The 144179-nt window shown below is 39.3% G+C and overlaps 2 protein-coding genes, 4 long non-coding RNA genes and 3 pseudogenes across 11 annotated transcripts in view; 5 read left to right on the top strand and 4 right to left on the bottom strand.

Annotated features, from left to right (window-relative positions):
• Positions 1-1042, top strand: part of LOC309606480 — a 2851-nt gene extending 1809 nt beyond the window's left edge. Inside the window, exons 4-5 of the long non-coding RNA XR_014231873.1 lie at positions 94-155; positions 860-1042. This is a non-coding gene — a long non-coding RNA (uncharacterized lncRNA). The remainder of the gene's footprint in view (positions 1-93; positions 156-859) is intronic.
• Positions 1-21221, bottom strand: part of LOC309606631 (uncharacterized protein) — a gene marked incomplete at its 5' end in the record, with an annotated part of 24196 nt that extends 2975 nt beyond the window's left edge. Inside the window, 2 exons of the mRNA XM_082343928.1 lie at positions 8917-9093; positions 21185-21221. Of these exons, the coding sequence (XP_082200054.1) occupies positions 8917-9093; positions 21185-21221 (214 nt within the window). The remainder of the gene's footprint in view (positions 1-8916; positions 9094-21184) is intronic.
• Positions 2814-4562, top strand: LOC309606466 (serine/arginine-rich splicing factor 3 pseudogene; annotated as a pseudogene). The gene has a single exon. The product of its transcript is annotated as a serine/arginine-rich splicing factor 3 pseudogene (transcript).
• Positions 13284-21175, bottom strand: LOC309606493. 2 transcript variants are annotated; one of them, XR_014231886.1, is made up of 2 exons: positions 14966-21175; positions 13284-13630 (listed from the first exon to the last, which is right to left on the bottom strand). It is a non-coding gene; the product is annotated as an uncharacterized lncRNA (long non-coding RNA). The 2 variants fall into 2 exon arrangements; XR_014231887.1 differs by having other exon boundaries at positions 13284-13627.
• Positions 21222-21536: 315 nt separating the features above from the next.
• On the top strand, positions 21537-57384 carry LOC309606200 (centrosomal protein of 78 kDa-like; annotated as a pseudogene). The gene is made up of 11 exons (XR_014249646.1): positions 21537-21763; positions 28951-29123; positions 29215-29287; positions 30346-30449; positions 32448-32622; positions 34637-34750; positions 36500-36563; positions 36854-36965; positions 40995-41129; positions 42319-42364; positions 57113-57384. The product of XR_014249646.1 is annotated as a centrosomal protein of 78 kDa-like (transcript).
• An 835-nt stretch (positions 57385-58219) lies between these two features.
• Positions 58220-86249, bottom strand: LOC309606195 (centrosomal protein of 78 kDa-like; annotated as a pseudogene). The gene is made up of 13 exons (XR_014249645.1): positions 86178-86249; positions 84981-85153; positions 84817-84889; positions 83655-83758; positions 81482-81656; positions 79354-79467; positions 77541-77604; positions 77139-77250; positions 72975-73109; positions 71740-71785; positions 60589-60666; positions 59206-59365; positions 58220-58382 (listed from the first exon to the last, which is right to left on the bottom strand). The product of XR_014249645.1 is annotated as a centrosomal protein of 78 kDa-like (transcript).
• Positions 69959-71052, top strand: LOC309606205. The gene is made up of 2 exons (XR_014231699.1): positions 69959-70095; positions 70446-71052. It is a non-coding gene; the product is annotated as an uncharacterized lncRNA (long non-coding RNA).
• A 2039-nt stretch (positions 86250-88288) lies between the features above and the next one.
• On the top strand, positions 88289-101715 carry LOC309606202. The gene is made up of 3 exons (XR_014231696.1): positions 88289-88917; positions 93800-93994; positions 96164-101715. It is a non-coding gene; the product is annotated as an uncharacterized lncRNA (long non-coding RNA).
• Positions 101716-105394: 3679 nt separating this feature from the next.
• Positions 105395-133755, bottom strand: RAB39A (RAB39A, member RAS oncogene family). 2 transcript variants are annotated; one of them, XR_014231695.1, is made up of 3 exons: positions 133385-133755; positions 115280-115415; positions 112788-112903 (listed from the first exon to the last, which is right to left on the bottom strand). XR_014231695.1 is itself a non-coding variant. In XM_082342994.1 (2 exons), the coding sequence occupies exons 1-2, from the start codon at positions 133609-133611 to the stop codon at positions 112477-112479; spliced, it is 654 nt and encodes a 217-aa protein (XP_082199120.1). In that variant the 5' UTR covers positions 133612-133755; the 3' UTR covers positions 105395-112476. The 2 variants fall into 2 exon arrangements, 1 of the variants encoding a protein (XP_082199120.1); XM_082342994.1 differs by lacking the exon at positions 115280-115415 and having other exon boundaries at positions 105395-112903.
• Between the last annotated feature and the right edge of the window lie 10424 nt (positions 133756-144179).

Below are 144179 nucleotides of genomic sequence, written 5' to 3'. Positions count from 1 at the left end.
TAGAACTTGCCGATGGATGACCTTGCCTGAGGCTGCGTCCCGGACCGTGTAGAGCCTCATGTCTTCGTGACACACGTTGGTGCCCTCCTCCAGGTCGAAGGTCAGCCCAGCAGCCCGCGCGTGACCACCTGCATGGGGAAGGACTCATTGAGCAGGTACTGGTCCTCGTGGTAGCGCGTCTCCTCCCCCTGGTTCATGTAGTAGCGCGGGTCCCAGGTGTTGATGGGCCCGTCAAAGTGCAGGCCCCGCCTCTGGCACTCGGCCTTCCTTAGCTCCAGGATCACGGCCGCTCCTGCTCTCCGAGGGGCTTCAGCTTCTGGGCCAGCTCATCTGCCGGCAGAGCGGAGAGGCTCGGCTACGTCCCTGTGGTGGCCCCCCATCCGCCCCCCACCCTGCGCCCCTCGAGGCAGAATGAAGGGTCCGGGAAGGTGACCCCCAAGGGCTGACACAGTGGGTTCTCAGGCAGCACCACATCCAGTTAAGGTCCGCCTGACGCCCTCCCCACTGGGACTCAGGTGGAGGCGGGGTTACCTAGGAAAGTGGCCACCACCTGGCTGGTCTTGGCCATGTTCATCTCCAGCACGGAGTCGGCACGCGTGCTGAACCCCAGCAGGCAGGACTTCTGGGCCTGCAGCCTCACCAGCTCCCCGAGGATCGTGCAGTTCTCCTGGAACCCAGAGACGGCCGGCGCTGGGGACCATGGGCCATGCCCTCCCCGTGGGGCCCCGGGCCAGGTCTCTGCGGGCGGGCAGGGCTCTCAGGCCACTGGCGGGCACAGCCAATCCCCCTCCCTCCTCCTCCTGGCCCGGATTTCTAGACACTTTGGTGCTGTCCTAACACGTGGTCTTTATTAACACAGGTCCTTTTGGAACCAGAAACGGCGTGAACCGTGATGGGCTCTAAGGCCAAGGGCAGGAAGAAATGCGGCCAGGCTCTCCAGGAGCCACCCAGGGGCCTCCCCGGGCTCAACAATACAAACTCGGCTGCCGTGCAGACAGCAGCTCATCCCCACGGCGCCCGAACACCCAGCCGCTGGACAGCGAGATGCCTGTTGCTGCAGGTGGCCCGTGGCTCACTGGCGAGGCCCAGCCCCAGGCGTACGCCACCTTCTCTGGGGCAACCTCTCCGGTTCTGCGGTGGGGTTCTCCTGGGAGCCCGCAGTCACCACAGGACCAACGTGGCCTGTCTGCAGCCCAAGAAGGTGGGAACACAGGACTGTTCCCCGTGCCCCCCGCATCACCCGCGAGGCCCGGCAAGCACCAGTGGTGTCTGCGGGGAAGATGAAGGGCTCGTACACAGCCCCCATCTACTGAAGATGCTAAACGGGAGAAGCACAGACTGCAGCCACACGCGGTATGGACCAAACGCAAGTGTCCTTGCAGGAACCGATGTCTGAATGTCAAGGCTGTACCCGGGCCACAATGAGAAGGCCCAGACCCCACGCAAGGCACAGAGAGGGGATGGGGGGAACATCTGCGAATCTGAGCTCATCGGGCATCACCCCAGAGGGAGAGGGAGAGAGCCAGAAGGAGATACGGAGGGAGAGGGAGCGAGAGGGAGGGAGAGACTTCTCTCCCTTCCCTGGGGGTTCTCTAGTGCAGGCAAGGCCAAAAACCACTGCATTTCGGGAAATGGGTCCTCATAGAAAAGTTAAATAGTAGCTCATGGCATTATGGACACATATTAAAAAGGCCCAAAATCTTGGGAAGGCAGGGAGGGGAGCTGGCGGCTGCCTCATAAACGAGGAGAGATTGGGCGTCAGAGAAGGGGCCTGTGCAGCCCGCCGCCCAGGGCCCCGTAGACTTCATCTCCCAGCTGTGGTCCAGGGCTGGAAGTCAGCTGGGAGGTCAGGCTGTCCAAGCATCAACGTTGACTTCAGGGCTGATCTAAAAGGTGCCTGGTGTCTGTTGAAGCAGAAAAAAGAGAAAGCAGTGGGGAGAGCATGGGAGGGGGAGGGAGCCCCCCTCCTCAGCCCTTCTCCCTCTCTTCCTCCCTCCCTCTCCCTCCCTGCCTCTCACTCTCCCTCTCCCTCCATCTCTCCCTCTGCCTCTCTCTGTCCCTTCCTCTCTCTCTCTCCCTCCCTCTCTCCCTGTCCCTCTTTCCCTGTCCCTGCTTCCCTCTCCCCCTTTCCCTCTCCCTCTCTCCCTCTCCCTCTCTCCCTCTCTCCCTCCCACTTTCCCTGTCCCACTTTCCCTGTCTCCCTCTCCCTCTCCCTCTCTCCCTCCCTCTCTCCCTCTCCCTCTCTCCCTCTCCCTCTCTCCCTCTCCCTCCCTCTCTCTCCCTCTCCCTCCACCTCCTTCCCTCTCCAGAGAGGGAAGGAGGTGGAGGGAGAGGGAGAGAGAGGGTGGGAGAGGGAGAGGGAGAGGGAGGTGGGAGAAGGAGAGGGAGAGGGATAGAGGGAGGGAGGGAGAGACGTCTCTCCCTCCCTCCCTCTATCCCTCCCTCCCTCCCTCTCTCCCTCTCCCTCCAACTCTCCCTCTCCCTCCATCTCTCCATCTCCTCACTCCCTCCCAGAGAGGGAGAGACAGAGGGAGAGGCAGAGACGAGGAAGAGGGAGAGGGGGGAGAGAGGGAGGGAGGGAGAGGGAAGAGGGAGGGTGATGGAGAGAGGGAGAGGGAGAAGGAGGGAGGGTGATGGAGGGAGGGAGAGGGAGAGAGGGTGAGGGAGAGAGGGAGAGAAGGAGGAGAGAGGGAGAGGGAGGGAGGAAGAGACTTCCCTCCCTCTCCCTCTCTCGGTCTCCTCTCCCTCCCTCCTTCTCGCTCCCTCCTTCTCGCTCCCTCCCTCTCCCTCTCTCCCTCTCCCTCTCCCCCCTCCCTCTTTCCTCTCCCTCTCCCCCTCTCCCTCTTTCCTCTCCCTCTTTCCCTCTTCTCTCTCCCTCTTTCCTCTCCCTCTTCCCTCTCCCTCTTCCCTCTCCCTCTTTCCTCTCCCTCTTCCCTCTCCCTCTTCCCTCTCCCTCCCTCCCTCTCCCTCCCTCTCCCTCTGAGTCTCCCTCTCTCACACTCTGTCTATCCTCTCTCAGGAAGGAGTGGGAGCAGGAGGGAAGGAGAGGCAGAGAGGGAGAGGGACAGAGAGAGACAGACAGACAGAGACAGAGAGAGAGGAGAGGAAGCAGGGAGAAAACAGAGAAAGAACATACCATCTACATTTCTGTCAAATGACAGCGGGGATCCTTACATAACCAGGAGAAAATTACAGAGAGAGGCTCTTTCTCAGCTGGAACTGGAACTGCAGACGGGGCCAAATACCACGAGGCTGGCCACACATGTCCAGCCGCTGCCCCAGTCCCGTGAGTCCGGTCAACAGGGCTCTGAGTGTCTGCTCCAGGGAGCTGGGGTTCACCCTCTCACCCAGGAGGCCGGGCCAAGCCAGTAGGGCCCCGGGCTGGACACATAGGGGGAAGAGCATCCCCACAGGACAGCTTGTGCGAGCAGATTCAGCTGCCAGATTCTAGAGGCCCGGGATCACCCTGTGGCCCGTGAAACTCAGGAGCCATGAGGGTCTTGCATCGTGATTCCTGTCCGTTGGACTGTCAAGTTTATGTAGGGAATCTTGGAAACAGTGGTAACAAGACTGAATTGGAACGAGCTTTAGGCTATTATGGACCACTCTGAAGTGTGTGGGTTGCTAAAAACCCTCCCGGCTTCGCTCCTGTTGAACGTGAAGATCCCCGAGATGCAGCCGATGCTGTCCGAGAACTAGATGGGAGAACACTATGTGGCTGCCGAGTAAGAGTGCACCTGTCGAATGGGGAAAAGAGAAGTCGAAATCGTGACCGCCTCCTTCTTGGGGTCGTCGCCCTCGAGATGATTACCGGAGGAGGAGTCCTTCACCTCGCCACACATCTCCGAGACGGAGAAGCTTCTCCCTCAGCCAGAGCAGGTCCCTTTCTAGATATAGGAGAAGAGAGAGATCCCTGTCCCAGGAGAGGAATCACAAGCCGTCCCGATCTTTCTCTAGGTCTCCTAGCCGATCTAGGTCAAATGAAAGGAAATAGAAGACCACTTTGCAAGAGGAGTGGTGTACAGGCAATAACTTCATTTGACAGGAGTATGTACAGAAAATTCAAGCTCTGTTTGAGACTTCCGAAGCTTGGTGCACTTTTTAAATGTTTTAGCTGTTCACATTTGTTTGTCTCTTGGGACAGTGACACATAAAGGTGTCATTCTCTATGGTTTGAAATGGGTCATATGAGGCATTTAATATGAAGAATTGTTACCTTACAATGTTCCCTTAAGCAAAATTGAATTTGCTTTGAATTTTTGGTCTTGCCTAGACTGATAATAAAACTCTGACTCCTGCCCAGCTAAAGTGTGATGTTTACTATTATGGAAACAACACTGGCAAACATTGAAAAGGCTTTCTGTAGCTGGGATATGGTATGCAGCTGTAGTTAAGCAAGCAGTCTTTAAAAGGTACTGTGAACACAAGGCAGCAGGTAAAAATTAAAGCTGCACCCTTACCCTAGATTAGAGGTTTAAAAATTCCACTAGTCTTCACACCGGACAAGAGGTTGTCCAGTGACTTTAGAATCGAAGAAGTTTCAAGAAAGTTAGTTTACCTTTGATTTAGGTCATAAGTCCCCTGTGTGATTGCTGTACATGAATACAAAGCTCTTTGTAATATTACTTGGGAATTTGAGAGTATTCAAGACACCAGTGTCCTGCCAGATTAAGAGTATATTGTAGAGCTGAACTTTGAGTTACTGTGCAGTTTTTTTTTCATGCTGTCATTTGTAATATGTTTTGTGAGAATCCTTGGGATTAAAGTTTTGGTTCCAAAAGAAAAATAAAAAGAATCCGCCTGCCAATGCGGGGGACGCGGGTTCGAGCCCTGGTCCGGGAAGATCCCACGTGCCGCAGATCAACTAAGCCCGTGGGGCACAACTAGTGAGCCTGCGCTCTAGATCCTGGGAGCCACAACTACTGAGCCCCCGTGCCACAACTACAGAACCCGGCACGTCTAGAGCCCGTGCTCCGAAACGAAAGAAGGCACCGTAATGAGAGGCATGTGCCCGCCCGCAACGAAGAGGGGCCCCCGCTCGCCGCAACTAGAGAAAGCCCGCGTGCAGCAACGAAGACCCAACGCAGCCAAAAATTAATTAATTTTTAAAAGAAGATCGCCATTGGGACGGCTGGGGGACAGCTCCACACTCTGCTTCCTGAGGGGGGCCTGCACCCGGGGACTCAGGAGGCGCCCTTGCTCCTGGCGATGCGTCCAGAGGCCCCAGCGCAGGAAAAGCACACATGGCATCCACTCAGGGAGGCCGGGCCCGGGGAGCACACGGGGTCTCCCTGGTACTATTCTTGCCACTTCCCTACAGGTGTGAAGTTTTCAAAATAAAGCCTTCGGAGAAGAGGGCAGAAGCTGAAAAAGCCGCCCAGGCCCCATCCCTTCAAGACCCCACGCCGGTTCAGGTGCGGGAGGACCCTGTGAGATTAAAGAAACATCACAGAGAGCAGGGGCGGGGCGGGGTCTCGAGGGACAACCTCCTTCGGGGCAGAATCTCCGTAGACAGACCGCCACCTTCCCCTAGGAAGGATCCAGAACCTTGGGACCCAAACACTCTGAGCGCCTCAGGAGAAGAAGGCCCTCCTGGGGGCAGGGCACACGGACGCCTCTCGACCACCCCGCGGGGCCCGCACGCACCCAGCTCCTCGTGCGTGAATGGCAGGAAGGTCACGTCCCTGTTCAGGTTCTTGTTGAAGTCGATGCACAGGAGACTCAGCTTCTTTTTCTTTATTTTTTAAATATTTTTTAAAAATTAATTTATTAATTAATTTATTTGTGGCTGCATTGGGTCTTCGTTGCTGCACACGGGCTTTCTCCAGTTGCGGCGAGCGGGGGACACTCTTCGTTGCGGTGAGCAGGTTTCTCATTGTAGTGGCTTCTCTTGTTGCGGAGCATGGGCTCTAGGCGCACGGGCTTCAGCAGTTGTGGCAAACAGGCTCAGTAATTGTGGCTCACGGGCTCTAGAGCACTGGATCAATAGTTGTGGCGCACGGGCTTAGCTGCTCTGTGGCATGTGGGATCTTCCCGGACCAGGGCTCAAACCCATGTCTCCTGCATTGGCAGGCGGATTCTTAACCACTGCGCTAACAGGGAAGTCCTCGGCTTCTTCTTGATGCTCCTGATTTTCTGAAGGAAGAAGACGGCCGTAAAATCGGGGGGCGGGGGCACGGAGGGGGGTTCAAGGAGAAGAGGCGGATGAGGCGGACGAGAGGAGGGAGATGGGAAAGAAAGGGCCTCGGGTCCTAACTGTTAGGACCCTCCTCAGGAGTTACCCCAGGGTGACAGCCTAAGCTTCAGCCGTTTCAACGGAGCTAAGTTTCTGTCCCTTCAGGGTCTATCTGGTTTGCAGAAACAGGTAGAAATGGACCAGCCTGGGGGAGGGAGCGACGTGGGGCGCAGAGGAAGGTGCCGGTTCCCCGGGGCCCCTGCCGAGCCAGCAGCAGGCGGGGCGCCTCGAGGACCTGCCCAGGCTGCGCCCCCTGCCCAGCCCAGGACTCAGCGCGCCCGGCCCCGCTCCCCGGCTGAGCAGACGTGCCTGTCGGAGGACAGGAGGGGCGCTGGGGGAGCGTGCCCGCTGGCTCTGCCAGGCGCACGGGCTCGTCGGGCACGCCTGGCTCAGAAGCAGCCCAAGGGACGCCGGGCCTCTGCGGGCAGCAGGCGCCGTGCCGGGCACTGGCCTCCCTGCAGCCTCACGGCCCCACCGGCCACGACTGGGCAGGAGCACAGGGCGCCCTGGCAGGGCGGGGCGGCACTCAGGACCCCGCCCCGCGCCAGCAGGCCGCCTCTCCTGGGCGCCCCCCTCCACGGGCGTCCCCGTGGTCCCTCGGGCCAGCGGTTCTCAAGTGTCAAGGCAGTCTGCGCAGCCCCACTGTCCACACCCTCACCTTCCCCAGCCTCGAAGCTCCATGTGCCCGCCGCTCCGGTGGACTCCGGGGCCCACGTGCCCGGGCCCCACCCTGGATGACGGAGTCCCACAGTCCTCTGAGTCCCGCTTTCCTCCACCGCAAGGCACAGCACCGGCCGAAGCGGGACAGCGTTTGTGTTGAGGAACAAGAACTGTCGCTGAGCCCTGGGTCGGGCCTGGTACCCGTGTTCACCGCGTCTGTCACTTTCTGACGCAAACCAGCCAGCGCAGGGCTGCACCCCAGCCCCTTCTGTACGGGGCTCCCACACTCGGGGCCACCGTCCCCCTGCCCTCATCACCCCGGAGAGGCCCGGAGCCCCAGGGTCATTCTAGCCAATCCTGAGCCTGCTCCTTCCCGGGGACCCACACCTCAGGCTCCAGTCCCCAGCCACCCCTCCCCTCATTCCTGCCGAACCCTCGTGCTCCTGGGAGGCCCTAGGTGACAAGGCGTGCCCCTGCCCAGCACCATGAGTGACAAGCTCTTTCCTCATCTGCTGGCCTCACTGTTCTCTGTCCTCCACACAAACCGACTCGGTCAGCCCTCACGACCACCTGTGAGGGGGTCCTCGGGTCACGCACGTTGCAGATGGTGAACAGGGACAATGGGGTCCAGTGACCGGCCTCCGGGGACACAGCCAGTTGGTGGCAGAGCTGGGTCTGATCCCGGCCATCAAGATGCGTGTAGCCACGGCGCCCCACGCCACGCACCGAGTTGACGCGCTCGACCATGGGTGGCTCGCAGTGCCCGCCCCCCTCCCCACCCCACGGGGCTGCCTCCCGGGAGGGGCCGGGCTGCCCATCGCCCTCCTGTCCAGGGTGCCGCAGGGACCCGTCCTGCTGGACCAGGAGTGGGAAGGTCTGAGGGCTCTGAGGTCCACGCTGGGGGCAGAGGGGTGTCAGGCAGCTGGGAGGACCTGAAGGGACAGGCCCCCCGGGGGGGGCCCACTGGGAACCCGCACGGCCGCAGGGCTCAGCCAAGAGAGGAGGGAGGGGGTGAAGGCGGACGCCATGCTCTTCAGCCTCCCGTTGTCCCCCAGCCTCCGTGCCCAGCAGGAGCCGCGCTGTGAATTACGGGAGAAAGGGGTCGGGTCTTGGCCCCCAGTCCTGGCACACAGCTCCTAAACCTAAAGCCACAGGCCGGGTTGCATCATACAGCCCCCCTGCCTGCCCACCTCCTGCGAGGGGAGAGGGCCAGGGGTTGCAACGTGAATCCGTTGCCCATGGCCCCCGCTGTAATCGTGCTCGTGGAACAAAATCTCGGTAAACACGGGGTTCAGAGAGCTGTGGCGTGGGTGCCTGCAGGCGGCCTGGAAGGCCCGCGCCCCGCCCCACGCCTCCCCACCTCCTCCTTCCACCTGGCTGTTCCTTTCTAATAGCCCGGTGCTCTAGTCCGTGGACTGGGTGCCTGTGTTCTGGGGGCCCGCGCTAGCCAACGAACGGAACTCGGGCTGGGGGCGTGGGAACTCCTGACACAGCCTGTCGGCCACAAGCGCAGAGGACGACGTGGACCTGTGGCTGGCGTGGGCCGAGCCCTGACCTGCGGGCTCTGACTCCGGGTAGATGGAGTCCGAACTGAAGAACTGCAGAAACCTGGCAGTCCCAGCGCTGCTGCTGCGGGAGCCCCACGGGCCTGGCGTCGGGACGGAAGCTCTGTGGGAGCGGGAGCTGGGGGTGGAGTAGGCTCGGAGGAGGGGGTCCTTCCTCGAGACCCTCCCACCAAACCCACGGGGGACGGGGGGCCCGGAAGAGGTGGGGGTGGGGCGGGACGCAGCGAGGGGCCCACGCCGCCCATGCTCTGGGGAAGCCCTGTGACCCTGAGGACCGAGGGCAGAGCAGATGCAGAGGGAGCGCTGGTCCACGTGGACCTTCCCTCCTGGGGTTGAGGCGACAGAGAGATGGGCAGAGGCCGGCACTCGGGGCTCCGGCCAGGCGCTCCCCTACTGCGAAACTTCCTAAAAAAGCAGCCATCGCAGGACTCGGCAACCGCAGTCATGGGCACTTACCCCGGGGAAATGGAGGCTGAAGTCCACACAGAAGCTGTACACAAACGCTCGCCTGACTGGGAAGAGCCCCAGACCGAAAGCCGCCGGGGGCCTTCCCAGGGCAACGGATGACAGGGGCAGTCGTGTCAACGTCAGGATCCTGCTGGGACGCGGACTTGACTTGCACAAGAGGTGACACTGGGGAAAAGTGGGCAATGGCGTTTCGCTTTCTAGGAAGCTGGCCAACTCCTTTCCAGAGGGGCTGCACCGTCTTCCGCTCCCTCCAGCGACGACGCCCCTGTTCTGTGCTGCCTCGCCAGCACTGGGCACCGGCTCCAGGTTCTGCTGTGAGCAGAACTTAGGTTTTCTTGTTCTAGGAGAAGCTCCAGAGTGACTCGCTAAGGCCATTAGCGAGTAATTATTTCCCAATGAGTGGCTATTTCCAGTTAAAACCAAAAGCCACCTAATTATTGCTTTTCCCATAAAATTAAATATGAAATCTACATTATGTAATTGTACACTTAGTTCCCCCTTTGTGTATTCTAATTTCTTCCTGAGAAACCTAAGATGCCATCTTGCAGACTGCCCACAGTGGTTACGATTTGGGCAGCAGCAAAGGTCAACTTTAAACATTTTGCATCTAAAGTGGCTTTGGATACCTTTGGATAGAAAGTACAGTCTGAGCCATTTTACAAAATGTGCGGCCATTTTACAAAACAGCTTGACAGTTCCCTGCAAGTGTTAAACATAGAGTTACCCTATGACCCAGCAGTTCCACTACTAAATATATACCTAAGAGAAATAGAAACTTATGTCTGCACAAAAGCTTGTACGTGGATGTTCATAGAAGCATATTTCTAAAAACAAAACGTGGAAAAAATTCAAATGTCAATCTGAGAAATGAATAAACAAAATGTGGAATATCCGTACGATAGAATAGCATTCAGCTATAAAAAGGAATGAAATATTGATCCATGTTACAACATGGATGAACCATGAAAGCATTCTGTAAAGAAAAGCAGCCACTCTCAAAAGATCACATATTGTATGGTCCCATTTATATGAAATGCCCAGAATAGCAAATCTGTAGAGACAGAAAGGAGATTAGTGCTTGCCTAGAGCTGAGAGGGTTGAGAGAATGAAAAAACATTGTTAATGTGTAATGGGTTTCTTTGTGGGAGGACAGAAATCTAAAATTGGATGGTTGTGATGGTTACACACGTCTTTTAGTGGTTACACTAAGAACCACTGAATTGTATAATTAAAGGGTTAAATTATGGTATGTAAATCACATCCCGATAAAGCTGTTAAAATTATAATTTTATATTTATAAATTTGAAAATTCATCCAAAATTACAAATTCTTAACACATGCAACCTAACAAGACTAACCCAAGAAAAGAAATATCTAAAAAATCGATATCTACTCAAAAAGTTGTTTGTATAATTAAGTACCTTTACAGAAAATGATTTCCAGGGATAAATGGCTTTCCAAGTAAATTCTTCCAAATATTTAGGGAAGAAAGATTGGTAATCTTACATAAAACCCTTCCAGGAAACAGAAAATAATATATTGCTCAAAATTTTTATAAGCCCAACATAAGCTTCAGATCAAAAGTAAAAAGAATATTACAGGAATAGAATCATAGGCCAGTTTCTCTTTTGAACATGCATGCAAAATTTGTAAATAAAAGCACAAACTGTATCCATGGTACGTAAAACAGTAATATATCACAATCAAAGTGGCTTTATTCTAGTAATGCAAGGTTGATTTAATGTTCCCACATGAAACTGACCCCGGGAATGAATCAGAGTGGGAAAAAAAGTCATTTAAAACGGAAGTCTTGGGAATTCCCTGGTGGTCCAGTGGTTAGGACTTGGCGCTTTCACTGCTGGGGGCCTGGGGTTCAATCCCTGGTCAGGGAACTAAGATCCTGCAAGCCATGAGGCAGGGCCCCCTCAAAAAACAGAAAAAATGAAGTTTTAACCAGGAGAAGCACAAGAGTGAATAAACACAACAGATAACGCCTTATGGAAAGTAGGTGAAGATTATGGAATATTCTAAACTTTCAAAACAAACAGGAATTGTTAAAGATTCAAGAGGATGTGACAAATGTTGTACATAGGCAAAAAATAAAATAAAATAAAATATACAAATGATGGGAGCCCAAAAATCCAGATGCCCAAGTCCCATCTCTGAAAATCCTCATTCGATGGGTTCTGGATTTCCTCTATGTTTAAAAACCTACAGGTGACTCTGATACGATTCATAGACACAATGTAAAGCTTCTGCTTTACAGGAAATAATACCAGATTATTTTGTTCTTTTATAGTTATATTAACAGGCTGTACTATTGACGGATAAGTCTGATGTCAAAATGCACTCCCCACTAGGGTTAAAAAAGGAACTAGTACTCTCTACTGCTACTTGGTGGCAGCACGCATATATTGCAATGGCAATTACTGTAGGAAGCCAAATTAATGGAACATTTTAGAATTGGAAGACTACATAGAGGTCACCTAGTCAAACTTCCAACTATTATAGTTGTGAAAACTAAGGCCCATATAAATGAAATGATTTATCTCCAAAGAGGGTTAGTGAAAGAGTACGAGATAAAAAATATCTCTGAACTTTTAATTTAGTGCTATTTTTATTAATCTCAATATTAGCTCAAACTTCAGTGTGACAGATTTGGGATTGAATTCTTGCTTGAATTTAGTGGTTGCGTGCCTTTTAGTAAGTTACTAAAACACTTTTAACTTCGCTTTTCACATATGTAAAATGGTGAGCCTTGACTGATATAGAGTATGAGATAGCCTAGCACTGTTTTTAACACAAACAAGTACTTAAAATTTTTGGCCTCTCATCCCTCCTAAATAACCTCTATCCTCTTAACAATAAAAGTGTCTTTCAGCTAGCAAAGCACCCCAGAGCTGACCACATTCTGGCAAGAGATATAGGATTCCTTTTCTTACTGAGGGCTCTTTACACCTGATATTTGAACTGCACTGAAACATGAACATCTCTTGTTTATACTGTATTAATGGATTTGATAGATGAATTTTCATTAGTCTCAAGAAATATAATTCGATAGTGGTGGCTAGAATGATAAACAGTGTTAGTCTCAAGAAATATAATTCGATAGTGGTGGCTCGAATGATAAACAGTGTTTGGACAGGGAGTCCATATTGGATATGAACAACCTGTACCCCCATTCGTCTATTAAGAATAAATAAAATCCTTTCAAAATCTGTTTTAAAGGGCAGTTAGTTTCTTCTGCCTCATTTAAGTTACCTGCAAGAAAAAGACAATCTCCTGAATCCTTGTTTAAAAGGCTTTTAATATAAAGCAAATAATTTTTTGCAACATTTCCCAAACATTTCATTATCAAATTAGCTGAGGCTTCTCAACGATTATCATTTCACAACAATATCTCCATTTTCACCTTCTTTAAATGAATTGGCCTAATAGATGTGCCATTAAAACAGAGCTTCACCCTCAACATATTTTAAAGTTTGTATTCAAACAGTATGAAGAAAACAGGATCAGGGAATTCAGCCATAAAAGTGAATGGATTACTGATACATGCTACATCATGGATGCAACTAAGTGAAAGAAATCAGGCACGAAAGGCCACATATTGTATGGTTCCATTTCTACGAAATGTCCAGCAGTGGCAAATCCATACACACGGAAAATATTATACATTAGTGGTTGCCAGGGGTTTGGAAGAGAGGGAAATAGGGAATGACTGCTTAAAATGGGTGTAGGTTTCCTTTTGGGGTGATGAAAATGTTTTGCAACTAGGCAGTGGTGACAGTTGCACAGCATTGTGACAGTACTAAATTCCACTGAATTGTACAGTGAATTGTAAAGTGATCAAAATGGTGAATTTTATGTTATGTTCATTTTACTACAATAAAAAGGAGAAAGAAATAGGGAAAGACTTTGAGTTTGGGAAAGTAAGGTGAACTGGTCAAGAAAAAGATAGCTCTACTATTCAGTTTTCTCTCAGCTCTCCCAGTGCATTAATCGTCAGCAAAAAGTAGCCTGAACTTGTAGATGACAGTCATTCAACAGAGTCCAGGGAAAAGTAAATAAAATAAAGCCCAACTCTTCTGATTTAGCACATCTGTGACAGGTTAACTTCCTGCTCAGCCACATGGACATTCATGAGGACGTTTCAAGTTAGGTGTCCTCTACTCCAGTACTTTACTCACAGCTCATTCACACATGTATGCAACAGCATTTCTTAATTTAATGGACTCTGCAGTGCTGGTTGTGATCAGTCTCACGAAAAGGAAAGGAGGAAAAAGCCTCCACACTGGCTTGGTGGTCTTGGGATGAAATGGATGCAGAAGACAGCTTGATTGTCAAACTGGAAACTTTTTATTTATTTATTTATTTATTTATTTATTTATTTATTTTTGGCTGTGTTGGGTCTTCGTTTCTGTACAAGGACTTTCTCTTGTTGCGGCAAGTGGGGGCCACTCTTCATCTCGGTGCGCGGGCCTCTCATTATCGGGGCCTCTCTTGTTGCGGAGCACAGACTCCAGACCCGCAGGCTCAGTAATTGTGGCTCACGGGCCTAGTTGCTCCGCGGCATGTGGGATGTTCCCAGGCAGATTCTCAACCACTGCACCACCAGGGAAGCCCCAAACTGGAATCTTTTATTTTCCTTTTCCTCTTCTTTTTATCTTTCCTATCAGGTCTTCTGTCCACTTCCCACTGCCTTCTTTCAAACAGGAAAGACACTGATTAGCTGCTGGATTTTTTTTTTTTAAAACAACTATCGTTTTAGATTTCTTGTTGTTCGCTGAGTGTTATTGTTTTTACTGCCAAATGAGCTTCGGTGGTTGATGTAGGGGGTCTCTTGGGAACTTAACTTTTTCAAGTTGAAGTGGAAAAGCTTTTCTGTTTGAATTGGCTTTTACTGGGTGCTTCAAGATTTGCTCTTAGCTCTTTAATGGGGGACTGAATAGCACTATGTTTCCTTTGAGGTCCCAGTAAATAAAGGATCCCATGTCCTCCTGGGCACTTTATCGGGATTTTGCTGTGTGTGCTCTCTAACAGCCAGATGCAGATTCCAGGAAAATGACATATAAGTGCATATAAATAATCTAATATTTTTAGAATTTGCTTTGGCCATACTCCTGGTCTCATTCTACTTCTTGTAGCAGATGGCTTTAAAGAGCATTAGCTATGTATATATTAAATATAATATACATATACCAATATTAGACATTATATTGGTGTATAAATGTAATATATTACTGTTTATATGAATGTATAACAATTATGTATTATATTAACATGTATTTTTGCAAAGCATATATTGTACACAAACTATATGACTAATGCAATGTATTTATATGTTTAATATGTTCACAGTATTAATATGATATATCATGTAATATTGATTATAAAACAATTATAATATAGAAATATATCATTATTATTATCTGATATAATACATTATATTTAATGTATTCTATATAACACAATACATAATGTATTATTATAAGACAAGTATATTATATAATATAAATATAATACTTACATAAAAGTATATATATTTTAATTATACACTACACATACAAGTATGTATAACTATTTGTAATTTTATTTACGTAGGAATCTGTTCATAACAATTGATGTAAAAATATGCAATATTTTAAATCAAATGGGCCATAATCTCACTACCTACACATAACTACTTTTAAAATCTTGAACCCTGTCTAAATCACGCTCACATATCTCTCAACCTGTTTTTCTACACATGCACATATACACACATTTATACACAATATATATGTATACTACCACTTTTCAGTTCAATGTATATAAATATATGATATATATAATTATATTCCTGTGTATGTAGACAAATATAAATCAAAGGTATGTGTATAGGTATGTATTTCACATATTTATATAAATATATCATATAAATAATGTATGTGTACATAAATACATGATTATATACATATATACACAGAAATATACTTATTTAAACAGAAGAGACCTAAATAAACATAGTTCTCAAAGAATAAAACTAGTTATGTCTCACCGTTTCAATAACAGTTTATAGTTTTCTACTGTATGTGCTTCTATAATTGTTATGAACAATTCGCATTTGTTGAATGTTGAATGTCATGGACATATATACACTACCAAATGTAAAATAGATAGCTAGTGGGAAGCAGTCGCATAGCACAGGAGATCAGCTCGGTGCTTTGTGACCACCTAGAGGGGTGGGATAGGGAGGGTGGGAGGGAGGGAGATGCAAGAGGGAAGAGATATGGGAACATATGTATATGTATAACTGATTCACTTTGTTTTAAAGCAGAAACTAACACACCATTGTAAAGCAATTATACTTCAATAAAGATGTTAAAAAAAAAAAAGAATGTTAAGTTGTTTTAATTTTTGCCATTATTAATGAAGCTCTGAAGAATATGGTGGGCAAGATTACTTGAAAAACTCTCCTAAAAGAAAAGAGTTCGGTATGCTAGGTTAAATGTAAACAACTTATTTTTAAGTGCATGTCTGATTTTTGAAGTGTGCAGTAGAAGTTTCCAGGACCCCTGAAAGAAGGGGGGTACATGTGTGAGAGTTATAGCTATATTAAGAGTGGATTGAAGACCTTGATAGCTTAGAACAGAAGCTGGCAATCCTGTTTTTATGGAGTGAAATAGCAAATATTTTAGGCTTTGTGGACCAAAGAGGCAAAATTGAGGATATTATTTAGGTACTTAAGTAACCATTTAAAATATTACCAGTTAAAATGTGAACATTATTCATAGGCCATAAAAAATAGGCAGCTGTCTGGATTTGGAATACAGGCCATAGTTTAATGACACACCTGACCTGACACAGAGACTTGTGGTTAAAATGGCCATGACCACATGGGAGGCAGGAGATAAGACTCCATCCCTCCTAGATGGGAAGTTAGAACTAAACCTATCTATCCCTAGGTTCACCTTTAACGAAAGGGTGTGCCAGTAAAAAAAATATCTGCTGGCAAAGGGAGACTAAGACCAAATTCTCGTGGCCTCTGCTCTGGGTAGGAAACAGGTAGGAAATCTTGAGAATTCTGAACCCCAGATCTGTGTTCACAGTGTTTGGGTTGCAAATTTATTTGCGGTCTTGCAAACAGAAGGTAAGAAATTACCTTAAAATGTTCCCAGATGGGTGGTATTCCAAACACAGAACTAAACACTCTCTGGAGAGGTAGACCTTCAACCCAGGCCTATAGCGTTCCCACAGATAAAGTTTAGCTAAACATGAGCTCATGATCTAAATGTACACAATAATGAAGAAATCAGCTACAATGGGAGAGAATCAGCAAAAACAATCAATACCAGAATTAGATTCCCAAGGCCATCCATTGAATGTTGGAATTATCAGGTGCAAGGCAGAAAATAGACATAAAACTAGAACTGAAACAAGGAACAGGATGTTTTAAAAGAGTGGGTGGGCTCTTTAAAAAATTTCTAAAGTACATGTCATTGATAAAGCTAAAAACTCAAAGGTTGTGTAAAACAGCAGATTAATCATGGAGAAGAGTGAAATTATGCTGTTTTTAAAAATAGGGCAAATCAGGTTTTCTGCCTAATTATATAAGTAGATTAATCTTACAAAAGTACACATATTTTAAAGACTTATTGGCTGTAAAATTACTAAAGGATATTTCAGAGGGCTTCTCTCCAAAGAAAAGTGAGAAGTCGCAAAACACAGAAAGTCGAGGGGAAAAAATGTCAATATATACATTGCTATAAGGTGCACTAAGGCTTAGGCCAGCAACAATGTGGAGGTGCTGACCCTTAGCTACTTACAACTAAGCTGGCATCTTCAAAAAGTTCAACTATTTATAACTAAAAAGATTTATTAAAATTAATAACCAAGTGTTTTAATTGACATCAGAAGAGCAAAACAATAAACCCGGAGAACATAGAAAAAAATAGATAATAAAGATATGAGCGGAACTTAATAAAACAGAAAAAGGTATAAAATTGAGGTGATTTAGTAAGCCAAAAGAATATTCTTTGAAAAGATTTTAAAAACACACTTTGATTAAGCAAAACAAAAACATAAGTAAATAATACACAGAAAGAATCAGGACAATGTTATAGCAAAGAGTACAAACAGAGAATATGTGAAATGCCAGTAAATTTGAACATTTATGTAAAGTGGACAATTTCCTAGCTCCTAAAGTTTACCAAAACTGACACAAGAGGAAATGTATAGCTGGAGTTCTTTCACCAGTAAAGGAATTAAGTCAATAGTTTACAATCTTTCACCAAGAAAATACCAGACCCACCCAGAACGTTTGGGTGGGGAATTCTATCAAACTTCTATTAAACAGATAACATCAGTATTAATAAAGAAAAACTTCTAGAGAGTAGCAAAGGAAGAATGCTCCTTTATTCATCTTAGGAAGTCTATATAATCCTAATACTGAAAATAGATTAGGACTGTAAGGAAAAAGAAATTTACAGGTCAAATTTACTTGTAAATATAAAAGCAAACATTTTAAGCTATGATATTAGCTACTCAGGTTCACTAGAGTAAGAAAAAGCATGAGCAAGTTAGGTCATCCAATGAATGAAAAGGTAGTTTAAGAATGTCAAGATGTCAAGAATATATATCAATAGATTGAAATCACCACACTTTATTTCTTTCGTCTGTCTCTTTAAAAAATTGATAAGTACTTCTATTGATCTCTCTTGTACTAAGCACTGTCCTAAGTCATTTACATATTTACTCCTTTAAACCTTCTATTATCCCTGGGGGAAGGTTCTATTTTGCTTCCATTTCTTAGCTAAGACTCTAACCCCCAGGAAAGTAAAGCAACATTTGCAAGTTTTTGTGGATGGTCAGTGATGGGACCAGTACAGGAACATCCAAAGTCTGTGCTTGGAAACAGTGCCCCATGTTGACACTCACATTACAGATGAAAGGAAAGGAACCATGCACTTACCATACAGATGAAATCTCATATTACAGGTTAAAGGGAAGGAACCGTGCACTTACATTATAGGTTAATACCCACATAACAGGTTAAAGGAAAAAGAAACATGTGTTTCTCTCAAAAGCTGTAAAGAGAGCATATCTATTTCTAAATATATTTCCCAATTTCTTTTGCTTGTTTTCTGACCTTTGTAGTGCATTTTACCATGAGGAAAATTTTAATTCTTATATAATTAAATGTATCCTTTTTTCTTTGTATCTTAGAAAGGTGTTCCTCATGAATAATTTATTTCAAGTCTCCCAGGTTTCTGATACCTTTACAGTTTCATGATTTTTTTACTTTTAACTAGTTGCTGTATCTAGAATTTATTAATGATAGCCATATTTTCCCACTTTTGTTGAATAAGTTTGGCTGCTGATCCAAAATGTCAATTTTATTTTAATCTCAAATCCCTTACGCTCTTGCATCTAATTTTAAGATGCTTCCTATTCCACTGGTTGTTTTGTCTATCTGAAACAAAATGCTACCTTAATTATAATGTAATTATAATATAATAAATGCAATTAGTAAACATAATACCATATATAATAAATAGCATAATATAAAATAACAAAATATAATTTACCATATAACAAGGTCAAAAGAGAACAAAACTATATAATCAGTTGAAATATCCCCCAAAGATATTTTATAAAATTCAACATTCATTTCTAATTTAAAAGAAATATTAAAATAGGGATTGATGAATGCTTCCACAGTAAGAAGAAATTATATATCTAAAAGAGAAAGAGGTAAATGATAACCTTTAGTAACACTGGCAATAAATACAGGACAAGATGACGATGCCTGATATAATGTTAAAGAAAAACTATTATGTAACATTGTCTTTGCAGCACTGATGAGTTCAGTGAAAAGAGAATCTCATAGAAAAGAGTATCTCGTTCTTCTTAATGTCTGTACACTTGTCCATTGCATGAACATAACAGCTGATTTAACCAATATGTTACTGATCTGCATCTGGATTTCTAGGTTTTCATGGAATTTTATTATGCACAATTGTTACAAACTCTAGGACTTCCTCTTATGTTTACATCTTTTGAAAGAAACAATATCTCCACAGATGATTTATCTGGGCTGGCTGCTAGCCGACTATGGCTACTTCTCAGTTCTTCGCTTTACATTCCTAGTCAATATGAAAACGGAAGGCAAGAAGATCTTCTGTTTAGAGACTGTAAAGATAGGTCTTGGTGATAAAGTCTTGGTGGTAAAGGCTAAAAATATCAACCCAGAACAAGTGTTTTTCCAGCTGTAACTATGTGTGATTCCCTTGGCTTGATTCTGTAGAGGATGTAAGACAAGACTGTAGGATCTTCCCTCAAAGTGCTTCCAGTAAGATGAGCTAAGTCAAGTATGGTGGCATATCTAATTCAAGTCAAAATATAATGGCTCCTTTTCTCTCATAGCAAAACTTCGTGGAGTGAATATACAAGTCACTGTAGGCTCTTAATTAAAGGAACACAATAAATCTTGTATTGGAAGGTGATTATTCTGGTCTCTTGGTAGAGATGAATTGGAAATTGTCTAGAAGAAGGAAAATTAGCTTAACCAAAGTTAAACTCACAAATAATTGAGCATTAATTAAACATCTGTGGCCTATGTTTCTCTTTGATCATAATTTCTCCCAATTTATACATCTCTTTGATACCCGATTAATCATTGTCAAAGATGCAATTAACAATGATTATTACTGTGTATTAGGTTTTGCCTGGGCCCTGAAGAAACCATCCTAAATTACGAGCTATGTTTGTCACTTGATTTTCTCACAAAGAACAATCAGAACTCCTGGTCTTAAGTGGCTTGGAATGTGAAGCTAATGAGTCTCTTAGATATTATTAGAGGACCCTACAGAGCCCATTGGTGAAACTTTGGAAAACATTGGGCTTCTTAAAATTAATTCTTGTAGTGTTACGAAAGATGACTGAACCAAAAGGATAACGGTGTTTCTGGTTCTGTTGTTGGCGTTCTCCATGGAAACATCGCGGAAGCTTCTGCACTCAATCTCCTTCCCCATGTGTGAATGTCACTGAAAATATCCAACTCCATTCTATCCCCATAGAACTTCAGAAACTAAGCAAAATGAAGACTCAAAATTCATTTCAAATAATGAAATGAAAATATAATGTAGAATGGAACTGGGAAAAATACCTGGTTTAAATTCTGGAAAGCACTAACTATACAACTCTGGATAAGTTGCTTAATCTTGTTTAGTCTAATTTCATGCGGATCTCACAGGATGTTATGATGATTAATTTAATACCTTTGTATAACGTACAGTGTTATGTAATTTCTTCTTGTTCTTCTTGAGTCAATTCATATCTTTAAGCAACTCACTTTAAAAAATAGTTACTTACTTGCTTAAATTACTCTTACCTTCTATTATCAGCTGAATTGTGTCCTGCTCAAGTTAATATGTGGAAGTCTTAACCCCCAATACCTCGTAATATGACTGTATTTGGAGATAAGGCCCTTAAATAGGTAACTCAGGTCAAATGAGGTCAAATGGGTGGGCTCTAGTCCAATATGACTGGGGTCCTTATAAAAAGAAAATATCAGGACACAGACATAAACAGAGAGAACAAAGTGATTATTAGTAACCACGATCATGTCCTGAATGCGTGGAACACGTCACCATTTGCCAACCACCGTGTCAAGTCAGCAGAAATTACAGAAACTGAGAGCTCTCCGCAGAAATTCACACACCCGTGCACCAGGTAACAGACCACAGGCAGACATTCACTCAGCCTTTCACGTGTCCCTCACGGAGGGCATGTTCTCTCCTGGGCGGGGCGAGCACAGACACTTATCGGGAGTTTTACTACTTTTAAAATGCGTTGAGTCTGGAGCCTGTGCTCCACAACAAGAGAGGCTGCGACGGTGAGAGGCCCGCGCACCGCGATGAAGAGGGGCCCCCCCCCACTTGCCACAACAAGAGAAAGCCCTCACACAGAAACGAAGACCCAACACAGCCAAAAATAAATAAATAAATAAATAAATAAATAAATAAAAATAAATTATATAAAATTAATTAAATATAAATATATACAAATATATATTTATATATATATGTAAATAAATTTATATATAAATATATAACATTAAATTAAATTTTAAAAATTAATTAATTAATAATAATAAAAAAAATCAACCACTGCAATTAAATATTTAAAAAAATGCGTTGATACAACCATGTCTCACTTTTGCTTGGATCAGTCAGCAAACGCTTTTTGGAAACCCCTAATTCTCCACACCTCCTACCTTTCCGGCCGCCCTGCTCCTCAGGCCGGGTCCCCATGGGAGGCGGGGCTGCGTCTGGACGCACGGCGAGTGCACTGACGTCCTCGAGCCCCACCCCCCCACCTCCCCCCCCACCCCGGCGCGGAGGGCGATGAGGCTGGCACCAAGGTGAGCGCGGCATGGAAGGGCCTGCCTAACTGGGACCCGTGGTCCTGCGTCTTCTGGCTGCGACGGGGGTTCTGCGCACGCTGCGGGGCCGCAGCTGCCGGGCGGCGGGCGCCCGAGGGGCCGGGAGGCGAGCCGGGGCCCCCAGGCGGGTGTGGGCACCGTGTCCACAGCCAGCGTCCCCGAGGCCACGCTCGGGCCATGATGACCAGTGAAGCTGCGCTGCGACAGCGCGGCCGACTTCTTACCGCGCTGTGAGGACCTGTGCGTGCTGCAGGACTCGGTGCCTCCGCCCGCCTTGCGCGCTTTCCTGCAGGAGGGCCTGCTGGACTTAACGCCGACCGCCTCCGCGGGGTGGAATGGGCGCCGCTCCTGAGCACCCTCTGCCCCTGACCTGTATCCTGAGCTTCTTCCAGTCACGGCTTGGCGAGACAGGTTTGTAGTTCCCGCTGATTTGATTACTATTGTGATCCGCCGGGGAGCGGAGAGGGGCAGGGTGGCGGAGGGGGAAGCCGAAGCGCTGGAAGAATTTTTTTTTTTTCCTGCAAAAGCCAACTCCACCCAATCCTCGGCCGGTCCAATCTCTACTTTAACCATCACCGAGACAATGGATTAAGTTACTCTTCTCTGGGCCAGAAGTCGGGTTCAGACTTGGGGCAAAATGAAGGAAAAGGCGATGATTAAGACGGCTAAAATGCAAGGGAACGTGATGCTGTGTGGATGAAAGGCTCTTGGTGCTCCAGCCAGGCATCAGGGCTGTGCCTCTGAGGTGGGAGAGCCAACTTCAGGACACTGGTCCACAAGAGACCTACCAGCTCCACGTAATACCAAACGGCAAAAATCTCTCAGAGGTCTCCATCTCAACATCAAGACCCAGCTTCACTCAACGACCAGCAAGCTACAGGGCTGGACACCCTATGCCAAACAACTAGCAAGACAGGAACACAGCCCCATCCATTAGCAGGGAGGCTGCCTAAAATCATAAGGCCACAGACACCCCAAAACACACCACCAGACGTGGACGTGCCCACCAGAAAGACAAGATTCAACCTCATCCACCAGAACACAGGCAATAGTCCCCTCCACCAGGAAGCCTACACAACCCACTGAACCAACCTTACCCACTGGGGACAGATACCAAAAACAACGGGAACTACGAACCTGCAGCCTGTGAAAAGGAGACCCCAAACACAGTAAGATAAGCAAAATGAGATGACAGAAAAACACACAGCAGATGAAGGAGCAGGGTCAAAACACACCAGACCTAACAAATGAAGAGGAAATAGGTAGTCTACCTGAAAACGAATTCAGAATAATGATAGTAAGGATGATCCAAAATCTTGGAAATAGAATAGACAAAATGCAAGAAACATTTAACAAGGATGTAGAAGAACTAAAGAGGAACCAAGCAACGATGAAAAACACAATAAATGAAATTAAAAATACTCTAGATGGGATCAATAGCAGAATAACTGAGGCAGAAGAAAGGATAAGTGACCTGGAAGATAAAATGGTGGAAATAACTACTGCAGAGCAGGATAAAGAAAAAAGAATGAAAAGAACTGAGGACAGTCTCAGAGACCTCTGGGACAACATTAAACGCACCAACATTCGAATTATAGGGGTCCCAGAAGAAGAAGAGAAAAAGAAAGGGACTGAGAAAATATTTGAAGAGATTATAGTTGAAAACTTCCCTAATATGGGAAAGGAAATAGTTAATCAAGTCCAGGAAGCACAGAGAGTCCCATACAGGATAAACCCAAGGAGAAACACGCCAAGACACATATTAATCAAACTGTCAAAAATTAAATATAAAGAAAACATATTAAAAGCAGCAAGGGAAAAACAACAAATAACACACAAGGGAATCCCCATAAGGTTAACAGCTGATCTTTCAGCAGAAACTCTGCAAGCCAGAAGGGAGTGGCAGGATATACTTAAAGTCATGAAGGAGAAAAACCTACAACCAAGATTACTCTACCCAGCAAAGATCTCATTCAGATGTGATGGAGAAATTAAAACCTTTACAGACAAGCAAAAGCTGAGAGAGTTCAGCACCACCAAACCAGCTTTACAACAAATGCTAAAGGAACTTCTCTAGGCAAGAAACACAAGAGAAGGAAAACACCTACAATAACAAACCCAAAACATTTAAGAAAATGGGAATAGGAACATACATATCGATAATTACCTTGAATGTAAATGGATTAAATGCTCCCACCAAAAGACACAGACTGGCTGAATGGATACAAAAACAAGACCCATATATATGCTGTCTACAAGAGACCCACTTCAGACCTAGAGACACATACAGACTGAAAGTGAGGGGATGGAAAAAGATATTCCATGCAAATGGAAATCAAAAGAAAGCTGGAGTAGCAATTCTCATATCAGACAAAATAGACTTTAAAATAAAGAATATTATAAGAGACAAAGAAGGACACTATATAATGATCAAGGGATCGATCCAAGAGGAAAGTATAACAATTGTAAATATTTATGCACCCAACATAGGAGCACCTCAATACATAAGGCAAATACTAACAGCCATAAAAGGGGAAATTGACAGCAACACAATCATAGTAGGGGACGTTAACACCCCACTTTCACCAATGGACAGATCATCCAAAATGAAAATAAATAAGGAAACACAAGCTTTAAATGATACATTACACAAGATGGACTTAATTGATATTTATAGGACATTCCACCCCAAAACAACAGAATACACATTTTTCTCAAGTGCGCATGGAACATTCTCCAGGATAGATCATATCTTGGGTCACAAATCAAGCCTTGGTAAATTTAAGAAAATTGAAATCGTATCAAGTATCTTTTCTGACCACAACGCTATGAGACTAGATATCAATTACAGGAAAAGATGTGTAAAAAAATACAAACACATGGAGGCTACACAATACACTACTTAATAACGAAGTGATCACTGAAGAAATCAAAGGGGAAATCAAAAAATACCTAGAAACAAATGACAATGGAGATACGACGACCCAAAACCTATGGGACGCAGCAAAAGCAGTGCTAAGAGGGAAGTTTATAGCAATACAAGCCTACCTCAAGAAACAGGAAACATCTCGAATAAACAACCTAACCTTGCACCTAAAGCAATTAGAGAAAGAAGAACAAAAAAACCCCAAAGCTAGCAGAAGGAAAGAAATCATAAAGATCAGGTCAGAAATAAATGAAAAAGAAATGAAGGAAACAATAGCAAAAATCAATAAAACTAAAAGCTGGTTCTTTGAGAAGATAAATAAAATTGATAAACCATTAGCCAGACTCATCAAGAGAAAAAGGGAGAAGACACAAATCAATAGAATTAGAAATGAAAAAGGAGAAGTAACCACCGACACTGCAGAAATACAAAAGATCATGAGAGATTACTACAAGCAACTCTACGCCAATAAAATGGACAACCTGGAAGAAAAGGACAGATTCTTAGAAATGCACAAACTGCCGAGACTGAACCAGGAAGAAATAGAAAATATGAACAGACCAATCACAAGCACTGAAATTGAAACTGTGATTAAAAACCTTCCAACAAACAAAAGCCCAGGACCAGATGGCTTCATAGGTGAATTCTATCAAACATTTAGAGAAGAGCTAACACCTATCCTTCTCAAACTCTTCCAAAATACTGCAGAGGGAGGAACACTCCCAAACTCATTCTACGAGGCCACCATCACCCTGATACCAAAACCAGACAAAGATGTCACAAAGAAAGAAAACTACAGGCCAATATCACTGATGAACATAGATGCAAAAATCCTCAACAAAATACTCGCAAACAGAATCCAACAGCACATTAAAAGGATCATACACCATGATCAAGTGGGGTTTATCCCAGGAATGCAAGGATTCTTCAATATACGTAAATCAATCAATGTGATACACCATATTAACAAATTGAAGGAGAAAAACCATATGATCATCTCAATAGATGCAGAGAAAGCTTTCGACAAAATTCAACACCTATTTATGATAAAAGACCTGCAGAAAGGAGGCATAGAGGGAACTTTCCTCAACATAATAAAGGCCATATATGACAAACCCACAGCCAACATCGTCCTCAATGGTGAAAAACTGAAACCATTTCCACTAAGATCAGGAACAAGACAAGGTTGCCCACTTTCACCACTATTATTCAACATAGTTTTGGAAGTGTTAGCCACAGCAATCAGAGAAGAAAAAGAAATAAAAGGAATCCAAATCGGAAAAGAAGAAGTAAAACTGTCACTGTTTGCAGATGACATGATACTATACATAGAGAATCCTAAAGATGCTACCAGAAAACTCCTAGAGCTAATCAATGAATTTGGTAAAGTAACAGGATACAAAATTAATGCACAGAAATCTCTTGCATTTCTATACACTAATGACGAAAAATCTGAAAGTGAAATTAAGAAAACACTCCCGTTTACCATTGCAACAAAAAGAATAAAATATCTAGGAATAAACCTACCTAAGGAGACAAAAGACCTGTAGTTCCCGCTTCCAGGGGCTCTCGTGTGGGCGCTGCGAAGTGGGGTTTTAGATGGTGCAAGGTGGAGGGTGGGCACTAGAACCGGTGCCCAGTGCCCAGGTGTGCGTGCACTAGACGGGGCGTGCGGCCTAGGACTCCTGCCAGCTCGGTGACCCCGACCGAGTGCCTTAAGGCTTCTAGGTCTCAGTGTTCTCATCTGGAGCATGGGCTTAACAGGACCCACTCTCTGGCGGTTACAAGGACTCACTCTGTTAATGCTTGTAGACTCTACAGTGTAGAACATTTAGCAGAGTTTGGAGCATCTTTAATTGTTCCATAGATGTTACCTGGTCTGTTGAATGACTTTGCCTGGTACAGATCAAAGCGATTAGGAAATTGATTTATCCCAGCTTCATTTCCTTTCCATTAAAAAAGGGCTCAGGAAAAAAGAATCTTTTTTTCAATACTCGTTATCATGTAGTGGAAAGAACACCGGTGTGAAGGCAGCTTAGGGTTTGAATTCCAGGGCTTATGCTCTCTGTGGCCTGCGCAGGTTACTTTTGAACTGCAATCCCCACACTTGTAAAATGACATTAAAAACCACTCTTTCTGTGGGTTCTTACAATTAATTAAGCACGTTATGTGTGTAAAGTATCCTGGCACTTGAATGAGTTGTCAGAAACATGGGCTGCTGGAGACGATGCTTCTGCCCTAGGTAAGCTCCCCTTCTACTGGGAGGCAAGTAAACACAAGCGCAGTACTCAGTGCTCTGGAAGAAGTGAGTTCTGGTGCTGCAGAGCACAGATTCTTTTTTTTTTTAATTTAATTTTTATTTTATATTGGAGTATGGTTGATTTACAATATTGTGTTAGTTTTAGGTGTACAGCAAAGTGATTCAGTTATACATATATCCATTCTTTTTCAGATTCTTTTCCCATGCAGGTTATTACAGGATATGGAGTAGAGCTCCCTGTGCTATGCAGTAGGTCCTTGTTGATTACCTGTTTTATATATAGCCGTGTGTATATGTTAATCCCAAACTCCTAATTTATCCCTCCCCCCCACCTTTCACCTTTGCAGAGCACAGAGTCTTGGAAGGGAAAAATTCAGGGTAGGCTTCCTGGAGGAGGTGCCATCCTTTCTAAGGAGAGTAGAACCTCCTGGGGTGGCAGGAGGGAGCAGTGTGTCAAAGTTTGAGAAGTATAAGAAAATATGGCAAAACTAATGTACAGGACTGGACCTCAGGGTTTGGGAAAGAAATGAGAGTTGATACTGGAAACCTAGTGGGGCCCAACAGAAAGGGGCCTTGTTTGTCCTGTCAGAAGTTTGGATGTTTATCCTGAAGGCTGTGGGAAACCCTAAAGAACAGTGAGATGGACTTCTGGTTTAGAGGCTCACTCGGAACTCCATGTGGAAGGCAGTTGATTGGGTGCAGGGTGAATTGTAATCTAAAGGTCCCACGTAAGTTATAAAATGTTGAACTGGATTTTGGAGATCCGAGAGGGAATGGGTGGGGCCTGGTAACCAGTTAGAAAAGGGAGGGCAGCAAGCGTGGGTGACAGTTTACAGCTGCATCTTTTTGGGAGATACAGAGCACAGTTGGAAGGGATTGGGGGTGGGGAGAGGATCTTACTTCATCTTCAGTGCTTTTGAGGGGCTTGGTAGACGGCTCTGGGCCCAAGGTTCAGATCTGGGCTTTTTGGGAGGACAGGTGTTTGAAGGCATGGGAGAGACTTAGGTTACCCACAAGACGATACAAAGAATCATATGTCTGAGAGTTTTTTAAGTGAGTATATTTGAGGATGTTTATAAGCTGAGAGAAAGTAGCCAGCAGAGGAAGGATGTGAAGATTTAGGAGAGGAAATGATTGTTCATTTGTTTTCAAAAAGCTGAATACTTATCGTGTGCCTGGCCCTTTTCTAGGATCTGGGGTTCACACCATGTGTTATCTCTTCTGCAAGGACAGTTCAACTCATCCCCTGGTGAAGAGAAGTCAGATTATTCTTTGCATCCCATTCAGGTGTAAGAACTGTTCTGTACCTCTGAAGGGACTTTACTTAACCAGAGTAATAAGTTAGAAATCAAAAGAAATGAGAGCTGGAAGGAACCTGAAAGGCCACGGTACTTAATTTTGCCTAATATTTGACATTGAATGTAAGAAAAGTTTATTGCAGAGCCCATTCTCTTCAGAGTTCCTTCACTGAACTTTCTTTGTGTTTTTCATCCAGTGGGTCTAGCTTGTAGATTTTGGCCTCCTCCTAAATTTGCTTCTACATCCATATTATATATTACAGTTTGCCCGGACTATGGCAGAAGCTCCTGGGTGGTTTTGCGGCCCCTGGGCTCATCAGTTCCTCTAAATTCATCTGCCTACTCGGGTTGAGTGATCTTCTAACATAAAAAGATACACTTAAAATAATGCTGCTAATGGCTTGCCCACACAGAGTTAGTGCATACTAGCCGCCCAGCGTGTGCTCTGCACAGAGGCGTGTAGTCTGAACTGTGCTCGGCCAAGCCTCGTGGGGCTCTTTGACCCTGAGGAAGGGGATCTTTTTGTGATCACTCCCTTTATCTAATCGGTCCTTCAGCAGCGGGGCACCTTTCTCTAATCAGCGGAGGCACCCTTACTCAGCCAGTGGTAGCCCCAGGCCTCATCACTTGTGGGATACAAGCCAGGCTCTCTCCCAGGCTTGCTTCGGCCAGCATCTCTATTTTCCTTTCTGTCTCTTCTCCCACTTGGCCCCCTGGCCTTTAGTCATCCCCACCTGCAGTATTTAAAGTGCCCAGCAGGTGTCGGGCTTGAGTGTCTGCACAGCTGCTCCCTGTGTAGGTAATGCACCTCCTACTCCAACTCTGCATACTCTCATCTTTTCTAGATTCTCCTTCAGGGTTATCATGAAGCCGTCACTTAGATATAACTTTTTGCCTCCATAGGAACCTCTGTGCACAAAGGTTATGGTTCTTTATCTCATGTGATTGAAATTTTGAGTTTATACATCTCCCTCCTTAATGAAGGCTTTAAGGGCAGGAGTCGTTTCTAATCCTTAGCACAGAGCAGATGCTTTTTTTTTTTTTATTTAGATGCTTTTTAGTGATGATAAAATATATGGTTTAAATCACTCATTTTACAATAATTTTGGTTTAGGTTGTGACAGAAATAAAGTTTACAGAAGTCGTGTTCCTGCGATAAGAAATAAAGATGTGACCTTGCAGTTGTGTAAAGCTCTTAAAAGCTGTGTAAGTGTGTCGGGCGCGCTAAGGAACCTGGAGCTAAATGGGCTAGTTCTTAGAGAGAGCGACTTAACTATGTTAACAAAGGTAAGCCTTCATTGTGTCCTGCCAACGTTTGATAGTTGCTTTTGGAGCAGACTAAAGCAATAAAATTTTAAACTTGTTCTCCCCATTAAAGGGATTGAATAAATCGGCCACTTTGGTGCACCTGTGTCTTGCGAATTGTCCACTTGGAGATGGAGGTTTAGAAAGTGAGTTTCAGTCTTGGTTAAGTCTCTTCTCATCAGACTGGTCTCGTGATATCCTACACACCATGTTACTTCCTGTCTACCTTTTCTTGGTGTCGTTCATGCCTAGGTTGTCTCCTGTGCCTGCTCAAACCTTGGTCCATTCTCATTTGTACCGGGGAAGTTTGTCATGCCGGATACTGTCAGAACTAATTTTACTTAAGTTTGTGTTAAGCCACAAACCACACATTTTGTATATTTTCTGTTTTTTTGTGTTTGTCTATATTTTAATGTTTCTCTTCAAGAAATATTATGGGAAGGGAAATAGCAAGATGTAAAGAGCAAAAAAGTCATCATTCTCTTTAAATTGTTAGAACATGTATCTGCAATCATAATTATAACGCACTGTGGTATGTGTTAAAATAGGAAATATATGTCACGTCCCGTAAGAGCAGCAAACTCAGTGGTGTTAGTGGGAGTGTGTCATGGAAGTAATCACAAAGCAGGTGACTGTAAGTTGGGGTCCTGAAACATTAGTGTGTGTTCCCTGTGTCCAGTAGTGGTCTGGAGGGGTAAGGAAGCCTGCCTTTCAATTTGAGGGAGCAGAGGGTTTGAGGTCCTCTCTCTTCTATTGCTCTAGTATACTGCATAGCACCTAATAAAATACTGGGTTTATAGTTGACATTTAAATCGCTGATTGATCATCAAGATTGGGAAGTATCCTTGGAAATGAAAATAGGAAGAGTCTTAAGATTTTTAGGTTTTTCTTTTTTTTCCTATGTCTCAAAAGGTATGTAGTATTTTACTGAGAGGTTGGGAATAAAGTTTGCAGTATTCAGTGTATTCAGTTTTCGTATCGAAATAGAATTAAACTGCTGCTGTAAACTGGAATAACACTTTGTTACTGACAAGTTTTCGAATGCATCTGTTCGTCAATTACCTGTTTGGGAAGATTGTAGTTAATGATTTTAAGAATGTGGCTATAAACCTCCAATTGACTCAAGAAAAGCAAATAAGTCAAGACTGACAAATGTATAGGCTCTTCATCTTATTGTGTGTGTGGCTTTTTTTCTTTCTTTTAGTTATTTGTCAAGGCGTAAAGAACTCTACCACTCTTAAGACAGTAAACTTCACGGGGTGTAATCTGACATGGCAGGGAGCAGATCACATGGCCAAGATCTTAAAGGTGATTTTTTTATGTTTGAACTTTCATGAAAACACATGTGATTGAAGCACATTAATATATTGATACAGATGGCAGTTCATTTTTGTCTTTTGATACGTGTGAGTGCAGCTTTCGTTTTGTTGAAAGAATATGACCGGTTTTCAGTTTGGGATTCTGCCATTTAGTAAAGATAGTCCACTTAATTTTAGAAATAAGAGATTTAATATATAATAATATTTTAATGTATTTTTAGTTACTGAAAACATTGATTGTGATACTGTGAAAAAACTATGCCATTATAGTCTTCAAGACTTAAATGAATCAAGTGTTTACTAGCTGCTGTAGTTTATAAACTAATAAAAATCACTACATCTGCAATTAGTAAATACAGTTTTTAAAATAATGCCTTAACAACTTTACAGTGGTTATAATTACTGTATTTAGGCCTAAAGTTATTTACTAATTTGACATGAAGCCTTCTGAAGAGTTTGATGGTGCAGATCAAGGGTAGGTAAACTATGGCTGGTGGGCCAGATCCAGCCCGTCGCCTGGTAAAGAAAGTTTTTTTGGAACATAGTCGCACCCATTGTTTACATGATAGCTATGGCTACTTTCAGCCTACGCCAGTGGGGTTGAGTAGTTGCAACAGAAACTGTATAGCCCACAAAGCTGGAAGTGTTTAAATTTAGATTTTAAAAATTGAAAAATTCTTTGAGCCTATACAGTGCAAGTCCATTGACCCCTGGGGTTGAAAACAGTCAAGAACTTGGGTGCCTAAGCCAAATGGTCTAGGTTCAAATTCCCTTTCTCCCATTTCATAGCAAGTGACCATGGACAAATCACTTAACCTCTGTGCCTCATTATGAGGTTTAAATGAACTAATCTGTATAAATAGTGCCTGGCACATACTAAGCACTGTGTAAGTGATTGCTGTTATTTCTGCTTGGAGCTTTTATAAGTTATTGTTAATAGAAAAATGACACTAATGATTTTCATTTTAGAGTGTCAAAGGCACTTTGAGTCTTTTATTTTTTCAAGAATGTAATAAGACTTTTTTCATTTAAAGTCAGTGTTCCCTATTACCAAACTTTATTTTATGAATATCAAGAATTGAATGTCTTTAAGACAATACTTGTGGTTAAATGTCAAACCATTATTTTCCCAAGGCACATCCAACTGGCTGTGCATAGTCCAGGCCTCTAAAGTTTGTGTGCATACCCTAGGTAGCATGTGAGATCCATTTTGTAATACAGTTTTTAAAATAATGCCTTGTACTTCCCTGGCGGTCCAGCAGTGAAGACTCTGCGCTCCCAATGTAGGGGGCCCGGGTTCGATCCCTGCTCAAGGAACTAGATCCCACATGCATGCCGTAACTAAGATCCTGCATGCCACAACTAAAAGATCCGGCATGCCGCAACTAAAGATCCGGCACAGCCAAATAAATACATAAATATTTTAAAATAATAATAATAATAATAAAATAATGCCTTAGATTTAGGAAAAGAAAATATTAGAACCTATTTGCCTTTGTATCATTTTTAAAATATGTGTGGTTTATAATGTACATACAGTATATGTATAGAACTTCGTGTACATAATTTGTTAATAAATAAGATGCATATTAAAAAGTTTTCTTATGGGTTGCCCAGTCAGGTGTTTGGAAACGATTGGAGGACAGAATGATGACATTTAGAGCCTCAGCAATGATAGAATTTAGAACCAATTCCCTGACTTAGAAGATACGGAAAATAATTCATAGACTGTAATTGAGTTGTCCAACTTTACATAACTGTTCAGTAACAGGTCATCCAGTGGCTGGAATCTAATCACTGACGGAATAGAATCTGGGTCACTGGACTTGTAAACCAGAAGTGACTGTTTAATTTCTCAGATTGATTCCCCTGCCATATATGCTTGATATGTGTGTGTGTAAATCTCTGACATAATAAGCCATACTCGGTAGGCACACACTGTTTCCTTATTCAAGCATCGTAATTTCATCCCTTTAAATCTTTGAAGTATCAGACTACCAGAAGGCATGAAGAAACCTGGGCTGAGAGTCTTCGTTCCAGGAGACCTGATCTTGACTGTATGGCTGGTTTGAGGCGCATCACTCTGAACTGCAACACGCTCATTGGTGACCTGGGTACAAGTGCTTTTGCAGAATCTCTTAGTGAGGATTTGTGGCTTGGAGGTAAATTCTAAAATTGAAAATATGGAATTTTTAATATGCTATATGCTTAGCTTTTGGCATGATACTGTTGTGATAGGATTTTTTTTTAAAGCCTCATTTTTCTGATAGGTTTTATTTTGCTTGTAAACTTCCTCTACGAGTTGCATATATTCTTTATAGAAAATGCAGAGTTACAAGAGAACAATTACCTGTAATCTTAATACCCAGACATAATCACTGTTCATTTTGGTGTATATACTTTCAGTCTTTTTTTTTTTTTCTATGAATATATTCTGTACACTTAGGGATAACAAAAATAAAATTGTAGTATACTTGCTATTTCATAGTCCTGCTTTTTCCATTTAATTATATATCATGTAGTATTCCATCATACTGATGTCCCATAGTGTAATCAATTCTTTGCCATTAGATTTAGACAGTTTGTTTTTCCCTGTCAGAAACATTGTGAATATGTTGTGTATACACCTCTGTGTCCATCGGGATTACTTCTGTAGAATAAGGAACTAGAAGTGGAATGACCTGAGTGTGACATATTTTTAAGACTTTTGATACAGATTGCCAAATTACCATCCAGAAATGCTATGCCAATTTGTAGTCCACCCCAACAGTGGGTGTGAAATCTGCCTCTCACAAACACTGGCTTGTAGCACTTGTAAAAAACTGTAAAACTACAAAAATGAGTACCTCTCCATTTTCTATGCAAGTAGGATTACTCCAAATTTTATAACTTTTTTCAGTTAATTCAGTATGAGCATTTTAGCAAGTCAGTCAATTTGCATCTCCTGCATCACTTTTTGTGATTGTTCAGTATTCCATTATATGAATATGCCACAGTGCGCATAGCTTATCCATTCTTGTATATAAGCTTTGTCCAGTTTTTCAGTTACAAATAGTACTCCGATATATATCCTTACCTATATCTCTGACTATTTCTTTTGGTTAAATTCTTTGAAAGAGAGTTGTTGGATCAAAAGGGTATAGACATTTTAAAGGCTTTTCTTACAGAATCCTGGCTTAATCTCATAGGAGAATAACCACATTTTGTTTTATTTGTATTCATTTGATTTACTGGTGAGGTTTACTGGCTCTTTGTATTAATTTGGCTATTTGGCTAATAATACTCTGTGTCCATTCTTCTGTAGTGAGAGTTTGTAAGGGTTGTATCATATCCTGTCAGATCCGTATGTCTGACTTGCTATTTCTGTGTGTCATGGGGGTGTTGAAAGACTCCAGTTATTTTAATGTGATGGTCCACACAACACTTAAAAAAAAGACTCATGATAGTTTCCTTTCATGTAATGTTTTTTAATACCTGTGCTTTGGTGATGATCCCTTTGGTTTAAATGAGTAGGTTGTTCAGCCCCAGAACTCCTAGAATTCATGATCAGTTTTTCTGGTTTTTGTCTGACTTTTTATGGAGAGAGTTCTTGACCATCATACTTTCATGATAGGTTTTTAGTATGTATTCTCTATTCACACATTGTTTGAATTTGTTATTATTTGTATCCTCTTAGACTTGTCCTTTTTGCTCTAAAACTAACAGTTATTACATTTCTTCTATTTTGTTTTCCCCTTTTAACTAGTTTCAAGTGTGATTTGGAGCTCAAGATCGTGATCAAAAGAATGCAGTGCATTTCTGAGCTCCACCAGTTTTTGCCTGTGAGGTTTACACTGCCACTGCCGCCCTTGCTAATTATGAACTGAGATTCATTTTGTGATGTTTTTTGCTCATAGGTTATATACAGTTATTCTTCAGTTCTGTAATTGTAAAATATGTTGGATGATTTATTGGTACTAAAGCCAAGGTTATCATTGCACATCCAAGAAGAGGTTTTTAAATTGGATTAATGCATTATGTGTGTGCGTATACGTTTCTGTTTTTTTCCATACCCAAAATTACAAACCTGCCATGGCTGGTCTTGTGCAGGACTCTTCCACACGTGAGAAAATGAGAGTTGTCTATATGTTAAATCTGTATAGACTTCGCAAGTGACCTTTTGTCTTTCAGCGAAAGCACTTGACCTGCAGCAGTGTGGCCTCACCAGTGAAGGAGCAAAGGCTTTACTAAAGGCCCTTGAAAGCAAGAGAACTCTGGTTGTTTTGGATATAAGAAAAAATCCACTTGTTGGTATGTGGTCACTTTTTTTTTTTAATTGATTAACACATAGAACAACAAAAAGAGTTTGTTCACGTATTGACAGTTTTTAAAACTTAATGTGTTTCACTTTCCTCATCGTATACAGTTGGCCTTTGAACAACTTGGGGGTTAGGGGTGCCGCCCCCCACGCAGTTGAAAATCTGGGTATAAGTTTATAGTCAGTGGCTCCGCATCTGTGGATTCAACCAACCTTGGCTCGTGTAGGACGACAGTACGTATTTATTGAAAAATATCCGTGTGTCAATGGACCCGCGAGGTTCAAACCCATGTTGTTCAAGCGTCAACTGTACTTTTCTAATGTTGCACTTCCCTTATGTTTTTAGCAGATAATGTACTAATTAAAAGTGAATTATACCTTTAAATTGTTCTTATCTCTACTCTGAATAGAGGTGAACCTAGATACTAAGCCTGCTTCCACCAAGAGCATTATTTCCTTGTTGTGCACCTCTGAATTCTTGCAAGGAGTACTTTATTCATTTGTCAGTTTCACAAGTAATTTTTTAAATAGCTTCTGTGTGCCAGATACGGGTCAGGCACTAGGGATAAAGCAGTGAACCAGACAGACAAAAGTCTTGCCCTCGTGGAGCTTACATTCTAGTGAAGGGGTTCAGATAGAAATGAGTAAACAGATAAGTAATATAATTTTAGATAGTAGGAAGTGCAGAAATATCGTAATGTGAGGAGAGTGAGGGGGAGCACGTAGGACTCCATTGGATAGGTTTGTTAGGGGACAGCTTCACTGGAGAAGTGGCATTTGAACGGAGACCTGAATGAAGAGAGGAGCAAGCCATGGAAGATCTGGGGTAAGCACACTCCAGGACAAGGAGGCAATGAGTATGCAGGCATGTAGGTGGGTGGAGTATTTAAGGAAAAGCAAGGAGGCCAACATGGCCAGAGTACTGAGTGAAGAAGAGTGTGGTATGACGTGAGGTCAAGGAGCTAGCCAGGGGTCTGATCTTGTAAAGTCTTGAAGGCCAGAGTAAAGATGTGGATTATTCTAAATGAGTAGAGGGTTTTGAATTGGAAAAAGGCATGATCCAAATAATATCTGCATAAGATGACTTGGTATAGAGAATAGACTTGGGGAGATAAAGAAGAGAAACAGGGAGACCAGTTAGGAGACTATCACAGTGGTCCAAATAAGAGATGTTTATGGCTTAGCTTAGGTTGGAAGTTTGGGGCAAGTGAAAAGTGGTTGAATTCAGGTTGTGTTTTGAGGGTGTAGCTAACAGGGCTTGCTGATAGATTAGATGTGGGGTATGAAGGAAATAGCAACAAGGAGACAAGTCGTTGATGATTATGTGTGCCACTGGGTGGTATCACTTAGAAAAAGGGGGCTGATGGGAGGAGCAGCTTTTGAGGGAATATCAGGACTTTGGTTTGTTATCTTAGATGCGCTTGAGGTATCTAAGTGTCTGGACAGTGCTCAGACTGTACTTTATACCCAAAGGTATCCAAAGCCACTTTAGGTGCAAAATGTTTAAAGTTGACCTTTGCTGCTGCCAAAATAGTAGCCACTGGAGGCAGTCTGCAAGGTGGCATCTTAGGTTTTTGAGGAAGAAATTAGAATACACAAAGGGGGAAATAAGTGTATAATTATATAATGTAGATTTCATATTTAATTTTATGGGAAAGCAATAATTAGTTGGCTTTTGGTTTTAAATGGAAATAGCCCTCACTGGGAAATAATTACTCTAATTTCAATTTATTTTACTTTAGATCATTCTGTGACGAAAGCATTTATCAAAAAAGTTCTCCAGATGGAAGGAGTGCCAAGTCAGAGGTATAGAACATGTTTTAGTTCTCTCGGAAGAATTTCTCTTTAATGGCTTGTTTTTCTTTCTTTCTGAAAAGAAAATTATCAAGGTACTTTCTGCCATCTTAAAACTAAGTTTTTAGTCAAATGAAACGGCTTTTCTGTTTTTGAAAATGTTGTGTGATGCTTTAATTTAGGTTCCCAGAAATGCAGATTGAAAACCTTTTATTAACTTAAAGTATCTTAATTTCCAATGAAGATCAAACCCTCCTAAATTACCTGTAACTTAAATGACATATTTATCATTTCTGTCTCAGTACCAGTGGATAACTTCTCCATCGGTGAAGGAACCATCCAAAACTGCTAGACAGAAAAAGAGAACTATAATTATAGGAAGTAGTCGAAAAGGAAAAGATACTATTAGAATTAGTAACTCTTTCTTTTTTTTAATGCTACTAGAACTTATACTCCTTATGTTTTCGGGTGTGCTAAAATTAAAACAGCCAATATTAACCACATGCATATTAGGAGGCCTATAATTATTTTGATACTTATGAGAATTTATAGAATATAGATATAATAAATGAATTTAAAGAGATGTTAATATTAACCAACATTATTGTTTGGATCTCATAAAAACTTCATTGTTTTGAAAATATTTCCTGGTGGATGATTACTTCTAATACTTTGCAATTGAAATTTGGGGTGCACTTTGATGATAATTTTAGTAGTGGTGCTTTTGAGGAATGATTTTTTTTTTTAATGCAGAATTACCTTTGTGCCATAAGAAACAAAATTTCTTCCCAGTTGCAACCTTCCCATTGTTCCCTGCTTCTTTCTTTGAAATTCTTACCCAAATTTTTGAATCAGGTAATATCTTGTTTCTCTCAATGATAAAAAAAACTTGAAATATGTATTATCCTTATAAAAGACTTCTACAGACAAGTTTATTGACCTACATTGAACATTTTAGAAAAACATTTTCTAAATGTTTACTGTAATGTATATTTAATTTTCCAAGTGGTAGTTAACCCAGGATTTTACAACTAAGCCTATAATTTTGGCACCAAATGTAATAAAAAGCTTTTAAAACCCTTTAACAATCAGTGGTATAAGTTTCACATTCTCCTGAATTTATAAATTTGCTATAATTTACTTCTACTGATAACGTTTGTATTGTTTCTAAGAGACCTTAACTTTTTATTTTCTCAACATATTATCGTTAGTCAGAAATAATCTTTTTTTTTTTTTGGTGATAAGAATGAATAGCAGGAGCAGCATTTGTTAAACCAAATCTAATATGAAACTGACTCTTTCTTGTGAGTAAATTTGAATTTTGAAACAGTAAAACAATAAGGTTTAATATAAAGCAAAACAAATTTTTTATGTTTATGATCTGCCAATTTCCCAGAAAAAGTTTTGTGGTGACTTTAGTTCTATACCAGATACATTAAAATCACCAATGGACAACCCATCTTTTATTCAGGTACCCTCTGAAAGTTTTAAAAATTTGTTGACTTAATATCACTGAACTGTCCACTTTAAAATCGTTAAAATGATAAATTTTCTGTTTTGTGTATTTTACCATAATTTTTTTAAAATGTGTTGTTTGAAGATTTTGGGGTTTCATAAATGTATTGTGTTAGCATAACAATGAAAAATTTAAGAGACCACCTCTAATCTCATTATCCTGTCAAGCAATATTTACATTTTTATTTTCTCTTCCTGCTGTCTATAAACATAATACCACATAGCTTCAATATAATTTGCCATTCTTATCTTTTCATACTAAATTTAAATTTTATGATTCATAGTTATGCTTTTTAACATTGTATTCACAAGGTTTCATTGAGTTGGTCAATTTTTTAAATTGGTGAAAAATTGGAAATAACCTAAAATAAACTATTGTAAACATCTTCATAAATACAGCTTTTGTTTTTTTCAACTTCAAGATGTATGTTTTTGATTCTCTATTAATCAACTTGCTTGGACAATAGTGTATTAAATAGAAGTTGTTAAGAGTGTTTATGAAGTCAAAAAAAAGCTTATGATTGCCAATTGTTATTTCAAGAGAATGATATTTTAATAATCAAATAGTACATACAAATAAGTTAAGATTTGTGATATCACACTAATTAGATATTATTATTAAAAATTTATATCATATGTAAAGCATTCTTAAAATAGCTAAGTTGACTTTTTTGTTATGATATTAGAAATGGAAATATATATAAATAAAACATGTATATGTAAAACATATTAGGAATTCTGTAAAATTAGTACCTGGTGGTATATAATAGGGCATCATGGAATGAGAAGAAAACAATTAAACTTTTTTTTTTATTTAGAATGATTATACAAAGTGGAAATGTAACTGAAGTATACAAGCTCATTGAGCTATTTTAAGAGTAATTTTATTTCTTAGGCTTTTTTTTTGTATTTGCCTCAGTTATTTGGAGACATAGAGGTAAGCCAAATCAGTATCTGGGTACATACCTAGATCCAGGTGAGTATAGGGGTGAAATAATGGTGTGAATTGTGTCACATTTATATTGTAATTACGTATGCCTAAAAAAAGATGGGAACTTTTATTAGAAATTTTTTTTATCTCCTAACAAAAAAAGTGTAATTAAAAAAATTTTTTATACAAATGTATTTGTATAAAATCAATTTTCACTGCAAAGTAAAGGAGCTGTTACAGTGGAGGATTACTGGACTGAATGTCAATATTATGACATAGTATGAGTGTGTTTCATGTTTGGTAATTGCAATCATTGTTGCTTTTGTCGTGGTCATCCATGTACAATGCTTGGTGTCAGTCTATTTATCTCTTGTAAAAATAAAGCACAGTGTGTGTGTGTGAAAAAAAAAAAAAAACTACTGGTTGTGAGACTTCAGGCAATGACTTAAATTTCTGAGAATTTCAGTCTCCTAACCTTGAAGCCCAATTCATGATGATAACTGCACGAAGCTAAAAGGATGAAATAAGAAAAAGTATATAGTGTGTACCCTGTGGCAAACATTCAGATATTCACTTTTCCCTTCTATGAAGTCTGTGGAAATGGAAAAGAAGGGCTGAGACAGATGGGGAGGTAAATTTAGGGAGATCTAGTGACAAATTAGATATCAGGGGTGGAGGTGGGGGGGTGGAAGGGAGAGAAAAAAAATTTTATACAAATGTATTTGCATTAGTTTCTGAAAGTAAAGGAAGGGTATACACATACAAACCCACATGCATGCAAACATTTTTTTTGACGGTAGTTAAGTTAGAAAACACAATAAAATAGCACAAAATGAACTGAGCTCCTATATATTTTTAAGACACATGTAAATCACACAGGATCGTGTGGTGATTATCAATAACCTACACTCTATGAAATATTTGTCCTATATTACCACATACACTCCATTTTACCCTGCATCCTAATGCTGCTAAAATATAGTAGAAAGCAACAGCATAGTACAGGGAGATCAGCTCGGTGCTTTGCGATGACCTAGAGGGGTGGGATAGGGAGGGTGGGAGGGAGGCTCAAGAGGGAGGGGCTATGGGGACATGTGCATGCATACGGCTGATTGGCTTTGTTGTGTAACAGAAACTAACAGAATTGTGAAGCAATTATACTCCAATAAAGATCTATTAAAGTAAATAAAATAACATAAAATATAGTAGATTTGAAGGATCAATATAACCATTTTAACTTATGATGTTTGTTTTCAGTAAATTCAAATTAAATATTTAAATGTGAATTTTAATATATGGCTTGTTCTAAATAAACTATTAACACGTAGGTCTAGTTTTTGCAACCAAATATTTCATATAAAGATACTTGCCTCTTTACTACTGAAATAAAGGATAAGTCTCCACATTTCACTCTTTTATCCAGTGGGTTTCATTTGTTTTTTTGTGTGTTTTCTATATGAAATCAAAGGAGCAGTGACGGTTGACAGGCTTATAGGAGAGTAACATTGATTCACCTACCACCCAGCAACTTGCAGCCTTATAACTTTTATTGTTTTTACATAGAAAAATTCATCTTAAATTGAAATTTTGGTCTAATTCTGAAGATTCTGTTTGGCAGAAGTCATGGGTGTATCTGTGTTTCTCTGTCCTTAAGATTCAGAAATGCCAAAAGTGTTCTAAGATTCAGTAAACTTGAGTGTTTCTGCATGATACATAAAATGTATCATACTTTGGGATTATTTTAAAAATTTATTTTGCATTTCTGCACATCTCAATACTTTTGTTTTAGTTAAAATAACTTGTTACTGTAGAGAACTTATATTTTTTAAAAATGCCGGCTTACGTAAAACCTTTGTACAAAACGATCCTCTTTTTAATGGGCTTGGCATCATTGTCAAGTGCCTGTTTTATTCCTTTCAAAGTGTAACCATGTGACAGTTGCTCTGTAGACTTTTGGTACATCTTGATTCCTTCTTTTCATGCTTTGTCAAACATAGGCTTGGCCGCAAAGAAACCTGTAAGTAATGGAAGGAAACACTCTGCTGGTAAAGAATGTTATGCTCCTGAACCTCTACCACCTGGTGTGTCTGGTTTCCTGCCGTGGCGTACTGCAGACGTGCAAAAAGGAACAGGTAACGTGCTTGCATTCCCTGTCTTTTTCAGTCGTTCAGAATTCTTTATTTTGGAACTTCTATTATGTGGGCGGTCTCTGGTGCTTTCTATAGAGGAAAGAAGATAACTACACATGGCATCTGCCTAATGAGCCGTCTAAGGAAGAGAAACAAAAAGTAATTGGGAGTTTCAAGTTGTTTCTCAAGTGTCACAACAGAGGTAACCCCGTGGGAGTCTTGAGGAGACTAAAATTATCACCAATTGTGCAGGTGAGAAAAGTTTCACTAGAGGCAGGTGTAGTTGAGCCAAGCCCTACAGCACAGAAGTAGGAACTTGGATATGTACGAATGGGAAAAAAGACATTTTAGGCGTGGAGAATAGTTTAATACAGAATGGATGAAAAATATGCATTAGACCTATTCTAAATCAACTGGCTTATTAACTCAGTAAATCAGATTTAGTGAGTCAAACTAGCTTTAGCTGATTGCTTATCCAGGGGGTAGCTGTTCATAGTAATTTTTGTCATAGAACAGTAAATGAAATTGTTGAACTATAGCTTTAGGCTTGCTAAGTGAAATAGATTGCTCTAGATGATTTTCAAGTGACTTACTTGGTAGTATTCACGAAATTGGGGGTAAACAATTGCTTAAGAAAACATAGAGAATTGATTTTAAATAGTACTTGAAGTAGTTACTGTATAAAGTATCTGTTCAGTAGCTCATGTTAAATGGATGTTTATAATCCCCATTGGACAACCAACTACTGTTTTGCAAATGGTAATGTGAATTGCTGTTGCATAAACTATAGTGTTGAATCCCCAGTCTTTGCACTTGAGTTTAACAACTCTGTGGTTTCCTATCTTCTTCTGGAGACACTTAATCTCAGGTCCATCCTCGTCACACAGAGTGGTAAATTAGAGAACGATTAATATCACCATTTAAAGAAGTGAGACTGAAATCTCAACCGTCCTGAACGTAGGAAACGAAGGGCCCTCTCAGCAGTTCAGAGAGTTATCACCAGGCCAGTCGGCTGAATTCTGTTCAGTTTTCTCCGTAGCAGAGCCCTCCAGGTCCTTCTTTTGAGCTTATTTATTTTTATACACAGTTCTGTATGGATACTGTACATAATACTAAATAGTTGTATTAACTGGGTTTAACGGGTGATGTATTCACATCAAGATCTAACTTCGTTTTGTTGATATCTTTTTAGGGGCTTTCCCTTCATCAAAGTTCGTGATGTATATAATAAGTTGCAGGTATGTAGCTATCATATTTATGATATATAGGGGGTTGAATTGGGAAAGGTGGATGGTCATTCTTTTTGGTTTTTAAACTGACAGAGCCTTACAAGAAGCATTTCCCTCTCTGATATAAATCCATGTGAAACTTGTCTGGTCGCTCTCCCAATGCAAATGTGTAGTTGGGTGGATTTGGCACACAACTGGCAGCCTTGTGGTTATGTCTGTAAACAAGGAAGCCTGTTCTCCAGTCTGCAAATCAGCTGTTACCCAGTGAAACAAACTTGACTGCCATTTCTGACCCCTCACATGGAGCTGTCATACTCAAGAATGTTCATATGCTTTCAAAAAATGTTGTTTGCGGGCTATATGTACAAATTCCTGATCTGAAAGCCAACATAAAGCAACATCTCCCAAACCTCTGCTCTCTCACTAAGGCCACACACATTCCCTTGCTTATGGCCTCATGGCAAGTTAATACTGTCAGTACCAGATTCTCCTTCCCAGTTGTCTTGGGAGACTGCATAGTTGCTCTGTGAAAGGCACCATTGCTGAGGTTGAGAGAAGAGCATCTTGGGTGTCAGTCCTGCCCTTGAATACCCAGAGGGAGGGGTGTGCGCCTCGTTCTCCTGTTGGGATTTTCCTATGCTGCAGGTTTGCTGCTTGTTGTCAAAATTATGTCCTAGTGACTTGTCTTCTGCGTAGTTATATAATCCCAGCACACTTCTTTATGATCTGTAGACTTTTATGGGGTTGTGACCAGGTCAGTTTTTAAATGTTTAGAAATGTCCTGTTGAACAACTTTGCAGTGGCAGTGAAGCTTGACAGGAGAATTGTATTACTGTTACCCTAGTTTTGGCTTAAGGCTGATGAGAAGTTGAAATTTTTGATGGGTCAGTTTTAGTTGTTCAGTTTTAGTTTAGTTTTGTATTTGTGTAGCATAAAAAAGAAGATACATTCTAGATAAGATATATACCCCTTATCATAGTCATGCCACATATAGTGCAAAACTATTCCTGCTGGGTTCAAACATTGTGATCCAGAGCTTGCCATTGCCTATTATCAGGAGAAGGAAAGCGTAAGAACCGTATGTGTTTGCCCTTAAGTTGGTCTACAACACAGATACTGTCAATCAGCCTCTGATAGTACCCTCCCCGTGGACAACCTTCTGTGCTCTTTTGAGCATGCTCAGATGGAGTCTACCATCAGTGTGGTGGGAGTTCACTTGGCTTCAAGTGTGTCCATGTTGAAGGGTGAAATTAACAAATACTAACCAAATTTGTGGCTGTCCAAACTAGGAAAATAGTTAAAGAATCAGGACATGAAGAATCAAGCAAATACTCATTTGGCGTCAACCCAATAAAAAAGCTTCTTGGTGAGGAAAAAGTTGCCAAAGATGAAAGCCCAGAATAGTGCTACTTTAGCCTAACCACAGTGTCAAAGCAAATAACACACATACACACAAACGCAAAAGGAAGCCCTCTTCACACTAATGCCCCAAAGTCCTTTATGGGTCTTCAAATTGAGCAGATTAGGTAGGTTGATGGTTGTCCTTTACGGACTGGGTCCACCTAACAAGACTGCTTACTAACAGAATATCTCTGTTTTGTCATTTAATAGACATCCCAAACTTAATATACCTTGCAATCAAATACAGACATAGTCACTCATGCTTTTCCTGTAGACTTTCCAAAACAGAAAAGGGCAGCTCCATTCTTCCTGGTGCTCAGTTACAAAATGTGATTCATCTTTGACTTTTTTCTTTCTCTCTCCTTTCACATCCAATACAGAAGCAAAATGTGTCAGCCCTATCTTTGAGATAGAACCAGAATTTGACAGTTTCTCGATTTTTCCACTCTTACCACTCAGGATTAAGATTTCATTGTCTGTCATCTTAATTATTATCCCTCTGAAATGTGTCCTTAACACAGCGGCTGGAGAACCCTTTGAGAATCTAAGTCAGAAGAATTATGTGACTTCAGTGTCTTCCCCTTCACCATAGTTGAAGCTGAACTTCTTAAAATGCTGGAAGGTTGCTACATGATTACCCTCCACATTATATATTTGATTTCATCTCCTCCACCTCTACTCCTTGCTCACTCTTTTCCAAACACCTTATACTCTTTAGTCCTTGATGTTCAACAAGTATAGTAGGCAGACATTTTCACTTGCTGTTCGCTTTACCTGAATTGCTGTTCTCTTTACTATCTACAGTACTCATCCACTCACTTTTTAAAGTCTTTTCTCAAATATCACCGTCTCCATTATGAGGCCTTGCTTGGATTCCCTGTAATAACCTGCAGCCCCACTAATGCACCCTACCTCCTTAGAAGCCTCCCTTCTGCTGTAGAATCTGTTGAATGAATGAATGGAGTGAGCTATGTCTAATTTCCAAAAAAATCAACCGTAAACACTTGTTGAGAGACGGGTTTAGGGTATAAAGAATGAAAGAATTGTAAATTCAGGCCTTACCATTCACCATCCATTCCCTCAGGGTTCTGCTATGGTGTATCTTTTAATAAAGAGCACAATTTGATAAGACTAATTAATAGCTTAAATTCGTTAGAATCCCAAACCTTTTATAGTAGAAATGTGATAAAAATTGTGTCAGAGATTCTCAACAAAATGTTAGCAAGTTGAAGCCAAAAAGTATAAAAACAATTATATACCATGACCAAATGGGATTTGTGTCAGGTATGTAAGGCTGGTTCAACATTTGAAAATTAATTAATATAATCCATCCAAGACAAAAAAAGGGAAAAAAAACATATAAATACATGCAGAAGAAGCATTTGACAAAATCCAGCGTGCACTCATGAGAAAAACTCTCAGTAAACTAGGAATAGAGAGGGACTTTCTTGACTTGATAAATACGATCTACAAAAAAACCAATAGCTAACATCATGCTTACTGGAGAGAAACTCAATGCTTTCCCACTAAGATTAAGCACAAGGCAAGGATGTCCTCCTTTATTATAACTTTTCAGTATTGTGCTGCAAGTCCTTGCTAATGCAATAAGGCAAGAAAAGGAAATAAAAGGTGTACAGATTGAGAAGGAAGACATAAAGCTGTCTTTGTTCACAGATGACATGATCATTTATGTAGAAAGTCTTAAAGAGTTGACCCAAAACTCCTGTAACTAATAAGTGATTATAGCAAGGTTTCAGGATCCAAGGTTAATATACAAAAGGCAATTGCTTTCCTATATACCAATAATGAACAGGTGGAATAGGTTAAGAAAAACCCCACACTATTTACATTAGCATTGCCAAAAATGTAATACTTCAGTATAAATCTAATAAAATAAGTACAACCTCTATAGGAGGCAAACTACAAAACCATGATGAATGAAGTCAAAGAATAACTAAATAAGTGGAGAGATATTGCATGTTCATGAATAGGAAAACTCGGTATTATCAAAATGTCAGTTCTTTCCGACTTAATCTACAGAAATTCAGTGCTATCCCAATCAAAATCCCAGCAAGTTATTTTATGGATATTGGCAAACTGATTCTAAAGTCCATATGAAGAGGCAAGAGACCCAGAATAGCTGTCACCTCATTGAAGAAGGACAGAGTTGAAGGAATGACACTACCCAGCTTGCAGACTTATTATGAAGGTGCAGTAATCAAGACAGGGTGGTATTGGTGAAAGAACAAATAGATCAATGGAACAGAATAAAGAGCCCCAAAATAGACCCACATAAATACAGTCAACTGATCTTTGGCAAAAGAACAAAGGCAATACAATGGAGCAAAGATAGTCTTTTCATCAAATAGTGCTGAAACAACTGGATGTCCATAGTAAGAAAAAAAAAAAATCTAGACACAGACTTTATATCCTTCATAAAAACTAACTCAAAATGAATCACAGACCTAAATGTAAAACACAAAACTGTAAAACTCCCAGAAGATAACATAGGAGAAAACCTAGATGACCTTGGGTATGGCAATGACTTTTAAAATGTAACACCAAAGGAACAATCCATGAAAGAAAGAATTGATAAGCTAGACTTCATTAAAATAGAAAATTTCTGCTCTGTGAAAATCACTATCAAGATAATGAAAAGAAAAGCCACAGAGTGGGAGAAAACATTTGTAAAAGACGCATCTTGTTAGGGTAAAGTGGCAACTTGCAAGCTTCTTACATGTGCAACTGGTGTAATTTATTTTGGTATGTAGTGTGAGGTACAGACTTTAGTTTTCAATGGGTGTGTAGTTTTCTAGGCATCAATTTTTAAGATTATAACTTGACTTTATCACAATCAAACTTCCCAGACATACTTAGAACTATATGTGGATACTCTTTTCTGTTTAATTTGTATATGTGTTCATTCATGTAGTAATGCTACAATGTTTGAATTGTAGTGGCTTTATAGTTAAGTTATATAGCTGTCTGCTAATTAACAGATACTCAACTTCTAATAAAATTTATGACTTGTACCTGAATGCCTCCAGATTATGTTCTTCATTCAGACTCTTTACTATTCACTCAATATAAATTCAGAGCTGATATACATTAAAAACTGAACTAAGGTGGCTAACATGTTTTAGTTTTCATCTATATTCCTAGATTTAAAATATGAGAAAGTAATAGAATGCAACATTTTTAAAAACCTCTAATGACTCACATTTTCTATCTCTAATTAAAACAGAATACCCTGTGGAATATCTTTGCATCACTTACCTGGTTTCATTAATTCTGGCTGCTGAAGTTAATTTAAATTCACTCTGGTAAAATGAGAGCTCAGTATAAGCTTTTAGCATACTCAGTGAGACTTACAAATAGTCATCTGCTAGGTGGTAAACAGTAAACAGTCTTGTTTATTACAAATAATTTTAGCCAATAAATGTTATTTATGCTCCATTTAAGAATAAAGATGTTAATCTGAGATCACAAAACGATCTTTTTGTTAAAGCTAAAAGCAATTCTGCTTTGATTAGTTGCAAATGCAAATATTACCCAACTTCTTTCTCCTTCTTTGATAGTTGTATAGAAATAAAACTAAATATAAGAATGTAAGCCAAACCCACTACAAATGAAACTGCACTACAGGCCCAGTATCTTCAGTGATTTCTAGATGATTTCTATGCTCAAACCTTCATTCTATCCTCTCTTCCTAAACAGAATTGTTTTTTTGTTTGTTTTTGGGTTTTGAGTAACTTTTATTACACAAGGGATTCATATTCTTTATAGAGAAATCAAGTAATCAAATAATCCAAAAATAGATTAAAAAGCAGCCATAATTCCACCTCTCAGATATATTATCACTGTATCTATTTTATAGTATAGCTTTCTTATATATATATTTAACATCTTTATTGGAGTATAATTGCTTTACAATGTTGTGTTAGTCTCTGCTGTATAACAGTGCCTCAGCTATACATATATGTATATTCCCATATCCCCTCCTTTTTGCGTCTGCCTCCCACCCTCCCTATCCCACCCCTCTAGGTGGTCACAAAGCCCCAGCTGATCTCCCTGTGCTATTTGGCTGCTTCCCACTAGCTATCTATTTTACATTTGGTAGTGTATATATGTCCATGCCACTCTCTCACTTCGTCCCAGCTTACCCTTCCCCCTCCCCATGTCCCTAAAAAGAATTTTAAGAAGTTAGCCAAGATAAAATGAGAAACTGATTTAGACTTACATCCCAAATTTACAGCTTCAATGATTTAGGAAAATTCCTTGACAGCTATACTGAGCCTCAGTTTTCACATTTGTAATAGGGTGAGGATTAAAAAAACTGATACTTCTGGAAATGCCTGTCATTCTGATTGGATATTTTTAAAATGTTAACTGAAATTTAAATGTATAAATTATAAAAAGAAGATGACAAAAAGGCTTATTATCATTTTATTACCCTGGTGGTCCACTGATAGGAGAAGCGGCTTCTCTAAGTAGTTTTCTTCATCCTGATTTCTGGACACACCCTTCTTTAATCTGCTTTTGGAGGCAGCGGGTGACATTTTGGCAAGTTTTATTCAATTTCTTTATGCCTTGATTTTAGGAAAGAAGAGTAGTAGCTGTGCTGAGCTCTGCCAGGTCAGATGGAATTTTGGAGTATTCTCTTTCTCTGTCTTGTAGACAGCCACTGTCATTTAGTAAGCCAAAAGCCTTCCTTTGCTTTGACTGTGGTTAGTGTGTTTGCTGGATTTCTAAAATATATTTTTAGTGTTTACTTGTTTAGATTGAAAAGATTGGGCTATATTTTTAAAAGTTTATCCCTTCATTTTGGAAGGACTTTTAAGTTGTGTTATTGCATGCAAGAGAGCTAACGGAATTCTGGACTCCATATTTTCGTTTTTACCTTTTTTTTTTTTTTCTCAGACTTTGAACCAATAATGGCTAAGAATGAAAGGAACTCAGACCCAAATATTTTTTTCCCTTGTAAAGCACAGAGAATATGAGAAAAAATGAAATTGGGAAATTGTTTTGCTCTCTTCCTCCTCCTTTTTGGTCAGTTACCTCAGTCGTCCACCTCACTTTGTATTTCTAGCCTGGCTTCAGAAAGACCTGAATTTGATGAACTACACACTGTTGGAGTAGTAGATTGCTAGAAGGAACCAAGATCCAGACAACCTTAAATGGCGGCTTCATGGAATTATTATTCAAGAAGGATGGTCCAGCCAATTTCCTCACTTCCCTTGTGAAAGGAGTTCCCTATTCCTAAGAAAATGAACCTATGTCTGACTGACACAGAAGATGGAGATTTATCCCAGTGCATTTATATATGTATATATATATAAATTATGTATATATATATATATATATATTTATATATATATAATGCCTAATGGAAATATCTCAGATGGTCTATTTTGTGTTTTTTCTTTAATTTTACTTATAAAATTGTGACCATTTTTTAACTCAAAAGAGGAGAACCTTAAAAATTAATTAAAAAGACATCCTAAGTAGTAGAATGTAGTCTAAGGTTCAGAGTGACTTGGCAGAGAAAATTCCTGAATGGTTAGGTAACAGTGCTGGTATGCTTGGCTATTGTAACACTTTAGATTAGAGTTTCTCTTCCTTGAAATTACAAGAACTATATGACTCAAGAGAAAGATTAATAATTAGGAATATTCTGCTTGCTTTTTATATAGCCTTTTGAAGAACTTTTTTTTTTTTTTTTTTAACTTTTGGGTTTATTTATTTATTTATGGCTGTGTTGGGTCTTCGTTTCTGTGCAAGGGCTTTCTCTACTTGCGGCAAGTGGGGGCCACTCTTCATCGCGGTGCGCGGGCCTCTCATTATCGTGGCTTCTCTTGTTGCGGAGCACAGGCTCCAGACGCGCAGGCTCAGTAATTGTGGCTCACAGGCCTAGTTGCTCTGCGGCATGTGGGATCTTCCCAGACCAGGGCTCGAACCCGTGTCCCCTGCATTGGCAGGCAGATTCTCAGCCACTGCGCCACCAGGGAAGCCCTTGAAGAACATTTTGATTAATTATTTGGAGGTCATAGGAAGGAACCTTCATGATCTAACTTTTGAACAAGTAGTGTTGCAACACAAAGCTATGACTCAAATTAAAAAGGAAATTTGAAATGACCTATTTCTTTTGGCATCTCAATCCAGATATCTGTCAGTAAAATGAGTCAATTTTCAGTCAAATGGGTGGTCAGCAATATAATTTTTTATTGGGAAGCTGAAAGACACCATTGCCAAACAGAGCACCTGCAGTGTTAACATCTATATTTGAGCATCTTTCGTTTTCCCAAGGGGTGCAGATGAGAAGAAGGAAGGCAGAGAAATGCACTTGAATAAAGCTTTTCAAGATGGATAGAACAGAGAGCATTCCCAGAGGCAGGTCAAGTTCAACCCAAGAACAACTCTCTCAGTGCTTTCACAACTAGTTAAAATACAAGACCAGTAGTAACTCAGCTCTCAAATCAGTGCTGAAATCAAGCAGAAGGTTGTTAATATTGATACGGTTAACACACATCAAATAGGATTACTGAATTTTCTGAATCCAAAAGTTCTCCACAGTGTTGACATTTCCTTACTGAACTCCCAGGATTGTTTGGTTTCAAAGGCGCTTGGGCTCAAGATGCATTTTGTTTTAAATAATCCTTCATAAAAAGTTCAGCTTTCAGTCTAATATGATTGAAACCCAGCTTGAGTGTGTTTTATAATGCACTGAACTGGAAAGACTATGGGCATTGAATTGTTCAAAACATGGTAGGCGAAGGAGTGATATGTGGGGAGTAGGTGATCAAAGAAATCAGTGAGAATGTCTTATCTCATTTTATTTACCTTTTAGAACTCTTCCAAATATTAGAGGAAAGAAATCAATATCAATTTTCACCTGTCACGTTCCACACTTCAATTATTAATGAATGTCGAATTTGACCACAGTTTTCTGTACCACCTGCTCTGCAATATTTCTGAGCCTTTATTAAAAATGTAAAATTGTCACTGAATTTCCAAATATGATTCTCCAGTGGCTAATTCAGCTTGTTTTATTAATAAGCAAGTTCTGATGAGTAATACTAATTTAATACGCCTGCATGTAAGGTTAAAGTGTAAATTATTCCTGCCGAAGGTGATGAGATATGACTGCGATGTGGTGGTAGGGCACTCACCTTCCTGAACGAACCCTGCGAGCACACAGTTCTTGGGAGAAACCAGTACTTCATATAGTAGCAAATTTGATATTATTTTGCATGTCTCCTGTAGCAGTGGAATGCGCACACACACACACACACACACACACACACACAAACATGATCATGGGTGAAAAAACACACATGCGTACCTCAGATGCTTACATTAATTTCTGAATATAGTTCTCCGGAAAGAAAAAACTTTACTGATGATTTGTATTTTTATAGTTTATTATTTTATTCATACTAAAACGCTAAACGAAATCACTTACTGTTTTGTTGTCCATGGAATCCTTTCAATTTTGAGATGCTAAATATAAATCGAAATAATGATTATAGTCCTTGGCCATGAAAGACTAAGTTACAGAGAACCCAGTGACTGGAGGTCAGAGCTGCCACAGAATTATTCTCTGCTCCAGAGCCCATTAGAGTATCACTGTGTACCCACTTAAGGATAGAATGCTGCTATTGAGAAACTAGCTCTCTTTTATTTCTACTAAAAGGAGAGAACAGTAGGGGACCTTGGCTGTGTGAGTGTATGAGACTTTCTCTGTTTTGTACGATAAGCCAAAACCTATACATGAAATAGCCTCGGGCCTTTTGTCTTTTGTACCCAGCTCTTTCCTGTATTGCTCCTGATCAATTACACTTAAATCAACAAAAGTTGCTTGAACATTTTGACAATTATGTTCCCCATACCCTGAAGCATTTTTAAAGGGTTCCTGAGATAAAGCTATTTCAAAAAATACTCCCTCCAAATTTTTTCAGGGTGGCATCAATGAAAGTAACTTAGAGGAAAGAAACTAGACCTTGAGTTCCTGGCCTACCACTCTAAGGCCAGGCAGGCATAAACCGTCATAGCAAAACCTAAGTTTGCTCCCAGTTGAGAATTTGGTTTCCATGGTCTTATATAAAAAGTATATGGAGACTTTAATTCCCTATAAGCCCTTTCCAAAGAGTAAATACAGTTGATCATTCGTAAGAGATGATGAAAATTACAATTTTGTTGAATAGGTGGAATATATATTATATATAATATATATATAAAATATATAAAGTTACTATTCAGAGTCCTAAAACATGGATTTTTCTTGCTTACCAAGAATGAACAGTAACTTGACCTCTAAACACAAAAAAGCACCTGGTCATAGCAGAATCATAACAAATATTTGATATCAGAATGAATTCAATGTTCAGGTGTAAAGAGGGAATACCTTCAGTTTTCCTCCTTCTTGTACCCCATTATTGCATCCTGGACAGAAGAGATTTTCTTGATTTTAATCTAAAGGAGAAATATTCACTTTTGTTAAGATGGAAATTGACAACCTCAGTAGGCAGAGGCACCGTTTTTATTTGGCTGAATTCATGTTTCTAGTGATAATTCAATGTGTAATAGGGTTTTCTCTGCCACTCCAAAATCTGAAAATGATAAGTATCTCACCAGAGTTTCAGGACGGCCCATTACCTATTCTGTGGAAAGGATATTCAAAATACCATGCTTCATCAATGTCTTCTTTGACTTATTCATCAATGGACAACTACTGAGTTAAGACAGTGTCTTATCCTTGCTTCAAAAAAATAAAAACAAAAAAACCCCACAAACACAAAAAAACTGTTAATGATGAAAACTTATTATGCCAGGCCTTAGTATGGCCTAACTTGGAAATTTAGTTTCAGAGGCTTTTGTGAATATACCAAGGAAAGAGGACCTAGGTGTATCTTATTCCCACAGGCCACCAATAAATATTTGCTTAATGGAGAAAAAATTAATATATAGTATAGGAGAGAACCTGACAGATGCTTAACATTATTGAGTGATAGCAATGCCCAAACTCATCTGTGATCAAACACTATGAAAGTATCCTCCTAAGGATAAACTTATTACAAATAAGAAGTGAAAATTCAATTATGGAGATACTTTCAGTTTCAGCTCTGATATGCAAAAAGCTTGGAAGTTGTCACTGTATCTAGTCCTTACAAGATAATGCTGTACAAAATGAAAAACAATGAGTTTTCTCAGGCATGATTAATAAAACATGTAACTATGAAAGAATTTTAAAACTGTAATTATGTATGTGTATATATGTGTCTCTGAAAAATCTGTGTCAAAGAAAACTGAGGCTATCAGTATAAACTCATTTAACTTCTATCTCTTTTTACCTTTATTTCCTCCCAAACTTACCAGTATCCATCCAACTCGAAGGATACAAGTGATCTTTATATACTTGCAAGGTTTTTTTCTTATTCATATGTCCATGTTTCCCCAATTCTCTAAATTATTATCTACATCTTCAGGATCTCCTTAATCGGATCCTTCATTTCAGCATATAAACTATAAGTCCTTTTCATTCTAAAAAATTCTTTTTTGCTAATTATTTTCTCTTTTCATCCAAACTCCTTCAGAGTAGCCTATTCCCACTGTCTTCACTAGACCCGCCTGACCCCCACAGGCAGCCCTACACTCTCAATTTATTGCAATCTGGCTTTCTTGTCCACCACTTCACTGAACTGCTCTACGGTCACTGGGGACCTAACTGCCCAAATCCAATGGACACTTACATTCTCTGAAGGATGACGCTGTCATCTACTTCCTCCTTCTTGAAACTCTATCACCTCTCTCCTTCCCAGAATTCTTTCTCTGCTTATTACTTAAACGTTGTCAGTACTCATAATTCTCTGAAATCTCATACATTTTCATGATTTTAATGACTGCTGATGACATTCAAATTTTTATCTTTCCATGTCTTCACGTGCATGTCCAGTTATCTACCAGTTTGTCTCCTGAATTGTACAGGTGCTTTAAAATTCAACATGTCCAGAACTAAAGTCTTTTCCCCAATTCAGTTCTTTATCCCCTATTTCCAAACTCAATGATACCACCACCCAACCTTAGTCACACAGATGGGGGTTCAGCCTCCGCCTCCTACTTCTTCCTTACTTCCCAAGATCAAGTCTTGCTTGTAATTTCCTAAATACAATTAGAACTTATTTCCTCCCTTCATTTATACCTTATTTCAGACCCCTTTCTTCTTGCTATTACCTGGTCTAGAAGTTACCAAATTGCTGTTTGGTGGAACCAGTTGTTAGACACTTCTATTAAAAAAGGACTCTAGAGTCAAATAGCTTTGAGGATGGCTGCGTACCATACGCCTGCTGTGACGATCCAGAATGAACATTAGCCTACAGCAGCCCGGAGAAGCTGTACAGTAAAGAAACCTGATTAACTTTACTTAAGCCAGGTTCTGCCTTCTGCCGGCCTATAAACCTTTCAGTAGGGACAGGAGAGGAGGTGGCAGCGTGAAAGTCCCACTCGAAAATAAAAAACACTGCTCCTCAGAAGAGTGGGAAATAATTGTCTCGAGGCTTCTTCAAATTCCTCATCCATACTGACGTCAGTGGTCTAAAATGCCACCTGAACTTGTCCTTTCCATTCTTAGCTATTTTTTGAGGAAACCAGCTCCATGCACATGGATGGCTAAGACCCGCTCTCCTCCTCCTCGCTGCCTCCTTTAGGGGCGCTTGCCACTGCCTGGTGACACTGCACTGATGCTCCAGAGCCTGTGCCTGTGGCTCCGTAACACACCCCTCGCACACTCACGGCTCTGGACTTCCGCTGTCCTCTCTGCCTTGAGTGTCCTTGCCCTTCACCAGCTGACTCACCAGTTTTTCACGAGTCCTTTAAGACTTAGCTTAGGGACTGCCACTTTCGATGATTTTTCTTTGTCTCACAGCTCCCCTTCTTCTTCCACAAACACTGACTAAACGCCCTGAATATGCCCATCACAGCATGTCACGCGCAGGATGAGACATCTGCTGTGTGTCTTCCCCTCTCACTCCACTGCTAAAGGGCCAACGCTACATCTTGCTCATTGTTTCTCTCCTCTAACACCCAATCCATGACTAACGAACTAACTAGTACTGTAGTAGCCCTCTTAGTAACAATCAGGCAGGAACTTCTAGAAGAAATCTGACACTCCAACTGTTCTCTGATCTCACCTTTCAGTCTGAATGAACTAAAAGACTTATCTGTACATGTTTTACCAGGGAGACATAATTTAATCCAGAGATGTGTCGTCACATACTCTTACATACTCTGCTGTTTAAAAATTCGTCTCACGATGGGGGAAGGAGACAGGTGTGCTTTCTGATAGCCCCACTCTTTTGCACCTCTAGTGCTCACTGGCTTCTCTCTCGGTGCCTTCCTTAAACCCTTCGTCTCTTAACAAGGAAACAGGATAACAAAGTAATTAAGAGCCTGGGTTCTGCCTATCTGTGAAACAGAAACATAACCAAGGACATAGAGAATAGACTGGTGGTTGCCAAGGGGGAGGGGGTGGGAGAGGGTTGGACTGGGAGTTTGGGATTAACAGATGCAAACTGGTGTATATACAGGATGGATAAACAAAAAGGTCCTACATGGGACTTCCCTGGTGACGCAGTGGTTAAGAATACGCCTGCCAATGCAGGGGACATGGGTTCGAGCCCTGGTCCGGGAAGATCCCACATGCCAGAGAGCAACTAAGCCCGATGCCACAACTACTGAAGTCCATGCACCTAGAGCCCGTGCTCTGCAACACGAGAAGCCACCACAATGAGAAGCCTGCGCACCGCAACTAGAGAAAGCCCGCGTGCAGCAATGAAGGCCCAATGCAGCCAAAAATAAAAAAATAAATAAATACATTAAAAAAAAAGTGGATGTATTTTAAAAAACCTAAAAGGTCCTACTGTAGAGCACAGGGAACTATATTCTATATCCTGTGATAAACCGTAATGGAAAAGAATATGAAAAAGAATGTATATAAATGTATAACTGAGTCACTTTCCTGTACAGCAGTAATTAACACAACACTGTAATTCAACTACACGTCAATAAAAAATAAAATTTTAAAAAATTGCCATAAAAATCATCACATAAGGAGGACTTCCCTGGTGGTCCAGTGGTTAAGACTTCGCCTTCCAGTGGAGGGGGTGAGGGTTCGATCCCTGGTTGGGGAGCTAAGATCCCACATGCCTTGCAGCCAAAAAACCAAAATAAAAAACAGAAGCAATACTGTAACAAATGCAATAAACACTTTAAAAATGGTTGACATCAAAAAAAATCTTTAAAGAAAAAAATCACATAGATCAGAAACAAATGAAACATAATAAAGTCCATACATTAAAAAAAAAAAAGAGCATGTGTTTGGGTCAAATTGCAGCTTACCACTTACTTATAGCTGTGAAATTCTTGGCAACTCACATAATGTCTCCTCAGACTCCTCATCTATAAAATTGGGATGGTAATAGTTCCCAACCTCATAGCGTTGCTGTAGTCCATAAACACGGTTAAGTGCCTTGGTAAATGTTTAAGGCTCTCTGGTTATTGTGAATTAAAATACGTCAATGGCTTCTGGCCATGTGATTTATAATAGTTTGACATTTAACCAAATGGTAAAACTATTCCATTTATTATTCCTATCTCTTTTTACCCCTTACCCTGTTTTGTTGTTTATGTTTTCTCCCACCACAGAGTGCTAGTTCCAGGAGAGTAAAGGCTTTATTTTGTTCACTGCTGAAAGCAATAGCACCCAGAAAAGTACTGTACATATGAAGACCTCAGTAAACACCAGCTGAATGAATGGTGCAAAGTGTCACAAGGAAAAATACACCAAAGCTTTCATTATAATAAAAAAGTATAGATAAATCTTTCTCTAATGGCTTCCAGTCAAGTATTTTAAAACACCATATGCTATAATAAAAACATAAGTAATTTATTAAAATTTGAAGGCAAAAACATAATTTTAAAAGATTTAGACCTATGTTAGGTGTGATACAGTATGGATGCTTTCTTAAAATTCACAATCAGATCCAAGAGTATCACTTTCAGAATGTTCTAGTAGACTGAGTTTACTTTTAGTTGTCTTTGATGAAACAGTCACTATTCTACTCTCTTTAACAGAAATGTGTTTTTTCGAAGACTCACTTTTAATTGGTTTATTAACCAAAGAATTATTTTGCCCAATTCCTTTGCTTTTCTGCTTTACAGGTGAGTCAGAGCAGGGATGCATGTCCTCCCCAGGTTGTTTCTTAGCAGAGTATTTTTTGGTATATTCACCTGCTTTGCTCATTTTCTCTGAAGAAGACCTGCTATTTCTAGATAATTCCTCTTCTTTTCTTTGACTTCCAGTTCCAGAAATGACATCTGCTGAAGGGAGAACATGTTCTAGCAATGAAATCTTCAAAAGACTCCTGCCACTGCTCTGTGACTGGGACCCCCAGGTTGTCTTTGGAAGTTTCTAAGGCCTCCTGAGTAGAGACTGGGACATGGAAGGAGTCGAGAGGCAAAGGAATCCCAGCATCACCTGTAATTTTCTGAAACTGGAGGGAAAAACAAAAGACAAGACAAAAATTCAGTGATGAACAAAGCCAATCATTAAAAAGTAGAGTTCAAAACTTCAATGTTACTCTGTAATCTTATTATTAACACAGTCAATTGATTATTCAGAAGATTTCAGAGCCAGTTTTTTTCTAATTATATCTTGCCAAGTGATTCTCAGCTTAACCTAGCTATATCCAAGGCTATGTCTGCTACCTTTTCAGACTTTGGTGATTGGGATAGTTATTACCCATTTCCTTTCCCTCACTAAAAATAAAACCCTATTCTGTAAGAAAATTAATTTCTTTTCTATCCTCCAGGCACATGTAAATAGTATATAGTTTGTGACCAGACTGTGTTCTCAAGCTGTCAGTTCCCAAGACCAGTCTGAGATTGGTTGATGGGGGCTCCAAGTAAGGCTAGAGGAAAAGCTGACAGGTTTTCCCCTCCCATTTCCATAACCAGGTGATTCACTATAATATGTTACCTATTAGCTATGTTAAGATTACTTATTTTAAAAATTATATCAGTATGTGTAACTTCATTAGTGTTCCTTCACTGTAAGCTGACTGCATACAAATAGAAACCTAGATAAAATATGAATAGAATAGACATTTATACAATATAAAATCTGGAATATTTTCTCTAATGTTTTCTTTCTTCATTAAGGATAGTTTGCTTTAACTCATAAATTTTCTAAAGAACTTCCAGTTTTCTTATTTACGACAATACAGTATCACGAAATAGGCACACATTTACTAATCTCAGATTTGGAAAGGACTCCAGAGTCTTCTAGCTCCCGAGCATGTGAACTATTAGAGACTGATCATTATTGTTTTCTCTCTGACTTGGTCATTTCCTTTTTGCTAATCACTCTTAGGATCATTAAGTGCTGTTCTGTCCACTTACTTGGATATTTTGCATTTGTCCTGGGGCACCCTGCTTTGATTCTGATTTTTTTTCTTCAAGTGCCTTCTTTTCTTCCTCAGGTGGACTACTAACAGTAGAATTCATCTGGGGACGACCTAGTAAATGAAAATATGACTGATCTATACCAGCCATTGTGGCCAGCTGACCAAGCCTGGACCAGAGGAGGAAAGGAGAAAAGATAAGGTTATTATAATCACATAAGAGCAGTTTAGATTTCCCCAGACCTACAATCATGAAATATTTCTAAAATCTTAAAAGCCAACATCCTACTCCAGACTACAAGCCTCTCTCTCCCCCAAATTCTGAGCCCTTTCCAGATTCATCCTCTAGGAGACATCCCACTGTCTCACTAGCAGCTTCAACAAGTACCCACGCACCTCGTCCACTGCCTGTCACACCTCCATTCCCACACTTCTTTACCACCTTTCCTCCAGTTTCCAAGAATGTGTTTGTTCCTTCCTTCCCAACACCAACACCAATTCATTCACTGACAAAACACCACTCCATCAACTATCAATCTCCACTTCCCTCTTTCAGCAAAATTGCTCCTGGTTGAGAACCACTGACCTATATCTTCCCTGCAGATTAATAATTTTTATGTCTAAGGCAAAAATAACTTTAATTCAAACTTATCAAACAAGCAAAATAAGTGAAAGATAGGAAAATTCTTATGCATTCCCGAATATTTTCAATGAAAACTGCCTTCAATTTAGTCTTTACAAAAAACTATACCTACTAAGTACTCTGTCTACAGGTTACTCTTTTATAATGCGCTCCCCACTCTACCAAAGCAGGCTCCCCTATTTGCATTTCTTAAAAAACTTAATTCCTCATTTGAAAAAGTCAACTATATTACCTATAATTACACTAAATATGGCCACGGAAGTGATGAAAATTGCTCCAATTCCTCAGCAAACTACCGTTATAGTCGCAAAGAGAAGAACGCCATGAAGAGAAATGAACTAACCCGGCACCTTTAAGAAGATCCAAGGAAGCATGGAACTTCTGAAAAGAATTCTCAGTGCTGCCCAGAACACCTTCATCATCCAGGATCATGCTTGTCAATGAGTGGGCATGAAGGGCTACAGACAAAGAGAAATTTATATTTCTTAACTGGGCATTTTCATGTTCCAGCTATAAAAGAAGATTGAAAATGTCTGACATGATTTTTTCTCATTGTCATCAAAAGTAGTCTTGCCTAGTTTCAAGGAACAAAACTAAAACACTCAAAATGTAATTAATTTGTAATTAACCTAACTCTCCACCAGTAAAGACAGAGACCATATCACATAATAACCAAAACCCCCAGGCACCCAACAAAGTTTCCTTTATAACACTCAGGTGATATATAAATAAACCAAAGTTATCAGTTTTATTAATGATCTTTCACAAAAGATCACATTTCCAACTGGTTCAATTCATAAAGGAGCCTCATTCCTCATTAGAAAATTACCTGCTTTAAGTTTCCCTTAAATTAGACAATGAAATATAGACTCTGATTTGAACAAAACATATTACAACTCTGCTGAATGTTAAGAATTAACTTTAGTGAGCAAAATATCTAATGCTTACATTTAAAAGTCCTAAATCATACCCAACCCGATTTATTAAATGTACGATCACCAATATTTTCTTTGGCTTCTTGAAAATACTCACTCCCATGCACTCTTCCCCTTCCGCTCATCATCTATGCACTTAAACCCCCCTATAAGCTCAACTCTAGTATTTCTCAGAAAGGCTGTTATGTTCATGATGCCCCTTTTGCCTTATATAAGCAGGTGCTCAACATTTATTGAATGAGTGTCCGCCAATCCAATGGATGCACTTTCAAAAATTCCTCCCTACACTCACCCTGTGATAAATTATATTTAGATATAACTTTTTAGATTATGCCCTGCTTTCAGGCACATTACCTAATGTAATTCTCATAGTATATATTTTTATCTTTCATTGCATTCTTAGAAGTTTTCCAATTTCTTAAATTTATCTAAATGATTCACTTTCCTAATTCATTGTCAGGAGAGTCTCATCATGTCTTTTATGTCACTGTATATACAGTATATGCACAAAAAGTGCTTTCTTGAATCAAAAAATCATGAACAGAAAATAAGCTAATGTCATATAAAAGCACACACACACACACACACACAAAACCAGATTTTCACATTTTTAAAAACATGCTTTCTGGAATATGGATCATATGATCACTAAGTACCAGTAAATGCAAAAGTCCATATGATACAACCAATTTGCAACATATTACACTTTTAAAGTTTACAAATTATGTGTATATGGCTTAAAATCAAATCAAAATAAAATGAAAACACTCTCAAAAGTATAAGAAGAAACTTGTTTACCTCACTGACTCGTTTATCAGCCTTCAGTCTTACTACTCTTTTCTCCTTTAACTGCTTTAGGCACTCCTCCAGTTTTTCCTAAACAAACAGAGTAAATATTATAACTAATTCATAGTATAATATCCAAAAGCCTTTCCAGCTATTGGTCTCATCAGGATTTAGGGGCACGGCCAGAAGTGAACTCAGATTTTAGTCTGCTACTGGTAATATCATACCATGCTAGTGAAATGAATTATCAAAATCTATCAAATTAGCATAGTAAAGATTTATTTAAATTACACTCTTTCCAACATAAATTTGTGGCAGCCCACCATAAAAGGCATATGCATATAACATAGTAAGTCAGAAATAAAAAGTTCAGACCAAGAAAGAAAAATCCTATATTTGTGGGTCTCTTTATAGTAGGAAGTCCTATTAATGAACATGCTTAACATACCTGAATTGCATAATTGCAGATTCAAAAGCATGTTTTTAAAAAGTAATCACTTTTAAAGCAATTTACAGTCAAGCACTGTTCCTGGAGTTCCCTGGGTATTAAATAATCTAATCATCAAAACCAGAAGAGGGGTCTTCCCTGGTGGCACAGTGGTTAAGAATCCACCTGCCAGTGCAGGGGACAAGGGTTCGAGCCCTAGTCCGGGAAGAACCCACATGCCGCAGAGCAACTAAGCCCGTGCGCCATGGCTACTGAGCCTACGCTCTAGAACCCACGTGCCACAACTACTGAGCCTGCGTGCCACAACTACTGAAGCCTGCACACCTAGAGCCTGTGCTCCACAAAAAGTGAAGCCACCGCACCGCAACGAAGAGTAGTCCCCTGCTTGATGCAACTGGAGAAAGCCCGCGAACAGCAACGAAGACCCAACGCAGCCAAAAATAAATAAATAAATAAAAATTATAAAACAAAAAACCCTACGAGGAAAGAATGATCACTAACTCCATGTTATTTTACAGATGAGGGAAACAGGCAGAGAAGTAGAATAAGTAGAGTAGCACAGCCAAGGTCACACCACTAAGTAGCAGAGCCACACTGTGGACTCAGGAAGCTGGGTGCCATTCCTGTTCACAGAGGTGGTAGTCTTCCCATTCATCAAGGTCACTAAAATAAAATGAACACTGATAAACTCTCTTAGGAGTTTTAGGAACTAAGACACTTCGGTCCTTGAAGTGGGGACACTGCTTGCAATAGGCAGAATTCTAACAGAGCCCCTAAGATTCCTACTTACTGAAGTACACAAACCTTCCACTTATCCAATCAAACTCTAAATCTAGGTGCTGTAGTGAAGGGATTTTGCAGATGGAATTAAGGTTCAAAATCAGTTGATTTTTTAAGATAGGGAGATTATTCTAGGTGGATGTGACCTACTCAGGCACCCCATGAAAAGGACCTGAACTCTTCCTGAATTGAAGTACAAAAGGGACAAGAGGGAGACTCTCCATTGCTGGCTCTGAAGAAGTCCAATGCTGTGGCAGGGAAGGCAAGCGAGAGGCCTCTAGGAGCTGAGACTGTCCCCCGACTGACAGCCAGCAAGGAAATGAGGACCTCTGTCCTGCAACTGCAGAATCTGAATTATGCCAACAAGCCAAAGAAGCTTGGAGGCATTCTTTCCCAGAGCCTCTGAATGCTAACACAGCCAGACTGACATCTTGATTTCAGCTCTGTGACCCACACAAACTATGGTGAACATCCAACGTTTGGGGCTCAATGTCTTACACTTAAATTTCACGTGCTTTAACACTCTCAGGAGGGAACCCACATGTTCCCGTGTGTATCTGAGCAGGAAACCCAGTCACGCTGTGCCTGGACTTCTGACCTACAGAACTGTGAGATAGTCAAATAGGTATTGTTTTCAGTCAGTAAGAGTGTAGTAAAAGAATTAATATTCTACTCAACCTCCATGTTTGTGAACAAAATAAATGGCTGTCATTGTTTTAGGCCACTGTTTCGGGGTGGTTTCTTATGCAGTGATAAACAATCAGAATACCTATACTTATGAAAACAGTAAGGTATATTTATACATTTTAACTGCTTTGAACACTCACTTAAAGAATGAGGAACTCTATTATATGCCATCATTGGGAGAGGAACTGGTATCACTTTCTGGAGAGTAGCTTTTGGTACCTAACAACAATCCTACATCAGGAGTTTACCCTAAGGAAATCAAAAATGTGGGCAAAGACTTATCTACCGACATGATGTCACAAGATTGTTTTTAACCAAACCCTAGAAGAAAGCTAAGAGCCTCCAAATCGGGATTGGTTTCAATAAAAACAGCTCACCGTCTGAAGGAATGCGCTATGAAGCCACTAAGAAAAGAATGACAAGAGGTCTCAACCAGAGTTAATGAATGGGCTTCAGGAGTTCTACATTCAAAATATATCTGTGTGTTTTTCCTGGGAGATGGTGCATAAGCTTAATCAAATTCTCTGATGTAGAAGAGTATTTAGTGACATGACAAAATATTTTTGATACTTTTTTAAGACAAAAGAGCAGATTAGGTGTGTGTACATGCAGAGGTGGCTTTTATTTCCTTCAATAAGTTGTTCATTGTTCTCAAAAATTTGCTCAATGAACATATATTTTTATATTCAGAACACGTTTAAAAAACTGACAGTCTAAGAACTTCAAATTCTTTAATGTTTCATTACTAAAGCCAGCCAAGTTTTCAATGGGGAAAAATGGAAACAAATTGCAAAATTCCTCTACTTTCAATATAATTGTTTAATCAATCTTCTAAAACTGATTTCAAAGAAATTCTAAACAAATAAGCAAACAAAAAAACCCTCACCACAGTCAGAGGAAAGTAGAGTAAAAATTCCTGACTGGTTCTAAATAGCACATCAAAGTGCAATTACATGGAATAGTTTCTCCCTCTAGTGGAGGGAATTAGAACACAGTGTGAAATTTTTGTGAAAAAGTGTACCCTCCTCCTACAAAGTATTAATAATTCATGTCCCTTACATGGAAATATGGAACCAAAAACGTTACAAAGTAAAATTGCTTGATATTCTGTTACTTAAGTAAGACTAATGATAAGGCTTTGGAATAATTTTCCTTCCTGTCATCTGCTCTCCTTCCTCCCTTCTGTACACTGGCTAGGGTGATTTTTCTGGGACAAAGCTCCCATCATATTGGATATCAAATTTTATGTTCAACTTTTTTCCATTTAACATTGAAACCAATCATTTCTCATATAATCAGGGGATTCATAACCTTGATTTTTTTTGTGGGCTACAAAATATTCCACTGAGTGGGTTTACTGGTTAACCATTTTACACATTTAAATTCTTTCCAACTTTTCAATATTGTAAGACAAAATAACCGTTTTCATGCATGAAGGCTTTTTTCCATATTGAGAATAACGTTCCTGCAATAAATCCATAAAAATGAGTTTGAGATCAAAGCAAATGAACATTTTTAAGGCTCTGAGGTACCTATCTCCAAACTTCTTTCCAAAAGATTTCTGAGATTTTATACTGCCATCAGCAATGTATCACTTGGTATATAACCTCTACTATAACTGTTGGCTTACTTCCTCACTTAAAGTGCAAGTTATTTGAAGAAAGGGGGTGTATTTTATTAAGTGTTTATCCCCAGCACCTGTGCCTAGCACAAATTGGATAGTCAATAAATAACTGCTTAATAAGGAAAATCCCTGCCAATACAAGATGTACGTGTGTGAAAGACAGCCTGTGTGTTTTTCTCTAACTGGATAGATGAAAACTTGTCATCTTCTTTAATGTGCAATCTTTTTGCTTATAATTAGTAATTAAATTTCTTTTAGATTATATTTTTAAAATTCAGATTCTCTGAGGCAAATGGGCCTGGCCCTATCCATTAGCTATATAACCCTGGACAAGTTCTGTAACTCTAGGCCTCAACTTCCTCATCTGTAAAATGGAGATAAGCTCCCATATCACAGAGCTCTTGTAAGGATTACATGAGTTAAAACATATATAAAATTAGAAGAGTGCTTGGTACATAGAATACGTTCAATTAATGCTGAATGAATGAACATGTGAACGCAAACAGTAGTGAAGGGCTTAAAATGAAATAGTCTCATCCCACTCCCACATCCAGCACTCAAGAAGCGACCGATTCTGTACGCAGGTTTTTAATTGTAAAATATGATATGTGTACTGAGAAGTGCACAGGACAAAACTGTCAATGTGACAAATAAAAAGAGAATACTTACATAACCACTACTCAAATCTGAAAGTATTAATACTTGTCAGCATCTCAAAAACCCCCCATATCCTTTTCTCATCACAAGCTCCTTCCCTCTTCCCAGATAAACACCATCCTCATTTCTTGACAATCATTTCCTTTAACCTGCATGCATCCCTAACAAAAGAGGTTAGTTTTGTCAACATCTAACTTTATATAAAGGATCATAGTATATGAAGTCTTTCCTATCTTATTTCTTTCACTCAACATTGGTTTAAAAAATTCATCCACATTGCTGCCTGTAGCTCTATTTCATTCAATTTTATTGCTTGATAGTTTTCCCACTGTACGAATACACATAATTTATTTAATTTTTGACTCTTAATGGACATTTGGTTTGTTTCCAGTTTGTGCTAATGCAAATCATGCACACGAATCCTGCTGTACCGGTTATTCTGGTGCATTTACACAGGGCGGGGGTGAGGGCTGCCGGGTATTTATATATCTTCAGTTGATGGAGAATGCTAAATGCTTTCCAAAGTAGTTGTGTCGATTTATACTCCAGTATAAGCAGGGTAGAAGATTCCCATAGTACTCCAGGTCTACAATACCTGATACTACCAGACTTTATTTATGTATTTGTCAATCTCATTGGCAGGTAGTTTCATTGGTTTTGACTCACTTTTCTCTTATTACTTAATGAAGTCAGACACTTTTCTGTGTTTACTGGCTGTTTGGATTTGCTTTTTTATGAGGTTTATGTCAACTATTGTTATTTTTAAAATTTTTTTAGTTTTATTGTTATTTATTTTTGGCTGTGTTGGGTCTTTGTTGCTGCATGCAGGCTTTCTGTAGTTGCAGCCAGCGGGGGCTACTCTTCATTGCAGTGGCTTCTCTTGTCATGGAGCACAGGATCTAGGCATGTGGGTTTCAGTAGTTGTGGCACGTGGGCTCAGCAGTTGTGGCTCGCAGGCTCTAGAGCGCAGACTCTGTAGTTGTGGCGCACGGGCTTCGTTGCTCTGCGGCATGTGGGATCTTCCCGGACCAGGGCTCAAACCCATGTCCCCTGCCTTGGCAGGCAGATTCTTAACCACTGTGCCACAAGGGAAGTCCAACTATTGTTATTTTGAATTCTTCTCCATTTCCAAGTAATACTCTTACATGACTATTTTCTCACTAAATTTGAGACATTATCTGTTCACTTTCTAATTTACTAAGTAAGGGTTTAGTTCCTTTACACTCTTTCCTGTAGGGTTTAGTTCCTTTACACTCTTTCCTATGTCCACACTGCTCAGTAAGGTTATGTGATCATTAATTATTCCACTGGTCATGATCTCTTTGACTTGTAGTGATATACTTAAAAACCTACATTGTTGATCAACTATATTGATAGTTTAAAAACCTACACTGTTGATCAACTATATTGATAGTTTAAAAACCTACACTGTTGATCAACTATAAACTCGTTCAACGTCATGCTTTGTAAAATGAGGACATTCGTACCATCTTCCCTTTTTTCTACCTCCTGTCTACCTTCCAAACCTAGCTAATACGTTGTCAAAGTTGAACTTTATATTCTGTTCTATGTGCAGTTAAGTCTGTTATTTGAGAGTCAGTACAGCGTAAGGTTTAAGAGAACAGGCAGACAGCCTAATCTCAAAGCCTCGATCCAACCCTAAATTACGTACAGCCTGGGCAAGTTCCTTCCCTGTCTTAGCTTCCTTTTCTCAAAAGTGGCAATGATATTAGCACCAACCTCATAAGGCTATTCAGAGGATTAAATGAGTTAATATATGCAAAAACACTTAGAGCCTAATATATACTAAGTACATACTAGTACACAATACATTTCAGTACATACCAAGTTAATACATACTAAGTATAGTTTAGGTTTGTTATTACATGCAAGTTGACAATAAAAGCTGCAAACCAAGACAGTATTGCCATTATTACAATTAAATTAATATTGCCCACTGCAAATGTACTGTGTCTTTGTGTATAGACTACACCTCGTTCCATACTGTGTCAGTGTCACTGCCCTTGTGCAGGGTGAACACATACCCCAAGCCACCTTGGGCTGTTCCAGTTTATACCTGTTGTCCTGATGTTACAGCATTATAGTGCCTCCTTACACTATTAAAGTGTTCTGGTGTGGACAACAAATTAGATAGGTGGTCATTACCCCTGTGTGTCACTGAAAAGGGGAACATCTATAGTGTCAAGTTGAAGTGGATTCTTCTCTTGCTTACCAATGGTAGGTTAAAAATCAACCATAGTTTAGTCTGCTTCATGTTTATGTCAGTATAGCCTTTTGTCCTCTGGAGTTCAATTTCCTTCTCCTCTTCCTCTCCCTCCTCCCTTCCAACAGTGCCTAATACCTAGTAAGTTCAATATGCCTCAAGGTGTTTCTAAGCTCTCAATCACACAATCAACAGAAGCCTCTCCAATCTAGACTAGCTGCTCTCTGCACTGAATCCCCTATTACCTTCCTTCTTGGCTTATTGCCTCATTTTGCTGGATTATTTCTATAAATAGCTTAAGGTGTAGCACAGGAGGTAAATTTTTCAAATTTCTTTGTATACAAAATATCTTATTCAGCCTTCACTTATGACTGATAGTTTGGCTGGATACAAAACCCTAGGGTGAAAACTATGTGCCAGAAAAATTTGGAGGTATCTTTCTAATGCCTTCCAGCATCCACGGTGCTGATGACAACTATGATAAAGTCAGATTTTAACTTTTTTTTTTTAGGTGACCAGTATTTTTCTCTCTGGAATAGATGTATCCTCTCAGTATTTTATTCTATTTTAATTTATTTTTTCAGTATTTTAAAGTTTCACAATGAAGGGTGCCTAGGTATGAGTCTATTCTTGTTCATCTTGCTCAAAACTTGAGTAACTATTTTCAGTCTGAGGCCTGATGTCTACTTTCAGCTGTGGGGAATTTTGTTGCCCTTTGACAGCTTCCCTCCATTTTTTTTCTGGGTCTGGAGTTTCTAATAGTAACATGTTGGATCTCCCAGATGCAGCCTCTCTAACATATTGCTATCACATTTTCCATTGTGTCTTTCTTTTTTATATACTGAGAAATTTTAAAAATTCCTACTGAATTTATTTCAGCAACCATATTTTCATTTCCAAGACACCTCTCTTGCTTTCTGACCATTCTCTTTTTAATTAACACCCTAGTCTTATTTTATAGTTGCTAGCTCTTTTTAAACCTCTCTCAGGATACTAATTAGGGTTTTTTTCTTAAATTATTTTGTTCCCTAAATTGTCCCCGGTCCTACCAGGATATGTTTTCACACTTTTTCCCCCTCTCTCATGTTGTAAGCTTTACTCAACTATCAGGCAAATGACAGATATTTCCTATTTAAGAATGAGCGCAGAAAGCTCCCTGAAGTCAAGGATTGATTGGCTTCTTATGCAGGAAGAAGTGGGGAGTGACTGTAATAGGATCCCCCCCAAACACTCTTTTCTAGGGTGTAAAAACTCATACTACCTGCCCTAGTTCTCCCCAGTTTCACTGTTTTCAAAATGAAACCATCTCATTTCAGGAGCGTGAGGGCGGGGCTGGGAGTCCACTCCTCCAAACACAACCCTTCAATGAGCTCCCCTATTTCAGTCACATTTTTAACTAACTCCGCCCTCTCTCTTACATGCGCATCAAAGCATGAAGTTACTTCTGCAGGTGGGGTCAGAATCCTCCTCAGTTGCAGGTGCTCCCTGTGCATATTCTAGGTGATGCTTTTTCTCTGTTCTACTGCTTCAGTTTCACACCCTTCCACTTGTCTTCCGTCTTTCAAAACTATGTTGAAATCTCTTGACTGTTGTTGGCTTATGTACTTAAACACTTTGATACCATCCTTGTAGTGTCTTGTCAAAACGGAGAAGAGCTGCAAGGGTTCTCAGTGCATTCTGAATCTGCTATTCTGTGGTCCCAGTGTTTAAAGTTCTTGGTCTTCCCCAGTGTCTATCACTGCTTTTAGAAATACAATCTCCTGGTCTACTCATGAAGGAAATGAATACGACACATCTAAAATGACAAGGAATGTGGGTTAGATGCTCTAGGGTCTTGTCGTACTCTGCAATTTACTAATAAACCACTTACATGTTACAAATTGTAGGTGCTCATTTATAAAACGAAAGGGGGTAACTCTACATGAACTATAGATTTCTCCTACTGTAACATTTCATAATTTTCTAAGTTTTCTTAAAATTTCTCTATATTATCATTAATTTTAATTAAAAAAATAAAAATCTAACTTTCTCTTTTGAAAATCAAAGAGTAATTACCATAGTCCTACAATAATGGGATAATTAATTCTGAAACCTGTCAAGTTTCATGTTTCATACGAAAAGAAAATCATATTAAATAATTTTAAAAAATTAAACATGTACTTTGTAGCACAAAGACAAGGTTCCCCCAAATGGTATTCCCTTATTTACTAGAAATGTTCAGCTCTGCATTAAAGTTGAAATAAAACAAATATATTATTTTTGAGGTACAAAACTTTCTGATGAAAATCAATTTTTCTTTTCTGTCCATACAAACAAAAGTATGGAATCACATTAGATGTCAGGTTTATTAGGGAATATAATGTAGCTTCTTGATGTTTTTTATTTTAGGAAAGGAGAATATTAACATCAAAACTTTTTTCAACTTTACTTTTATTTAAAATGAAGCCATATTTTCCTCTTATAAAAAGAGAGTTCAACTAGAACTGTCAATTTTCTCATTTGTAAAACAAGAGCACTGAATCAGCTGACTATATTCATTCAGAACTCAATTTCTTTATCTTATGATCACTAAGGTTCTCCCTAAATCTAATATCCTAAGGTTCTAAGGAAAGGAAACTACATTACTAATGACATGTTTTGATTTTTATTTCTTAGAGTTCAAATGTCCACCATTCACCTTGGTCTAAGCTTAAGGAACCATTCAAGGGGATACAATGCAGATGGGAGGAGAAAACAGAACCCTTACTCAAGCTGTGCAGTGTTGCAATCAGGCTTCCATTTGAAAAATAGTCTTCTCTATAGCTTTAAAGTGATAACTTTGTACCTGCAATGCTTCTTGTTTCAAACTGATTTTCTCTGGCTCTTCCTGAACACTTTCTGAGGAATCTTCGACCTCTTCGATTTCTGAGGAGGAAGGACTCTCTACTCTCACAGTCACAGGAAATTCTGATGGACCTGAGTGTCACAAGAAGAAGAGTGTCACAGAGTGTCACAGAGTTGTTAAACTAAAGTGCAAAGAAAGAAGATTGTATAAAAGATAACACAAGCCAGATACCAAATATCCAAATATTAGAGGACATTTAACAAAAGTGATCTGAGGTATCATTATTATTATTATTATTATTTTAATTAATTATTTATTTTTGGCTGCATTGGGTCCCCGTTGCTGCACGCGGGCTCTCTCTAGTTGTGGCGAGCAGGGGCCACCCCTCGTTGCGGTGCGCGGGCTTCTCACTGCGGTGGCCCCTCCTGCTGCGGAGCACGGGCTCCAGGCGCTCGGGCTTCAGTAGTTGTGGTTAACGGGCTCCTGAGCGCAGGCTCAGCAGCTCTGGCGTGCGGGCTTAGCTGCTCTGCAGCATGCGGGACACTCCCGGACCAGGGCTCGAACCCGTGTCCCCTGCATAGGCAGGCGGATTCTTAAGCACTGTGCCACCAGGGAAGTCCCTGAGGTATCATTATTTATAAATGTCTCTCACTGCTCCTTAGTCTAAAACAGGCAATGAATAAGTAAAAATACAGTAACTTATTTTTGCTATGTTACTGTACAGACCTCTGTTGTACCTGGTTAGGATTAGTAATGGGAATTAGCCATATTATTTTATTAAGTTTCTTTCACAGAAGCCAAGTGAAGAGCCAAGGTAAACATTTTTTCTCAGATCAACATTATACTGTAAGTGAAAATTTTATTCTTCACCATCAGACAAAAACAGTCCGGAAGAAAATGTAGATTTTCAGAGGAAAATACATCAGTAAAGAGACTGATAAAGAGTCAGAAGAATAATCAGAAAGTCAACATATCTAAGCTGTGAAAAATAGATGTTAAAATTTTAAAAAATAAATCACATACGCATACACAACTAAAACTGACCCATCAAAAATTTCAACTTCTCATCAGCCTTAAGCCAAAACTAGGGTAACAGTAATACAATTCTCCTGTCAAGCTTCACTGCCACTGCAAAGTTGTTCAACAGGACATTTCTAAACATTTAAAAACTGACCTGGTCACAACCCCATAAAAGTCTACAGATCATAAAGAAGTGTGCTGGGATTATATAACTACGCAGAAGACAAGTCACTAGGACATAATTTTGACAACAAGCAGCAAACCTGCAGCATAGGAAAATCCCAACAGGAGAACGAGGCGCATACCCCTCCCTCTGGGTATTCAAGGGCAGGACTGACACCCAAGATGCTCTTCTCTCAACCTCAGCAATGGTGCCTTTCACAGAGCAACTATGCAGTCTCCCAAGACAACTGGGAAGGAGAATCTGGTACTGACAGTATTAACTTGCCATGAGGCCATAAGCAAGGGAATGTGTGTGGCCTTAGTGAGAGAGCAGAGGTTTGGGAGATGTTGCTTTATGTTGGCTTTCAGATCAGGAATTTGTACATATAGCCCGCAAACAACATTTTTTGAAAGCATATGAACATTCTTGAGTATGACAGCTCCATGTGAGGGGTCAGAAATGGCAGTCAAGTTTGTTTCACTGGGTAACAGCTGATTTGCAGACTGGAGAACAGGCTTCCTTGTTTACAGACATAACCACAAGGCTGCCAGTTGTGTGCCAAATCCACCCAACTACACATTTGCATTGGGAGAGCGACCAGACAAGTTTCACATGGATTTATATCAGAGAGGGAAATGCTTCTTGTAAGGCTCTGTCAGTTTAAAAACCAAAAAGAATGACCATCCACCTTTCCCAATTCAACCCCCTATATATCATAAATATGATAGCTACATACCTGCAACTTATTATATACATCACGAACTTTGATGAAGGGAAAGCCCCTAAAAAGATATCAACAAAACGAAGTTAGATCTTGATGTGAATACATCACCCGTTAAACCCAGTTAATACAACTATTTAGTATTATGTACAGTATCCATACAGAACTGTGTATAAAAATAAATAAGCTCAAAAGAAGGACCTGGAGGGCTCTGCTACGGAGAAAACTGAACAGAATTCAGCCGACTGGCCTGGTGATAACTCTCTGAACTGCTGAGAGGGCCCTTCGTTTCCTACGTTCAGGACGGTTGAGATTTCAGTCTCACTTCTTTAAATGGTGATATTAATCGTTCTCTAATTTACCACTCTGTGTGACGAGGATGGACCTGAGATTAAGTGTCTCCAGAAGAAGATAGGAAACCACAGAGTTGTTAAACTCAAGTGCAAAGACTGGGGATTCAACACTATAGTTTATGCAACAGCAATTCACATTACCATTTGCAAAACAGTAGTTGGTTGTCCAATGGGGATTATAAACATCCATTTAACATGAGCTACTGAACAGATACTTTATACAGTAACTACTTCAAGTACTATTTAAAATCAATTCTCTATGTTTTCTTAAGCAATTGTTTACCCCCAATTTCGTGAATACTACCAAGTAAGTCACTTGAAAATCATCTAGAGCAATCTATTTCACTTAGCAAGCCTAAAGCTATAGTTCAACAATTTCATTTACTGTTCTATGACAAAAATTACTATGAACAGCTATCCCCTGGATAAGCAATCAGCTAAAGCTAGTTTGACTCACTAAATCTGATTTACTGAGTTAATAAGCCAGTTGATTTAGAATAGGTCTAATGCCTATTTCTCATCCATTCTGTATTAAACTATTCTCCATGCCTAAAATGTCTTTTTTCCCATTCGTACATATCCAAGTTCCTACTTCTGTGCTGTAGGGCTTGGCTCAACTACACCTGCCTTTAGTGAAACTTTTCTCACCTGCACAATTGGTGATAATTTTAGTCTCCTCAAGACTCCCACGGGGTTACCTCTGTTGTGACACTTGAGAAACAACTTGAAACTCCCAATTACTTTTTGTTTCTCTTCCTTAGACGGCTCATTAGGCAGATGCCATGTGTAGTTATCTTCTTTCCTCTATAGAAAGCACCAGAGACCGCCCACATAATAGAAGTTCCAAAATAAAGAATTCTGAACGACTGAAAAAGACAGGGAATGCAAGCACGTTACCTGTTCCTTTTTGCACGTCTGCAGTACGCCACGGCAGGAAACCAGACACACCAGGTGGTAGAGGTTCAGGAGCATAACATTCTTTACCAGCAGAGTGTTTCCTTCCATTACTTACAGGTTTCTTTGCGGCCAAGCCTATGTTTGACAAAGCATGAAAAGAAGGAATCAAGATGTACCAAAAGTCTACAGAGCAACTGTCACATGGTTACACTTTGAAAGGAATAAAACAGGCACTTGACAATGATGCCAAGCCCATTAAAAAGAGGATCGTTTTGTACAAAGGTTTTACGTAAGCCGGCATTTTTAAAAAATATAAGTTCTCTACAGTAACAAGTTATTTTAACTAAAACAAAAGTATTGAGATGTGCAGAAATGCAAAATAAATTTTTAAAATAATCCCAAAGTATGATACATTTTATGTATCATGCAGAAACACTCAAGTTTACTGAATCTTAGAACACTTTTGGCATTTCTGAATCTTAAGGACAGAGAAACACAGATACACCCATGACTTCTGCCAAACAGAATCTTCAGAATTAGACCAAAATTTCAATTTAAGATGAATTTTTCTATGTAAAAACAATAAAAGTTATAAGGCTGCAAGTTGCTGGGTGGTAGGTGAATCAATGTTACTCTCCTATAAGCCTGTCAACCGTCACTGCTCCTTTGATTTCATATAGAAAACACACAAAAAAACAAATGAAACCCACTGGATAAAAGAGTGAAATGTGGAGACTTATCCTATATTTCAGTAGTAAAGAGGCAAGTATCTTTATATGAAATATTTGGTTGCAAAAACTAGACCTACGTGTTAATAGTTTATTTAGAACAAGCCATATATTAAAATTCACATTTAAATATTTAATTTGAATTTACTGAAAACAAACATCATAAGTTAAAATGGTTATATTGATCCTTCAAATCTACTATATTTTATGTTATTTTATTTACTTTAATAGATCTTTATTGGAGTATAATTGCTTCACAATTCTGTTAGTTTCTGTTACACAACAAAGCCAATCAGCCGTATGCATGCACATGTCCCCATAGCCCCTCCCTCTTGAGCCTCCCTCCCACCCTCCCTATCCCACCCCTCTAGGTCATCGCAAAGCACCGAGCTGATCTCCCTGTACTATGCTGTTGCTTTCTACTATATTTTAGCAGCATTAGGATGCAGGGTAAAATGGAGTGTATGTGGTAATATAGGACAAATATTTCATAGAGTGTAGGTTATTGATAATCACCACACGATCCTGTGTGATTTACATGTGTCTTAAAAATAAATAGGAGCTCAGTTCATTTTGTGCTATTTTATTGTGTTTTCTAACTTAACTACCGTCAAAAAAAATGTTTGCATGCATGTGGGTTTGTATGTGTATACCCTTCCTTTACTTTCAGAAACTAATGCAAATACATTTGTATAAAATTTTTTTTCTCTCCCTTCCACCCCCCCACCTCCACCCCTGATATCTAATTTGTCACTAGATCTCCCTAAATTTACCTCCCCATCTGTCTCAGCCCTTCTTTTCCATTTCCACAGACTTCATAGAAGGGAAAAGTGAATATCTGAATGTTTGCCACAGGGTACACACTATATACTTTTTCTTATTTCATCCTTTTAGCTTCGTGCAGTTATCATCATGAATTGGGCTTCAAGGTTAGGAGACTGAAATTCTCAGAAATTTAAGTCATTGCCTGAAGTCTCACAACCAGTAGTTTTTTTTTTTTTTTCACACACACACACTGTGCTTTATTTTTACAAGAGATAAATAGACTGACACCAAGCATTGTACATGGATGACCACGACAAAAGCAACAATGATTGCAATTACCAAACATGAAACACACTCATACTATGTCATAATATTGACATTCAGTCCAGTAATCCTCCACTGTAACAGCTCCTTTACTTTGCAGTGAAAATTGATTTTATACAAATACATTTGTATAAAAAATTTTTTTAATTACACTTTTTTTGTTAGGAGATAAAAAAAATTTCTAATAAAAGTTCCCATCTTTTTTTAGGCATACGTAATTACAATATAAATGTGACACAATTCACACCATTATTTCACCCCTATACTCACCTGGATCTAGGTATGTACCCAGATACTGATTTGGCTTACCTCTATGTCTCCAAATAACTGAGGCAAATACAAAAAAAAAGCCTAAGAAATAAAATTACTCTTAAAATAGCTCAATGAGCTTGTATACTTCAGTTACATTTCCACTTTGTATAATCATTCTAAATAAAAAAAAAAGTTTAATTGTTTTCTTCTCATTCCATGATGCCCTATTATATACCACCAGGTACTAATTTTACAGAATTCCTAATATGTTTTACATATACATGTTTTATTTATATATATTTCCATTTCTAATATCATAACAAAAAAGTCAACTTAGCTATTTTAAGAATGCTTTACATATGATATAAATTTTTAATAATAATATCTAATTAGTGTGATATCACAAATCTTAACTTATTTGTATGTACTATTTGATTATTAAAATATCATTCTCTTGAAATAACAATTGGCAATCATAAGCTTTTTTTTGACTTCATAAACACTCTTAACAACTTCTATTTAATACACTATTGTCCAAGCAAGTTGATTAATAGAGAATCAAAAACATACATCTTGAAGTTGAAAAAAACAAAAGCTGTATTTATGAAGATGTTTACAATAGTTTATTTTAGGTTATTTCCAATTTTTCACCAATTTAAAAAATTGACCAACTCAATGAAACCTTGTGAATACAATGTTAAAAAGCATAACTATGAATCATAAAATTTAAATTTAGTATGAAAAGATAAGAATGGCAAATTATATTGAAGCTATGTGGTATTATGTTTATAGACAGCAGGAAGAGAAAATAAAAATGTAAATATTGCTTGACAGGATAATGAGATTAGAGGTGGTCTCTTAAATTTTTCATTGTTATGCTAACACAATACATTTATGAAACCCCAAAATCTTCAAACAACACATTTTAAAAAAATTATGGTAAAATACACAAAACAGAAAATTTATCATTTTAACGATTTTAAAGTGGACAGTTCAGTGATATTAAGTCAACAAATTTTTAAAACTTTCAGAGGGTACCTGAATAAAAGATGGGTTGTCCATTGGTGATTTTAATGTATCTGGTATAGAACTAAAGTCACCACAAAACTTTTTCTGGGAAATTGGCAGATCATAAACATAAAAAATTTGTTTTGCTTTATATTAAACCTTATTGTTTTACTGTTTCAAAATTCAAATTTACTCACAAGAAAGAGTCAGTTTCATATTAGATTTGGTTTAACAAATGCTGCTCCTGCTATTCATTCTTATCACCAAAAAAAAAAAAAGATTATTTCTGACTAACGATAATATGTTGAGAAAATAAAAAGTTAAGGTCTCTTAGAAACAATACAAACGTTATCAGTAGAAGTAAATTATAGCAAATTTATAAATTCAGGAGAATGTGAAACTTATACCACTGATTGTTAAAGGGTTTTAAAAGCTTTTTATTACATTTGGTGCCAAAATTATAGGCTTAGTTGTAAAATCCTGGGTTAACTACCACTTGGAAAATTAAATATACATTACAGTAAACATTTAGAAAATGTTTTTCTAAAATGTTCAATGTAGGTCAATAAACTTGTCTGTAGAAGTCTTTTATAAGGATAATACATATTTCAAGTTTTTTTTATCATTGAGAGAAACAAGATATTACCTGATTCAAAAATTTGGGTAAGAATTTCAAAGAAAGAAGCAGGGAACAATGGGAAGGTTGCAACTGGGAAGAAATTTTGTTTCTTATGGCACAAAGGTAATTCTGCATTAAAAAAAAAAATCATTCCTCAAAAGCACCACTACTAAAATTATCATCAAAGTGCACCCCAAATTTCAATTGCAAAGTATTAGAAGTAATCATCCACCAGGAAATATTTTCAAAACAATGAAGTTTTTATGAGATCCAAACAATAATGTTGGTTAATATTAACATCTCTTTAAATTCATTTATTATATCTATATTCTATAAATTCTCATAAGTATCAAAATAATTATAGGCCTCCTAATATGCATGTGGTTAATATTGGCTGTTTTAATTTTAGCACACCCGAAAACATAAGGAGTATAAGTTCTAGTAGCATTAAAAAAAAGAAAGAGTTACTAATTCTAATAGTATCTTTTCCTTTTCGACTACTTCCTATAATTATAGTTCTCTTTTTCTGTCTAGCAGTTTTGGATGGTTCCTTCACCGATGGAGAAGTTATCCACTGGTACTGAGACAGAAATGATAAATATGTCATTTAAGTTACAGGTAATTTAGGAGGGTTTGATCTTCATTGGAAATTAAGATACTTTAAGTTAATAAAAGGTTTTCAATCTGCATTTCTGGGAACCTAAATTAAAGCATCACACAACATTTTCAAAAACAGAAAAGCCGTTTCATTTGACTAAAAACTTAGTTTTAAGATGGCAGAAAGTACCTTGATAATTTTCTTTTCAGAAAGAAAGAAAAACAAGCCATTAAAGAGAAATTCTTCCGAGAGAACTAAAACATGTTCTATACCTCTGACTTGGCACTCCTTCCATCTGGAGAACTTTTTTGATAAATGCTTTCGTCACAGAATGATCTAAAGTAAAATAAATTGAAATTAGAGTAATTATTTCCCAGTGAGGGCTATTTCCATTTAAAACCAAAAGCCAACTAATTATTGCTTTCCCATAAAATTAAATATGAAATCTACATTATATAATTATACACTTATTTCCCCCTTTGTGTATTCTAATTTCTTCCTCAAAAACCTAAGATGCCACCTTGCAGACTGCCTCCAGTGGCTACTATTTTGGCAGCAGCAAAGGTCAACTTTAAACATTTTGCACCTAAAGTGGCTTTGGATACCTTTGGGTATAAAGTACAGTCTGAGCACTGTCCAGACACTTAGATACCTCAAGCGCATCTAAGATAACAAACCAAAGTCCTGATATTCCCTCAAAAGCTGCTCCTCCCATCAGCCCCCTTTTTCTAAGTGATACCACCCAGTGGCACACATAATCATCAACGACTTGTCTCCTTGTTGCTATTTCCTTCATACCCCACATCTAATCTATCAGCAAGCCCTGTTAGCTACACCCTCAAAACACAACCTGAATTCAACCACTTTTCACTTGCCCCAAACTTCCAACCTAAGCTAAGCCATAAACATCTCTTATTTGGACCACTGTGATAGTCTCCTAACTGGTCTCCCTGTTTCTCTTCTTTATCTCCCCAAGTCTATTCTCTATACCAAGTCATCTTATGCAGATATTATTTGGATCATGCCTTTTTCCAATTCAAAACCCTCTACTCATTTAGAATAATCCACATCTTTACTCTGGCCTTCAAGACTTTACAAGATCAGACCCCTGGCTAGCTCCTTGACCTCACGTCATACCACACTCTTCTTCACTCAGTACTCTGGCCATGTTGGCCTCCTTGCTTTTCCTTAAATACTCCACCCACCTACATGCCTGCATACTCATTGCCTCCTTGTCCTGGAGTGTGCTTACCCCAGATCTTCCATGGCTTGCTCCTCTCTTCATTCAGGTCTCCGTTCAAATGCCACTTCTCCAGTGAAGCTGTCCCCTAACAAACCTATCCAATGGAGTCCTACGTGCTCCCCCTCACTCTCCTCACATTACGATATTTCTGCACTTCCTACTATCTAAAATTATATTACTTATCTGTTTACTCATTTCTATCTGAACCCCTTCACTAGAATGTAAGCTCCACGAGGGCAAGACTTTTGTCTGTCTGGTTCACTGCTTTATCCCTAGTGCCTGACCCGTATCTGGCACACAGAAGCTATTTAAAAAATTACTTGTGAAACTGACAAATGAATAAAGTACTCCTTGCAAGAATTCAGAGGTGCACAACAAGGAAATAATGCTCTTGGTGGAAGCAGGCTTAGTATCTAGGTTCACCTCTATTCAGAGTAGAGATAAGAACAATTTAAAGGTATAATTCACTTTTAATTAGTACATTATCTGCTAAAAACATAAGGGAAGTGCAACATTAGAAAAGTACAGTTGACGCTTGAACAACATGGGTTTGAACCTCGCGGGTCCATTGACACACGGATATTTTTCAATAAATACGTACTGTCGTCCTACACGAGCCAAGGTTGGTTGAATCCACAGATGCGGAGCCACTGACTATAAACTTATACCCAGATTTTCAACTGCGTGGGGGGCGGCACCCCTAACCCCCAAGTTGTTCAAAGGCCAACTGTATACGATGAGGAAAGTGAAACACATTAAGTTTTAAAAACTGTCAATACGTGAACAAACTCTTTTTGTTGTTCTATGTGTTAATCAATTAAAAAAAAAAAGTGACCACATACCAACAAGTGGATTTTTTCTTATATCCAAAACAACCAGAGTTCTCTTGCTTTCAAGGGCCTTTAGTAAAGCCTTTGCTCCTTCACTGGTGAGGCCACACTGCTGCAGGTCAAGTGCTTTCGCTGAAAGACAAAAGGTCACTTGCGAAGTCTATACAGATTTAACATATAGACAACTCTCATTTTCTCACGTGTGGAAGAGTCCTGCACAAGACCAGCCATGGCAGGTTTGTAATTTTGGGTATGGAAAAAAACAGAAACGTATACGCACACACATAATGCATTAATCCAATTTAAAAACCTCTTCTTGGATGTGCAATGATAACCTTGGCTTTAGTACCAATAAATCATCCAACATATTTTACAATTACAGAACTGAAGAATAACTGTATATAACCTATGAGCAAAAAACATCACAAAATGAATCTCAGTTCATAATTAGCAAGGGCGGCAGTGGCAGTGTAAACCTCACAGGCAAAAACTGGTGGAGCTCAGAAATGCACTGCATTCTTTTGATCACGATCTTGAGCTCCAAATCACACTTGAAACTAGTTAAAAGGGGAAAACAAAATAGAAGAAATGTAATAACTGTTAGTTTTAGAGCAAAAAGGACAAGTCTAAGAGGATACAAATAATAACAAATTCAAACAATGTGTGAATAGAGAATACATACTAAAAACCTATCATGAAAGTATGATGGTCAAGAACTCTCTCCATAAAAAGTCAGACAAAAACCAGAAAAACTGATCATGAATTCTAGGAGTTCTGGGGCTGAACAACCTACTCATTTAAACCAAAGGGATCATCACCAAAGCACAGGTATTAAAAAACATTACATGAAAGGAAACTATCATGAGTCTTTTTTTTAAGTGTTGTGTGGACCATCACATTAAAATAACTGGAGTCTTTCAACACCCCCATGACACACAGAAATAGCAAGTCAGACATACGGATCTGACAGGATATGATACAACCCTTACAAACTCTCACTACAGAAGAATGGACACAGAGTATTATTAGCCAAATAGCCAAATTAATACAAAGAGCCAGTAAACCTCACCAGTAAATCAAATGAATACAAATAAAACAAAATGTGGTTATTCTCCTATGAGATTAAGCCAGGATTCTGTAAGAAAAGCCTTTAAAATGTCTATACCCTTTTGATCCAACAACTCTCTTTCAAAGAATTTAACCAAAAGAAATAGTCAGAGATATAGGTAAGGATATATATCGGAGTACTATTTGTAACTGAAAAACTGGACAAAGCTTATATACAAGAATGGATAAGCTATGCGCACTGTGGCATATTCATATAATGGAATACTGAACAATCACAAAAAGTGATGCAGGAGATGCAAATTGACTGACTTGCTAAAATGCTCATACTGAATTAACTGAAAAAAGTTATAAAATTTGGAGTAATCCTACTTGCATAGAAAATGGAGAGGTACTCATTTTTGTAGTTTTACAGTTTTTTACAAGTGCTACAAGCCAGTGTTTGTGAGAGGCAGATTTCACACCCACTGTTGGGGTGGACTACAAATTGGCATAGCATTTCTGGATGGTAATTTGGCAATCTGTATCAAAAGTCTTAAAAATATGTCACACTCAGGTCATTCCACTTCTAGTTCCTTATTCTACAGAAGTAATCCCGATGGACACAGAGGTGTATACACAACATATTCACAATGTTTCTGACAGGGAAAAACAAACTGTCTAAATCTAATGGCAAAGAATTGATTACACTATGGGACATCAGTATGATGGAATACTACATGATATATAATTAAATGGAAAAAGCAGGACTATGAAATAGCAAGTATACTACAATTTTATTTTTGTTATCCCTAAGTGTACAGAATATATTCATAGAAAAAAAAAAAAAGACTGAAAGTATATACACCAAAATGAACAGTGATTATGTCTGGGTATTAAGATTACAGGTAATTGTTCTCTTGTAACTCTGCATTTTCTATAAAGAATATATGCAACTCGTAGAGGAAGTTTACAAGCAAAATAAAACCTATCAGAAAAATGAGGCTTTAAAAAAAAATCCTATCACAACAGTATCATGCCAAAAGCTAAGCATATAGCATATTAAAAATTCCATATTTTCAATTTTAGAATTTACCTCCAAGCCACAAATCCTCACTAAGAGATTCTGCAAAAGCACTTGTACCCAGGTCACCAATGAGCGTGTTGCAGTTCAGAGTGATGCGCCTCAAACCAGCCATACAGTCAAGATCAGGTCTCCTGGAACGAAGACTCTCAGCCCAGGTTTCTTCATGCCTTCTGGTAGTCTGATACTTCAAAGATTTAAAGGGATGAAATTACGATGCTTGAATAAGGAAACAGTGTGTGCCTACCGAGTATGGCTTATTATGTCAGAGATTTACACACACACATATCAAGCATATATGGCAGGGGAATCAATCTGAGAAATTAAACAGTCACTTCTGGTTTACAAGTCCAGTGACCCAGATTCTATTCCGTCAGTGATTAGATTCCAGCCACTGGATGACCTGTTACTGAACAGTTATGTAAAGTTGGACAACTCAATTACAGTCTATGAATTATTTTCCGTATCTTCTAAGTCAGGGAATTGGTTCTAAATTCTATCATTGCTGAGGCTCTAAATGTCATCATTCTGTCCTCCAATCGTTTCCAAACACCTGACTGGGCAACCCATAAGAAAACTTTTTAATATGCATCTTATTTATTAACAAATTATGTACACGAAGTTCTATACATATACTGTATGTACATTATAAACCACACATATTTTAAAAATGATACAAAGGCAAATAGGTTCTAATATTTTCTTTTCCTAAATCTAAGGCATTATTTTATTATTATTATTATTATTTTAAAATATTTATGTATTTATTTGGCTGTGCCGGATCTTTAGTTGCGGCATGCCGGATCTTTTAGTTGTGGCATGCAGGATCTTAGTTACGGCATGCATGTGGGATCTAGTTCCTTGAGCAGGGATCGAACCCGGGCCCCCTACATTGGGAGCGCAGAGTCTTCACTGCTGGACCGCCAGGGAAGTACAAGGCATTATTTTAAAAACTGTATTACAAAATGGATCTCACATGCTACCTAGGGTATGCACACAAACTTTAGAGGCCTGGACTATGCACAGCCAGTTGGATGTGCCTTGGGAAAATAATGGTTTGACATTTAACCACAAGTATTGTCTTAAAGACATTCAATTCTTGATATTCATAAAATAAAGTTTGGTAATAGGGAACACTGACTTTAAATGAAAAAAGTCTTATTACATTCTTGAAAAAATAAAAGACTCAAAGTGCCTTTGACACTCTAAAATGAAAATCATTAGTGTCATTTTTCTATTAACAATAACTTATAAAAGCTCCAAGCAGAAATAACAGCAATCACTTACACAGTGCTTAGTATGTGCCAGGCACTATTTATACAGATTAGTTCATTTAAACCTCATAATGAGGCACAGAGGTTAAGTGATTTGTCCATGGTCACTTGCTATGAAATGGGAGAAAGGGAATTTGAACCTAGACCATTTGGCTTAGGCACCCAAGTTCTTGACTGTTTTCAACCCCAGGGGTCAATGGACTTGCACTGTATAGGCTCAAAGAATTTTTCAATTTTTAAAATCTAAATTTAAACACTTCCAGCTTTGTGGGCTATACAGTTTCTGTTGCAACTACTCAACCCCACTGGCGTAGGCTGAAAGTAGCCATAGCTATCATGTAAACAATGGGTGCGACTATGTTCCAAAAAAACTTTCTTTACCAGGCGACGGGCTGGATCTGGCCCACCAGCCATAGTTTACCTACCCTTGATCTGCACCATCAAACTCTTCAGAAGGCTTCATGTCAAATTAGTAAATAACTTTAGGCCTAAATACAGTAATTATAACCACTGTAAAGTTGTTAAGGCATTATTTTAAAAACTGTATTTACTAATTGCAGATGTAGTGATTTTTATTAGTTTATAAACTACAGCAGCTAGTAAACACTTGATTCATTTAAGTCTTGAAGACTATAATGGCATAGTTTTTTCACAGTATCACAATCAATGTTTTCAGTAACTAAAAATACATTAAAATATTATTATATATTAAATCTCTTATTTCTAAAATTAAGTGGACTATCTTTACTAAATGGCAGAATCCCAAACTGAAAACCGGTCATATTCTTTCAACAAAACGAAAGCTGCACTCACACGTATCAAAAGACAAAAATGAACTGCCATCTGTATCAATATATTAATGTGCTTCAATCACATGTGTTTTCATGAAAGTTCAAACATAAAAAAATCACCTTTAAGATCTTGGCCATGTGATCTGCTCCCTGCCATGTCAGATTACACCCCGTGAAGTTTACTGTCTTAAGAGTGGTAGAGTTCTTTACGCCTTGACAAATAACTAAAAGAAAGAAAAAAAGCCACACACACAATAAGATGAAGAGCCTATACATTTGTCAGTCTTGACTTATTTGCTTTTCTTGAGTCAATTGGAGGTTTATAGCCACATTCTTAAAATCATTAACTACAATCTTCCCAAACAGGTAATTGACGAACAGATGCATTCGAAAACTTGTCAGTAACAAAGTGTTATTCCAGTTTACAGCAGCAGTTTAATTCTATTTCGATACGAAAACTGAATACACTGAATACTGCAAACTTTATTCCCAACCTCTCAGTAAAATACTACATACCTTTTGAGACATAGGAAAAAAAAGAAAAACCTAAAAATCTTAAGACTCTTCCTATTTTCATTTCCAAGGATACTTCCCAATCTTGATGATCAATCAGCGATTTAAATGTCAACTATAAACCCAGTATTTTATTAGGTGCTATGCAGTATACTAGAGCAATAGAAGAGAGAGGACCTCAAACCCTCTGCTCCCTCAAATTGAAAGGCAGGCTTCCTTACCCCTCCAGACCACTACTGGACACAGGGAACACACACTAATGTTTCAGGACCCCAACTTACAGTCACCTGCTTTGTGATTACTTCCATGACACACTCCCACTAACACCACTGAGTTTGCTGCTCTTACGGGACGTGACATATATTTCCTATTTTAACACATACCACAGTGCGTTATAATTATGATTGCAGATACATGTTCTAACAATTTAAAGAGAATGATGACTTTTTTGCTCTTTACATCTTGCTATTTCCCTTCCCATAATATTTCTTGAAGAGAAACATTAAAATATAGACAAACACAAAAAAACAGAAAATATACAAAATGTGTGGTTTGTGGCTTAACACAAACTTAAGTAAAATTAGTTCTGACAGTATCCAGCATGACAAACTTCCACGGTACAAATGAGAATGGACCAAGGTTTGAGCAGGCACAGGAGACAACCTAGGCATGAACGACACCAAGAAAAGGTAGACAGGAAGTAACATGGTGTGTAGGATATCACGAGACCAGTCTGATGAGAAGAGACTTAACCAAGACTGAAACTCACTTTCTAAACCTCCATCTCCAAGTGGACAATTCGCAAGACACAGGTGCACCAAAGTGGCCGATTTATTCAATCCCTTTAATGGGGAGAACAAGTTTAAAATTTTATTGCTTTAGTCTGCTCCAAAAGCAACTATCAAACGTTGGCAGGACACAATGAAGGCTTACCTTTGTTAACATAGTTAAGTCGCTCTCTCTAAGAACTAGCCCATTTAGCTCCAGGTTCCTTAGCGCGCCCGACACACTTACACAGCTTTTAAGAGCTTTACACAACTGCAAGGTCACATCTTTATTTCTTATCGCAGGAACACGACTTCTGTAAACTTTATTTCTGTCACAACCTAAACCAAAATTATTGTAAAATGAGTGATTTAAACCATATATTTTATCATCACTAAAAAGCATCTAAATAAAAAAAAAAAAAGCATCTGCTCTGTGCTAAGGATTAGAAACGACTCCTGCCCTTAAAGTCTTCATTAAGGAGGGAGATGTATAAACTCAAAATTTCAATCACATGAGATAAAGAACCATAACCTTTGTGCACAGAGGTTCCTATGGAGGCAAAAAGTTATATCTAAGTGACGGCTTCATGATAACCCTGAAGGAGAATCTAGAAAAGATGAGAGTATGCAGAGTTGGAGTAGGAGGTGCATTACCTACACAGGGAGCAGCTGTGCAGACACTCAAGCCCGACACCTGCTGGGCACTTTAAATACTGCAGGTGGGGATGACTAAAGGCCAGGGGGCCAAGTGGGAGAAGAGACAGAAAGGAAAATAGAGATGCTGGCCGAAGCAAGCCTGGGAGAGAGCCTGGCTTGTATCCCACAAGTGATGAGGCCTGGGGCTACCACTGGCTGAGTAAGGGTGCCTCCGCTGATTAGAGAAAGGTGCCCCGCTGCTGAAGGACCGATTAGATAAAGGGAGTGATCACAAAAAGATCCCCTTCCTCAGGGTCAAAGAGCCCCACGAGGCTTGGCCGAGCACAGTTCAGACTACACGCCTCTGTGCAGAGCACACGCTGGGCGGCTAGTATGCACTAACTCTGTGTGGGCAAGCCATTAGCAGCATTATTTTAAGTGTATCTTTTTATGTTAGAAGATCACTCAACCCGAGTAGGCAGATGAATTTAGAGGAACTGATGAGCCCAGGGGCCGCAAAACCACCCAGGAGCTTCTGCCATAGTCCGGGCAAACTGTAATATATAATATGGATGTAGAAGCAAATTTAGGAGGAGGCCAAAATCTACAAGCTAGACCCACTGGATGAAAAACACAAAGAAAGTTCAGTGAAGGAACTCTGAAGAGAATGGGCTCTGCAATAAACTTTTCTTACATTCAATGTCAAATATTAGGCAAAATTAAGTACCGTGGCCTTTCAGGTTCCTTCCAGCTCTCATTTCTTTTGATTTCTAACTTATTACTCTGGTTAAGTAAAGTCCCCTCAGAGGTACAGAACAGTTCTTACACCTGAATGGGATGCAAAGAATAATCTGACTTCTCTTCACCAGGGGATGAGTTGAATGGCCCTTGCAGAAGAGATAACACATGGTGTGAACCCCAGATCCTAGAAAAGGGCCAGGCACACGATAGGTATTCAGCTTTTTGAAAACAAATGAACAATCATTTCCTCTCCTAAATCTTCACACCCTTCCTCTGCTGGCTACTTTCTCTCAGCTTATAAACATCCTCAAATATACTCACTTAAAAAACTCTCAGACATATGATTCTTTGTATCGTCTTGTGGGTAACCTAAGTCTCTCCCATGCCTTCAAACACCTGTCCTCCCAAAAAGCCCAGATCTGAACCTTGGGCCCAGACCCGTCTACCAGGCCCCTCGGAAGCACTGAAGATGAAGTAAGATCCTCTCCCCACCCCCAATCCCTTCCTACTGTGCTCTATATCTCCCAAAAAGATGCAGCTGTAAACTGTCACCCACGCTTGCTGCCCTCCCTTTTCTAACTGGTCACCAGGCCCCACCCATTCTGTCTCTGATCTCCAAAATCCAGTCCAACCTTTTATAACTTAAGTGGGACCCTTAGATTACAATTCACCCTGCACCCAATCAACTGCCTTCCACATGGAGGTCCGAGTGAGCTTCTAATCCAGAAGTCCATCTCACTGTTCTTTAGGGTTTCCCACAGCCTTCAGGATAAACATCCGAACTTCTGACAGGAAAAATAAGGCCCCTTTCTGTTGGGCCCCACTAGGTTTCCAGTATCAACTCTCACTTCTTTCCCAAACCCTGAGGTCCAGTCCTGTACATTAGTTTTGCCATATTTTCTTATACTTCTCAAACTTTGACACACTGCTCCCTCCTGCCACCCCAGGAGGTTCTACTATCCTTAGAAAGGATGGCACCTCCTCCAAGAAGCCTACCCTGAACTTTCCCTTTTAAGATTCTGTGCTCTGCAAAGGGGAAAGTTGGGCAGGAGGGATAAATTAGGAATTTGGGATTAATATATGCACACGACTATATATAAAATAGGTAATCAACAAGGACCTACTGCATAGCACAGGGAACTCTACTCCATATCCTATAACAACCTGTATGGGAAAAGAATCTGAAAAAGAATGGATATATGTATAACTGAATCACTTTGCTGTACACCTGAAACTAACACAATATTGTAAATCAACTATCCTCCAATATAAAATAAAAATTTAATTAAAAAAAAAAGATTCTGTGCTCTGTAGCACCAGAACTCACTTCTTGCAGAGCACTGAGTACTGTGCTTGTGTTTACCTGCCACCCAGTAGAAGGGGAGATTACCTAGGGCAGAAGCATCGTCTCCAGCAGCCCATGGTTCTGATAACTCATTCAAGTGCCAGGATACTTTACACACATAACCTGCTTAATTAATTGTTAGAACCCACAGAAAGAGTGGTTTTTAATGTCATTTTACAAGTGTGGGGATTGCAGTTCAAAAGTAGCCTGCCCAGGCCACAGAGAGCATAAGCCCTGTAATTCAAACCCTAAGCTGCCTTCACACCGGTGCTCTTTCCACTACATGATACGAATATTGAAAAAAGATTTTTTTTTTTTCCTGAGCCCTGTTTTAATGGAAAGGAAATGAAGCAGGGATATATCCATTTCCTAATCGCCTTGGTGTGTACCACACAAAGTCATTCAACAGACCAGGTAACATCTGTGCAAAAATTAACGATGCTCCAAACTGTGCTAAGTGTTCTACATTGTAGAGCCTATAAGCATGAACACAGTGCATCCTTGTAACCGCCACAGAGACTGGGTCCTGTTAAGCCCGTGCTCCAAATGAGAACACTGAGACCTAGAAGCCTTAAAGCACTCGGCCGGGGTCACCGAGCTGGCAGGAGTCCTAGGCCGCACCCCCCCGTCTAGTACACTCACACCCGGCCACTGGGCACCGGTTCTAGTGCCCACCCTCCACCTTGCACCATCTAAAACCCCGCTTCGCAGCGCCCACACGAGAGCCCCTGGAAGCAGGAACTACAAACCTGTCTCACCAAGCCGTGGCTGGAAGAAGCTCTGGATACAGATCAGGCGCAGATGGTGCTCAGGAATGGCGTCCAGTCCACCCCGCGGAGGCGGTCGGCGTTAAGTCCAGCAGGCCCTCCTGCAGGAAAGCGCGCATGACGGGCAGAGGCACCGAGTCCTGCAGCGCACACAGGTCCTCAGAGCGCGAGAAGTCGGCCGCGCTGTTCCGGCGCAGCTTCACCGAGTGATCATGGCCCGAGCGCGGCCTCGGGGACGCTGGCTGCGGACACGATGCCCACACCCGCCTGGGGGCCCCGGCTCGCCTCAAGGCCCCTCGGGCGCCCACCGCCCAGAGGATGCGGCCCCGCAGCGTGCGCAGGACCTCCGTCGTAGCCAAAAGACATAGGGCCACGGGCCCCAGTTAGGTCGGCCCCTCCATACCGCAATCTCGCGCTCCGCATCACCGGCTGTTGGCGCCGGCCTCAACACCCTGCGCGCCGCGGGGCTGTAGTTTAAGCCTTCCGGCGGGCCCATGGGGGCGGGGCTCGAGGACGTCTCCGCGCTCGCCGTGCGTTACACGCAGCCCCACCTGCCATGGGGACCCGGCCTGAGGAACAGTGGCGGGAGCTCCGAGACCAGGGCGGCGCGAAAGGTAGGAGGTGTGGAGAATTTGGGGTTTCGAAAAAGCGTTTGTTGACTCATCCAAACAAAAGTGAGACATGGTTGTATCAACGCATTTTAAAAGTAGTTAAACTCCCGACAAATGTTTGTGCTCGCCCCGCCCAGGAGAGAGCGTGCACTCCGTGAGGGACCCATGAAAGGCTGAGTGAACGTCTGCCTGTGGTCCGTTACCTGGTGCACGGGTGTGTGAATTTCTGTGGAGAGCTCTTTATTTCTGTAGTTTCTGCTGACTTGACACGATGGTTGGCAAATGGTGACGTGTTCCATGCATTCAGGACATGATCGTGGTTACTAATAATCACTTTGTTTTGTACTGACACCTCCACAGAGAATTTACTACTGAATATCCACTTTACAGAAGAGAAACTGAGGCGTAGGAAGTGAAGTGACTGAGTAAGAGGAAGGACTCAGACCATTGGTGTTAGTAAATTAACCCTGCAAGGAGGCCGTTAGCCTGCGGTGGCTCTAGTGATGCGGCCCCCTCCGTAAACCAATCAAAATCTAAGCCTGTCAACGCCTCAGGGTGACGAACACCGCTGAGGACGACCAGTCACAAACCACCAATTAGGCTTTAAAGCTATAGCAAATCAGTCATTTCCTTACTTTGCTTCTGCCCTTTTAAAATAAAAATCTCTGCAGCTCCTGTGGCTGGAGTGCTCCTCACCACTTCCGGTTTGGTGGTGCCTGAATTGAGTCTATTTTTGCTCACATAAAGTCTTAAAATTTTAAATATGCCTCAGTTTGTCTTTTAACATTGGCTGTAGAAGTTGGATTTGTGTCCAGTTTCTAGAACAGTGGTCGTCCTCTGGTCAGGCCTTAGGCGTTACGTGTACAACGTTCCTCTTCTACCACCACATTCTGGATGCCTCCACCCACTACCAGCTCCCGCGCATCAGATCCCCTAGATGTGGTCAGCAATGGCTTTTACATGCAGCGTGCTCACATTATAACATCGCAGACACTCCTCCATCCTCCAGCCAGCGTGTGAAGAGAACCATTACCATTCCTGTTGAAGAGCCTGCTGTAACCACTTCCCCAAACACAGCCACTCCCCAGCTGACCCTGGGTAACCACTCTTCTGAACTTGGTCTCCATCACTGCCATGGATGTCTTTCTATTTAGGCTACGTTTTTAAGTATTCTTAAACAGCATATAGTATTCTACTACGTTTTCTCTTGTTAATTGCTTTATTTAGTGTTATCTTTGCTCGGTTCATCATGCTGACACATAAAGATCTGTGTAGTTCATGTACTTTCCTCACTATGTAAGATTCCCATGTAGGGAAATACAATAATTTATATGTGTATTTTCCTGTTGATGAACATTTAACTTGTTTCCAATTTTCAGTATGATTTCTGTTTGAAAAAAATTTTATATAATTTTTAAAGGTTACTTTACATTTACAGTTATTGCACAATTTTGGCTATATTCCCTGTGTTCTACAATACATCCTTGAGCCTATCGTACACCCAGTAGTTTATATCTCTCACCTCCCCACCCCTGTATTGCCCCCTCCTCCCCCTCTGCACTGGCAACCATTAGTTTGTTCTCTATATCTGTGAGTCTCCTTCTTTTTTATTATATTCAGTAGTTGTTTGTATTTTTTAGATTCCATATATAGGTGATATCCTACAGTATTTGTTTTGTTTGGCTTATTTCACTTAGCATAATGCCCTCCACGTCCATCTACTTTGCTGCAAATGGCAAAATTTCATTCTTTTTTATGGCTGCATAGTATGCCATTGGTTATATGTACCACATCTTCTTTATCCATTCATCTCTTGATAACACTTAGGTTGCTTCCATATCTTGGCAATTGTAAATACTGCTGCTGCAAACATTGGGGTGCATGTATCTTTTCAAATTAGTGTTTTTGTTTTTTTCGGATATATACCCAGGAGTGGAGTTGCAGGGTCATATGGTAGTTCTATTTTTAGTTTTTTGAGAACCCTCCATACTGTTTTCCACAGTGGCTGCACCAATTTACATTCCTACCAACTATACCAGGGTTCCCTTTTCTCTACATCCTTGCCCACATTTGTTGTTTGTGCTCTTCTTGATGATAGCCATTCCAACAGGAGTGAGGTGATACCTCAGCGTAGTTTTGATTTGCATTTCCTTGATGATTAGCAGTGTCGAGCATCTTTTCATGTGCCTGTTGGCCATCTGCATTTCCTCTTTGGAAAAATGTCGATTCAGTTCTTCTGCCCATGTTTTAATCAGGTTGGTACTTTTTTTGATGTTGAGTTTTATGAGCTGTTTCTATATGTTGGCTATTAATCCCTTATTTGTCCTATCCATTGCAAATATTTTCTCCCATTCAGTAGATTGTCTTTTCATTTTGATCCTTTCCTTTGCTTGCAAAAGCTTTTAAGTTTCATTAGGTCCCATTTGTTTATTTTTGCTTTTATTTCCTTTACTTGAGGAGATGGATCCAAAAAGATATTGCTGTGATTTATGTCAAAGAGTGTTCTGCCTATGTTATCTTCTAGGAGTTTTATAGTATCCAGTCTTACATTTAGCTCTTTAATCCATTTTGAGTTTATTTTTGTATATGGTGTTAGAGAATGTCCTAACTTCATTCTTTTACATGTAGCTGTCCAGTTTTCCCAGCACCACTTATTGAAGAGACTGTCTTTTCTTCATTGCATAATCTTGCCCTCTTTGTTGTATATTGCTATAAGTGCGTGGGTTTATTTCTGGGCTTTCTATTCTGTTCCATTGATCTATATGTCTGTTTTTGTGCCAGGACCCTACTGTTTTGATAACTGTAGCTTTGTAGTAGAGTCTGGAGTCAGGCAGCATGGTTCCTCCAGCTGTGTTCTTCTTTCTCAAGATTGCTTTATCTATTCGGCATCTTTGGTGCTTCTATACAAATTCAAAAATTTTTTTGTTCTAGTTCTGTGAAAAGTGCCATTGACATTTTGATAAGGATTGCATTGAATCTATAGATTGCCTTGGGTGGTACGGTCATGTTAACAGTATTGATTCTTCCAATCCAAGAATATGGAATATCTTTCCATCTGTTTGTGTTGCCTTCAGTTTCTTTTATGAGTGTCTTATAGTTTTTGGAGTTCAGGTCTTTTGCCTCCTTAGGTAGGTTTTTTCCTAGGTATTTTATTCTTTTTCATGCAATGATAAGTGGGATTGTTTCCTTAATTTCTCTTTCTGATAGTTCATTGTTAGTGTATAGAAGTTCCACAGGGCTTCCCTGGTGGCGCAGTGGTTGAAAGTCTGCCTGCCAGTGCAGGGGACACGTGTTCGAGCCCTGGTCTGGGAGGATCCCACATGCCGCGGAGCAACTAGGTCCGTGAGCCACAACTGCTGAGCCTGCGCGTCTGGAGCCTGTGCTCCGCAACAAGAGAGGCCGTGATAGTGAGAGGCCCGCGCATCACGATGAAGAGTGGCCCCCGCTTGCCGCAACTAGAGAAAGCCCTCGTGCAGAAACGAGGACCCAACACAGCCAAAAATAAATAATAAATAAATTAAAAAAAAAAAAAAAAAGAAGTTCCACAGAATTCTGAGTGTTAATTTTGTATCCTGCAACTTTACCAAATTCATTGTTGAGCTCTAGTAGTTTTCTGGTGACTCTGGGATTTTCTTTGTGTAGTATCATGGCATCTGCAAATAGGGACAGTTTTACTTCTTCCTTTGCAATTTGGATTCCTTTTATTTCTTTTTCTTCTCTGATTGCTGCAGCTGGGACTTCCAAAACTATGTTGAATGTAAGTGGTGAGAGTGGGAATCCTTGTCAGTATGATTTCTGTGTTGCTACATCCATTTTTTTTAGTCTCCAGCATCACTTAATGTAGTAGTCTCCTGTCTAATTGAAGCTCCCTCTTCTGCATTTTCCATCAAGCCACTTGATTTTTTTATCCCTCTCCACTTCCTTCTTCTCAGTCTCACTCTTGGGTGTCTCTTGCTTACCCAGTTTCAGTGTAGGTGTTCTTTAGGTTTCCATCCTCAGCGTCCACCCCTTTGGACATTTCACAGTTTCTCTGGGTGATCTTATTTCCTGTTCAGGCTTAACTTCCCCCTCCAGGGTGATGTCTTCTAACAAAGATAACTCTCTCCATACATCAAACTGCCTCCTGGAAAGCTGTATATTTCTCGTTGTCCTCAGCATCAGATCTGTGTTCCTTAGCTTGGCATATAAACTCCTTCACGATTGGACTACCTCTTTTGTCTTACTTCTGGCTACATTCCTTCCTGAATGTCTTCTTTAGGCATGTGGACCAGCTTGTAGTTTCTGATGTTCTATCATTCCTGCCCTGGCCTTTACAGATGCTGCTTCTTTACTTAAGACCCTCTTCTTCTGCTTGCTCTTCAGTGAGCTGACATCCGCTTGTTTTCCAGCCTCAGGTTGGGGGCCAGCTTCCCTGGGAGGCCTTCTTTCCCTAACCCTCATCTCTCCTCCTCTGCTTGTTTAGTGCCTCACTACTCTGCTCCCTGACATCCCTGTATCATAATAATTATGTCTCCAGCGATAAGCATCTTTTTAGACAGTTTTCCTTCCATAGACTCTAAGCCCTTTGAAGGCAGGGACCGTGTCTCATTCATCCTTATATTCCCTATGCCTAGCACAATGTTGGTACAGAGGAAGTGCTGATTTATGACTCCTGGAACTTTCTTGTCTATTCTCCATATAAGTCATTACTAGCACCTTGTAGCTACTGCCCACAGATGAAGCTCAGGGAAGCTTTATCATATTAATTAATCATGTAACAGATTAACTTAAAATGTGTTTTCCTCAAGCTTACCTATTTTCTGTCTGGCAATCAAGGCTTGCCTGATCATCTCTTCCCTCCTTACATTTAATTATGGCTTAATAGTGACTTTGGTTCTCCTTTCAGCATCTGGTGTTTTCTAGCTTCCCTGAATATGGTGAGCAAAAGCTGCCTCCCCACAGCACCTCTGGGACTCTCTGACAAGCCAGGTGCATGCCTGGCCCAAGACAAGATGCCTGGGCTTCCCTGCAGGTACCTGACCTGGGAGTGACATGGCTACTGGGCAGTACAAGACACGGGCTCTCCTCCTTCCGGGCTCTGGTGAGTGTAAGTTTGACTAAAATACAGTTTATCATTTTACCCCTGATTCCCTGTAGTTGACTGCTGGTCCATCACGACAACATTATACCCAGACTGCCAAGCCATTTTACCTTCCCATGGAACCTCACTGCAGATGCATTCTGCTCATCTCTAACATTCATCTTCTCTGGACCTGCTTTCAGAGCAATGTGTTTTGTTAGATCCAGTCACAGAGCTATGTCAACAACATAGGCTGTCTTATTTTAACTGACATGTGGTCCGCATTTCTTTTTTCTACTCCCTTACTTATGGCTGTTACCAATGACTCTTTCTCCACTCTTTTCATGTCCCACTAGACTCTGTTGTGTGTCCTTGCTCTCTCACCTGAAGAGCATACCTCTTATTTCACCAAGAAAGTAAGGTTTCAGACACAAACTTCCTCGTCTTCTTTCTGCTAACTCTGGCTGCCTTCCAATCCATGTTTCATGACGCAGACACCACCATCTCCTCTTCAGATCCTTCTGTGACTTTCCATTGCTCTTAGGATAAAGACAAACCTCCTCACAGTGGTCTAAAGTGTGGAGTCACAGGCTGGCTTCCGGTGGAGAACTGTTGCTGTTCTGTAAGATAAGGAGCTTGCTTCAGAAGGTAAATCATATGTCCACTAGATATACTGTTTAGTTTAACAGGCAAGACTTTCTTGATGAAAGGAACAGTGTGTTGACTTGCATTCTAGAGCAAGCTTCTCATCTTGTTGTGCACTGGCACTCTGGGTGCGCTAGTCTGTAGGGCAGGGCATCCCCTGGGCAGGATGGAGTATGATCTCTGCAGCCTCGTCTTGCACCTCCTTCCTTTCATTCTCAATCATCCAGCCCACAGTGGCCTCCTTTCAGGCCTGCATACTTATAACGGCACATTGCCCATGCTGCCCCTCTGCATGAAATGTCCTTCTGTTTAATTTGCAACTGATTGATGCCTCCTCATCCTTCTCATCTCTTCTCATGTGTCACTTGGTCAAGAAAGTATCCCCTTACCTACTCAACTCATCACATCCCCCTACTGTAGCTCACATAACACCAGGTACCTCTCGCTTATAGCCTTCATCCCATTTCACATCCAGTTTTAGATAGGTGTTTACCATATGGTCCGTGAGGAAGAGATCATGACTGTTTTGCTTACTCTTGATTCCCAGCAAGTAGCACAGTTACTGATAACCTTTGTTAAATGGAGAAATGAATGTATCCAATCAAGGACCAAGCCCTGACAGTTTTTCTTTCTAGTGTCTTTCATACTCCTCCCTTCCATCTGTGTTGCCATTACTCCGGTTCTACCATTTATTATTTTACACCTGGATTACGATGATTGCTTCGGATAATAGCGTGTCTTCCTATCTTCCTCCCTACAACCTCTATTACACCTCCCAAGGTTCTTGGGTTATGCCATTGCCCTCTTCCAAACCGACCATGGCACCCATTGTCAACACAATACAGCCAAACTCTTAAGACTCACATTCAAGACCCTCCATAATTGGGCTTTAATTTCACTTTCTAGACTTTTTAAGAAATAACTGGGTCTAATTGTCTCTGCATCCTTGCTCCCTTTCATATCTACCTATGACATTAATTTTTTTTTCTAGTCAATCTATTTTACACCTCCTTCTCTGAGAATCCAAGCAATTTCTGGATCTCTTCTCTCCCCTGAACTTGGAAATAGTTTAACAAGACATATGTGGAACTGCCATAAGGCATCTGCATCTTATCTCCCTCACTGGTATCTAACCTCCCTGAGAACGGGGGTACATCTCTGTGTTCTGGGCAGTTCTCAGCACAGTATTATACACATAGTAAATATTTGGTAAATGAACGAATAAGTGAATGAGTCACCATGAGAAAGGTATTCTCTCATTCTTTCTCTCTTTTTCCACTGTCAAGTTTCTTTAGTTAGTTTCCTTAGACGAAAGGTTTCTTTGTAGCTACACAGTATCCAGGCTCACAGAATGTTGCAAATAGCTGCTAAGAGCATCCCTCCACCACTTTCGAATAGCTTGCTCTCCCTCTCAAGTGGAGAGAGCAGTATTCAATATTTATTAAGTGCCTTTGTTCACTTGGCATTTAGAGGCACTAGGGGCATTAGTGCTCTACACTCAGTGAAATGCCTGTTTTGTTTGTAATTTTCCTTTGTGAAAAACAGCTGGGCTTCCCTGGTGGCGCAGTGGTTGAGAATCTGCCTGCCAATGCAGGGGACACGGGTTCGAGTCCTGGCCTGGGAGGATCCCACATGCCGCGGAGCAACTGGGCCCGTGTGCCACAATTACTGAGCCTGCGCGTCTGGAGCCTGTGCTCCGCAACGAGAGAGGCCGCAATAGTGAGAGGCCTGCGCACCGTGATGAGGAGTGGCCCCCACTTGCCGCAACTGGAGAAAGCCCTCGCACAGAAACGAAGACCCAACACAGCCATAAATAAATAAAATAAATAAATAAAGATACATGAAATTGCTAAAATTAAAAAAAAAAAAATGGGACATGCTCAAAAAAAAAACAGCTATCCACAAAGATGCTTTGTTCCAATTTTCCATCCTTTTAGATTGATACAAAGCATTTTAACTACGTAGAAACAGAAAATGAATAGAAAGAACTTTGCATTACATTTAATGAAAGTTTAGGGAGATCTTTGTGGTACATTAGTGAAGTTATTTGGGGAAACTTTAGCCATGTACATTGTGTTGGGGAGGCACCAAGAATTCAAGAATTCTCAAAGTTTGAGTACGCAGTTGCCTTACATGTAGGCATGGTGGCAGCCATGTACATAACAGTGATTTGGAGGATGTTGTATTAGTCAGCTCTTGCTGTGATAATGCTTTGGAACAAATCTCCCCCAAACTCAGTTACATAAATAAGAATTTATTTTTCTTGGACCTATGGGCTAGCTGCAGTGGCTCTCTTTTCGACCTCTAGATGGCTGGTATTGCTCCATGTTTTGGGTCAGTTTGAGGTCTGTGCCACACATCTTACTGTGGAGCCCAACTGTGAGGCCTCAGCTCCCAGGCCCTGTCTTCTCACGAAGTTCACTGAAACGTAAGAGGTGAGCCCAACCACACAAGCCCACTTAAGACCTCTGCAAATCATTTAAGGCCATCATGTCTGCTCACACTTCATTGGCCAAAACATGTCACAGATCTAAGTTGTATTTAGAATACGTGTATTTGTTTAAAATTGGGTGTTCTCACAGAAGAATATTGCATTTTGCACAGTGTTACCTTAGCATTTTCACTGGCATTTGCAAACGTGATAAACGTTGTGTGCACTTTTTCACCTTTGAGAACTTTTTGAAATTGTGGGACAATTTCTATGGGAAAAGAGGAAGGTACACTTTAGAACTCAACTCTAGTTATGGCATTGTTGGGAGAAGAATTAATGATGATAAGGTCAATACAAATGAAAGCTTTGGGATTCACATATTCATCATTAACAGCAGCATTCTACAGAACATTCCTGGAGAATTGTGATGCTAGCTTTAGGTGATTTCTATCATAAATCATTATAATTTGACAAAGCCATTTCAGTAAAACATACATCATATAGTACATTGCATTTTAGTTTTTCCTAACACTCCACAACTTATCATCAAGACTCTACCTTAACACAGAAACAGAAACAGAAACAGAAACAGAAACTGAGTGAATTCATTGTTAGCAGACGGGCTTCACCAGCAATACTAGTGGAAGTTCTTCAAATGATAGCTGGCAGTAACTCAAGCCATAAAAACAAAACAAAGAATGCTGACTAGAGCAGTTGTGTAGGGAATTATAAAAGATAATGTAATTTCAAATTTCTTATCCTTTCTTCTCTTAACTAATTTAAAAGTAAGTGCGTAAACAATATGACTATATTTTGATTGTTCTGTATATAACATAAAGAAATATCATACATTTGATGATATGGCACAAAGAAAGCAGTGAGAACAAAGCTGTATTAGAATAAAAATGACAGCAGATCATAACCTGAATCTGCAGGAAGAAAGGAAGAGAGCCAGAAATGGTAAATAAATAGATTAACCCAGCAAACTCTATAAATATTTATTTGCTCTACTTTCTTCTCTAAGCTCCTTTAAAAGATAAGGTTGTGTGAAGTAATAATTATAATAATATGTTGTTTAGTATGTAACATATATAAATGTAATAAAAACAAAAAAGAGGGAAAGGAATACAGCTCTCTAAAAGTACAGTTTCTGGTTCTCACTGGAATGAAGCTACTATAAATCTGAAGAGATTCTGTGAAGATGTATTACATAAGCCCTAGTGCAGCCATTACTCAAAAAAGTGGTTAAAAATCATTAAAGGAATTAAATGTTACAATAGAAAATATCCACTTAATATAAAAGGAAAATGGAGGTACAACAAAAATAACAAAAAACAAAAACATGAGGCATGTAGAAAACCAAAGGTAAAATGTTAGACATAAATAAATTCTACCTTATCAATAATAAAAACTAAATGTAGTGAATTAAACAATACAATCAAAAGGCATATATTGTCAAACTGCGTTTAAAAACATGTTTTCTACAGGAGACACTCCTTGGATTCAAAGGTCTAATGTGAACAAAGTAAAAGGATGAAAAAATATACATCATGCAAATAGCAACCATAAGAATGCTGAAGTGGCTATACTAATACCAGAAAAACTAGACTCTAAAACAAACAAAAAATTACTAGATATGAAAAGAGACATTTTATGATAAAAAAAGGGAAGATACAAAAATTATTAACATATGTGCCCTGAATAAGATAAAACCAAAATACATGAAGAAGAAAATACCAAAATACATGAAGAATTGAAGGAAGAAATAGATCATTCCACAACATTAGGTAGAGGCTTCAGTACTCCACGGTCAATATGGATAGAACAATTAGGCAGAAGATCAATAAGGATATAGAAGAATTGGACAACACTATGAATTATCAAGGCCTAATAAATGTCTACAGAACACTAAACCAAACAGTAAAATATGCATACTTCTCAACTACACGTGAAATGTTTTCCAGCATAGATGACATGCTAGGCTATAAGACAAGAGATTGAAACCCACATACATTGCTGGTGGGAATATCAAATGGTGCAGCCATTTTACAAAACAGCTTGACAGTTCCTCCAAGTGTTACATATAGAGTTACCCTATGACCCAGCAGTTTCACTACTAAATATATACCTAAGAGAAATAAAAACTTCTGTCTACACAAAACCTTGTATGTGAATGTTCACAGAAGCATATTTCTGAAAACAAAAGGTGGAAAAAATTCAAATGTCAATCTGACAAATGAATAAACAAAATGTGGAATATCCATACAATAGAATAGCATTCAGCTATAAAAAGGAATGAAATATTGATCCGTGTTACAACATGGATGAACCATGGAAGCATTATGTAAAGTAAAAGCAGCCACTCACAAAAGATCACATATTGTATGGTCCCATTTATATGAAATGCCCAGAAGAGCAAATCTGTAGAGACAGAAAGGAGATTAGTGGTTGCCTAGGAGGGAACCCCTGAGAGGGTTGAGGAGAATGAAAAAACTTTGTTAATGTGTAATGGGTTTTTTTGTGGGGGGACAAAAATCTACAATTGGATTGTTGTGATGCTTACACACGTCTTTTAGTGGTTACACTAAGAATCACTGAATTGTATACATTAAAGGGTTGAAATTATGGTATGTAAATTACATCCCAATAAAGCTGTTAAAATTATGATAATTTTATATTTATAAATTTGCAAATTCATCCAAAATTACACATTCTTTAAAAATGCAACCTAACAAGACTAACCCAAGAAAGAAAAAATATCTAAAAAATCTATATCTACTCAGAAAGTTGTTTGTGTACTTAAGTACCTTTACAGAAAATGATTTCCAGGGATAAATGGCTCTCCAAGTAAGTTCTTCCAAATATTTAGGGAAGAAATAGTGGTAATCTTACATAAAAATCTTCCAGGAAACAGAAAAGAATATATTGCTCCAAATTTTTATAATCCCAACATAAGCTTCAGATGAAAACTAAAAAGAATATTACAAGAATAGAATCACAGGCCAGTTTCTCCTTTGAACATGAATGCAAAATGTGTAAACAAAAGCACAAACTGTATCCATGGTATGTAAAGCAGTAATATATCACAATCAAATTGGCTGTATTCTAGTAATGCAAGGTTGGTTTAATGTTCAAACATGAAAGTGATCCCAGGAAAGAATTAGAATGGGGAAAAAAGTCATTTATAAAAGAAGTCTTGGGAATTCCCTGGTGGTCCAGTGGTTAGGACTCGGTGCTTTCACTGCTTGGGGCCTGGGATTCAATCCCCGGTCAGGAACTAAGATGATGCAAGCCATGAGGCAGGGCCCAAAAAAAGAAAAAAAAAAAAAAAAAAAGAAAGAAAGAAGATAAGAAGTTTTAACCAGGAGAAGCACAAGATTGAATAATCATAACAGACAACACCTTATGAAACTTACGTGAAGATTATGGAACATTCTAAAATTTTAAAACAACAAGAAATTGTTAAAGATTCAAGAGGATGTGACAAATATTGTACATAGGCAAAAAATAAAATAAAATAAAATAAAATACACAAATGATGAGAGACCAAAAATCCAGATGCCCAAGTCCCATCTCTGAAGATTCTCATTCAATGGGTTCTGCATTTCCTCTATGTTTAAAAACCTACAGGTGATTCTGATACGATTCATAGACACAATGTAAAGCTTCTGCTTTACAGGAAATAATACCAGATTATTTTGTTCTTTTATAGTTATATTAACAGGCTGTACTATTGACGGGTAAGTCTGATGTCAAAATGCACTCCCCACTAGGGATAAAAAAGGAACTAGTACTCTCTTCTGCTACTTGGTGGCAGCATGCATATATTGCAAAGGCAATTATTGTAGGAATCCAAATTAGTGGAACATTTTAGAACTGGAAGACTACGTAGAGATCATCTAGTCAAGCTTCCAACTATTATAGTTGTGAAAACTAAGGCCCATATAAATGAAATGATTGATCTCCAAAGAGCGTTAGTGAAAGAGTATGAAATAAAACATATCTCTGAACTTTTAATTTAGTGCTATTTTTATTAATCTCAAGTATTAGCTCAAACTTCAGTGTGACAGTTTTGGGATTGAATTCTTGCTCGAATTTACTGGTTCTGTGCCTTTTAGTAAGTTACTACAACACTTTTAAATTTATTTATTTATTTATTTTTGTATGTGTTGGGTCTTAGTTTCTGTGCAAGGGCTTTCTCCAGTTGCGGTGAGCAGGGGCCACTCTTCATCGCGGTGCGCAGGCCTCTCACTGTCGCGGCCTCTCCCGTTGCGGAGCACAGGCTACAGACGCGCAGGCTCAGTAGTTGTGGCTCATGGGTCTAGCCGCTCCGCGGCATGTGGGATCTTCCCGGACCGGGGCACGAACCCATGTCCCCTGCATTGGCAGGCAGATTCCTAACCACTGCGCCACCAGGGAAGCCCTACTACAACACTTTTAACTTCGCTTTTCAGATATGTAAAATGGTGAGCCTTGACTGATACAGTGTATGAGATAGCCTAGCACTGTTCTAAACACATACAAGTACTTAAAATGTTTTGGCTCTCATCCCTCTTAAACAAGCTCTATCCTCTGAACAATAAAAGTGTTTTTCAGCTAGCAAAGCACCCCAGAGCTGACCACATTCTGGCAAGAGATATAGGATTCTTTTTCTTACTGGGGGGTTCTTTATACCTGATATTTGAACTGCACTGAAACATGAACTTCTCTTGTTTATACTGTATTAATGGATTTGATAGATGAATTTTAAAAAGTAATATGTAGGAACTAAGCTGCATTACTCTCAAGAAATATAATTCGATAGGGGTGGCTAGAATGATAAACAGTGTTTGGACAGGGAGTCCGTATTGGATATGAACAACCTGTACTCCCATTCGTCTATTAAGAATAAATAGAATCCTTTCAAAATCTGTTTTAAAGGGCAGTTAGTTTCTTCTGACTCATTTATGTTACCTGCAAGAAAAAGACAACCTCCTGAATCCTGGTTTAAAAGCCTTTTAATATAAAGCAGATAATTTTTGCAACATTTTCCAAACTTTCCATTATCAAATTGGCTGAGGCTTCTCAACGACTATCATTTCACAACAATATCTCCATTTTCACCTTCTTTAAAGAATTGGCCTAGTAGATGTGCCATTAAAACAGAGCTTCACTCTCAACATCTTTTTAAGTTTGTATTCAAACAGTATGAAGAAAACAGGATCAGGGAATTCAGCCATAAAAGTGAATGGATTACTGATACATGCTACACCATGGATGCAACTAAGTGAAAGAAGTCAGACACGAAAGGCCACATGTTGTATGGTTCCATTTCTACGAAATGTCCAGCAGTGGCAAATCCATACACACGGAAAATATTATACATTAGTGGTTGCCAGGGGTTTGGAAGAGAGGGAAATAAGGAATGACTGCTTAAAATGGGTGTAGGTTTCCTTTTGGGGTAATGAAAATGTTTTGCAACTAGGCAGTGGTGATAGTTGCACAACATTGTGACAGTACTAAATTCCACTGAATGGTACAGTGAGTTGTAAAATGATCAAAATGCTGAATTTTGTGTTATGTTCATTTTACTACAATAAAAAGGAGAAAGAGTTAGGGAAAGACTTTGAGTTTGGGAAAGTAAGGGGAACTGGGCAAGAAAAAGACAGCTCTATTATTCAGTTTTCTCTCAGCTCTCCCAGTGCATTAGTCCTCAGCAGAAAGTAGCCTGAACTTGTAGATGACAGTCATTCAACAGAGTCCAGAGAAAAGTGAATAAAATAAAACCCAACTCTTCTTCTTTAGCACATCTATGACAGGGTAACTTCCTGCTCAGCCACATGGACATTCATGAGGACGTTTCCATTTAGGTCTTCTCTACTTCAGTACTTTACTCACAGCTCATTCACACATGTAGGCAACAGCATTCCTTAATTCCATGGACACTGCAGTGCTGGTTGTGATCAGTCTCATGAAAAGAAAAGGAGGAAAAAGCCTCCACATTGGCTTGGTGGTCTTGACATGAAATGGATGCAGAAGACAGCTTGATTGTCAAACTGGAAACTTTTCTTTTTATCTCTCCTATCAGGTCTTCTGCCCACTTCCCACCCCCTTCTTTCAAACAGGAAAGACACTAATTAGCTGCTTTTTTTTTTTTTTTTTTGGTAAAACAACTATTGTTTTAGATTTCTTGTTCGGTGAATGTTATTGTTTTTACTGCCAAATGAGCCTCAGTGTTTGATGTAGGGGGTCTCTTGGGAAGTTAACATTTTCAAGTTTAAGTGGAAAAGCTTTTTTGTTTGAATGGGCTTTTACTGGGTGCTTCAAGATTTGCTCTTGGTTCTTTGACGGGGACGTTTTATTCTCCCATACAATTCCATGAACACTTATACACTGGCACTTAGTTTAATGGCATTTTCTATTTATAAATGTCTTTGAAACACATACTGTCAATTATTTGAGGGTAATGACCATGGCCATTGTTGGCACATCTTAAATGTGCATCGTGTTAATTTTTGAGTGTCATCTGATCTACCATCAGTGCTTCCCTCTTTCTTTCACCCAGTTTTCTCCCTCATTTCCTTCTCCAAATTTGTCTCATTTTTCTACTTTCCCTTTTGCTTCTCTATTCTTGCTTTCTCTTTCCCATTGCATATGTCATTCTTCTTCTTCTTCTCCTTCTGACTTCATTATTATGGCTAACCGAAACCTTTTCTAGTATGTTCTCTATTTTCCTTGTCATTTTATTGCCATCTACAAACTCTTACAGAATATTCTTGGTTGACTCCCTTACTTCCTAACATACCCATGTACTTCGTGATCATTTTAGAACATTGAAAAGGGTTGGAATTTTTTAAAATAGATAATTATAATCAGTCTTCTTTCACCTCTGGCATAAGACTCTTCTTCCTCAATCTGACCATTCTTAAATCTAGAAGCACTCCAGCTCATTGGTCCTCCTTACCCCCATGTCTAGGCCAAAGAACTTGTGAAACCTTAGCCTTGTTTAATACTTGAATTTATCAAAACATAAGAGAGCTAATCCTGCCTAAGGGCACCAAAGAAGAATAAAAATGCCACAGATAAACATTTAGTCCAGTTTTATCATGGACTCTAAGTGCCTAGTTGAGTGCTAACCATTAACTCACTTGAACAACAGGGAGCTCATGACACAAACTAACATGTTAATTGTATAGACACTTCACTTCACCATTACTCAATGTAGCTGATAAACTGCATCCAGTTAGCTTAAATAACATGAATGATGGATTTCCTTGTGTATATAAATTGGGAGTTTCTAAAGGTTTCTTTTTCCCCTTGTACAACTGGCTACCACCTCGCTTGGTCACTGCAATAGAAAATGATGACTAAGAAACACATTGTCTCAATATCAGTGGACATAATGTCCTAGTATTCTACAAAAATCTCAAAATTCTTAATCTAAAAGATAGATCTGCCAATATCTTATTTCCTTATTCTTTGTTAATATAAACATCCGATCTATGAAGGTCTCAGTTTCCTTACTTAGAATATGAGGTGGATAGATTTGTTAATATCTAGGGACCTTTCCAATTTTAATATTCCCTGGGTATAAGGGCTGAGCCAAACACGATGACTCCCTTAATCATTAACCTCGCTCATGATGAAAGTTATCAGCAAGTTCTACTTGTAAGAGATCAAACATTCATATCCATATATATGGTAGCACATTGACTTTTACAGAATTCAATGTAACACAGCACAGTTACATTCATAGATTTAAGGTCACTGTGCTATACTTTACAATTTTTCTTTTCCCTAGGAAGGAAATGTAGATCGCTAGGAAGGGATTTCTTTCTCTGCCTTTTAGTAATGTAAGCCTTTTATGATCTCTTGGATCCTAAAAGTTGGGTAGGGTTTTGGCAGGTGGAGCTTAGGAGAGACCTTCCAGGTGGCAGGGACAACATGAGAAAGGGCAGAAGGAAGAATGGATTTTGAGAAGGACTTGTTATCTTACATGATGAGAGCAGCGTTTCACAATCTCTGTCCTGAGGAACACTGGTTTTTGATGATGTTAATGTAGTTACAAGACAAAAGCATTTGGGAAGAGCCGTACTCTACACCCCGACATGAAATTCAAGTTTCACTTTGTTACATTATATACTCTGAAAAGTTTTGGAGGAAGGAATTGATTTCATTTTTTTAATTCAGTCTTACTCACACTTACTTGACAAACCTATATTCAGCTGATGGGACTGTATTTTGTGAAAGGCCAATCGGAGAAATGCTGAGATGGAGCTTAGGATATTTCTTGTTGGGACAGGCATGTGATTATTTTTCTTATAATTCTTTACTGTTTGTCCTAACAATTGTTACTTTGCAGGATTCAGTTTTTGTTTTTCTTTTTTACATCTTTATTGGAGTATAATTGCTTTACAGTGTTGTGTTAGTTTCTGCTGTATAACAAAGTGAATCAGCTATATGTATACATATATCCCCAGGTTTCAGTTTTAAGCCTTGTTTTTACTTGAGTCATTGGGACTCTGAGAAAGCTCAACAATTCTGGGGTCTTATCTCTTATGTAGTTTCCAGGAGCTCCTGGCACTTACCACTATTTCCTCTTGATTCTTTTCCTCCGACTTCAAACATCTTACGATTATGAGCTGATTGTTTTCTCAGCCTCTAGTGTCAAAACCAGGTACCTCACTCATCTTCATTGTCTCAGTTACAAGGTGCAGTATTTCCCATGTTTATATGTGTCAAAATATAAGTCAGGAATTGATACATAGCATATGCTTAATAAAAATTTTATTTCCATTTTTTCTTTGTTCAAAGGTATCCAAACACTGGCAAACTTCTTAAATTGAAAGGAGAGTCATCTAATTTATTCAGCTCATTCAACCATCAATATTGAATATTTGTCTTTTTTCTTACACATATTTCTTGTATTCCAATCGTGACATTCTAGAGCACAGTGAGCACATTTATAACTTATTACTGCATTACTACCTTGGCTATTCCTTGACCAAAATTTACTTCATACAACTGACAGCCTAATTAACCTACTGGAGTTTTTTTTTTTAATGTATGCATACAAAGAATAAACACCAATTGCATCGCTAATAACTGAATTTTTACATCTCTGTGCACCCATATATCCAACACCAGGTCAAGGTATTATAAAATATTTCTAACACCCTACAATGTTGTCTTTTACTACTTTCTGTTCCCTACTCTCCCAGGGCAACACCTAAACTGACCTCTATCACCATATATGACATACATGGGAACAGTGTGTATTCTTTGGTATCTGGCATTTGGGCACGTATCATTATATCAGTAGTTTATTCTTTTATTGTGTTTCCCTGATTTTTTAAACCTAGACATTCATATAGTGTCAAAGAACCACTGATTTCTTAATATTATTATGCTGACCTCCATCTTCAGGGGATTTCTACATTCTTCCATGTGTCTTTCCACCCACTTTCTCTTCTGTCTAATTATGTTTCATTTAACCCACCTCAGCCAGCCTTTCCCGCATATTCCCCAACACGTAGCACTCTTGTGTTCAGCCAGTTTTGTTCCCTATTCCATAAACCCTTTGTGCCATTGCTGACACTGTGCCTGTTCCCTGCCCGGAAGGCCTGTTCCCTACCCTCTACTCTCCTTCCTATATACTTGTTCAAGACTCAATTTAAATGCTACCTGTTCTAAGCAATCTTCTCAGAAGAAGCCAGTGCTTTTTGGAATCCTTCTTTAATGAAATCCCATAGCAAGTGTAATCTGTCCTCCCTGATCTGGTAATTAATTATCCATTGTTCCTATCATATAGTGTTTGTTTTTCTTATGTGCTGTTATTGTTTATTTAAGCTGATTATAGTGACTTGAACCAGGAACTCGGTCATTTTCCTCTTCATTCTAGTGCAAGTTTCTGTGATATGGAGTTAAACTCCTTTTCCCTCACTTCCCATTCACCCTCAGCACTTGTTAAACATAAAGTACAAGTGAAACTTATTGGTTAACAGGTTTTTGTGGTCCTTGATTCTGGTCCCTAGAGCTAAGCTGCACTTCTGTCGTGCTAATTTGACTGATTCCTTATTGTCACATAACTCAGGAATTAACTAAATCATTACAAATTTACATACATATAAGATATTATAAAAAAAAACCAGTGGCTGTCACAAGTTGAGGCCCGGAGGAGAGTGTTGTATGAGGCCTAGTTCGATGGGGCTCACACTGAATGCTCGAGCTTTCCGATATTCCATTGTAAGTAAGAAAGAGGTATGCAAATATAAGCTTAATATTTAACAGTGTTGATAAAAAAGAGAAGAGAGAAAGGGACGACAGGTACTTTGAGGGCTTTTTGGAATTCATGAACAATTATGATTGGATGGGGAAAAAGAAAAACCGAGGGCTAACCTCCCACAAATGAGCTCAGGAAAGAGAAAAGGGCTCATCTGGTATGCAGGTAGAGAGGTTTGACCTACAGAAACTTAGAAAACCTCAACAATCTGAGCAGTGTTGGCAAGAGGCAAACTAAAGGACTAACGAAAGTCTGCAAAAGTCTCACACAAAGAACTTTGGCATGGTGTTCATCATCTAGCTAATCCTAACATGCAGACATTTATGAGAGTAAAGTCAGGTCTTTGCCAGAGTGGGTTCCTTATTTGGGCAACTGGTCAAATGAAGAAAGGCAAATGTAGGCTGCCAGAGTAAATAAGGAGAGGAAAAACGAAAAGAACGAGACATACCATTCATCAGTGATTTCCCCCCAATATTCTTAGCCTCCAACTTATCTCCATCTTACTGGTAACACAGGAGCTAGACTGAACAATCAGGTTAAAGGTCTCTACAGAAACTGAGGTAATATAGAAAATAAAAAAATAAAACCTAAAATTGTAAATTTTCTTCCTAGGGGTAATTGAGATGACAGTTCAGTAATAACATAAGATCAGTTGAAGTCTAAAGAAATTTTAGAAAACCTGGATAAAGTAAGAAAACATCTGTTCGCTGGCATCAGAATGTTAGACAGACACCAAGACATGTGGGCCAAGTTCTGGAGAGAAGGGAAACACAAACGCAAGGTAGACATTTGGTGTAGCTTTTCTCCTTGGGGCATTTGCTGATTCAAATCTTACAGCCTAGGAGCTGAAAAGCCAAGGAGATCAAAAGACTCTAACCACAGAAGCCAAACGGCAAGAGCTCAAGCTAAAGGCAACAAATAATGGAATGACAAGCTAAGTGTATCTTTAGTCTCACAGGGCTGCAGGAACCATTACATTTAAAGCCTAACAAATACAAGGGTCGTTGGGAATAGGGAGAATCCAAACGTTCACATGGTAATCCCAAAGTGCAACACCCGTAGAGGAAGGACAAGACAGAAATAGACCAACCTTCACACAGACTGAAAAACAGCTTTGAAAGAGCTCAAACTGAGAATGGACTAAGGTTACCAGTCCCTATAGTAACTGTCTGCCATGGACAAAAGGAAATCTTTTCAAGAGAAAGACAACAACGTCCAGAATGTGGAGGTATCTTTATAGTTTCCTAAAATAAGTTAAACCCAATTTTAATATAAAAAATAATTTGACATACCAGGAAAAAGATGAAATGATCAAAAGCTCAAAAAAAAAATAAGAAAGAAAGAAAAAAGACAATATAAATAGACACAGGAGGACAAGAGTTAGCAGGCCTTGGTTAAAAAAAAACAACAAAACAACTATGATTAAACAAAGAAAATATACACATGGCAAATAAGCGTATGAAAAGATGCTACACATTCCATGTCATCAGTGAATTTTAAATTAGAACAATAATGAGATACCACTACACACCTATTCAAATGGCTAAAATCCCAAAACTGAAATACCGAAGTTGGTGATGATGCAGAACAATTGGAATTCTCATTTGTAGCTAGCAGGATACTTGGCACTTTCTTACAAAACTAAACGTACTTTTACCATACAGTGATCTAGTAATCATGCTCTCTGGTATTTACCCATAGGAACTGAAAAGTTATGTCTGCATAAAAACCTGCACATGGATGTTTATAACAGTTTCTTGCATAATTGCCAAAACTTGAAATCAACCAAGATGTTTTTCAATAGGTGAATGGATAAACAAACTATGGTATATCCGTACAAAGGAATAACATTCAGCAATAAAAAGAAAAGGCTATGAAGCCATGAAAAGACATGGAAGAAGCTTAAATGCATATTGCTAAGTGAAAAAAAGCCAATCTGCAAAGGCTACATGCATATTATATGATTGCAGCTGTTTGAAATTTAGGAAAAGGCAAAGTGTGGAGACAATCAAAAGATCAGTGGTTGCCAGAGGTTGTGGGGAGGGAGAAAAGGATGGGTGAAGCCCGGAATTTTAATGGCAGAGAAATTCCTGTGTATGGTTCTGTAATGGTGGATACGGGTTATTGCACATTTGTCAAAAATCATATAATGTACAAAACAAAGAGTGAAGTCTAGAGTAAAGCATGGACATTAGTTAGTAATAATGTATCAATATTGGTTCATTAACTATAACAAATATACTACGCTAATGTAAGATGTTAGTAATAGGGGAAACTGGGTAGAGAGGTAAGGAGGTATGAGAACTCTCTCCTTTCTGCTTAATTTTTCTGTAAACCAGAAACTGCTCCAAAATAGTCTATAAATTTAAAAAACAAATCTAGACCATCATACAAAACTTGCACGTAAATCCAACCATAGTAGCATTATTCTTAAGAGCCCCAAAGTGGAACTAACCCAAATGGCCATTTACTGTGAATGGATAAATGAAACACAGTAATATCCACACCATTGAATATTATTCAGCCATAAAAAGAAATCAAGTTCTGATACATGCTACACCATGGATGAACCTTGAAAACATGTTAAGTAATTGTATGATTCCATTTGTATGCAATGTCCAGACTAGGCAAATCTGTAGAGACAAAGTATATTAGTGGCTGCCTAGGGTTTGGAGAAGTGGGCGAGTGAGTGACTTATAATAGATTCTTTTTCTTTGGGGGGGTGGATGAAAGTTTTACAATTGATTGTGGTGGTAGATGCATAACACATTAAATTGTACACTTTAAATAATATGGAAAGTAAATTATATCTCAATGAAACTATTATTTAAAATTATGATTAATGTATTCAAAAAGGACAACATATACAATTTAAGCAAAAATTATCTATGAAATGCAACCAAAGGAAAATTCTAGAATTAGAAAAGCTGAAATTAAGCACTCAGAAGATCAGTTTAACGGTACCTTAGTCAAACAAAAGAAAGTATTACAAATGTCAATTTAAAAATAACTACACTAAAATTTCGAGGGAAAAACATGGAAAACAGAGAAATAAGTACATAAGACATATGGAGTATATGTAAAACACTGTGTCTAGCCAGGCCCAAGTCACACAGCTTAGGGAGGAGACACACCACCTACCTGAATCACAAGGACTTCTCCAAAGGAAAAATGAGGTTCTGATGCCAGAAGTGGAAGGAATGAATTGCAAAGAAAACGAACAACAGTACACTATAATCTAGATATACATCCGTAAATACATAGGTTCCCTGGGGTTGTGATCTGGTACAAACAATAAAAAAAAGATGAGACTCATAGTAGAGGCTGCTAGCTTCTGCTGAGGAAAATGTCCAGGGAAGAAGAGTTGATTTATTTAGTTATTTTTTTAGAGTCCACATATAAGTGACATCATGCACTATTTGTCTTTGTCTTATTTCACTTAGCATAGTGTCCTTCAGTTTTATCCATGTTGTCTTAAATGATAGGATTTTCTTCTTTTTTAAGGTTGAATAATATTCCATTGCATATATATACCATATTTCCCTTATCCCATAATCTACTATGGACACTTAGATTGTTTCCATACCTTGGTTCTTGTGAATAATGCTACAATGAACATGGGAGTACAGATATCTCTTCAAATAATGATGATGTTTCCTTTGGATATATACTCAGAAGTGGGAGGGAGGAAGGACACAAATTGACCATGTGTAAAAGATGTTGTAGGAATGAAAAAGTCTGAACACCTAGGAAGAAAGGGGGAGCATGGAGTATTTGGAAAGGACATTGTTCAAGGTCATACATAGTTTAAAATTAGGACATTTCAGTGAGCCCGTATGCATGAAGGCTTGCTTATATTTCGGGATTTGAATACAGTGCAAAGAAATGTTGCTAAATTTTCGATCAACATCAAAAAAGAGGGTGGAAATGTTTTTTCTTTTATTATGAAACTGCAGGAAAGGCAAGCCTTATAAGCAGCATGAGGCCCAGTAGAATTTTCCCTGATGATAGTGGTAATTTAGGAGAAGAAGGATCCAAGGCCATAGAACAATTTTGAAAGCAAAATAAGACTGCTGAGTCTTCACCCAGTGTATGAGATTAAGTTTTAATGGCATATGATGAAGTGGCCATGACACAGCCGGCAGAGCTCGTTGAGTTGTTGAAAATGGCTCTTGAAGCTACAGGAAATGGACAGTAGACATAGAAAAAGAACAAGGTAAATCCAAGAGTGGAAGGACAAAATTAATCAAGAGAAAAGTCAAAAATAGAGAAGAAAAGCAGTAAACTTGACAAAACCAAAACATTGTCCTTTAGAAAGACCAGTAAAATAAGCAACATTTGGCAAATATGATAGAGATGGGACTAGCTATAAAACAGAGAGAATTTTTTTTTTAATTACAAAATAATACTATGCTAGCTTTATACCAACACATTTGAAAATCTGGACAAAATGGCTAAGTTTTTCTTATCTAAATAAGGACAGTATACTATAACAACAAAACATTTGCAATAAAACCTTTTGCTTGGATCCTTAGATATCTTTATAAAACATAAAATTTTCAGGAGCAATAAATCAGAGAACAAAAATTAATATAAAACTTATCTTCTCATGTTCAGGCAAAATTAAGGGAGAATAAATATTTCAGAGAATGGTTAAAAACCTGGTACCTTAAACAAGGAATTGTTATTTTAGGCCTAGTTAATAGCTCTGTGATTGTTTACTTTGTAAGTAAACAGTGCACTTTAAATCCACTTTACTATTTAATATTAATTAATTAACACTAGAGAATGTAATTCCTGGTAAAATCTTTTCAATCAGATTATATATGCACAAAACATCCATTTCAAACTGTCAAGAAAAATGAGTAATATTGACATATTTGGATATTATGGTCAGTTATATGCTAACAAAGTGAGAATGGAGGCAATTATGTAGATACTCCAGTTTCCAGAAAAAGTCATCTGCTTTGCTTGATAATTTAGCAAAATACCAATCTGGTAGTTTAACAAGTAAGCATATTGCTCTGAATGAAATACCTTACAAAATTGTGTTAGCATGGGTTTATAACTTTTTTAAATGCTTTCATCACATCATTCTGTTGTTAATGTTGGTATTTACCCTGAAATGACACCCAATCTGTTCTTAGTTCTTTGGCATGTATGAAGTCAGCAGAAGCACTCTTTCCTGGGTTTTACTGCTTCCTCAGAAGAATGCACAGTATTAGGAACGAAACCACTTTTAACCCCTTCCCAGCCATCCTGAATACAAATTTCTCCCCTTTTAATAAGCTCATATATGTCTCTTGTCAAGATAGTGAAGGATTCCTCAATATTTGTAGCATCTTTTGCTGAGGTTTCTATATACTTCATACCACAGTCTGCTGACAGTCTTTCAGCTTCTTCCCTTGTAACTTGACGTTGTGAAGCTAAATCACATTTATGTCCCACTAGCAGAAATACAATCTGAAATGGTTGTACATGCATTTTTGCTTCTTCTAGCCAATCTTTCACATGTTCAAAAGATCGTCGGTTAGTAATGTCAAATACTAAAAATCCACCAACCGAGTTGCGGTAATATGATCGAGTTATTGATCTGAAAAATAAATAGAAAAAAAGGTTGTAATTAATGTGATTTAACTAGAGTTTATAAGTCAAATATGAAGTGTCAAAGTGAACAAAAAAATTCTATGAAACTAATATGCAAGCCAGTTTCATCCACTGACATTAAAGTAGATATTTTAAAATAGACAAATAAGCACTTACATGTCATCTCACACTCAGGATTACTTGTTTTTATTTTTAAATATCTGATAGAATACTTATCACATTACTGTGCTTAAAAGTAGGCACACAAAAAGATTTGGTGTGGGGCAGAGGTTGCACAGCAGACCAGATCTTAAGAATCTCTCCCTATCATTTAAATCAACAGGCTCTTCTTTCTGTCGGTTAAGGAAGAAGAAACAAAGGCAAACTTGTTATAATGTCAGTTACAGATTTAGTCCTGGGCTATACCTATTCAAGAAACAGGAAATTTTTCAGACGTGGGATATGAATCTGAGATGTGCACACTTATGATTGTTTGCCTCTACAGATCTAGTCTCTTCTGATCGAGGTTCCTGTTGGGTAGCCCCTCTCCCATGGTTATGGCTTTCACCAGGTTCTGGCAATCTCATTTCCTTTCCTTGCCCCTTCTGGCCAGGTCGTTAATGGCTTCCCACTGTTGCTATTACTGAATGCATCACCATCCTTTGTTGGTGCCCTTGACCTTGCCCGCATTTCTGGAAAGTCACTTCATTAAACTCTTTTCAGTTAACCTTTCAAGTGTGCCATTTGTTTCCTGACTGAGTCATGAGGCAAGGGGCCAAGGCTATACTGTTTTATATTTTTGCCTTTACATATGTTGTTTTCTCTACCTAGAATGTCTTGTACCCTTTTTTTTTTCCCAGCAAACTCCTATTTCTTCTTTGAGTCAGTTCAAAAATCCTGTCATATAAGAAGCCTTCCCTGTCACTGTCTTCTCCCCCTCTACCTCTCTTAGGCACTTCTCTCTCTTATAATTCCATTGAACCTTTGGCATACCGCCATTATGATTATATCAATTTTCATAATGTGCTGACTGGGTTTGTTGGTATGTCTCCTACTCAATTCAAACTCCTTGAGGGTTAAACATATTCTGTCTATGTATCTAACAACTGCCTGGCAAGTGATGGATGTAATTTAATATTTGCTATATTGGATTAATTAATCTTATCAGAGAGGGAAAGTGTTAAATGTTGTATTAGCCAGAAATAACATGTGTCTCAGTTTCCAAGTTGTCAGTGATCTTGTTTTTTTTGGTCCCGCCGCATGGCTTGCAGGGTCTTAGTTCCCTGACCAGGGATCAAACCCGGGGCCCCCTGCAGTGGAATCGCAGAGTCCTAACCAGTGGACCGCCAGGGAATTATCCCAAGTTGTCAGTGATCTTAAGCATTGAGATCATCCTTAAGCAAGTTCATCTGTTACTTGCCTGAGGCATCAAAGATCTTTGTGGAGGGCCAGTGTGTTATTTGGTACTCTCCAACTTTTACATACCTTCTTTATCCTTATTGCTGAAATCACAGCTCAGTTCAGTGACCTGATACCACAAGTACCACTTGAAGAAAGTTTACCTCCCCTTTCCATATCTCCTGCTTCCCCTTCTCCTCAGAATTCATGGTAGAGAGGTCTCAAGCGACTACTTTAAAAAAAAACCTCTCTCAAGGACTACTGTACTGTACAGTTGTTGACAGTAAGAAAAAATCTCCCACTATCACTGGCAGGCTACAAATAATGCAGTTCATTTAAGTTGTTGCTGTTTTTTTAATTTTGAGGGATAATTAATTTGTTATTGTTTTGCTACTCATCTATATATGTGTGAATTTAGACAGATGTGCAGTGTCTTAAGAGAAACCTAATTAAGGCTGTTATTAGACTGAAAGCTTTCATTTACTCAGCACCAAGTCTGCATTACCACCCACTCCCTGCAATTAATTTACCATTAGTATAATTTAAAACAACATGCTTTTGTGGTTAAAAATTCAACATTGAAATGTTTGTCTATTAGGCAGAGGCATGTAGGAAATACCATATTTTCTAGCACTTTGTATTTAATTTTGAAAACATATTTGGAACACAGTTGCCAAATCATTCTATAGAATAAAATTATAGCAAAGTATATGTAATATATTCTATAAAACAGCCCTTATTAATAATTAGTTGGAATAAAAGGTCTTAATAGGATATCTGCCTTTTTCTATATAATAACTTGATCTCCAGTTTGTGTCTGGATATTAGATTTAGAATTCTGATATGGTTAGCCTTCAGATTCATAATTAGTTGTCCTAAAAGGCAGGGATTCCCCTAAAACAACTGGGCATCCCTGCTGTCAGTTATTTAGGGGAAGAGACAGGCCTTCAAGACTGAAAAATGGAACTTGAAAGGCAGGTCTTACAGAGATGATGAGGGAACATCTATCTTTCTCTGGAACTTCCTCTCTTGGGTCGAGACACTTAGTTCTTCAGAAGGTCTTGAAGGTATTTTAAGGAGGCAGGGAACAGACCCTAAAAGAACAAGGTAGATAGGCCTCCCTGTAAAGAATCCAAGAGTTGTAAAGAATGATGAGTAACAATTCTTTATAAGCAACAACATCTTTTGCATGTTATTTTATATCTATTTCCTTCTGGGCTTTGAAAGTCTCACTGAATGAATAAATGATTTAAAGAAAGCCTGGGAAAAGTTACACTGGACAATTACAGGTGTGACATTTTAGAACACAGACATGTCCTCTTTGTCATGAGCTATTACACTTTTGAGAAATGGTTCTTGGCTTAAAACCTGGCATTGAGACTAGACACCTGAACATCAGGTGACTGTGCAATCTGAGTGCTCATCAAGAGCTAGGTTCTCTGATTCACCAGGCGGGAACTTTGTCCTCAAGCAGAAGTCATATATATAGGCAGGAATAGGGGTGGGACCTGAGGGGACCCAGAATAACAAGGCTCACACACCCAGCATGTCTACTTCTGCAGCACCCTCTCAACCTATGGACTTATGTGGATTTCCCTATAGTTAAAGGGGGAAAAAAATTCAAGTCTGCCTTACAGATGGCTCTAAATAATATGCTGGCATCAGTCAGCTCCACTCAACAGTGGAAAAGAGAAATCCTTCCATTTGTGGAACTTTTAGTGGTACTTTTTCCAGAGGAAGAGATGGGGAGATGAAGGTTAAGGATCTACACCAATTCATGAGCACAGGCCAAGGGTTTGGCATGTTGGAGAAAACAAAATCAGAAGACTGATAATAAGGAGGTTTGGCATGTGTGGGTGGGTCTTGAGTATGCAAATACTGTATCCTATGTGAATACTCACCAAAAGCCCCCTCTTTGAAAGAGTTCCTAATAATTGGTGAAACAAAATGTTCTGTTCTATAGTCATCAGTCAGTATTTTTATCCCAGTTTGGACTCACAGTAATCACGGTAGGAGGCTGGGACTGGGCTGAGCAGAGACTTTCTCTTGCCTCAACTGTCACTGCTTAATACCCAATTTTCCAGCAGTTACTGACACCTTGGATATGGTACCTTACTCTGGGAAAACCATCACAGAGGAGACACTGATATGTCCTCACTGTAATAGACATTTAACGTGGACTCAAGCCATGCTAGCACCACCATCCATGAACTTATGGAATACCTTATACAAAGTCATGGTATCCCACATTTTGCTATAGACCAAAGGTTTCAGTTAACAGAGGAAGAAATGGGCTGATGCCATAGGATTCGTTGATCTTATGTCACTATCACCTAGAGGCATACACCTATAAAACTGTGGAATGGGTTATTAAGATTGTTATGTTAACAGATACACCCATATATATATAATATATAAACAACAAGGATCTACTGTATAGCACAGGGAACTATATTCAATATGTATTACAATAACCTCTAATGGAAAAGAATCTGAAAAAGAATATATACATATACATATATATACATATATATAAAACTGAATCACCTTGCTGTACTCCTGAAACTAACACAACATTGTAAATCAATTATACTTCAATTAAAAAAAAAGATTTAGTTATGCTCATGTCCAGGAGTTGACACCCTGTAAGATTTTAGCATGATTCTTCAGGATGTATACGTTCTAAGCTAGTGAGTAATACAGTAGGTGGTGTTTTTTTCCCCATGAATAGATGCTGTGGTATGGGAAACAAAGGATAAAAGTGGGGTGATGGTACCTCTTGCAATTACACTTAATGAGTCACTAAAATTTTTTGTTGCTTCTAATTCCTGTGACTCTGAACTCTGCTGATATAAAGGTTTTAGTATCCAAGGGAGAAATGCTTTCACTAGAGAACCTCGTGATGCTTCTATTGAATTAGTAGCTGAGACTGCCAATTGTCCATTTGGGGCTTCTTATGGCAGTGGGTGAACAGGCAAAAAAGGGGCAACAGTATCAGTGGGGACCACACTGGCCTCCTGCGGTCCTTGCTGCCCAGAACTTCTGGGATCTTTTGGTTCATTTCAAGCCTGGTCCCTCCAGCTATCCTGTCAAGTCTCTGGGATGCAGACATGCTTCCAGTAACTTTCGTTTTTGATTAATGTCCTCAAGTTGGTTTTGTTGCTGGCATCCAAAGACCTGATTGATAGAAGCTACAGATATTTTGTAGGAAAATAATGATACAAAACAAAGTCACAAACATTTTATAAATTTCAACATAGCTTTATGAAGCCAAAATTCCTTCATTTAAAAAAATTGTGGTAAAAAACAGATGAGATTTACCCTCTGAACAATTTTTAAGTATACAGTATTATTAACTATAAGCACAATGTTGTACCACAGATCTCTAGAACTTTTTCATTCTGCATGACTGATACTACCAGTCCCATTGATCAGCAACTCATTTCCTACCCTCCCCCCAGCCCCAAGCAACCACCATTCTACTTTCTGCTTCTTTGAGTCTGACTACTGTAGTTACTTCATGTAAGTGAAATCATGCAGTATTTGTCCCTCTGTGACTGGCTTATTTTGTTGCAGGAAAATGGGGAGCGAGAGGACAGTCCTGTCCCAGGTCTCAGGTGAGTCCCTGGGACAGGCCGCCAAGTAAGGGTCCTTGGCTTTGTGCAGGAAAGAATTCAAGAGTGAGCCATAGTAAAGTGAAAGCAAGTTTATTCTGGGAGATACATACTATATAGGCAGAGTGTGGGCCATCTCAAAAGGCACAAGGCCCTGAAATATGGAGTGGTTAGTTTTTATGGGTTGGGTAACTGCATAGCCTAATGAGTGGGAGGATTATTCCAACTCTTTTGGGGAAGCGGCAGGGATTTCCAGGAATTGGACCACTGCCCACTTTTTGGCCTTTTATGGTCAGCCTCAGAACTGTCATGGCACCTGTGGGTGTGTTGTTTAACATGCTAAGGCGTTACAGTGAGCATATAATGAGGCTCAAGGTCTACTGGAAGTCAAATCTTCTGCCATCTTGGGCCTAGTTGGTTCTAGCCAGTTTATGTTGTATAGTCAATGTCATTCTTTTAAAGGTTGTGACCTTTAAAGTGAGTGCCCACTTCCCTCCTGTCTCAATTTCACTTAGCATAACATCCCCAAGATTCATCCATGTTGTAGCATATGACAGGATTTCCTTCTTTTTTTTATGGCTGAATAATTTTCAACTGTACTTATATAACACATTTTCTTTATCCATTCATCTCAAAGTTTATTCTTACATGTATATTCGCTTTAGAATAGAAAAAAAATGGTTGTCTTGTTTATGTAAACATTTTAAACTGTTTAATTTTTCTATTTTTTTCCTGAAATAATATATAGACAAGTGAAATTGAGAGCACTGGAATTGGCTTACATTTATAAAGAATTACTTAATATATGGGCAATGCAACCAAAAACTGTGAATGAGATCTTAGATGTTATTATTATGAACTTTATAGGATGTGTACTGGTCTCTTAAAAAAGCAACAAAACATAGAGCACTTGCTGACTTACTTGGGTAAAATGAGCCAGATGGTCCACTGGAAATGCCCTTCTTGTGGCTTTGCCAATTGCCAAATAGGTATTTAGAAGATGGAAGTACTTTGATGACAAAGGCTGTTGGCAGCAAGCAGCCTATGAATGCATTAGCCTTGTGAGTGCCTTTTTTCACCACGACATTACATTCCTACTGCCCTTCTGGGAGTAGTCACTGTGTTGATGCTTTATTTACCTGCTTCACTCGCCTTGTAATCCGGGCCCTTAGAACTGCTTTCAAGAGACTAAAACACAAGTCTCCCCGCTCCTTGTATTATTACTGACTCTAACAGTCCCTGCCTTTGCCTTCTGAAACTTGGGGCTTATAACTTAGAATATCTTTTTTCATACATACAAACATTAAAATTATCTTTTTATGTATAATTCCAGGGTCTTTCCATCAAAAATCAAGTCTGTGGTTGTGGAGGCTATATGTAATACTGACAAGCCCTAATGGCCATATTCTGTCTTTGAATATGTGAATCAATTCCCCTGTGACCATCTTTTATTTTTCTTTTACCACAGATCATCATTTTATGATAGTGAGGCCTTCTTATCACCCACAGCATGCTCTATTCACCTTTTATCCTCTATTTTCCTCTATAGTAATTAACACATTCTAACGTCCTATATAATTTTTCCAACTTATTTGGTTATAGCCCATCTCCCCCCATTAGAAGATAAGCTCCATGAGAGAAAGAATTTTTGTCACTTTTTTTGGAACACTGTATCCCTAGTGTCTAAAACAGAATAGAGCATGCATGAGGCCTACTGAGAGTTGTAAATAAATAAACAACTGAATTAATAAGCTCAGACTCTGTAAGACTGTGTCCAGGCAGCATGCAAATGCTAAGCAAATGGGAGAATAACAGAGGGAAATACAAAAAAGCTTATCTCCTTTTGATATTTATAGTAGGTATTCATGAAATGGGCTAAATAACAAAGAGAGAAGTGGGCTGAATAACAGTGCACATTATAAACATAAAGGTGAAATCATCCACTTTTTCTAAAGAACTACTGCATTTAAATTGGTAGTAATTCAAATTGTATTTTGTAGTGGATTCTGGAAGGCAGAACAAGTTAATGTGAAAATCTAAATAATTTAGAAATTAATGAGAAATGTTTCTAGCTTCACTATTTGTCTGTAAGGTGATAATGAAGGATGCTTATTTTCTATTTGGTATGGTACCAGAAAGTGTATAAAAGATTTTAGCACTCATTATAACACTTTCTGGCACCCTTTTGCAGAACAAAAATGAGATGATGACCAGCTTCTCTGATTATTTTATTTTCCATACAACATAATGCATTATGTGATTTAACATAATAAAAGAACATTTTTTCTTGGGTTATAATCCTCCTACCATTTTTGTGACTTGTTTCCATACAACTTTCTCAATATTGCTTCATTTCATGTGATTTGTATATCTCTCCACATTTATAATTTATACTGGTATTTATCCTTTTCTCATTTCATTCTATGTCTGAAATTATGCAGCTTTTATTTTCAAGTCATTTGAATAGACTGTTCTTTTTCATTCTTTTTCTAAGTTTGTGTTTTCATCAAAGTTACCTGTGCACTTACCACACATTCTTATTTTTCCCATTCCCCAAACTTGCCAAAACTGTACTGTTATATCATAATTTTAGGAAGATCATTTCTTGGCATTTGTGTTATTCTGACCATGTATACTTTTCAATGCTGTGCCCTGGAATAAACTGATTTCTTTTCCTTAGAGTTAATAATTATCTTGCATATTAATCAAGATAGACCAGGCTATGCTATAGTAAGAAACAACCCACCTCTTGATAGGAAGAACATTAAAATATCTGGGCTGTATTTTAAAACTACCACGTGTGAGTTCTGCTCAAATCCACTGGTTGGAATTAGTCAAATGATTCTAAGTGCAAGAGGGAAGGGAAATATATTCCTCCGTGTGTCCAGAAGAAAAGAAGCATCAGATATGAGTGAGCACTCTCTACCACATCTTTTTCTTCCTTTCTTTTTCTTTTTGCTAAATTTTCCAAGTAGTCCTCAATAACCTAACCCCAAACTCTGCCAGTTGGCCATTTTTTAAAAAGTTCATTCCTGTTAGCTTTTCTGCCAATTTCATCTTCCTGAGGCGGTCTCTCTTACAATCTTCTGCCCTGCTCCAATCGGGCCTGGTTGTCCTTGGTATCTGTGGCAGAGATAGCATCCTATGATCTCCCTTCATCATTTTCTTGGGCATTTCCTTTGCTTTTCTTCAGGGGTAAATCTCCTGTTCCTCATAGCCCATGTCTTCATTCTTGGTTTATTCTTTTATGCACGTATGTGTTTGTCTGTGTCTGTGTGTGTGTGTATAGAGCACATCCTCAAGTAGCTTCCTAAAAAAGATTCATGAGGGAAAAAAAAAAGATGCATGAGGTAATATTTTGAAGTCTTGCATGTGTTTATTCTGCTTTCACGGTTGAATGACAGTTTGGTCAGATGCGAAATTCTTTCAGAATTTTGAAGTTTCTCCATTGCCTTCTAGCTTCAACTGTTGTTTTCAGGAAGTCTGAAGTCAATCTGATTTCTGATCTTTTTTATGTGACCTATTATCCATGTCCCTCCCCCGCCCCACCCCAGAAGTTTGTAGGAACTTCTCTGTGGCCCCAGTGTTTAGAATTCCACGATGATGTCCCTTAGAATGTGTCTACTTTCATCTATTGTGCTGGACCCTTCCAATCTGAAAACTCAGGTCCCTCCCTACATCTAGGAAATTTTTTTTGAATTGCTTCACTGATGATTTCTCCCCTCTGTTTTTTCTGTTCCATTTTTCTGGAATGCCTGTTACTTTTTTATTGAACCTTTTGGACTAGTCCTCTAATTTAAAAATATATTTTTTTTTCCTATTTTCTAAGTCTTCGTCTTTTTGTCCTACTTTTTGAGAGATTTCCCCAACTTTATATTTTATTTTTTTCTATTGTGTTTCCAAAAGCTCTTTTGTTCTCAGAATATTCTTTTGAAAAAATAGTATCTTGTTCTTTTATGATTTAAATACTTTCCCACTATCCCTCTGAGAAGATTAAGGACAGGGTTTTTTTGGGGGGGTTGTTTTTTTAAACATTCCCTTCTCCCTTATTAACTTTGTTTTTCTGGTTGCTTTTGGTTTCTGTTTATTTTGGTCTCTAGGTTTCATGTTACAGATTTCCTAGTATTTCTTGTAATCTTTCATTGAGACTAAAAGCCTCACTCATAAGATGATCAGGCTGGATCATTAAGTTGAGGAAACTCTAATGTTGGTCTCTTAAGTCTTTCTTCTTGGCCTGGTCAGATGCATCAGAAATGATTTCACCAATGTCCTGTTTGAAGGGTGAAGGTCTGATTACTAGCATTCTGGGAGCTAAGATGGGGAAGAGGGCTAGACAGTCTTAGCATACAACATGCATACATTCACTTAAAGCCCTTACTTTTAATAAGGGACCCCAACCTCAATTATGCCTGATGCTTCCAGTAAGAGACTCTATGTTTAACTCTTTTCAAAGAATAAATTTCTAGTTTTTTGCTAATGTGGGGGGAGAGGAAGTCACCTGGTGTGTGGAATGGTGGAGGGGATGTGAGGATCCAGTCTTTCTTAAACAGACTGACAATCAATGATCCTTATTTTAGCATTCCCACTTCAGAAGTATCTGGTGTCACCATTTCCTGAATCTTTAGGGGATTCAGTGATATATACTGTTTTGGTCTTTAGCTTTTTCCACTCCTAGCTTAGAAGCCAATTTTCTTTAATCTGCTAATTCATTTACCATTCCTCCATCTGCTTTCTTACTTCCAAAATTTTTTTGCTATTGTCTCCTTACCTATTCTCCTTGCTAGGATTTATGGTTAAAAAACAAAACTATTGTCACTTTAGTGAGGTTTCAGGAAAAAAAGCTAAAATAGTCTTAGGTGTTCAATCTGCTATCATTACTGGAAGCCACTTCTTTTTTAATTGTTATTGTTTCCTATTGTTATTTCTCTTACTACTGACATATCCTTCATGTCCCAGCATCAAGGACCACGTTCTTTTGGATACATCCTCTGAAACTAGCCCTAACCCTACACACAGATGACAATTCCTCCCTTTGTTCTGCCACCAGAACTTATTTTAGTACTTACTAGCCTTTATTCCAATTATTTATTATCTTTCTTTGCTGTGAGTCGGTGAGAAAGATCTCTAATTGTCCCCCAGTGTCTATTCTCCCTGTCTTCCTTTAGTAATAGAACTCCATGAGTTTTAGCTTGTACATAGCAACTCATATAGAAACTATATTCCCCAGCTTTCTTACAGTTAGTTTTGGCATATCACTAAGTTTGGATCGATGGGACATGATAAGTTATGTGTGCCATCTGAGGTTCATCTGCTTGAAGATGCCATTTGCCCTAGGCTTCCTCTTTCTCCTTCTTGCTTGTTAGGAAATGGCAATGACTGGAAAACCCTGGAAACTGATGTTGAGGCACAGCCACCTGGATAGTCCAGAACTGCTCACTCTGGACTATTAACATATGGGAGAGAGAAACAAAGTTCTGTATTATTTAAGGTTATATATTTGGTCAGTCTCTGTTACAGCAATATAGTCTGTACTCTACCCAGTATAGAGACAGCATGGACCTTGAATGTGAGACTATATCTTATTTATTTTTATATCTATTTTTGCATCTAGCCTGGTATACAGTTAATCTAAATAAATGCATAGATTTCCACACATAAATCATAATCCTGATTGATTTCAGTTTCTCTAGAAAAAAATGGAAAACTACTTCACAGTGCTTTTGAAACTTTACGACAACATAGGCAGTATTTGCTTGTAGCTTTGCCTAATACCCAACATCTCTCCTTGTCTAACAAGGCAAAAGACTTCTTATAAATTCCTCCACTGCAGTGGGCTGGGTTCATTCCTGTTACTAAGTGTAGTAGTGCAGTCACTGAGTACTGCATGGAGGGGAGAATTGATTGTTATTGCAGCCACAAGTGTTTGCTGTCAGTTATCAGTACCGCTTCTATTGTGTAAAGCTATTTCTCCTTTTGTTTCTGAATATAGCCAAAAAATAATGGTTTGAGAAGACACAGTAATTAACTTGGATCTACAGAGATGGGAGTGGGGATGGGTTTGTATGCAAACAGAATATTTTTCAGGATAGAAACTACACAATGTGCCAATAAAACTCTTTTCAGCCATGCCAGGAGGCCTGATGCAGCAGAAAGAGCACTGAACAGAGGAGTTAAGAGAATTAGGCTCTTATGCAAACCACTAACAAATGATAAGGCCTGGAGCAAGTCAAAGACTCTCTGGACATTAATTCTATCATTTTATAAATGAGACTGTTGGGACTTCCCTGGCGGCACAGTGGTTAAGAATCTGCCTGCCAGTGCAGGGGATACGAGTTCAATCCCTGGTCCGGGAAGATTCCACATGCCGCGGAGTAACTAAGCCTGTGTGCCACAACTATAGAGCCTGCACTCTAGAGCGCGTGAGCCGCAACTACTGAGCCTGCATGCCACAACTACTGAAGCCCTCGTGCCTAGAGCCTGTGCTCTGCAACAAGAGAAGCCACCGTAATAAGAAGCCCGCACACCACAACAAAGAATAGCCCCCGCTCATCGCAACTAGAGAAAGCTCACATGCAGCAATGAAGACCCAGCACAGCCAAATATAAAATATAAAACAAATAAATAAATTTATTAAAAAAAAAAAGACTCCATGCCCCCAGTGCAGGGGGCTGGGGTTCAATCTCTGTTCAGGGAACTAGATCCTGCGTGCATGCCACAACTAAGAGTTTGCATGATGCAACTAAGAAGTCTGCATGTGACAACTAAGATCCACATGCTGCAACTAAGAAGTCTGCATGCCGCAACTAAGAAGTCCGCATGCCACAACTAAGAAGCCTGCACACTGCAACTAAGAAGTCCACATGCCGCAACTAGGAGTCCGCATGCCGAAACTAAGAAGCCCACATGCCGCAATGAAGATCCTGTGTGCCACAACTAAGACCCAGTGCAGCCAAAGTAAATAAATAAATAAATAATTTTTTTTTTTTTAAAAAGGGACTGTTGTACCAGATCCATCCATCTGTTTCTTCCCAGTCCTATGGTTGTACCAAAATGGCCAGAATGTTGACCTCTGTAGCTTCTTTCATGTGTCTTCTCCCCCCTCGCTTTCTTGGAATCTGTTTTCAATTCATCTCTCACTAATTTTCCTCACCTCCAATAGTCCTCTCCTATACAATTAGTTATACCTTCTCCTCCACTTTTAATTCTCTTTTTAGAGTCTGTCCATCTGTCCTATCATATATGTCTTAAATTTCACCTCATATTTGATTCATTAACTTTTGATTTCCTAATCCCATAGCCTTTCTGTAGCCCTTAAAACAAGTACTAATGAAATTGCATGATCTGTATAAAACTATGACAAGTGCCTAGAAGTCAGGCAAGAGGAAAAACCTTTTAATTTTGAATGAGGGGACAAAAACCAAGGAATTCTCTAGAGTCTATTGATCTGATTAGATCTTGCCCTAAAATATAGTAACCAAGTGTTTTAAAAGGGAGACCTGATGGAGTCATTCAGAAGCACTAGCAAAAGAGACAGAGAATCATATGAGAGAAGAAACCATGAGAGGTTCTCAAATATACTCCTAAAATTTAAGGAATTGCCTACAATTTTTCTTTGAAGTATTGGCTCCTAAAGTGCTCTAATCTTTCCATCTATTGGTTCCTAAAACACTCTATATAAAAGGACTCTGGGTTGGGAAACACCATATCTGTCTTGGGCGTTTACAAAGTATATTAGGATATTAGTATGTTAAAAGCTCTGAGAAATCTGGCAACAACCCAGCACTTCCAAAACTATTTGATCAAGGAAACTTTTACTCAAATTACACCTATTACTTTGAAAAATGCTACTCTGAAGAAAAATGATAGGCAATGCCTAGAATTTGAGAATCTATAATCTTTCTTCATAATGCCTTCTCTTATAGCCAGGAAGTTCTTAGTATCTATTTAACTCCCATTTGCAGTATTCTCTCTTGATCTCTTCTTAGAGAAGAGGGTTCAGTTTAGGCCACACACTATTCTTTTGTATTTCTGAGGCAGGAGTCTGTGATTAAGGCTGTCCTTCAGCCTTATCCATTTGAAGCCATATCACACTAAGTCCTACGAGATGGAAATACATTTGGAAAGGCTAAAGAATCAGAAGAAAAACCACTTTTAACATTCCTAGTACAGGAAGATAATTTAAGCAGAGATTTTGACCAATTATACAAAAAGCAGAGGAAAGAATAGGCATAGAGAAGGATAACATTTTGCCAAGAAAAGTCACTGACGAATTTTGGGGCATGGCTTGATAAAGACCTTTCTCAGGTGACCCTGATGCACTCACTATACCAGTGAAGTAGAAATAAACCTAAGAGAGAAGTCTCTGTCCCCTTACCTCAACATTTTTTTGGCATTGAGATATTTTTGATGGTTTCTTTATACCCTAGCTATTGATATCAGTGGATGGTCTTAAGGACTTACTGCCAGTAATAAAATAATTTTATTTAGCGTATTGTTCCTAAATGAAAAATGAATTATCACCATAGGAAAGAAATAGAAAAAAACTTCAGTACATTTTAAGAATGTTTAAAAGAACACTAAGATTTTAAACCAAAATAAAATAATATGCCAGCTAGCCATCGACATTTACTCAGTCATGCTTGTATACAGAACTACTATCTGTATTTTGAAACTCTTTCACAGCTTAAACTAAAAATATACTTTTAAATTTAAAACATATTGGACCTCTGTTCTACAGGTCAGAACAGTACTTCATTACACAAAGTGATTCTTTTCAGAAAACAATGGGTTTTAATAATATTTGTTTCTTGATAAGCTAGGTAGATTGTGTGGGGTAATAATTTTTAAATGAACTTCCCTGAATTATATATTGTCAGAATTGATTAAAAGTTACTGACATTTGGAGGCAGATTTATTAGTATCATAAAGTAAAGGCTTTGTAGGTATTTCACTTTAGAAAGAATGAAAATATCTTAATAAAGTAAAATCTGATGTTCTCTGGGGTGTGTGTGTGTGTGTGTGTGTCTGTATACCTCAGGTGAATGGCTCACCTTTCTTTTTCATTGCTTGATAGAGCAGACTGAAAGAATGCAGATTCCCTTCTAACTCAGCTAGGATAAGAATAACTGGCTCTTAAAACACCAAGATAAATATTCTCAGATCATTGCAAGAAGTTGCTCTTTAAACTTTAACATGGCTATGGAGGCTAAGTTGTTAAGAAATCTTTATGCTAACCAAACTGACTGACAATGGCTAGAAATTTCTTCTCTCTTTCTCTCAGACTGAGCAAAGCACTTTTCTTCATGTGAAAACTTTACTGAGTGATTCATGTACTAGCAACATTATCTCTACTTTTTTTTCTAGCCCTTTCTTTGAAAGCTAAATGTGGAGCCAATGTGTCAGAATAGGTGGTCATCAATGCAGCATGGTGAGAGGAAACTCCAACACCCATCAGCCATAGATCCATAACTCTGCCAACAGGGAAATGTTACTTCAAGATGAGGTGTTACCTCCTAGGTGGTCATCCTCTTTTAGAATAGAAATACTCCTGTCAGAACCCTTATTAAGTTTTAATAATTTTGTGACTCTTGGTCATCTAGCTACTTCTGTCTCTGAAGTAAGATGGAATAGTACGGGACGGCTTTTCAACTGAGATGTGAGGGAAAATAGAAGTGAAGGATAGGTCAAGGTCCTACTATCCAAAAACAGAAGGAAAGAAAAGTAGGAAAGCCCCAAAGTCCCCAAGAATGAGTTTTACCTACTTTGTAATTTTGCCTGCTGCTGGCCTAGGGCCTTCAAACATTGGAGTACAATATTTAGTCTACTATATTTACAATATTTAGTTACTAAATAGTCAGAATGTATAATCACCTTCATATAGCAATATGTCATTGAGGCTGTGGCTACACATGCGAAATCAATTGATTCATTGAAGAAAAAAGAAATTAAGAAAAATAATCACAGGTTTTTGAAATTACTGGCTAGCTTCTTAACTGTACTGACTATACAGTCACTCAAAATGGTCTGAATGCTCTGAGTGGACAGTGAAAATAACTTTTATCATATAAAAATACATTTGGCTACACAGGTCATCTTTCCACATTCTGCTACACTTGTTAGAAATGATGCTGGCTCCTTCTTACATATAGTTTTACTCTGAAACTCCATAAAGTAGATACTTTTTGGGGTGACTGCTCACTTCCTTCTGTGAATTTCTCTTTCCCAAAAAGTAGACCCTTACGGATTCATTTGCATTGGATGACCCATAATGCATACCTGGGATATTTGTATTATAATCCCTTTGTATTTTATGTATATATTATCTTAATAACTGGACCCTGGGGGAGCTGATTCACTGGCCAATCAAATAGCCAATGAGATTTTTTCTTTCAAGAATTTGAATAAGAGGCTCAGAGACTGAGACAGTTGGGAGCTGACAGCATTGGATAATGGAAATAGACTAGAGAGAAAATCCACAGACTCTTGTTATTAGAGCTTCCATATTTTCAGACACTTGTATGTTCAGTGAGATTTTTGTCTCTCATGAGATCTGCATCATTTATAATTTATCCCTTATATCCAAACTAATTTGGTTATATTTCTGTTACTTACAACACAAATAATTTTAACCAAGACAGTATATTATCAGATTACTCAATACAAATATAGTCTAGCTTTCTATTGTTTCTAATAACTTGGAACTACAGTAGACTGCAATGATTTTGGGACTTAATTGTGGACAATCTCTGCTCTGTTACCTATGCAATTATGAATCCACTATCAGAAAATCATTTTCTATTGAAGATCATGAACCACAGTAAGGAGAGTGGGGATCAAATAAGGGTCCTTCAAAAAAAACAAAAAACAAAACCTATTCAGTTTAGGAATCTTAAAAGATACCTTAAGGAGAAATAGAAAATGTTCATGTTGCTTACTTCTAAAATTATGAACGGAGAACATAAATTAAACCACTTTTAAACATTTACTTCATATGAATGTTTTGAAGGGGAAGAGAAGAAAACAGAGACAAAAGGGAGGCAGAGGGTAAATAAGGAGAATAAGTTAAAAAGAAATGAGAGGGCTTCCCTGGTGGCGCAGTGGTTGAGAATCTGCCTGCCAATGCAGGGGACACGGGTTCGAACCCTGGTCTGGGAGGATCCCACATGCCGTGGAGCAACTGGGCCCGTGAGCCACAACTACTGAGCCTGTGCGTCTGGAGCCTGTGCTCCGCAACAGGAGAGGCTGCAATAGTGAGAGGCCCGCACACCGCGATGAAGAGTGGCCCCCACTTGCCGCAACTGGAGAAAGCCCTCGCACAGAAATGAAGACCCAACACAGCCAAAAATAAATATTAAAAAAATAATAATAATTAATTAATTAATTAACTTTAAAAAAAAGTCAAAACTCTCTAAGGAAATCATCTTAAAAAAAAAAGAAAAAAAAGAAATGAGCGCATACAAGACACATTAAAATAAAAAGGAAGGAGAGGAAAAGACAGAAGGTGGGAGGAAACTGTGAGTAGGGACTGATAGATGACAGGGGTAAAGGAAAAATAAAAAGAAGAAGTTTAAGGAAGGGTAAGACACATAAGGAAGAGAAAGATACATAGTAGAAGAGGAGCTAGAGGAAAAGAGATGAAAAGGCAGGCAGAGAGTTAGGGAGAGGCCCAGGACGTTAAGTGGTATTAGTTACAGGTCACCTTCAGATTTTTAGGGGGGCAGGGGAGGCTGTCCCTTTTATAGCAATTACTGCTTACAGCCCTTTAGCTGTAACCAGCCCATTAGCTGGTTAACTAATGTCTGCACATTTTCCATTGCTCCAAACTTCAAAAGTTTAGTTGGTTCTGCTCAAAGAATGTGACTAAAGCAACTCATCAAGGGAGCTTTCCCCAAATTATACTACTAAGAACACTAGTTATCATAGATTTTCATGTTTTAAGAATAGCCCCTCAAATAAATGGTGGAAATGCTAGTTTAATCAAAGTTAAACAGGTTTCTTTGCTCAATACTTCTTGGAGCCTTTGATATGAATTTCTAAGAGAGAAACGGAATATAGGGATTTCCAAGCTTATTTGATTACAGAATCCATCCTTTAAAAAGAATCAGAAGGTATGAGTGTTCTGCAGAACACGCTTTGAGAAGCACTACACTAGGAGGACATTATTCTCTGAACTTTACAACCAGTGGCTGTAACTGTAATACCCCCAAGGCCAGACAACACGAAAAAAAGGCCAAATCTGGCTTGAAGCTTCAGGTTTTCTATCCCTACAGCTAATGTTGCTTTTTCTTTATCTCATTTTATCTTCATATTGCTTTAAGTGCTTTTCATGGGAAAAATTCAAAATTTATATTCTTACATTTGGTGCTCTCTATACTTCTAGCCTTATTTACACTTATTTATCCTTATTAATGCTGTTAAGCAATATTCTTGTTTCCTTTCCTGCTAAACTTCTTCCACTATGATGATTAAAAAATAAAAGTGATGACTGCTAGTTTCCCCCCAATGCCCACAGTGCCAAATCCATCTTCCCTTTTTCCTAGGCACATGGTAGCCCCGTGTAAGTGTGGCCTTGTAACTAATTTCTCTTCACTGAATTGAGAGCTGAAGTGATCTGCACCACATTGGCCTCACTTGCTTAGAAGAAACATTACTTGATTTAGATCTTTACTTTCCCCTCCCCTGGAACTGGCACAGAGTGTGCCTGCAACCCAGCTTTGTTCACACAGAAGAAGATAATGTCCTAGGGATGGCAGAAAACTAAGAGAGAAGGTACTTGAATGATGGCCTGGAGCAGGCCACTCCAACAACTTGGACTACTTACCTTGAGACTTACACAAGAGAGAAATAAACTATTGTTAATGAAGGCACTGTAATTTTTAGTATCCTTAATACAGCAATTTAACATTTATCCTGACTAAAACATAGTGTTAATAATAAAAACTTAACAATTGAGTGTTAAGTTACAATTTACAGATGCTCACATATTCAACATTTTTCTAAACCTTCTTCACTTTGATTTTGTTCCTTTTTATTTTTTGTAAGTAGTTATTGACTACTAGCATGTATTATCTGAACTTCGAAAGCTAAGGCTTTATTTGTCAATTATACCTCAATAAAGCTGGGTAAAAAAAAGATAACTAAGGCTACTTATGGTCATAATCATCAGCTCACTATTTTGTTGTTCTGTAACATATTTGTTTATGCTTTTAAGCTATACCCTGAACTGTCTAAAGTAGGTTTCTTTTTGTTAGTTTATATCTAATCACCAATAAACCTCCAAATAGAATGTTTTCCACAAATTCCTAATGGTATAATTATAACTAATGACAGAACTATATATTCATGAACTATATAGTACCTTTCTATGAAACAAATGTGCTTACTCAAAATAAGTATCTGTATTTTCTTAGAGGAAGGTACAGAATGATTTAACATTAATTGTTTTCAATGCAATTTTATGGAGAAACATTCTGCTAAATGAGAGAAAAGCAAGTATTTGGAGGCAGCTACTGAAATATGTATGTATTTAGGAATACATCTTTGGTAAAGAGCCAAGCAAAATAAAGTATGACTCATTGTCAGTAAACATTCCCTAAATGTCCTTGCATTATTGTGAGAGTTACTGTCTGGTTTTAATAGTGTATATAAAATCAATTTACATTCTTCTTAAAGGCAATAAAAAAAATGATGTATTTAACAGAAAAGGTCTTTAAAATCTAACAAATTAATCATCTCTTACTTTCTTGTCAGTAAGTTTTTAAGGAAAGAATTTTAGACACAAGAAGGTTTTACTACCTATGTTTCTTGTAGCTGCAATTATCAGTAGTTGCTAGAAGTTTAAGGTATAAAGAACACGTTTTTATTATTTTCACTTTAGAGGGTAGAGCAAGAGCTCTTAGTAAATGCTTTTTTCTGACCATGGAATATCTTAAAGTTCATTTCTGATTGAGATAACAAGTGAATGAATTTGCAGTCTACCTTATAATGGTAAAACTGCAATGAATCTTAGAGATCATAATGACTCCATTTTACAGATGAGGAATCAGAGTTTGAAAAATTATTTTAAAGGAGGCTTCTTGAAAAAAAATTTTCTTCATGGAATTCTAGGTATTGTACAATTCAAATCAATAAACTTTAACACTTCTCTAAAGGGCTGGCCTTACTATCTTTCCACTTTACACATTGGAAAACTATGGTATAAGCAAGCTAAGCAGTTCGCTTATCTCTATGAATCAGTGTCATAGCTGGGAATGGAAGCCAAAACTTTAAATGTTGGAACATTCTCACAGAAGTAGACTGATCTCATTCAGAAGGGATGCTGGCTGGGGTGAGGGGAAGCTATGTTTGGGAAATCCGGTCAATAAGTACTCTATTTCACAAACAAAGTACTTGCTGAAGACTACAAAATGCTTGCTTTAATGAGTTCCAGTTGATAATGCAACCTTAAAAAAGCCCCAAACACTACAATATATCAGGTCCCTACTTTCCTCTAAAAAAATTCCTTGAATCCTAGAAATTTAAAATATGCTTCATATCTGGTTAAATATTAAATATCTAGGAAATGCATACAATTTACGTTTAGTTTTGGATCCCTCCTTCTCTATGCAGAAAAGTATTTTCTGATCTATTATCACTCTGGAACGTTAAGTACCTATTATAAATAAAATAAAGGAAAAGTTCCTAACAAATCTCAGTATGCACATCTCTCTTTTCTTCACCAAAGCACCAATGATGACAAACTTCTAAAGACAACTCAACCCTTAAAAACAACAAAAAACTCCTCTGCTGTGCCTGTGTCCCTGATGTTACATCTAGTTGCTGTACAAGACACATTCCCACGGGTCCTGGCCCAGTATTTCTGATGACCACATTCGGTGCTGTGAGGTGTTCAGACCATTACCGCATTCATCATCTCCCTCTGAACGATGCCCAATGAGCTCATGCAGTAATCTGGGTTGGAACACTGCTTGCTGTGAAGCTAAATGGATCAATCACGAATCTGGGAACGCTTCTATGCAGTTCTCCTGGGCCGCGTAGATGGGAAGCCGCTCCGTCAGGGGAGGAAAACGGGAGCTTGGAGGAGGGTGGCCAGGTCAGGGTGTGTACAGCGAGGGACACTGAGTTTGGGGAGAAAGCAGCAGGGGAGCCGAAGAGTTGGGGATAAAAATACTAGCAGGGGTAGAGAGCTGGGGAAGAGGGGGCTGGTGAGGGTGACCTGGGTTCAGGCGGGAAAGGAAAGACGGAAAGGGGGCGCAGGAAATGGGAGCCAAAGAAAGAAGTGAGAAACTGCGGAGGAGGAAGTCGTCCCTGGAAGAGGAGGGGCAAAGGGGAAGCGAGAATGGAGTGTTTGCACTTTCGAGAGGGAAGGGCCAGAGCTTCTCCCGACACTGGCCTGTGCGGCCGACGCTTGGGGAAGGTGCCCCAGGCGGATGGAGGGGGCGGCGCGGTCCCTGGGGTCCCGGCGCCGGCGGCCCTACCTGAACCGCTCCTGTCCCGCCGTGTCCCAGAGCTGCAGCTTGATCCTCTTGCCCGGCTCGATCTCCAGCAGGCGGGAGAAGAAGTCCACGCCGACGGTGGGGTCGCAGGCTGGGGAGCGCAGCCCGGGAAAGCGGCCCTGAGTGAAGCGGTGCAGGAGGCACGACTTGCCCACTGTGGAGTCCCCGATCACGATGAGGCGGAACTGGTAGATCCAGATGGTCTCCATCGCTCACGTGCCCAGCTGGCTCTAGGGCCGCCCCACCCACCCGCTGCGGGGCAAGTAAGGCGGCGGGAACTGTCCCTTCAGCACCTCCCGGGCGCCCGCCTGCCGGCTTCCAGCATATTCCTGCGGCTTCGGCCGCCGCCTGGTCCCCGCCCTCTCTGGATGGAGAGGCGGGGCCCGGCAGGGCCAGGGGCGGGGCCTCGGGCCAGGGGGCGGAGCAGGGGCCGTGGTGAGGGTGGGGTGAAATAGTCTAGTTGCTCGCGGACTCCCGCCCCCGACCTCTGTAAATCACTTTCCCCCAAAGCTCACTGGGCGCCGACGGGAAAGTGGGTGTGGTGAAAGGACGTGACAGCAGCAGCAACCAATGAAAGTGAAGCAAGGTCTCAACTCTTGGAGGGTCAGCCAATGAAAAGTGAGAATCATTTTCTTACGGGCGCCAGGGCGGACTCGTCCGATTACGGCTCTAATTTTGGAAAACGCGGGGGCCGTAACCTGGGTCACTGTTGTGGTTTCCTCTTTTACCGATTTGACCAGTTCCGTGACCACCGTTATTTAACCAGATTTCTTTTGGCGGCTTTCTGCTCTCTAGCCTTGTTGATTGCCACCTCCGAGGCGTTCTAATGTGAAGGAGTTGAGAGCAGAATCGAAATAAATTTGCAGAGAAAGTTCTGGGTGCTTCTAGCAAGGGCTTTGGCCATTGCTCCTGCCACCACCATTTCTTCCTCACTGCTTTCAGTACTACGGAAGAGTGAGAAAAATGCCAATCGCCTCCATTGTCTCTAGGGCCCTTCAGCGCGGGGAAGGAGAGGAAAGGAAAGGAAATGTTGAGATGTTCATAAAAGCTCCCTTTCTTCTCGGAAGAATGGGAGCTTCCGTCTCCTTTATACATGCCGGAAAAATCCTGAAGTGGTCTCTCCTTAGCTTATGCCTGGTCAGGGATCTGAATAAAGCACAGCTGAATTCTGGCGAGATCGACTGCTTTCTCATGCCTCTCTTCTGACTGGTTAATAGTGAATTCAAGATTTGTCTTTTAAAAGTTAAACAGTTTTAAAGTGTGTTTTTGCCAAAGTAGAATTTGAACAATTCCACGTTTTTTCATGCCCACATCCAAACTTATACTTTTGTTATTCATCCTTACTTCCTTTCTTGTTTTGGAGGAAGAGGTATTGTTTTGAAGGATGTGTTTAATCCCCTGACACCCATCTTTTTAAAACTTTTTTCCAACAGTGATCTTTATTTCATACCATTCATACCTCAAATCTCCCCCTTGCTAATAGTTTGTACTGCTCAGCCAGTGGACATACTCGAGTATCCACAATCCTGAAACCAAGCAAAACATCTCTCCATTATGCCTCTCCTTTAGATTTTTGCTTTTTCCATTATTTTCCTTTTCAAACATTAAAAAAGAACCCTCTATTCTCATTTCTAACCCACCAGTTAGTCTTCAGCCCTCTCCATGCCTAATACACCCCTGACATTGCTTTTGATAATGTTGCCAGGGACTTTCTAACTACCAAATCTGCTCCTCCCCTACCCCATCATCTATCTTTAGTTATTCTTCTTGACCTCTCAGTAGCTTTTGTTGATTAAACTCTTTGGCTGAAAGCTGATTGGCTGACCCAACTCTTAAAACCACAGTCCTCTTTCTTCCAGTCCTCCTCCAGTTAGGAATGGCCAAATGACTGACTTCTCACCAACTCTACTAGAGTTGGTCAGAAGCATTACTAGAAGTAGTGCTTCTAGTAAAGCTTCTGTTTTTCTGATAAGGGACCGGCACACTTACTGCCCATCACCTTGTCTCCATTCTTTTTCCTTCCTACCTGGATGGTGTAACAACCATCTTGTGACCATAGAGGTGAAGACTAGATGCTAAAGATGGTGATAGGAGAGAGAGGAACAACCCGAGTCCCTGATGAACTTGATGTGTGGTACCAGCTCTGGATGTCTTGTTGTTTGAGGCAAGTAAATCAGTACCTGCTTAAGTCACTGGTGATGGAATTTTCTATAAGTATAACCTAAATACTTTTATTTCTTAGTTTCTACAAAAGCATTCTCTCCTGTTTTCCTGTTCTTTTTAACTTTCTTCACTGACTCCTCTTCCTGTGACCCATATCTTATATATTAAAGTTCTTAAGAGATCTGTAACTCTCCCCTTCTTTTCCTTCACTTTGAGCTGTTTCTCATGACCTTGTCTACTCCAGTTACTCCCTTACCCAAATCATATGTCCTCCGTCCATATGATTTGGGTAAATTTGGGTAAATTTGAGTTTGCTCTGTATTCAAACTCATATTTCCAACTACCTCTCCTCTTAGATGTTAGATACACATTTCAGACTCGACACAACTGTGTTGGTTAGGATTCTTTGAAAAAAGCTGTAGTTAGGGTGATGTAAAAAGATGAGTGCACTTATCATAAGGATACAGAGGTATTTTCACAGAATCCACAGGCTGGAATGCAGCTGGTATCAGAAAGGGGTTGGAACCGGGAAAGGGAAAGCTCTAAGGAACCCAGGCAGCATGTGTCTCTGTCTCTCTCATATTTATTTCTTTCTGACATCTGCTTAGTCATTTTCTCTCTGCAAACCAGCTTTCCCTGCTGTTTAGTCCATATGGAAGACTATAGTTGCTTCAGTTTCCAAGTTAGATATCTAGACATATATGGAAACCAATTTCCATTTTTCTGTAGACAACAATTTAGTTGACCCAGTTCAGAAAAGGTGTTCATACCAAAGAGATATGGCCAGGGGAACAGGAGCATGCAGCAGGTCAATCGTTTTGGATGGGGCATGTGGGATATTAGCAGTCCTGGAGAAAAGATGGGTCAATGGCTTCCTTTTGTGTCAAAAATATATTTATAATGTCCAATAATGAACTCAGTGGCTTTTTTTTTTTTTTTTTGATGTGGACCATTTTTAAATGCTTTATTGAATTTGTTACAATATTGCTTCTGTTTTATGTTTTGGTTTTTTGGCGGTGAGGCATCTTAGCTCCCTGGCCAGGGATTGAACCTGCACCCCCTGCACTGGAAGGTGAAGTCTTAACCACTGGACTGCCAGGGAAGTCCCTCAGTGGCTTTTTTTTTAATTAAAAAAATTTTTTTATTGGAGTATAGTTGATTTACAATGCTGTGTTAGTTTCAGGTGTATAGCAAAGTGAGTCAGTTATACATATACACATATCCACTCTTTTTTGGATTCTTATCCCATATAGGGCATTACAGAGTACTGAGTAGAGGTGAACTCAGTGGCTTTCTTGCCATTTTCTTTCCCTGTGTTTTACAGTTTGGTTAATGGCATTAGTATCTATCACAGCTCCTTAGACATGTGAAAGCTTGTGGTGCTGAATCTGGAGGCTGGGGGTTTGTGTTGTATAAAGGGGAGAGGTGGAATTGGTCTAAAGGTGGCAGAATAGAGAACTAATGATAATCTAATAGATAGTATCCAGAGCAAAACTAAAATGGAAAAGAACTTAGGAAGGTTAACTGAAGCCTCTTAAGAGAAATGAGTAGAGGAGCAGATATAGCTATAAGGTAACAGAATGAAAACTGGGGAATCCATCCCAAAGAAATATGTGAATGAGAGGTCAGAAGTAAGGCTTGGTTAGTTAGATACCATTAGCCAAGGGAAAAGGCATGGGACTTTTTATAAGGTCCCTGACCTCAGGAGAGATCTAATAAGGACACTAAGGAAGTTTAGACACTACATTCAGTTGATTAAGACCCAATAAAAGGGCTTCCCTGGTGGCGCAGTGGTTGAGAATCTGCCTGCCAATGCAGGGGATATGGGTTCGAGCCCTGGTCCAAGAAGATTCCACATGCCACGGAGCAACTAAGCCCGTGTGCCACAACTACTGAGCCTGCGCTCTAGAGCCTGTGAGCTGCAACTACTGAAGCCTGTGCACCTAGAGCCCATGCTCTGCAACCAGAGAAGCCACCGCAGTGAGAAGCCCGCACACCACAACAAAGAGTAGCCCTCGCTCGCTGCAAATAGAGAAAGCCCGTGCGCAGCAACGAAGACCCAACGCAGCCAAAAATAAATAAATTAAATAAATAAATTTAAAAAAAATAAAGACTCAATAAAAGCTTCATCCAGCTTGGACTCTTCCTTCCCCTTTGGTGTATTCTGCCAATCATTAAATCTTGTTGCTTTTACTTCAACAATATCTTGTAGATTTATGACATTTCTGAACTTCCCACTATCACTGTCTTTGTTCATTCTCTTACCACTTTAGACTATACTACTCAATAGCCTCTGTATTAGTTTCCTAGGCCTGCTGTAAAAATGTACCACAAAAGGAGTGTCTTAAAATAACAGAAATTTATTGGCTTATAGTTCTGGAGGCTAGAAGTCCAAAATCAAGGTATCAGTAGGGTTGGTTCCTTCTGAGGGCTGTGAGCAAGACTGTGTTCCATGCTTCTTTCTTAGCTTCTGGTGGTTTACTGGCAATCCTTGGAGTTACTTGGACTATAGATGTATCACTCCAGTTGTCCACCTTCACATGGCATTTTCCCTGTGTCTCTTCACATAGTCTTCCCTCTGTACATGTCTGTGTCTGTGTCCAAATTTCTCCTTTTTTATAAGGACATTAGTCATATTGAATTAGAGCCCACCTGAATGGCCTCATCTTAATTTGATCATCTGCAAAGACTGCTTTCAAATAAGGCACTTCTAAAGTACTGGAAGTTAGGACTTCAAAACTTATCTTTTTGGGGGGGATACAATTCAGCCCACAGCAACCTCCTATTTTGTGTCTACATTGCTTCCAAAATTACTTTATTAAACACATCCGATGACTCACTCATCCTAGGATAAAGTCTAAATACCTAATCATGTCATGTATGGCCAATCATAATCTAGTCAGTAATTCCTCTACATGACATACTATTCATGTTACACTAGTTGTTTTTTTTTTTTCATGTTATTCTCTCCTCTCCTTATATCTTTTTTCACTATATGAAAATATGGTCAGCAAATTTCTATTTATCTTCCAAGGCCCAGAACAAGGCACCTTTGTAGTCTTTCTAAACCTTTTATACCTTCAAGAGAATCAGTTTCTTTCTCATCTGTGTTCCTAAAGCAGGTACGCAAAGTGTACTCTGTACTTGTATGATATCTCATATCTTCTATAAAATATCTCATTGAATTATGGCTATTGGTTTGACTATTTCTTGCTAGATTGTAAGTTCCTTAAGGCCAGAGGGACTTATTAATTCATTGTTATTTCCCCAGCACCCACACAACTAGTACATAGTAGTACTCTATAAATGCTCATTGAGTGAAAATTAATTGTTAACCGTAATTCTCATGAACCTGAACTTCTATACATATGTAGTGTGCACACAATCTGATGAGCTTCACGATGAACTAGAATTGATTAATTTTATCATTACTAAAATTTGCCTTTGAATAATCCCTGAATAACTTTAATTTCAAGTATATTTGAATTATGTAAGCTGAGTATAAATAATTTAATACTTTAATAAAAATACTTTGTCATGTTTGTATTTGTAGAAGTTTAAGCTTAGGAAATAAGGCAGGTAGGTAGGGCACATTTAATTTAAGAAAGCTACTTAAGCTGCTACTCAGGACATTCTGCTTTTATATATATATATATTTATATATATATATATATATATTTTTTTTTTTTTTTTAAAGAGAAAATATGGGAAGTGCTGGAAAGGAGGCACCCTGTTGTTTATTAACCAGGAGTCAAGAGACCTGTGTTCTGGTCCCAGTGTTGCCACTAAGTTTGGGGGACTTTTTATAAATCACTTACTCTCTCTGGGTCTCTGTTTCCTCATCTGGACACTAGAAGTGTTGAGCTGCATCAGTGTTTTTCAAACTAGGGGTTGTAAAATCAACTTGGTGGGAAACTACCAGAACTCAAAACAAAACAAAACACCAGAGTACATCATACATATTAAGGATGTTTGTTTCATGAAACTTTTCTTTCAGTGATGTGTGTGTGTGTGTGTGTGTGTGTTCATACTTGTGTGCGCTGGGTCAAGATGTAAAATTTATTTCTTTTGGATCAAAGTAAAAAATTTCAAAAGCTAGATGATCTTTAATGCATCTTCTGGCTTCAAGATTCTCTTAAAATGCTCAGAAATTCTCCATGCAGTCTTTGTGTTTGCTACGTTAAACCTATATATGGGTGCTATGATTTACAAGTGAGAAAACAACAACAAAAATTTTGTTTCTCCCTCAGTCTTCACCACCTAAGTAAATAGAAACATCATTCTTTTAGTTGCTCAGTTCAAAAATCTCAGTCTGATTCCACTCTTTCTTATTTCCCCCATAGGTATTCCACTAGCAAATTCGATAGGCTGTATATTCAAAATATATTCAGATTCTAACCATCTCTCACCACCTCCACTTCTGCCACCATGATCCAAACTACCATTATCTCTTGTCTGGATTATTATAATAGTGTCTAACTAGGCCTTGCCATGGCTATTTTCAACCTAGCAGCTAGAATGATCTTGTAAAAATTTAAGTCAGATCATGTAACTTCTTTGCTCAAGAACCTCTAAATGGCTTCTTAACTCACAGCAAAAGTCGAAGTCCTTGGTCTTTCCTTACCTCTTAGCCCTCGTCTTCTACCATCCTTTTAATACCTCCACAACAAACATACTGGCTTCCTTGGTATTTCTCAAACACGCAAGGCAGGCTGCCATCTCAGAGCCTTTGCACTTGCTATTCCCTCTGGAACAGCTCTTCGCCTTTGCCTTGCATGGCTTGCTCCTTTACCTCATTCAATTTTCACTAAAATATTTCCATGAAGCTTTCCTTCCCTCCAGTATGTAAAACTACCTGTCTGCTTTATTTTTCTCCATAGTACTTATCACCATGTAACATAATATGGAATTATTTATCTTGTCTGCCTCTCACAAAAGAATGCAAGCTCCATGAGTATGGGGATTTTGGGGGGGGGGGGGGCGGGTTTATTCACAGCAGTATCCCAGTGCCTGGCATAGTACCGGGAATATAGTAGACAGTTGATAAATACCTGTTAATAAATTTAAGGTTTCAAAATGACAAAATCAGGATAACTGAAAAGGACCTTTAAATTGATAATGATATTTGATTTCAGACATGAAGATAGAAGGCTTTGGATGGGAATTAAATAAAAAAATTCTAGGTATGGAGAGTAGAGACAGAGTGTTACCAGTTACAATTTTGTATTTATGAATTGAGTGTTTCATAATCTTTTCCTACCAAGGATTAATTTGATAAATGATTAAATTTGATGTCAAAACTGGATATTTTCCTAGTGGTTCCACCAGGCAGTCATGAGATAGACTACTGAGGAGTACATATGAAGTGATTAAGATCTTCAGTATCCTCAATATCCTGATCCTCACAATCAGGGACTGATTAAACTGGAACTAAAGTTCTGATTTGAACTGGCTAACTAGTCTCATTTAACTCTCCTTTAACTATCTAAAGAGACTACTTGAGTCAAATAGAGCTTTTCCAGAGTATGAATAGAGTGGATAGGAATAATTGCATAAAATTAGAAGTCGCCTTGGAAAGTATGTTCCTGCCATTCTCAACACTTCAAAAAAATTATTGTGTATTTACAATTCTTTTCTGAATAAGACAGTCCATCTAAATTGAATCAGGGGACTTCCCTGGTGGTGCAGTGGTTAAGAATCTGCCTGCCAGTGCAGGGGACACAGGTTTGAAAGCTGGGCTGGGAAGATCCCACATGCTGTGGAACAACTAAGTCCATGCACCACAACTACTGAGCCTGCGCCCTAGAGACCACAAGCCACAACTACTGAAGCCCTCATGCCTAGAGCCCGTGCTCTGCAACAAGAGAAGCCACTGCAATGAGAAGTCCATGCACCGCAACGAAGAGTAGCCCCCGCTGGCCGCAGCTAGAGAAAGCCCGCGCGCAGCAACGAAGACCCAACGCAGCCAAAAATAAATAAATAAATAAATAAATAATAAATAAATAAAGTGAATCAAAAGTCAATTTACACTTTTAAAATGTAATAATAATTTTCTAACTTTTGTAGGCATTATTTTAATTTTGTTATATTTGCAGTGAAGGGCATCCGAGTGGTAGAATTTCCTCTGTGTATTACTTTATACTTAAGAGATCAGACTACAGTCATTGCGTTAGTGAAGACCTTTGTTGTCTCTCAGTTAGACCAATGACCAGTTCCAATCCCCACCTACAATACAAAGAGCTCATATAAACCTCCAGGAGTTTAAATGACCTCAACTAAAATGGGGAGGGAGAAAAAAATCCTGAATTGACAAGAGTTTAAATCTGCAATGGCTGGGGAAAAAAATCCTAAATAACTACATTAGGCTATTAGGTGGAATGGGAGCTCAAGATAAAGACTAAGTTGAGTTGTAGGAAGACAAAGTTATGGTTCATTTGCATGCCTGAGGCAGTAGACTGAAGGCACCTTGTCTGCTAAAAGAGGAAGAACTGATCCAAATAATAACTGACATGTAATAGTGATTTAAATATGTGTGCACTCCAATAAACTAGGCATATTCATTCAGACACAACATGCGTGTGAATCTCAGGACTTTTGTGAGTAGTAAATACATGAGAGGCGAATGAAGAATCTAAATGAAGAGCTGCTTTTTTTCATGCCATGTCTTTGGAATGCTCATTTTGAACCTCTTATATCAGCTGGTTGTAGTCTTATAATAGTGCCTATTTGCCTTTAGTGCTTCAGAAATCATTCAGGTTGACCAAATTTGGTCAATTCTGCCTTGTAGATATTTTTCAAACTGTCTCCTCTTTGCCATCCCCAATGCTGTTACCCTGATTTTGATCCTTATCTCTCACTAGAGTTGCTACAAGCTCTATTCCTCTGATCTTGCCCACGTCCAAAATGTCCATCATATCACTTAAAGAATCTTTCTAACATATACAATAATCTAATCATTTTATGCCTAGCTCAAACTATTTCATATCCCCTCTGTATGTACACACACACACACACACACACACACACACACACACACACACACACACTGTTTAAAGAATAAATTTAAAATTTATTTGGATGATATAAAATACATACTTTGATCACCATTGGATTGTCCTTCACTTCCTACTTCTTTGTATTTGCTCTTACATTATTATACTATATGTGGCTCCTAAAATGCCATGGTCTATTTCAACACCATACACTTTGCATGGATAAGGATTAGATTAGTCTGTGCGTGACATAAAAAAGAAAAATAACAAAATAACAATGGCTTAAATATGGTGGAAATTTATTTCTCTTTTGTGTAAAAGAAGTATATAGTTGGGCTGCCCAGGACTATTACGGCAGCTTTACAAAGGTAAAGACCCAGATTCTGTCTATATTGCTGTACTGCCATGCTCTACATTTGGCTTTAACCTCCAAAATGGCTTAAGCACCAGCCATCATATCCAAATTGTAGCAAGCCAGAAGAGGGAGGGGTGGAATGTGCATCTTCTGAGTGAATCTTAGTGAATCCCAGGACTTTAGTGAAAGCTATTAATAAAGAGAATCTCTTTTTCAGTTAGATTTGGAGTTTTGAAGCTAATGAGTACAACCTGCTTGCCATCATGAGGAGAGAGCTTGCCTGAGAGTAGAATAAACCTGGAGGAAGCAGAGACTCTTAAACCCAGAAAGGAAACAGTTCTTTTGTCATTGTTTGATCCCCAGCATCAAGCTATAGCTAATGAAAGATATACCCTTAGGTTTTTAAATTATACAAGTGATTATAAACCTAGGCCATGGTACCTAAGGTGCATAAGGAAGAAAGTGAAGACAAGAAAACCTTGATAGATTGAAAATGGTGGTGGTGGTGGTGGTGTCAATGGATAAGTGCTCTTAAGGAGATGAAGAGTGTGGTGGTGTGCTACTTGAGTAAAGGAGCTGGGTGGACAGCAAAGAGGTTGAGATGTTCGATTTGTGAATTTGGAAGTGGTACAGTTTCTTGTGATGACATCCGGGATGTGACTTTGGAAAGTGGTACCTCAGGTGATGGTGTGGATGAAAAATGTCAATGGAGATGAGGAGATCAAGGAACTGAGAGGCCAGTGAGTTTGATTGTTTTATATAAATACCCTCAGTGTAGGCCAATGACATCATGTCTGAGCTTAATTCAGCAAGAACAGATGATGAGAGGCTGAGATCCAGCTCTCTTCTGGTTTGGTCTTTCCTAGGGGTAGATCTTAGCATAAACTAGAGGAATAGACCATTCAGTCAATCTTCCATAAATATTATTTGTCTCACTTTGGACAAGTATTGTGAATTCAGTGTTATTCTCAATACCAGGTACCTAAAGTGTAGTTAAAGTTAGAGCCATAAATATTAACAGTCAACTGGGCTGGAAATAGGATTGACAACCTCTTTTGAAAGCAGAAAAGTCTTAGAAGGCATGGAGGTAAACCAGGGGAATACTCTTGGATAGAGCCTAGATTCTCCTCTGGAAGTAGTTTGGAATTCACTCTAGCACATAGATGAAAGGGTCTTCAAGGCCCCAAAGTTCAGTATAATGGAGCATGACTTTAGGAACTTAACCTGAATAAATTTTAAATCAAATGAAACTAAACGCCTCTCTCAG

This window comes from Balaenoptera borealis (assembly GCF_965194805.1).
Source record: "Balaenoptera borealis genome assembly, chromosome: 11".
Taxonomy (NCBI): domain Eukaryota; kingdom Metazoa; phylum Chordata; class Mammalia; order Artiodactyla; family Balaenopteridae; genus Balaenoptera; species Balaenoptera borealis.
Note: the sequence above shows the minus strand (reverse complement) of the source record. Positions and strands in the feature narration are given on the sequence as shown.

Excerpts from the sequence above, each read along its gene's own strand:
- RAB39A (XM_082342994.1), bottom strand. The coding sequence starts at position 133,611 with ATGGAGACCATCTGGATCTACCAGTTCCGCCTCATCGTGATCGGGGAC. Across the intron at positions 112,904-133,384 it reads GCGGGACAGGAGCGGTTCAG|ATCAATAACTCGATCATATT; the intron begins GTAGGGCCGCCG and ends TTTATTTTTCAG.